This window comes from Nyctibius grandis, chromosome 1 (assembly GCF_013368605.1).
Source record: "Nyctibius grandis isolate bNycGra1 chromosome 1, bNycGra1.pri, whole genome shotgun sequence".
NCBI lineage: Eukaryota > Metazoa > Chordata > Aves > Nyctibiiformes > Nyctibiidae > Nyctibius > Nyctibius grandis.
The window spans coordinates 109,890,915-110,035,093 of NC_090658.1; the positions used below are offsets into that span (position 1 = coordinate 109,890,915).

A 144,179-nucleotide genomic window follows, 5' to 3' on the forward strand; every position below is an offset into this window, starting at 1 on the left:
TCCCCCCGCTGCCGGGGCGGGGGCACCCCGACGGCGGCCGCCTCCCCTCCCGTCCCCCCATCCCCTCCCGTGCCCCCATACCTTTTTCAGGGCGGACATTCTAGTGCATTATGCACGCGGCGGGCGCGGGCTGCGCGCGGGGCTGCCGGGTCAGGGGCAGGAGACGCCCAGCCGGCAGCGGCAGCAGCGGCGCGCGCCCAGCATCACCCCGCCGCCACTCACCCCGCCGGGGCGCCGCCGCCCGCTCCCCGCGCGCCGTACCCCCCTCCTCGCGCGCACCCCCGCCCTCGCTCCCGCGCGCGCGGCGGCGCCCGCCGGCTCTGCGCAGCCGCGCTCCCCCTGCCGGAGCCCGCGGGCACCGCGCCGGTCACGGAGGGAGCGCGGGTGAGAGGGGCGGGGCCGCGCGGCACCCAGCTGGCGGCACGGACACGCCCCCGCCGCCGTCTCCGCCAATGGCGCGCCTCCAGTCTCGTGACGGACAGGCGCGGCGGCGAGCAGGAAGGAGGGCGAGCGCGGAGCTACCGACTGTGCGGGGCAGGTCGGGCTACCCGGCGGGGCCCGCCCGTGTGCTCGGGGCCATGGCCCTCAGCAGGAGGGAAGGTAAGGCCGGGCCGGGCCGTGCCGTGCCGTGCCGTGGGGTTGTATCTCCTGCCGTGCATGCTCCTTAGGGCTGGGGACAGAGGGGCCTGGGGAGGAGGCGGTTAACGGCCCCGGGCGCAGCTGCCCTCGGCTGAGGCGCGTTTCCGCCCGGGCGTACCGTGCTGCCGTGGTTCCTCAGGGCCGCGCCGCGGGACTTGCCTGTCCCTCTCCTCGGCGCCCTTCTCCGCGGGTGAGGGCGATGGGAAGCCGGGGGTGGGCAGGGAGGGGAGCCGAGCAGCGGGGGGAGGCGAGCGGCCTGGGGCCGCCGTGGGGGATGGCTCCGCGCGGGAGGGGTCCTGAGGTGAAGTGGGGAAGGGCGGGGGCGGTGGGTGTGCAGGGTGAGCAGCCGCGCGGCCTCGTGCTCTGAGCCCTCCTCAGAGCCCCGTCCGGTACCCCCGTGGCTCGGAGGGGCCAGGGAGAGTTCCTGCTGCCACATATTCCTGCCTGCGGCTGGCAAGAATAAATAAAATCAGTTCTTTAATAAAGTATTTTAAGATGATCACCCATTGCCTCAGTACACATGTGCATGTGTACTCGCTGTCAGTGACCATGTAGGCTGGCTTATTTAAAGCGTGTTAGCACAGTTCTGAAATAACCATGGCATCGTGCTTCCAAAAAAAAAGAAGAGCATTCCTCTGTCCGGCTATAACTTCAGTCCATTTGGTTTGCCTTTATGTTTTATAAGACGTGGCCTTGCACAGGAAGAATTCAATAGTAAAAATACAGGTGTTCTTTAAGTGATATCTTGTTCTTAGGGGAGTTGAGTAGGGCTGAACTATAAGAGACCTGAACGCTTGCTTGTTGTAGTGACTTCGTGGCTGGTTCTTGAGTTTTCAAACAGTTCCAGCATCCTGAAACTCGAATCCTTCTTGTGAAGATAACAACGTGAGAGTGAGACTGAACAGCAAGGGTTAGTGTTTAAGCTATTTGCTGGCTGACTGCAACTAGTGATAGTTTTGAAGAAAGTATAAAAACAGAGTAGTATTCTCTGTGGTTTAGATGCAGCTTCATTGTAAGAAATGGAGAAGGCTGATGGAGTAACTGTTTTGCTCCTAGTGTGACTTCCTTTGAGGAAAAGCAGAGAATTACAAATGGATGTCTTGTGGGAGAAGGTTAGAGAGTTGGGAAGAGTGAGTTCATTCACTTGTAAATAAACCCGTGACTCTGGAGCAGAGAGTTGGGGAAACAAATTCCAAAGCACTGTAACTGTTTAAAACTGAAGGTCAAATAAAGAACCATTTGTTTCTGTAGGGTGGAAGAGATAGCTGAAATGATTATGCTGAGTGACTGTCTTTCCTGTGTAGAGTTAGAAATCGCTTAAGTTTTCTTCAGCCACTCTAAGGAGTGATGACTTAAGATTGGAAAGAAAATACAGCAAGAAATAAAAGGATGATGGGATGCCACCTGGTCACCTGGGATGAAGTAACAAAATTGGAAGCGTTTCCAACCTCATCTGATCAGCCTCTACGGCCAATAGCATATACAGAAACTGTTGACTTTCTGTTGGGTAAAACTATATACATTTTTAAAAGACAAGTGTCTCAGAAAAGAGCTGAAAAAGAAAGTTTAGATGCTTCTCTTTAAGGTTGTTTTTGCTCCTGTGTATAGGGGTAGATTGAAGATGCCGAAGATAGACATTCAAATGTGTTTATATTTTATATTATATGAACTTATGAAGATTCCTTTTAAATAAAACTTAAATTATGCACAGTCTTGTTGAACTCTTGCCTGTGCTTAGTGATGTTACCCTTGCCAGTTTCATGGCTTGTTTTGTAAATACTAGTATATTGAGCTTCATTTTAGTTTCATATGAGCAGAGGGAGCAAGCTGTCTCTTTAAAATTTCCAGGTTTTTTTCCCTTCAGTAATCTGAACGACTTTTTTTTTTTTTTACTGTTTTTAGCTATTCTTATGGCAGTGCTCTAGGCCATTATAGTACTATTTGTCTGTTCTCCGTGTTACCCCCAACATCTACCATAACATTTAACTTCAGGCCACATGCGTGGTATAGTTTGATATTCACTTCAAGCCGTATGCTGTTTGCATCTGGGTATGAGTTCTTTAGTTTGAAGGAAGGTTTAAACTTTCTGAAATTTAGAAATTTTACACCTGTGCTGGCAGGGGACTGGTCTTGGTGACCAGTGATATTATAAGTGCACAGCCTTTTTTTTGTTCCTTTCCCCTAAAACCTATCTCAGAAGAGAGAGGGGAAAAAAGTTTCTTATAGTTATGATTTACAGTTGGCGCAACTTTGAGTAGCCAGAATTATTATTATTAATAATCGGCAAAGTTGAGCTTCTTTAGTAAGGGTGGGTGACATATCTTTAGGTGTTTTGAGTGAGGTCTGTTTGATTGTGCCAGGTAAGATCAAGATGATGGTGCAGTGTGAAAAATGTATCATTAAGTATTGTGAAAGATACTTAGAAAAATGGATAGCGTGCACAAATTGAAATAATGGTGAAGATGCTCTGTTTTCTCAGGACATCTTACAAGGTTTCACTGCGAGGCAGACAGGGCACTTCTGAACATCTGGAACAAAATCCTGATGTTCTCGTGTTGGTTATGTAGCTTCTTATCATCTGTGTCATGTCAAGTTTTAAATCTCTAGGAGCTTGTGGCTACAATTAAGGTGGCCTACTGAGAGATCTCTAAAGCCCTTTGTTGGGATAGGATGGCATGATCTATTAGTCAGCTGCTTATTGAATGACACAGTCATGCAGAATTTGCTGACAGATGTAACACCAGTCTTACTGATTTGAAACTGCAGTGTGACACAGATTGTACTTGGTAAAGCTGAATCAGTTTCGTCCAAGTTAAGAGGAGAAAAGAAATGTCTGCTTTTCCTAGGGAATAACTTACTGTTTTGTATCTGCGATTGCTGTGAACTATGTTGGCCTGGATGCACACAGGTCAATCTCTGAGTGGTAAATCACTCTCCCATTGTGACTCACTCCTTAATTTAGGTGAATACATAAATGTAGGTATGTAATCACTATATTCTTCTCCTTTCCTTCCTTTCTACCCTACTGGCATGTGCTATATGCTTAAAGAAGTTGTTGTTGTTCAAAAGTTGCCTCAAAGATAGGAGAGTGGTATATTCCTGAGTTTCAGATAACAAAGTGGTTTTCCATATATTATAAAAATTAGTGCTAGGTGAAAGATAAATGGAGCCATGTTTTATGAACTACTATATTAGAGCACAAAACTGGAGTTTTTTACACTATGTGGTTCTTGAACTGTAATAAAGAATAAGACAGGAGTAAAATCTAGGCAATTAGCATCTGATTTTAATGTCTAATAGGATGTAGAACACTAATAGATACTGTTTCAGTGAGAATAATGTCAGAGGTCTTGAGATGAACCTAGATATCATGAAGTGGGTATTACACACTAGATTTAAAACAGAGACGTGAAAGATGCTCGGGTGCTGCCCTGTGACGTTTTGGTTAACAATCGTACTGAGATGCAGACAGCTGATATCTGGTAGTTCAAGCACAGAATTCATGTGACCTTGAATGCAAGTAAATCCTGTTATGTGATTCCCGAACAGTACATGTGTGTTCTTCTTTTTCCTGCTAGATAATGTAATAATAGCTTTAGCAATTAAGAGTAAAAAAAAAAAAAACCTGTTATATGGAATGTCAATGAGATCAATTGTAGAACTGGAAAAGGGGACCATTTCCACCTTACGTGTAGACATGCTGTCAAAAACTATACAAATTTTGCCCTTTAAGCTGTCATTCAAGTTTCATGAGGCTAGTAAAACTAGAAGATTGTATAAGGAGCTAGTCGAGTTAAAAATAACCAGTTTATGATATCAGCATTTCACCATGGTGTTCCTACTCAGTGTTAATCCCGGAGTTTTGTAGTTCAAAAAAAAAAAACCAAAACCAAGCAACCCACCCTCCTTGGCATCTGCTGACCCGGTTCATAACAGCTCAGGGGGAAATGGGGCAAACAGCCTTTGTTCAAAAGAAGTGCTTTCTTTGCGAAGGCAGATAGTTAAAAGTAAGGTATATGAGGCTGGGAGACTGTGCCTTCCAGACCAAAAGACTCTTCTTCAGAATCAAGGTTTCTAACCTGTAGGGAGATCTTCATAGGAAACAATTTACTATGTAATACACTATTCCTTAATATAGTAAGGAGAGGAAGAAAAAAGACCAAGGCAAAAAAAAAATCGAGCTTTTCAAATGTGAGTAACAAACATGGTGTGTGTGTTTTATGCCAAAGGTGATTAAGCATTGGAAAAAAAACTAATGTGAACTATTTTGTTCCTCCACTTCTTGAAGGGCCTGCAGAGTCTTTTGAAATATATTAGAAGTATTCAGACACAAGTTGTCAGTCTCAGTGTGGCTAGGTGTGTAAAATTACTTCTTCCAGTCATTCAGACAAGATAGCCTAGTGCTTTTCTGGTCTTAAGGTGCAAGTGAATTCCACCCTGAAATTTGAAGCTGAAAAATTACTTGGTATCTTCCTCAAGAAAGAATTTTGGATAATAACAGTGCTGTTTGGAAACATGGACTATAAATTTATAGTTAGATGCAGTTAAGTCTGAAGTATGAAAACTGAAGGTGTTGTAGACGATCTGCAGAATGGCATCCTCTTTGACAACACAAGATCTTGTAAGATGTTAGTTTCTGTGTTTGTTTATAAGTGGCTCTTTCAAGACATAGTCAGCTTCAGACTGAATTTTCTGCAGCAGATCTGTCAGTCCTTACTTTTATCCAGTTTTGTCCTTCGGCTACTCTCTTAAGAGCCTGTTACCATAGCTTCACCTGCAGGATGAGGACTGCTTGCAGACTGTGAACACAAAGGAAAATAGTTTAAAATTGGAGGCTTCCCATTCCTATGTATGTAAAACTGTACCTTGACCGGAGATAGAATTCTGCATATTTCACAATTTTTTTCCCCTCTTTGGAAAGATGAGTTTTGTTATTCCCATGGCAGTGCTTTGCTTTGGTTTGCACACACTCTATCTATGGTAGAATGGCAGTATGTCACTCTTGGAAAAGCTGACCTCACTGGTAGCAGGCAAATTACATATTCGTTTTCTTCCTCCTGACTTGAACAAGAGCATCACTTCTTAAATATAACATACACCCTTATGATGATCTGAATAGTCAGACTATACAGGATGTAATTGCATGTCACTGCATTCTTCTTCTTTTCCTCATATCTCTGTGCAGCTTGAACTTTTTGGAAATGGGAAAGTCATATAAAAATTAGGGAGGGTGGGAAAATGATACCCTGTTCAGCTGCTATGGAACGTTTTGTTCTAGTTAACTCCTCCCTTTCCTCTTTGTTTGATTTTTAGTCTGCTGGTAGTGCCTGAACTGGTATCCCAAGTCTGGGGAATCTTCTCTGCAACTAGGTGATCTCTACTCAAAGATTTTTGAAGTTAATGTTTAAATAGCTAGTCATTGCCATCAGAGGTAGAATGTGTCTCTGTGTGTCTGTCTTGACTTAATCCACACCTCTGGTCTCTGCCATTTCTAGCAATGGTTCTGGTTTCTTTGAGCTTCAGCTGGGGGTTTTGGCTGCAGGGGTTGATGATCACAGAATCACAGAATGTTAGGGATTGGAAGGCACCTCGAAAGATCATCTAGTCCAATCCCCCTGTCGGGGCAGGATTGCCTAGACCATATCACACAGGAACACGTCCAGGCGGGTTTTGAATGTCTCCAGAGAAGGAGACTCCACAACCTCTCTGGGCAGCCTGTTCCAGTGTTCGGTCACCCTCACTGTAAAGAAGTTTTTCCTCCTATTTATGTGGAACCTCCTGTGTTCCAGCTTGCACCCATTGCCCCTTGTCCTGTCAAGGGATGTCACTGAGAAGAGCCTGGCTCCATCCTCATGACACTTGCCCTTTACATATTTATAAACATTAATGAGGTCACCCCTCAGTCTCCGCTTCTCTAAGCTAAAGAGACCCAGCTCCCTCAGCCTCTCCTCATAAGGGAGATGTTCCACTCCCTTAATCATCTTCGTGGCTCTGTGCTGGACTCTCTCTAGCAGTTCCCTGTCCTTCTTGAACTGAGGGGCCTAGAACTGGACACAATATTCCTGATGCGGCCTCACCAGGGCAGAGTAGAGGGGGAAGAGAACCTCTCTTGACCTGCTAACCACACCCCTTCTAATACACCCCAGGATGCCACTGGCCTTCTTGGCCACAAGGGCACACTGCTGGCTCATGGTCATCCTGTTGTCCACTAGGACCCCCAGGTCCCTTTCCCCTACGCTGCTCTCCAACAGCTCTGTCCCCAACTTGTACTGGTACATGGGGTTGTTCTTGCCCAGATGCAGGACTCTACACTTGCCCTTATTATATTTCATTAAATTTTTCCCCGCCCAACTCTCCAGCGTGTCCAGGTCTCTCTGAATGGCTGCGCAGCCTTCCGGCGCATCAGCCACTCCTCCCAGTTTTGTGTCATCGGCGAACTTGCGGACAGTGCACTCTATTCCTTCATCCAAGTCATTAATGAATATATTGAATAGAACTGGTCCCAGTACCGACCCTTGAGGGACTCCGCTAGACACAGGCCTCCAACTGGACTCTGTCCCATTGACCACCACTCTCTGGCTTCTTTTCTTCAGCCAGTTCACAATCCACCTCACTACCCGATCATCCAGACCACACTTCCTCAGTTTAGCTGCAAGGATGCTGTGGGAGACCATGTCAAACGCTTTACTGAAATCGAGATAGACCACATCCACAGCTTTACCATCATCTATCCACCAGGTTACGTCCTCATAAAAGGCTATCAAGTTGGTTGAGCATGACTTCCCCTTGGTGAAGCCATGCTGAGTGCCCCTAATGATCCCCCTATCCTTGATGTGCCTAGAGACAGCACCAAGAACAAGTTGTTCTGTCACCTTTCCGGGGATGGAGGTGAGGCTGAGCGGTCTATAGTTACCCGGGTCCTCCTTCTTGCCCTTTTTGAAGACTGGAGTGACATTTGCTTTCCTCCAGTCCTCAGGCACCTCTCCCGTTGCCCACGACTTAGCAAAGATGATGGAGAGTGGCCTAGCAATGGCTTCCGCCAGCTCCCTCAGCACCCGCGGGTGCATCCCATCAGGGCCCATGGATTTATGGACGTCCAGGTTGCTTAATTGGTCCCTGACCCAGCCCTCATCAACCAAGACAGATTCCTCCTCTATCCTGACTTCTTCTGGGGCCTCAGGGGTCCGGGGCTCCTCAGGACAGCCTCCAACAGTATAGACAGAGGCAAAGAAGGCATTCAGTAACTCCGCCTTCTTTTTATCCTCTGTCTCCAGGACCCCCACCTCATTCATCAGTGGGCCTACATTGCCTCTAGTGTTGGCTTTACCTGCAATGTATTTGAAGAAGCCCTTTCTGTTGTCCTTGACCTCTCTTGCAAGGTTTAATTCCAAGGAGGCCTTAGCTTTCCTAGTTGCCTCCCTACATCCTCTGACAACAGACTTATATTCCTCCCAAGTGGCCAGCCCCTCCTTCCACGATCTGTACACCCTCTTCTTCCACTTGAGTTTGCCCAGCAGTTCCCTGTTCAACCATGCAGGTCTCCTGGTACCCTTCCTTGACTTCCTACCTGCTGGGATGCTCTGATCTTGAGCTCGGAAGAAGCAGTCCTTGAATGCTAACCAACTATCTTGGGCCCCCTTACCTTCTAGTACCCTGTCCCATGGGATTTCCCCTAGCAATTGCTTGAAAAGGCCAAAGTTGGCCCTCCTGAAGTCCAGGGTTGTGATTCTGCTAGCTATTCTGTTCCTGCCACATGAGATCCTGAACTCTACCATCTCATGGTCACTACAACCAAGGCTGCCCTCAGCCTTCACTGCTTCAACCAGACCCTCCTTGTTAGTGAGGATAAGATCCAGCAGCGCTCCTCTCCTAGTTGGCTCATCCACCATTTGCATCAGAAAGTTATCATCAATGCACTGGAGGAACCTCCTGGACTGAGGATGGCTGGCTGAGTAGGCCTCCCAGCAAATATCAGGGTAGTTGAAATCCCCCATGACAACCAGGCCCTGTAATTGGGAGACTGCTCTCAGCTGCCTGTAGAAGGCCTCATCACCCTCCTCATCCTGATCCGGTGGTCTGTAATAGACACCCACAACAGTATCACCCCTGCCAGCCTGCCCCTTAATTCGCACCCACAAACTCTCAACTCGCTCCTGATCCGCCCCTGGACAGAACTCAATACATTCTAGCTGCTCACTCACATAAAGAGCAACTCCACCACCTCTCCTTAGTGGCCTGTCTTTCCTGAACAGGACATAGCCATCCATGACCACATTCCAGTCATGCGAGGCGTCCCACCAAGTCTCTGTAATTGCCACTAGATCATAGCCCCCCGACCGAACACGGATTTCCAGCTCCTCCTGTTTATTCCCCATGCTGCGTGCATTGGTGTACAGGCATTTCAGGGACCGAGCTGAGCACACCGATTTCACCCCAGGGGGATGGGAGGCCTCCTGGTCTACCTCAACACTAGAGCGTTGCCCCAGTGGTGCAAGCCCAGCTACTACCCCATCCCCCTTCGAATCTAGTTTAAAGCTCTCCGAATCAGCCCTGCTAATTCCTGTCCCAGAACCCTTTTGCCCCTACGACATAAACCTTTCCCATGTATTACTGTCACGCCTGTTGTCTTATAAAACCAGCCATTATCGAAGAACCCAAAGCCCTGCCTGTAGCACCAGTCTCGTAGCCAGGCATTAATAGAGAGAATCCTACTATTCCATCCCACGTCATCACCTGAAAATGGAAGGAGGGAGGAGAAAACAACTTGTGCCCCAGACTCTTTCACCAACCGTCCTAGAGCCTTGTAGTCTTTCTTCATCCCCCTCAGACTACGGGATGCAGCTTCTTCCCCACCTGTCTGGAAGATCAGCAGGGGGTAGTAGTCTGTGGCCTGATTGGAGGTTTTGTTTTTGTCTGGGAGCAATGTGTGTGTGGCTTTTCTTTTATTGTGAAATTTAGGTCAAGATTAATAAATTTAATTATCTTTAGAGGTCCTGTGTATTGATTTCTGTTGACTATAACAGGGGCGTGTAGTCAGTGCAGTATCATCTGTACTGAGTACCTCTGGTCAGCAGAATTAGTGTCTTGTATACACTAGGTCTCTGGAGGGGTGTCTTACGTGTAAACGAAGTATGACACCTTGCATGTGTCTACCACTTGGCATCGTAACTGCAAACCGAGTTTTGCCCATAGTGTCTGAAATACAAACTAGGTGCCTTTGTCTTTTTGCGACTTAAATAACCACTGTGTGTTAGGCCAAACAAATACAGTGAAGACCTTTGTTCATCGATTTGGCCAGTTGAACCACTCATTGAGAAGGAATCCGGAAGACCTAAAACATGAAGCTCCTGGCTGTATGGTTAAAGGGCAAGTAAGCTTAGTGGGGAATGGTTTAACGGAATAGATAGTAGCTCCTGGCCAGAAGTTATTATCAATCTTCCACCTGCTAGCTGGTAGAAATGGCAGTCTGGCTAACATTTTCTGTATGTAGCGGTCTCTTTAAATGAAAATGCTTTTACAACTTGTTGCTTTGGGTCCTAATGAAATCCGGGTATCTCTTTTTCGAGAGCCACTCTTTTTCAAGTGGTCCCCTTGAGCATCTCCAGTCAAGAGTTGACTGCCCAGCCATGATTAGACAAGAAGAAATTATCCAGACAATGGGGTTGTTGTACCCAACTAGACAAGGCCCTAACCAATCTGTTCTAGTTGATCCTACTCTGAGCATTAGGATTGGAGTAGATGATGTCCAGAGGTCCTTTCCAACCTTAACGGTTCTGTGATTTTTATTACTATTCTGTTAAATCCTGTTATGGCCTTCGTAGGAGATGTGGTACTTGCATAATAAGAGACTTAAAGGATGCAAATCCTTTTGAATATGAGAGAGTAATTCTGCACTAACAGAGATGAACTCAACATTTTAATGAAGCCTTATCCATATGTTCTGCGTGTGGATTATCATTCTGTCTGCTCTTTCCATCCTCTTCTGTTCTGCTGTACTATCTTTTCTTCTGCTTTAGCAGAAATAGCATGTTAACAGATCTCACACATGGGATGGTTTCGGAAGAAATTCCTGACTCTTCCCTTTTTGGAAAACTCTTCTGTTTGTGGGATAGAGAGACCAAGTAAGGCAACTTGCGAGCTTCGCAGAATTCTAATGTGTTCAGCCCTCTTGATGCCACTTCTTTTATTCTTGCAGCCCAAGTTGCATTTGAGTAGGCAGAAGGCAACCAATGGAGAAAAGCGGTGAAGGTGCTTACAGTATGTATGGCAAGTAGCCAAAAGTATGTGGCAAGCATTCTCCACAGAAATGTTTTTGAGGAAACTGTTGCCTCCTACACTCAGCTGTACAGGAACACTTCTGATGTTGTTCAGAACTTTATTTGTGTAGTTATTCAGCATGCTTTTCTTACAGTCAGTCTTAACACAGATTTAAGTCACGCTGTCGACCCCAGGAGAACCTTTATAAATCTGCAGTGCTGTTCCAGTGTTGGCACATGTGTGTTTGTGGATAGTCTGCTTACATACATGAGAAACTTAAAGTGGTGTCGATTAATACATAGATGCCAAACAATGCGTTTATTTGAAGGAGGCTTTTTACTCTTCTCACAAAATGGTGGTAGAAAGATCCTGGATGCTCACAATTTTTATGTCTAGCCAGCATGTGTTCTGCACTCTATTTCTTGGAGTTATGCTTTGCTTTGTTTATGTTACATCAAACTGTAGAGATCTGGTGCTTTTTCAGCTTTCTGATGTATTTGTACTTCATTATTTCCACACGATTTGTCGAAAATTAGCCATGGAACTAGTCTGGTACCTGTTGCAACTTGTTCTCATTTCCGAAAATCCTGGCTCCTTTTCATCACTGAGGAATTCCTGTAAAGACATGTCTTCTGGTGTTGCTGCAGCTCATTGCACAGTAGGAACATTCAGTGCTTTCGATTACAGGCTGGGTATTTTGATGGTGTTGCGTGTTGTCAGCTGGAAAGTGAATTTGTTTCACTTTTGAAATTAAATAGAAAACTTACTCAGAAGACAAGACTAAGAGTATTTCACTTTTCACAGTTGTAGGTCTATTAGAATTGAAGTTTTCTACTGAAAACTTGCAGGCAGCTGGACCAGATGATCATTGTAGGTCCCTTCCAACTGAAATATTCTAACTGCAGAAATACACCAGCTACTCTCTTCATCTTGTGTTTACAGCTCTCTACATCTCGGACACAAAACCACAGTGTGCTTTGAAGCTATAGAAGTACACAGAAGCCATGTACTTCACTGTAAAATGGTGTAGGCTCTTAATAATGCTGTGAGGAAAGTTCATGTGTTTAAATATAATTATATTTTGAATTAAAGTACAGTGGCTGTACAGATTAAAAATCTTCCACTGTTGGCTCTTTAAACTGTGTTATTTGCCACTACTATAAGCCAAATTACACTTCCTTTTCTTTAAGTGGGAAACTTGATGTCAGTGGGATTCCTGTGAGGAAGCGGAGCAAAATCTCATCCTAATGCTCTAAATGAGTTGTGTATATGTATTTTTATGTGCTGCCCTTAAATGTGACTGTGCCTCAGGTACTGCTGAAGTAGTAAGCAAAGTTCAGGATCTTAGTTACTGCATGAAGATGTTATGTGGTTTTTACCCCTTTAAAAAAGCAACAGCCATGCAGTGGGCATAACTAGTAACTTATTCTTTCTTTATGAATATCTTTCTTGTACACCATTACCGTACTTAATGAAAGTCAACCTATCTGGTATTGTTTGACATGTGATGACTCCTTTTTGCTAGCTTTAACGTGAGAGATCTGTTTTAGACTTCTTGTTGGTCTAAATCTATCATGCAATGGTCTAAATCTAGGGTAGGGGTCTGCCCTTATAGCAAAAGATTGGAGACTGTCTTTAAACATTTAGGATTTCAGCTGGGTATTTCTGTTAATATTATTACTGTGCAGTACATCCTTTTGGCCATGTGCCTGGCTCTAACATTGTGAAGTTTCCTTTGTGTAACCTTGAACTGTCTTTAATCTATTCCACAAAACTGGTGTGGCATGCACAACTCTTGCCCCCCGCCTCCATGTGTGCACACACGTGGTCTGATGTCTGGCAAATTCAGGTAGATTCAGAACACAAAGTCATCTTTAGTTGATGGTTCTAAAAAGTCTAATGCTTCTCTTGTATTCACTCACCTTCAGTGTCTTGTTTTCAACACTATGCATCTCACAGCATAAAGAATCTAGTATTGTACTATCCATTGTAGTATTAAAGTCCTGTCAGTTTCCTGGAGTTGAAAGAGCACACAAAATGTGGCAAGCACTTCTGCACAGTTCTATTTGTGCTTCTGTTTGCACTCTGGAGACATCAGCAGTGGAAAAACTTTTCCACACGCTGCTCAGAACTGAAAGGCAACTATTTCTGCTCTGATAACACAGAACTCCAACATATGCTGGTCCCTGGGCCATGCTCACCTAACCTAGAGGCTTAGAGCTTCCTCCAGTTGTCACTGTGTGACCAGGTGTTCACAGCCATGTCTTCCTTCAGTAACGTATAGCTATGGGGAAATTTTTCTTCACATTGCAGAATATATTCCCTATAGAACTCAGAAAGCATCTTCAGTAGGTTGGGAGTAATAAGCTATCAATTATACCTCAGACAAATAAAGCCATGATAAGCTACTGTGGTAGTTTTTAAACACTTACCATGAATTGGGTGAACTCAAGTTTTCCTTTCATTAATTCTTGCCTGGTCTATGCCCTATAAAACTTCTTGGATGACTGTCTGCTGTCTCAGATTTTGTAGAGAAGTAAGGACAGTTGAAAGCAATGCAGACTAATGCTAACAAACATTCTATGTTGCTTTCAGCTGTATCCACATCACTGACATGCTTGGCCCCTAAACCTTTTAGCTTATCTGCTTTCCTCTCTCACTTCCAGCATCCTCATATATTAGTTCCGGAGACTGTTTTGTTCTAAGAGGAGAGAGATATTTGCAGTAGTCTCTGCAGCAAGGCTTCCCTTTTTTCCCTTGTAATTGGCTTCTTACTGCTGTTCACATTTCTTTCCTGTTCGATTACAGGCTCAGTTCCAGAGATAATTCCCCTCGAACTATTCTTTATTTTCCAGACTGGAACACCAGGTTTTGTAATATGTGAATACAATTTTCAATAATGTCCCAAAAACATACACAATAGAATATCTTAAATTCACTCTCTTGTACCTTGTGCATTAATGCTGTATGTAAATGTGGCAATTTACATTGGTTGTTGCTCCAAAGAGTGTATCCCTCATCTTTCTGTAGTCTCCTTTCTTTTCTTGAGGCATGTCTCAAAATTGTATATGCTTATTTGGAGACATCAGTCTGCCACGAAAAGTGGAAAAGTGTTTCCATATTGATCTGTTGGAAGACGGCATGAATCAGTACAGATCCTCCGTCAGTTATGTTGACTGGAAAACAACAACAAGAAGTAACCATATGTACTTGGCTATGCTATGGGTATGGTGAGAGCAAGTTCTCCCAGGCAACTAGTGATAGGACAAGAGGACACAGCCTCAAGCTTCGCCAGGGGAGGTTCAGGTTGGACATTAGGAAGAATTTCTTCTCAGAAAGGGTTATTAGACATTGGAATGGGCTGCCCAGGGAGGTGGTGGAGTCACCATCTCTGGATGTGTTTAAGAAAAGACTGGACATGGCACTTAGTGCCATGGTCTAGTTGACATGGTGGTGTCAGTGCAATGGTTGGACTCGATGATCCCAGAGGTCTCTTCCAACCTGACTGATTCTGTGATTCTGTGATTTTGGAACTTTGATAGGTTAGATATGTCTCTGGTAGTAGATATTTTTCCTTGAATTTTCTTTATTCATAATCTCCTGTTAAGAGGTAGTTATTTTTAAGGATTTGAGCAGTTCTTACCAGATGGACTGATCTCTGATGCTGCATACTGCCAAAGGCATTGGGATAAGGAGAGTTTTGAATAGGGGAGAAAAGCTGCTCTGTAGCATCAGGCAAGACCAGCCTCCTGTGATTAAGCCAATGCTCATGGATATCACAGGATATCTTTTTTTTAAGTAATTGCAGCAATAAAACCCTGCGGAAAGAGCATCCTCTGTCATCTGAAAAATGTTTTGGTAGCTCAGCTCCAAGACTCTTAACTGCAAAGCAAAGTGCTTCTTTGGAGCATGTAAAGCTGCTGAGTATGGCAGGATAGATATTCCTCAGAGCCTCATTTCTGTGTTCATTGATACGCAGAACAAACTTGCTCAAAAAATTTTGGGCTGCAGGCAGATTTTTTTTTTTTTCCCAGGCTAGACTGTACTTAGGATTGCGAATAGTTGACACTAAATCAGTCAGTTTCTTCAGCTGTTCTCTGGTGATACCACCTTCTTCATTCTCGCAAGGAAGGTGTACTGCTGGGATACATTGCTTCCTGCTGTCTTCAGAAGGCTTGAAATATATCTGGTTCCAAACAGGGACCTTGTCATGCCTAGGTGTCACTGCTGCTCATTTCCATTCGGTTGTGGTTATTGGGGCTTACCAGTCATCTTAAGAGATGACTTTGCAGCGCTGAGACGCACTGACAGAGATGTGAAAGCTTTGCAGGCAATAAAGAAGTCCCCCACTCTGCACCCAGCTGCTTCTTCCTGTCTCTGCTGAGAGCTCCAGCCTGTAAGATTGGATGCTGCTTTGGTGTTGTCAGCTAAAGCACATCTTTGCTGAAGTAAATCTATTGCTGCTACTGATCTAGATATTTTTTTCTGAACAAGAGAGATTTTTGTGGAAGAATACTTTCCTCAGTATTCACAGCCTTCAAAGGCAGGCATTGTTTCAGCTTGCTTTCTCAAGCATAGGTATTGGAGATGTGGAGAGCCACATGTGAATGAGGAGGAATGAGCGTATCAAAGCTGGTCTCGTATTGCTTTCTGAAACAATGCTAATATGCGTATGAGTATAATCCCTGTATTTTAAAAAGGAAAGAAAGAGTGAAGTCATTTTTCTGTGAGGTAACTGAGCAGATTACTAGAGAAATCAGATTTCAAGATAGGGAGAATAAAATCCGCTGTAGCTATGGGGAGGCTGGCTCTCCTCTGCAGATTTGGAGACATTGTATTTCCATAGATAGTTCATCAGTATCTCGATGATCATTTGCTTTGGGAGAATAGCTTCCTCGATACATGTGCTTGAATGTTATTTTTGTGTACTGGTTTTGGCTGTGCTAGAGTTAATTTTCTTCATAACAGCTCCAGTTGTGCTATGTTTTGGATTTGTGTTGATAACACACCAGTGTCTTGGTTATGGCTGAGCAGTGCTTGCACAATGCCAAGGCCTGCTCTGTTTCACGGACTGCCCCACCAGCGAGCTGGCCGGGTGTGCACAAAGAAATTGGGAGGGGACACAGCCGGGACAGCTGACCCCAACTGACCAAAGGGATATCCCACACCATATGACATCGTGCTCAGCATATAAAGCTGGGGGAAGAGGAAGGAAGAGGGGGACATTCGGAGTGATGGCATTTGTCTTCCTAAGTCACCGTTACGTGTGATGGAGCCCTGCTGCCCTGGAGATGGCTGAACACCTGCCTGCTGATGGGAAGGAATGAATTAATTCCTTGTTTTGCTTTGCTTGTGTGTATGGCCTTTGCTTTCCCTATTAAACTGTCTTCATCTCAACCCACAAGTTGTCTCAGTTCTACCTTTCCGATTCTCTTTCCCATCCCACCGGGGGTGGGGGGGTGTGAAGTGAGCAAGCGGCTGTGTAGGGCTTCGCTGCCTACCAGGGTTAAACCATGACGTTTAGTCACAGCTCTACTGGAGTTCATTAAAATGCTGCAGTGTTAATAGCAATGCTTAGGGAAAGGATCCAGGATAAACCTCTTAGATAACTTGCTTTAGACCCAGAGATCTGCAAAGGGCAGATCTTTGTCTTATTACACTGCTTATTTGTCTGCTTTCTCTGAGCGGAGTAGTTGTGGATTTTGCCTTGCTAACTGTAGAATATCCTGACAAGAGAACCTTATGAAAAGAAAATACACAGTCACTTGTTGATGTCCGTTTCTGGGAACAGTAATCTTAACCCATATCTTGCAAAATGGATTGTGCTTACTTGATGGGGACATGGCTGGCAGCTTGTCACAGGTTTTTTCATGCCACTGAATGATGAATAAGCATAGAAAAACTAAAATTCAGGCTTCATAAGCAAAGCTTTCTGCACAAGTACCTCTTCAGGCTTACATCTTCTCATAGGCCTTTCAAAAGGTCACCGATTATTCAAGAGATTGGGCACAAGCAAAGACTAAGTGATCATGTATAAACTAGTAAGAACTCAAAAAAAGTCTAACAAGACGTTCTCCACCATAGTTAGTCATTTGTGTGACAATTGAAGCGTATCACCAAGGTACATGTGGAGATAAAGTTTGTCTATCAAGGACTGGTGGTTTAAGGATTTCCCACCTCAATGAAGGTGATTTTTCCAGTGTAAAGGCAAGTAATTTATTGAAGAGAGTTATGTGATGATAGTATGTTCTTCTGTTAAGATGCAGTAGGAGCTATTCTTCTTGTAACAACGTAAGTCCTTTTCTCTTGGCAGAATTATTAAGAATCTGCACAAGGTTGCTTGTATAGTGTCCATAGACTGTATATTAAATTTAAAATTGGAGTTTAGATAACATGTTTTTCTCCAGATCTCTTTTCCCTCCTGCCCCTATCCCACAATATCTGCTTGACCATGTAGAATTTGTGAAATTGGGGATGTTGTTTTGCAATAGATAAAAAAAATCTTACTGTATAAAAATATAAAGTAATATTATGTAATTTCAAGTGACTGAAATATGCATGCATCCATATCAAGATGATAGTTTTGTTGATGAGTAGATTATTTGCATATATTTCTTTTCTTTAATCAAATGATGCTTGCATTTGAGTATCTAGTAGCAGATTGACAGTGTCATCAGAAAAGGGCCCATAAGAGGAAGAGGCGTATAAGAATACTGCTAATTTGGTAGAAATAATTGGATTACCATGTGTTTATGCTGCTGTCTACTTCTGGGTTTTCGATGTGATTAAATAGTTGTAGCTTACTGATTTTAATGGGTGATTCAATTGCAATGTCTCTGTGCCAGAAGAGACCTGCATTTTGAGCAGCCTCATAGCACTTGTGTAGGAAGATACTTGTTTTAAAAGAAATTTAAAAAATTAATGTGTGTTTAGTCTGTAAATGTACTGTATTAATTTATTGGCAAAATGTAGTCAAATAGAAGACTTTAAGATGTAACCTTGGTAGTGAACTCTGCAGTTTTAAAGCTGCTTTTCTGACTCAAGTTTAGGACTTTAATATATTATTTTCAGCTTTACCTGTGAGAGGTAGGGACTACTGAAGATAGACTTGCATGGAATATGAGGGAAACTATCTTGTATCAATTAGTTGTTGTTTTTTTAAAGTCTTAAAATACTTTTTAGAACACTGCATCTCTTTCTGTTTAAAAAAGTTTTCTTACCCCACAGTGTTCATAGGAAAAGTACTGAAACGACTCTACGGTGAAACTTCATCATCTTCTCTTGTGCATACTTCGAGTAGAGAAGAGGAGGTGATTCCCAAAAATCTGGGCTCAAAATCCAAAGAAAAGAATTTGGATAATGTTCAGACTTCATCAGCAGATGGTAGCACATCAACTGATAAACCCTGCGAATCACTTCAAGGTGAGACTGCATAGTCCTTTTTCTGATAATATGCTTTTAAATATAGTTACTTTACTTGAGAACAGTATAGTATCTACTTTTTTCGTCTAGTGATACCAACAGACAAATTTGAATACAAGCGCTAGTGGTACTTAATACCTAGAACATTTGGGGTCAGTGTGTAAGTCCTGTGAAAGCCAAGACATAGTCTTGGTCTATGGTGAATACAGTGTGTAGCAGTAGCTAATATGAAACTTCAGAGTAAGCTGTAGCTGTCTTTTGGTGTAATGTCTGTTAACAGTGAGAAAATTACTTACACTGGTAGAATGCTGCTCAGCTATTAGAGATACACCCAAAGACTGGTGGGAATACATGATCCAGTGCTTCCTCATGTTGCAACAGAAACCCATGGCAAACATAAACCCAACAGAAGGCAAATACCAATTCAGGCACTATGTTAGTACTCAGCTAAAGAGCATTATGTTGTGTGTGTTTATGCAATGAAAGTGGCACCTGAATGTTTTGACAGGTAAGTAAAAGTCCTTTTTAAAATTATTTGTAAAATGTGTATGCCATGCCAAAAGATGAAGGATTTGCAAAATGAGGTAGCTGTGGTATTACTTGAGGGTGAAAGGCTCTGTGCATAAGTACAGAAGTGTGAATTGCTTTGTGTTGTAGCTTGTCTAAAACCAAATAACTGAAAGAGGTTGTTAAATTGACCTGAAATAAAAGGTATGTTTCCTGAGAGTGTAAAAAGCTTTCTCTAGGGGGAGGTGCTCAGCTAGACCTGTTACTCACAAACAAGGAAGAATTGATCATGGATGTGGTCCGGGACAGGAGATTAAAGTCCTGAAAGAAGTAAGCGAAACTGGTAGTAGGATTAGAACCCTGTACTATGGAAGAACAGATGTTTGTCTTGTTCAGGGATCTGCTTGGTAGGATTGAATGGAAGACTGGTCTGAATTGCAAAGGAGCTCTGGAGAGGTGGTTGCCGGATATGCTCCACTCTCCTTTTCCAGGTACTGTGCAACTGCTTCCACAGTGATGACACTGCTCCTGTGCCTGTCTGGTCCCAGCTAGCCTTCCCTCACCTTCCCCCTGCTGCTCCCTGACATATCTGAGCTCAGTCAAGCAGCTCCACAGAAAAGGAACTAGGGGTTCTGGTGGATGCCCAGTTGAATGTGAGTCAGCACTGCATCTTTGCAACAAAGGCAGCTGATGACATGTTGTGCTGTATTAGGAATGTAGCCAGCAGTTTGAAGGAAGCGATCATTCCTTTTGTGAGACCACACTGGAGCAGGATTTGTGAGTCCAGGCTGGAAGTACTGTGTGACCAGTGGGCTCCTCAGTAAAAGAAAGGTAGTGACAAAGTAGAGCGAGTCCAATGGAGGGCACCGTAATGGCCAGAGAGCCAGGTGACACGGTGTATGAGAAGAGACTGAGAATTACGTTTGTTCAGTCATAGGAAAAGAAGGTTAAGAGGAAGTCTCATTACTTCAACTGCCAAGTGGGAAGAAGGAGTATAGAGAAGACTGAGCCATGCACTTTTTGGAGGCACTCAGCAACAGGAGAAGGGGAAACAAACAAGTTGTGGCAAGAGTAATTCCAACTAGATGGGAGAGGGAGTGATGGGAGATCATCCTTGTGGATGATCAGACATTGGGCATGGTCTTCCCAGAGAGAGTTTTGGTATCTCCATCCTTGGAGGAGCTGAAAACTGAACAGTGTACTAGAAAACTTGATCTAATTTGGTCAGATTTTAATGGAATTTAAAAAAAAAAAAAAAAGCCTCCACCCAATCTGTAACAAGGATGGCTAGTAACAGGTTGGCTACAGGGCTTTCTTACATGTGTCTGTGGTAGAATTTGCTTTTGGAGGATTGTGTGGCCGTTGTCCTGTATTGCATCCCATCACTGTGACAGAAGATTGGACGGAAATCTCAACTTGTTGCAGTACCATTTGTTTGATACTCATTTTGTTTTTCTAGGTCAGTACTTCTGGTACTACTTTTGTATATAGTCAATAATGAGAGGCACATTTTCAAAAGGCTGATAAAGCATTAAACTTATTCTATAAAATTATATTTGATAGCATTAGGAACTAATTGTCTTTTAGAGATAGGTAACAGGCTATTTATTGGCTCTATGATGAAGATGTGCCAAATAAGCATGTCTATGGAGTAATTTCCTAAGCTAAAAATGCCTTCATTTGTAGTGAATCTATACTATTCCTTATAAATTAGGACCTGCCCAAACTCCCACTGAAGTGGGAGGTGAGGGGAGAATTTAGTTGACCTTGTGATTTATATAACTCCTCTGATTGTTTATACCTGGTTCCTAATACAATGTTCTTCAAGTTAATGAAACAAAAGCTTTTGATCCAGAATCCTAATACAGGTAAAATATAGCTCATAGGAAAGGGAACATGGAGCAAAAAGAACAGTTCTGTATTTAGGATTTTCACAGCAAAGCAGCAAGGCTGTTCTTGACATTGACAGCAAACTAATTAAGCTTGTTTTCTGTTGGAGGCAAGCAAATGCTATGGTAGTACAGAAAGGATTCTGCCTTGATTGGTGTTCTACAAATGTATACTTTAAAACAAAAAAAAACATTGAAGAGGGTTGCAGTGATAAGCTCATAGGAAAAAGAGAAATCAGTTACCCATCAGTTACCAGTACAAGTTGGGGACAGAGCTGTTGGAGAGCAGCATAGGGGAAAGGGACCTGGGGGTCCTAGTGGACAACAGGATGACCATGAGCCAGCAGTGTGCCCTTGTGGCCAAGAAGGCCAATGGCATCCTGGGGTGTATTAGAAGGGGTGTGGTCAGCAGGTCGAGAGAGGTTCTCCTCCCCCTCTACTCTGCCCTGGTGAGGCCGCATCTGGAGTATTGTGTCCAGTTCTGGGCCCCTCAGTTCAAGAAGGACAGGGAACTGCTAGAGAGAGTCCAGCGCAGAGCCACGAAGATGATTAAGGGAGTGGAACATCTCCCTTATGAGGAGAGGCTGAGGGAGCTGGGTCTCTTTAGCTTAGAGAAGAGGAGACTGAGGGGTGACCTCATTAATGTTTATAAATCTGTAAAGGGCAAGTGTCATGAGGATGGAGCCAGGCTCTTCTCAGTGACATCCCTTGACAGGACAAGGGGCAATGGGTGCAAGCTGGAGCACAGGAGGTTCCACTTAAATTTGAGGAAAAACTTCTTTACTGTAAGGGTGACCGAACACTGGAACAGGCTGCCCAGAGAGGTTGTGGAGTCTCCTTCTCTGGAGATATTCAAAACCCGCCTGGACGTGTTCCTGTGTGATATGGTCTAGGCAATCCTGCCCCGACAGGGGGATTGGACTAGATGATCTTTCGAGGTCCCTTCCAATCCCTAACATTCTGTGATTCTGTGTGATTCTGTGATCTGTGAAACCAACAACTAACCTAACTGTTCTTCTCTGGTTGTGATTTCACTCAAATTTAAGGATCTCTTGCATGAATAGTCATTTAAGTGTTGTGATTTTTTGGCACTGGACACTACATGTTCAGTGATAGGCTGTAAGATTTGGAGCTGTAAACTGGCCTTGAAAAAGAAAAACATAAAGGCATTGATTTAATTTTTTGATCATATACTATTTTAAGTAACTTCTTTCTGGTAGACCAAAGGTTATGGGCATAACTGTGAAACAGCTGATCATTTTGGTAGCAGTAGTCTAAGATGGACAATGGAAAATGAGAGGGATTTTTTTTGTGTAGGTATGAACTCCTTCCTAGTCTGAACGGGATTATTTCAGTCCTACAAGATCTACTGAAAAATTTAATTTAGTGTCAATAAGAAATTTTGGATTTCTTTAAAAAGAAGCTGTCTTAAAGTCTAAGTATTTTCTAGCATTAAGTAACAGCTTTTACTGTAAAACTACGTGCATTTAAGAGTTATTTTCAAATTGTGAAAATACCATTACTGGTATGCACAAGCTACACACGCACGCGCACACACACACCCCCCGATTCTTGTTTTTATTGGAATGCAGTTTGCAGCATTGCCTTAACTGTCTGTATCTTGAAGCATAATAGGGACTTATACCCATAAAATTTAAAGGTCATACTTTTATATACTGTAAATATTTGCATTTATATGACCCTTTTGAGACCAAGTTGAAGTTGAGATACTCAAGTATATAGAAGACCAGGACCCGTGTTGATGACTGGTTCTCATTTAATTTTGGAAGATCAATAATTTAGTATCTGAAGGGGTTGTCCCATAAAGCTCCCCATATAGTTCTGGAACTAAAGCTTACAATAAGACCCAGAATAACTGGAGATTGAAGGAAAATTCTGAGGGATGCTGCACTTTCTGACTACAGACTGATCTTCTGAATGGTATTTGCATTTTCTTTAGGAAGGTGGTAGTTCTGTTAGGGATGGAGAAAACATGTGGAGGTGCAGCGCTTGTTCTGACCCCCAGACAAGGAGGGTAGTCACTTATATCTTATCTCTTGAAAAGAGAAATTATTTTTTTTTTTAAGTGACTTAAAAAAAAACCAACGACCTGCCTGTGGCCAGAATTTCTATTCAAGGGCATACTGAAGTGTACCTTCCCTTTGGATTCTAGTTGTCCTAAATCGGATCTTTTTCCCTTATTCTACCAAAATACTCAGTGAGAAAATGAATGTAGCCAAAATAGGAGTTTTTCCCTCCCCAGGACAATTAGATAAGGCTTTCTAAACATTTCTCCCCTTGAGAAACCTCTAGTCCTTAATTTCAGAAGAAGAAAAGAGTTTTTTCTTCCTTCAACATAAAATTAAAGAGGGTCTAGATAACCAGCTTGATTACCTTAAACCATTTAAAAGTTACTCATACACGTAATAAACCTGAGCCTTCTTGGCAGGCAAAGTGTTAAAGAGAGCAAATGGGAAACTGCAAGCTCCTACAAATAAGAGGGCTTAATTTCTTTTTCCCTAGGCTTGCAAATATGCTTCCAAGTGCAGTATTATAAATGCTTAAAAACTTGCTGTACCGCAAAAAGAAGTGTCTGGCAAAAGACCGAGAAAGCATTTCTAAGTATGAATTACTAGCCTGGATATGGCCTTAGACTAAATTTTGTTCTGAGGATCGGTTTTGTTTGTTTCTGACCCTTGTTAGGGCAGGATCTATTTGCAACAAGCATTAATTTCATGGAGAATGTTTCTCTTGAGGTCTGCAGTTCTGTGATTTCTTTACTTTTGTTGATACTTTAAAACCTCACTAATTATTTTAATACCTTTTATATTATATATTCAAAGTAGAAATGTATGCTTCTGACTAGAGACTTGCTAATTGTAGAATTGGTTTTTTTAACGGCCTCCTTAGTCTCAGGCCTTTTTGTTGGTCAGAATTGTAACCACTTTTTAAAGTACTCGGGATTTACTGGTTGGTGTTTAGTGTTTTCCTTATAAAAATTCAACTTAAATGTTGCTGAAGAAGGATAATTGTATACAGGTGAAATGTATAGTATTCAGTTTTTGTGTATAAAGCGTGCTGTTCCCCTTTCGGTGTTTGTGTTTTCCCTGGTGCTGAAAAAGCAAATTGAAATGCAGAGAGCATAGGCAAAGTCTCAGATCTTGTGGAGACACAACCTATTTGATCTTTTTTGTCTCCTTCATTTATTTAAGTAAGAGGTAATGAAAAAAAAATGCTAAGCTACTATTGCTACTAAGTTTTAGTTATTTTTAAGAAGGGAATCCATATTATGCTATATAAATAGACAAAATGCAATTTACTCCATATTTATTAAATAAAAATGTGAATGTCTATCAACTATGAAATATCCCAGCATTGTTATCCTATATAAGGAATTCCTGTCAAAGTGCAGTATGGTTGTGTGATTTTTTTGTGTGTGTGTTCTCCTTTTTCCATTGAAGTTATTAATGCTGACAGTGTACTGTGTTTAAGAAATCATCACTGGGACACCTGGACTGTGTCCTTACTCATCCTAATCCTGTCTTCCTGCAGCCATTCTATTACAGAAGTGCCTAGAAGACAAAGCTTGTCTTCAAAATATGCGTGGACAGCCCTGGCTTTTAGTTGATCGAATTGATGAAATGCATATGCTTGAGAAATTAAACTGTAGCAGTACCCAATGCAGTAAACAGCTTTAGAGACTTGTTAAACAATTCAGCTTCATTTTAGTTAATGACTTCGAAAAGCTGTTTATTGTGAATAAGCTAAAGAGCAATGGAGATTATAATTATTATACAACAAACTCTTAGTTCTTCTTTCAAGGGTTTAAAAGTTCTCTCATTACATGCTATATTACAGTGGCATTACACTGTGAAAATGAGATAGATATGTCCAGAAGTGAGTAGAGTATTTGACTGAAGGCACGAACCTCTGGTGGTTATGGTTGAAATGGTGCCCAACCAGATTTACAAGCTGGTAGCTGTATGCTTGGGGGGAATGTAGAGATCTGGGGCTTGGGGCAGGGAGCGGGGGGGGAACGACACCAAAATACAGACAAAAACCCTGTCTCTGTTCAGATTGAGTGGGCTGCATGTATATCATCTGTAGCTTCTGTTGTGACAGAAACAGCCTTGTAGTCCAGTCTCCAGTTCTTCTAGCAAGGGTTTTTTTTTTTTCGCTGCTGGTTGGCAGATTCCTTCCTTTTCCAGTGTTCTTACATACATACATTCACTCGTTCTTCTCTTCTACATCTTCATTTCAAACTGCTTAGCTGTCATAGAGAAATCTGCTGCCTCGGTGGCAACTGAAAGCGAGTTAAGTAGCTTATCTAATAGTATGTAGCGGTTGCCTAATTGGAGTAGAAAATGCCAGCTTTAGCTGTTAAGTGTAAACAGGCTCTAAACCTAAAATGTAGCCAGCTGCAGGAAAACTAATTATCTTGAGAAAGGAAACAGAAAAATGGCTTGTGTAAGAGCTTGATAAAATGGTCTTGTTTCAGCTGGAGAAGGGGTGATAGACAGTCCTGAGGTGACTCTAACTGAAGCATAGTAATTGTGTGTGTGTTAGCATTCTTACTGTCCACCTTATCTCCTTATCTCTGTTTGAAATTATTTTTAGTGTATTGATGACAAAAAAGGTTGCGCAAGATGCCTCTCCTGCTCCTGTGTATTCTGGGGAGTTTATTACTTCAAGCTGTCATTGTCAAAATGGTAGTTATTTGGAGTCAAATTTCATGTTTTCTGCTGTTACACGTGCTTATGTCCTACTTGTCTTTCCTACCAACTGTACCCTCTAACCATTATTTGAAAAGAGGAAATGCATGTAATGTGAAGTTGGTACTGAATTAAGTTCAGGGCAAATGATTTTTCCATAATTTTTTGTGGTTCTGTGGTTTGCATTATTTTTGTACACAAACGGGAGTGGACTCTTACCAATTACTTCCAGTTATGGAATAAAAAAATGTGTGTTTTTTGGGGAAAAAAAAAAGTTTAAAACCTTAAACTTTGTTTGCATTTATTCTGATGAGCGCATCTGTTTATTTCCTGGTCTAGTTTCAGGTAGATCTCAGTAATGATATAATCACTTAATCAGTGAGGGTAATTAACTAATTGCAACTTAGACATGGCCTTTTAGATTCAGTGTTGTTCCATTTATTTTAAAAAAATATATTGATTGACAGGATGTATTTGGCTTTTGAAAGGTCTGTTGAACAAATAAGATCTGCAGCACTAGGAGAAATAATTGAGCTGAGTAATAACTTAATGTTAAGATAGTTTTATTCTCCTGTTTATACAGCTAGAAATCTTAGACATCTAATCAAAATATTGCCTGTAAGCATATACCAAGACATACAGGAGACACTGAAGCTTTTAAGTTAACACTTAGCTCTATATTTTGTTTCATCATTACCTTACATATTCAACTTTCAGAAAACAAAAAATAGCTTGTACCATGTTTTAAATTAGCTGTCTTGTAATTTTAAAACTGCCATCTGCCTGTAGTCAGGTTCTGTTCTGGAAAGTGTTCTGTTTCTTAGTTTCCTTGATCGAGGCTTTTCCCCTACTTCACTCTCACTTTGTATTGTGCTTTCTTTTCATTACTTTTTCCAAGGGAATGTAGATGTTTTAATGGTTCATAGGTAAAAATTCTTCCTCAGACAATGCGTGAGAACAAGAAGAAGGATTTCTACTTTTTTTATCTGTTTTTTATCTGTGCCACTTCTAATGTAATGAAACTGTGGCTGAGTTATAATAGTAAGTCCTGTCCCCAATAAAATGGGCAGTAATACAGCCTTTCTAGGTGTCCAAAAAAAAAAAAATCTGAGTTAGTGTACATGTGGGAGGTGGTGAGGGAAATAAATTTGGGTGCTATTGTTCCTTGTTTTTTATGAATTTCCCTTCCCAACTTTGGGCCTTGTAAAATGAGTATATCTTTATGACCTCAATTTCCTTCTGAAGTTTTTGGTTCCCATCAAGCTGAAGGAAAAGACAATTATGAGGAAGTACTTCTGAAGATTTTCTCAAGTTGTTTTGTTCTTTTAACGTTACAGTCCTCTGAGCATCAAACCTGTTCTCTTCCCTCTTCCCTGAAAACTTTGTTGATGTAAGGTCTGTAAATTCCAAGTTTGACCATGTCACTTTCATTCATAACTTTCGCAATTATTCCACTGGAATTCCACTGGAATTAACGGAAAACAGAATAGTTTAAAATGTGTTTTAAACCAAACTTAGATGATGATGTCATTTTTACTAACCATAAAAAAAATGCTTGTAAGGAATGAAAAGCAAGAGAAAACAATGCCTTGTGGTTTCTTTTTTTTTTTCTTCCCCTTTATATAGATGTATAATGACCTATGGCATAGTTTAAAATAGGAAAACACCTTTATATTAGTTTTTAGGTTATGTTGCACCTTTTTCAGCTCCTAAGAAATTGGATTCCTGCTGTTAACACAAATGAGAATATGTTAAGGCCTAGTATTCAGTGGAAGAGAATGTTAATTTTATACTGAAGATTCTGCAATCTGCACTGAAATAAATAAATAGCCATAAAAAGTGTAAGAAGTGCAAATGTGTTTGTCAAAATAAACTACCAGCCTTTACAATGACAGAAATCATAAGACAGTGTGGCAAAATGCTATTGTATGGGAAAGACTTCACTAAGCCTGCAGAGTAGGTAATGAGACAGTTTTGAGAAATATTCCTGGGCAAATAATTGCCACCAAAAAAAACCCCCACCCTATTCTAAAGCCCTCAAGAAGAGGGCTTTGATTGCCCTTAATTGTGAATAAACCCTAACAGCAATTTTAGGAGTTGAAGATCTCAGCACTGCTGGGTGACAACACTATAGTTACATGCTTCTCAATTGGATGATGAATCTGAATAAGGAAGTGTTAAGATAACCTGTAACAGGTGTTTGAACCTTAGTACAGTAGATTTTAATGTAATTCAAAGTTACTTTAAAACGCAAAACAGAATTTAAAAACAGAATAAATAAAATCCAAAGTAGATGGCTTTTCCAAAGTGCAGAGGGCTTAACAAAAAGGTAACTAAGCATTTGAGACATTTAATACGAGTGCATGGATCATCGTTCATTTGGGTGCTATCATTATTCCTCTTTACATGCCCCTCCCTTCTAATCATACTTATGCTTGAACAGGAAGGCTGAAATGTAGCTTGTCAAATATTAAGTAGACCCTTCTTTCAAAAAATATTACAGTGTGCTTAGGTGAGAAGCGTTGGGAATCCCACCAAACTCATGGGTACCACTGAATGATTGTATCTGGTTTCACTGAAAATCTAGTCATTATCTTAGTGTGTTGGAAAGGACAAACTGAAAGGTGGGCCTTCAGCTACCCTTTTCCATTCTCTGCAATTTACATGGTCTTCAGAGGAGAAGGGGAAGCTGCTGTAGGAGTTGGTTCCAGACCCTAAGCCATGGGCAAGTGTTAGTTCCCTAAGAGATCTGCCTACTGAAACCTTGTGCTCATCTGAGCTCCAAAAAGGCTGATGGTTGTGAGGATCAGGTACAAATTGTCATACACTAGTCTTATTTCCTTACACGTGGGAAAGGTGGGATGAAAGAGGAGCTATTTGTGCTCATCCATCTTGTTGGCTTTCCATCAGTGTCATAACTGACACAAGTCATTACAGGCCAAGGAGCCATGGGCTGTGGGTAGAAAAAGGAATTTTCATTTGAAAATAAATCTTGAAGACCTAGTTTTATTTATCTAATCAAGTGTACTGAGTCACCAAGTCATAAAAAGGAATGCTTAGGAAAGACTCCCATAAGTACTGGTTCCATTTACTTTATAGTAATTTCCATTATTAGAGAAGAGGGAGCAACCTCTGTAATCTAGACTTTCTTTTTAATGAAGTGAAGCACTTCTAGTGATGTGAAGTGTCAGGAGGGAGGTTGGAATGAACTGACTTGAGTGACAACATGCTACCAGACACAAATGGTAAACACACTGAGAATCGAGAGCAGCCTTCTGTAATATGGCTAGGCTTCTGCAGAAAAAATCTGTGAATGCAGTGAAAACATGCTATTTCTTGAACATCAAAGGATGGTGTACTTCTTCTGTTTAAAAGTAACTGAATAAAGTAGCAGAAATTAAGGTCAATCAAAAAAATTCAGTACTGCTGTCTACACTAGTATGGAGTGACCAACAGTATTGTCAAAAAGGCTACTGGAATAAAATGAGTGTATTGTACTGCTTCCTCACGATGTTCTCCAACAGTTTGCTGCTTGAGGATTTTCTGAGCCAGAGGACAACATGGATCTGTTTAATTATCTGATTTTTTTCTTTCACTAATTTGTTGTTTGAATCTATAAGTGTGCAACTTGGAATAGAACTTTGAAGTTTTACCTGTCAAGTAGGGAAATTTATAATTCAAAACTGAATAGCAGACATCTTTAGAATTTTAAAGTGAACTCTGCAGAAGAAAATACTTTTTCAGTATTCTGTTACAGGTATTGGTGCCAATAAAATATGTGGCAGTGGCAAATAATGTAACATGAGATAATTAGATGTCCAAAAGACATTCAGTAAACTTTTTTATTTAGAAAGAGATGAAGAATCCTTCAAAGGAGTGTATCTTCTTCAGCCAAAAACTGGCTTGAGTGACTCTCCTTGTTTATTCTAACAAAGTACAAATAATGAGAGGATGGATTGGACACTAATATTCGCAGATGAGAGAAATTTTTCTATTAGTTAAATTAGTAAGATTGCACTGTAGAGGTGTTAAAACAAGCTAAAGGAATTACTTCTAGGGAAGTAATTGTCCCCCTGTATTCAGCACTGGTGAGGCCGCACCTCGAGTACTGTGTCCAGTTCTGGGCCCCTCACCTCAAGAAAGACAGTGAGGTGCTGAAGAGAGTCCAGAGGAGGGCAACCAAGCTGGTGAAGGGTCAAGAGAACAAGTCTTATGAGGAGAGGCTGAGGGAACTGCGGTTGTTTATCCTGGAGAAAAGGAGGCTCAGGGGAGACTTTATTGTTGTATACAACTACCTGAAAGGAGGTTGTAGCAGGGTAGGGGTCAGCCTCTTCTCCCAGGCAACTAGCGACAGGACTAGAAGACACAGCCTCAAGCTGCACCAGGGGAGGTTCAGGTGAGACATTAGGAAAAATTTCTTCACAGAAAGGGTTATTAGGCATCGGAATGGGCTACCCAGGGAGGTGGTGGAGTCACCATCCCTGGAGGTGTTTTAAGGGAAGACTGGATGTGGCACTTAGTGCCGTGGTCTAGTTGACACAGTGGTGTTAGGTCAAAGGTTGGACTCGATGATCCCAGAGGTCACTTACAACCTAGTTGATTCTATGATTCTGTAAATGAAACTGTAATAGTAAACCATATTTATTAGCTCTCCATAAAGGGAGTTCCATAATTTTGTGAGAGGCAAGTTCCTACCTGCAGTAGTGACTTTGTACAGAAATAATTCATCAATTACTCCAATCACCTAGCAAAGCAACACAACATTACCATTATTGTGTGATGGTTATCATTTGAGTAAAACAAATGACTAGCAGTAAGTGACTGTCTGTTCTTTGCTAGACTGCCTATTATCATCATCATTTTTTCTCTATACCCAATGTGACTTACCTAGTATTGAGGGAGAGAATCCTGCTGAAGACTGAGGTCAAGCAGCAGGAATTATGCAGCATTCCCAAAGAAAGGAATTGTACTTTCCGGTTGCACAGAAGACTGCTTGAGCTAAAAGGTTCTGTCTTTCTGGAAAGCACTCTAGTGTGTGTGTTGACTTGAGACTGGAAAACAATCCTGTGATAGTCAACCTGTGAACAGAGGATAATTGTACACAACATAAGACTGAAGTTAACTATAGCTTGATGTTCAGGAACTTGCATATCATCTGAACAAAAATGTGTATACATTGGGGGATGGGGGGATCACAGAATCACAGAATGTTAGGGATTGGAAGGGACCTCGAAAGATCATCTAGTCCAATTCCCCTGCCGGAGAAGGATTACTAGATCATGTCACACAGGAACGTGTCCAGGTGGGTTTTGAATGTCTCCAGAGAAGGAGACTCCACAACCTCTCTGGGCAGCCTGTTCCAGTGTTCGGTCACCCTCACCGTAAAGAAGGATATTTAGGATCACCAGATCTGTTTTATAATGCTCATGCTGATGAAGGACAGTTTCATGTCTTCACAATAATCAACTGGAAAAGTAGCTATTTTTCAGTACCACAGCTCAGGAGGACCCTTAAGGTGTGTATGTTCTACGGTTAGTCACTGGTATCACCTTTGCTACGCTTCAATTTATGAAGGTTTTTTAGAGGAGATAAAACTTTCTTGCTCAGGATTTGCATGTGTACTCTCTTTAAATTGTTTTGCTAGTCAATGAAGGGGAAAGTGATAGTGTGTCTATATTGTGTAGAGATAGAGGGGTTGTATATGTACATTGGGTGTTGTCATGGTTTTCAGGTGGTAGTCTCAATCTCACTTATATGTAATAAAAATGAGGAATAGCTAGAAAATGCTCATATTCTAGCTTACATAATAAGTAAAAGCATACTTTAATACAAACTTTCTAAAGGAGGTAACAGACCTTCTTCAAGCCTTATTTTTGTCCAGATCATATCTACTGTGACACCACACAGTAAGTGCCTACTAAGAATATTGACTTTTGTAGAAGGTATGACACTGAACTAATCAGGCCTTGGATTTGATCCAGCATCAATCCCTCTCTTCCTGTGCTTTTCTGTAAAGACCCCTTTTTGGGGATGAACTCTTTTCTTCCATTTGGAGAGGTGATAGTCGGGTGTTTCCACCCACCACCACCACCTTGCACTGCTCGTTTCCTCACTGAAGGGACTGAGTGTAACCTGCAGGGAGGAGAGCAGTTTGGTGTGAATATGAGCTGGGGAGGAAAGGTGTTTTTCCTAAGTGTTTTAATGTTTGCTTCTTTTTATTTTGTTTCTGTTTCCCAATACCTGAGTCAGAAAATAAACATTTCCAGTAATCGGCAGTGAATTAAGTTAATTTTCCCAAGTTGAGTCTGTTTTGCCCACAGCAGTAGTTGGTAAGTGATCTCTCTGTCTTTGACCCATGAGCTTTCTCATTCTCATTATTCCTATTTTTTTCCCCACCCCACCTTTGTACTGCTGCAGGGGTAGTGAGCGAGCATCTGGGGGGTGTTTGACTGCTAGCCAGGGTCAGCCCACCACAGAAGCTAGAAGTGATTCAGTCTCTGCCCAGGGTTGAATCAGTCTTACTAGCCAAAGACCAAGATTGTATGAACATGTGTTCTGGCCATGTCTGTATTTGAGGTGTGCTCAAGAATGCTTTGTGTTTAGGTGGTCTGGAGCCATGCTAGTGTTATGTGCTACCATTCTGAGGGGCAGGGAGGGGAAAGTTTAAGGATACTGAAAAAGAGCCTTAAAACAAAATATACTGTATCTGCCTGACATGATGACAGACTGGGCAGTTGACAGTTTTACATGGCTAAGGCGAGATGGAAGCTTTACCCTCAGCTCCTTCTTAAAAGGTCTGATACTTGTCTGTAGTAGGATAGCAAGAGATAACATAGCTAGCCAAGCTACTGACATACTTGCAGATGTAACCTTGGTAACGGTGTAGTTCAGATGCACTTCCCTACTCTGTTCTCAAGGTTGATTTACATGCAAAGGAGCTCTTCGTGTGGGTAATGTTGTGGAGAAGAACAGGAATAGGAGACAACTCGATTCAAAATATTTATTCTGTATACTTAGTTTCACTTTAAGATTAATACTTGTTCTCTTTTTGGTTTTGTAAACATCCTTTAGATGTTTTGGGGTTTTTTTTCCATAAAATAAAACTTCAGAGATGGGATTCCTGACTTTTAACTAGTAGAAAGAGCATTCTTGAATATCTCCAGTATCTGATTACATTCATTAGTCAAAAAACCCTTTTTCTGTCACACTTTTATAAGCTTAGCCATTTGCTTTTGCAGTAATGTTTGTGATTTTATAACCAACCCATCTCTTCTTAGCCCAAGGAGACTATGGCCCTAGGCTGGAAAAATCCAGACTTAATGGCTTGAGACTGGGAGATTTGTTGATACACTGAGATCATACAGCTGTGTGTCTACTTTTTTTTTAATGGTATGGTGACAGTTTGGCTTGATGTACAGGATTAGCAAAGACTAATGCTTGATTTATAGTTTGTAAACTATTTGAAGATGCATATGGGGTGAATAAATGTGTAATTTGGGGACTCCCATTTAAACAGGTCAACTTAAAAAAATGTTTTGAGTCATCACTCATTTACATAGTAACAGTTGTTACTGTTTTTCTTTGTAAGATGAGGTGTTACAGATAGTCCCCCAAATTCTGTTATGTGTAACTCTTTTGTACTGGGAAGTTAATATCCCAATATCTCTACTCCTTTTATGATTAAGGGGTTTGAGTTAGTCAGGACTGCTGCAAATTGAGTTTAATGTTTTCATGGTCATCTTTGTTGTACAAAACCTAAATATAAAGGGAAAAAAGGGGAAGATTGAAATTGTTCAGAAGGGAGTAACTCAAGAAACATTTATACACCCTTGTAATTTAAAACTGTCACCAATTAGCACTTCATCATTAATCAGCCTGGGTAGGGAAAAGAAAAACCAATGCAAGTACTGCCAGTTCAGTGATTTGGCATCGTCTTCATAGAAGGGATCTGTTGAAGAATTATTCCAAATTAATCTTTAGTGCATCTTTTTCCAAATCACATAATTGCTCTTTATCTTTCTGTATTTTATTTCTTTTCTGTATATTTATTTCTTTTCCTTTATTATCCTTTAAAGTAAGCATCATCAGTATCAGTTTGAAGTTTTCTGGCTTGTTCAAGAAAAAACAATAACTTCCTAATGCGTTCTCAAAGCAAAATAATTATATGCTGATGATGAAAACAGCTGTGATGTAGCTTTTCAAAAGTGCCTTGAATGTTCAGAAATGTACTTTATCATGGATATCTAAGATATCAGTCATGCTGAACTCTTTGAAGTGTGTTATCTAAGAAATGTCAGTGTATAGTTAAATTATATATTTGCATACAATGTGTATGGTTAAATTACATATTAGAAACATAGAAATAATTTTAGTTAGGGATCTATCAGACACAACTGCATTTTAAATGTTTAGGTATTAGTCCAACCATAGCTGCAGCTTGGTAATAGACTTGGATCTGGGATCTTCTAGCAAGTTTGTGGTGTAAGGAGGTTAATTGTGTCCACCTGCCAAAGATGTTTTTACTGTATATATTATTTTAATGTGTCTATGTGTTTTAAAAGGGGCAAATTGCCCCCGAGAACGGAAGTCTAGTGCTGTGTCTGTGCTGGCTTATGGAGCTGGCTGAATGTAAAAAGAACACACAGAACCATCTAAAATTACATTGCAGCATCTGGAGACACCCTGGACATCCTGGCCTTCTGGAAAGGCTTTTGTCTCTCTGTGGTTATCTCTACTGCTGTCACCACTGAGCAAAAAAACACAGTCTGGTATTTGGACTGGTTTTGTGTAACTGGAGCAGAGATGCGTCTCTCTCATTTCTACAGAGTTACTTCTTGTCTGGTGAAAAAATGCGAAGTTTATGCTGCCAGTCTTGCGTGTATTTTTAAATACCTTTTAAAGGGGAAAAAAAACAGTGCAAAAACAGTCTAGTGACATCACCACAAATAGTCTCCTAGATAATGAAATACTTGGAAAGCTGGTCATTGGCAGTCTTTTACCTACAGAAAGAATCAGAGAAAGGATGAGGAGATGAGCCCTCTTGGGCAGGCACTGCTGAGGCTTAGTCAAGTGTGGCTTTCAAACTCCCTTTGTCTTTGTGCCCTTCAGAACAGTGTAGGCTGTTTAAAAGGTCTACAAATGGACAAACCACAGTTCAGTGATTCTTTTCTGTTGCTTCGATCACTTCATAATTAGGTTGTATCTCTCCATCCATCCATCCATCTTTTATGAAACAGTTCTGAAAGAAATAGCATCTGCTCATGCTGAATGGGGAAAAATGCATAGATTGTCTCTTAAAATATCTCTGTAAGTAAAAGCTACTTCTGAAGTTAAGTCAGAAGAATTGTCTGACGCAAGGGAAAAAAAAAAAAAAGTGTTTCTGATGGAAAGAAATAACGGTGGAGTATTTGCTTATTTGAAGCTGCTATGGAATTCTGTGCAATTTTGTTGGCCATAGGATAATGTCAGTGTTCCATACCTGACATTCTCTCACTTCCTTTACCTGTATAAAGATTTTTGAGACCACTTACTATTACTGCTGTAGTTCCAAGAACGCTTGAGAAAATCTATACTAAGATCAATAGACAGACACTTTGTTTTTTTCTGTTTTGTAGGTAGTGACAACACAACTCTGTCTCCCAGGAGAATGTACACAGTGAATCTTCCTCCGGAGGGTTATGTTGCAGTTACTCCAAATGCTATTAGTATTTCAGTTTCTGAACACTCAGATGGTAGTGCTGATTCAACAGGTAAGTTTGCATGGTCGTTACTGTGATGAATTTTTCTCAAGAGAAACATCTTAGCAACTCTTATCAAGTAGATCCAAATTGCAACATTTAAGTATTTAAACTGTTGCTGCCAGTGGGTGTCACTGTTTTGCAACATAAGCAAAATGAGGATGTACATCCTTGTGGGTTCATTTCCGTTAGAATTTGAAGACCAGATTCAACATTTGGTTACAGCCATACAGCGCCACTGATCTTACTGAAGTTACGTAAAGTGTAACTGAAGACAAAGTCTTCAGCTTCTCCCACTCAAGTGCCACATGTATATTCATGTTATGCCTGCTTACAGTCATACTATTTTATTTAAGAGTAATTGTTAGATAAAGCTGTTTTAATAAGTCTTACTCCTGATGTTCTGAGGAATTGGGCAAAGACTTGACAACCTTTCAAATTTACCTCTCCCAATTAGAACAGATGTTCACCTGATAGGAGTTGATATGGGGAGATACCAATCATTTAGCATTGAGAGGCTTTCTGATGAGAAACTGTGACCAGGTAACTGTGGAACCAGTATTCAGTGTTGTGAAAGGAAACAAGAGAAGCAGCACAGCATCTGTAAAGAAGTGGGCTCTAAGCTAACCTCAGTTAAAATCACGGTTTTCTGAATGTCGTTGCCAGAATTAAATTGATTCTGTCTTAGAAAGAAGTCCTAAGCTTAGATAAGACAAGTTCATATTGTTTTTTTCAATTGCTGTGTTCATGTGGGTGTATGTTTGTCCAAAAATGTGTATTCACTGTCATTTGCTGCTAGGGGCAGTCTGCAGCACAGTTCTCTTTGGACAGTTCATTGGGTTTCTGTTTTGCAGCGTGTCAGCTTCAGGTTGCTTATTCTGGCATTGGAGCACCCATTCTCACCCTCCATGCCATATAATCTGTTTGTTCTTTGAGATCTCCTTTCAGATATTAGAGGGGTGGTCCCCTTCTTTATTTTGCTAATAAGACTAAATGAAGTCTCCTAATACTTTGTAGGTAAATAGACCTATAACATTCACTTATATAGAGGGACTTAAGTGCCTTCTAAATAAAACATTAGAAGGCAGGCCTCTGAACACAACTGCAACTGAGATATATCCTTATTAAGGATATATCAACCCAGAACTTTTGTGGCAAATTTACTCAGCTTCTGTTTAAAGTCTATGAATAAATCAATACATGGTGCATATTAGATGTTGATATATTGCATAGCAGTAAAGTAGAATAGAATTTAGGAATGTGTTATATTGTCCCTTTTTAGAGTCGTATAAATATTTGTCTGGTTTTACAGTGGATAGATTATTGAACAATGGCTTTACTTGCTCATTTTTTAGATTTAATCTTTTCCTCTAGTATTTCAAAACAAACATACTCAACCATGATAACAACAAGTAGTGTTCTGGTGTTGGTTAGTGACAGTATTGACTGTTGGATGGTGATTTCTTTTAGCTGATCTCAGTCTCATTGTTCTGGAAGAGTACATTTTGGACTTCAGCCACTTTTTTAACTGTTTCCCAAAATGCCAGATGAATTTGTTGACTTATTTTTGGATTGGTTTGTTACTTGACTTTACAGTTTATCACAGAATCAAGAAAAATTAAATTTGAAGTGGTCTTTGGAGGTTTTTAATCTATGTTCTCTTTGAAAGGTAGTTTGATTATAAATATCATTCTTGCCAGGTATTTGCCTAATTTGCTTAAAAACTTCCCTGTAAGGAGATTTTTCTTACATGCCCTTTTTCATTTGCTCCAGTGTTTCACTACCCTTTCTTGCTGCAGCTTAAGGCCCTTTTGTTTGTTCTGTCTAAATATGGATTGCAGAATTAGAGATCTGTGCTAATCCTGCAAGGTTGAGGGACATGGTTAACTTTACTCATGTATGTCTTTTATAGTATTTAATTTAAGCATATACATAAAATCTATTGCAGGATGAAGGCTGTGATTTCAGGCAGTGCTCATAAAACACAAAAGGAACAGTTTAGTCAATCACACCATGAATTATTTGGTTTGCTTGCCTAGATTTAGTTGTATATCCTTATCTAGTTTTTTTTCCAGGAGAAGGGTCGGGGCACTCATTGCAATCTACCATCTGTAATGGAGTCTCCTTCCTTACCAGTTCTGTGTGGGTGGAAGCGTTAGACATCTCGGGGGCTTTCTCTGTAGAAACGCTGGTTTTAGCTCTGAGGCGAGTGCCCACCATCCTGGCAGACACCTAGAGCACTTTCCGGGGGTGTGGGGCTACAAGCAGGGTGCACAGCCCTTCTCACACAAGTGCCCTCTCGGTCCCTGGTCGCAGCGCTCCCTAGGGCCATTCAGATCTCCCACGGGTGCACCTGGCAATGCCTAAGCCACGTCAGCCTCTCACGAGAGCTGCTGGCTCCTGGCAGGGTCTCTGCTCCTCCTTAGCTTTCCCTGGCACCAGCAGCCCCCCATCTGCCTTGACCTAGTGCCCAGCCACAGAACTGGCTGCTGCCCCTGCTGCGTGCCTTGTCAAATGCCTTGTCTTTCAAGAAAATAATGAAAATTAAATTTATCCAACATTCTTAGACTAGTAAGTTAGACTTAAGTGTCTTAATTTTTTAAAAATCCCTTGACTGTTTTGGAGGAATAGAGTCACTGTGATGGTGTGATCATGTCAGCCCTCTGACTGAATTGAGTAACAGGGATTAGACAGTCAAGGGAGGAAATAATGCAGAGAGTTTCTTATGTTTTCCACATAATTTTCGTATTGACTTTGGTACATATTAATGCACTGGTAACTTTCTTTTAGCAATAGACTTTATACTTTTGACAAGGGCATTAAAACATATTAAAAATGTGTAATGTTCAAGCTACAGGTAAGTTATCACCCATTAAATTCTGGTCATAAACTCAATATCATCATAGCTTAAAGCTCTTAAATCAGAGATCAGAATTAATTTATTTTTATTATCTATTTATCGAGAAATACTTCTTCAGGAGTAGTCACTTGAGAGATACACCATCATGTTTAAAAGGATGTTTGATATGAAAGGAGAATCCAGGAAACTTTAATTATGTGTTCTGTAACTTACCAGGAAGTGGTACCTTAGTTTTGATTTGTTTTGGTTTTTAGTTTCATAAGATGAAGTTAAATTTTGGAGTTCTTGCTTCTTATTCTAAGACAGGTGAAACAATAGGAAATACTGTATCTCGCATTAAAATAGGAGTGCTTAGAATGTAACCTTATTCCTTCTAAAAGATAAACTGTTCGATTTGATTTCTCCAGCAGTGTTTCTTCTTGGATACTAAGCTATGATAATAGAATGCAACATATAAAATTATTTTATTTGTGCACAGAACAATGTGATGGCTTATAATTTCTCTCTGAAGTGCTTTAATATTAAATTCATATTTTTATGTAGAGTCTCAAAGTGATGTTTGGTGTTTCTTAGACTCATGGCAGAGTAAATTCCTGACCTAGAGACTGTGGAAAATAAAAAGACTGTGCATGTAGGAGTTCAGGAATATGCAGTAGTTGAGGGCACCTGGAAGAGTAGATAAAGGGAATTCAAAGAAAAGTGTTCTTAGGGGTTTTTTTATTTTTAATTTCATAACCTATTCTTTTTGTTCTTGTCAAGTCTCACTCATTTTTCTTTCATATTTTTGAACTGCAATGCAGTATTCATCTGATAATATCCTGTTGTTACTATCTTGATAACAACCTACCCAGTTTTGGTGAAACCCTTTATGTAGACAAAAGGAGCAAGACCTAACTGTGCTTTATCCTACCTCCCAAGGGGTATGTTATGAGACAGAGTTTTAGCTAGGAGGAAGAGTTCGGTCTGGATGTTCCATTCCCATGCTGAGAAGAAGTCAAGTTAGAGAAATAGAAGAAAGCAACCCATTTTTTTCTACCTTTTGGTAGCTGGCAAGTCTGCAATGATGTGGAAGGTGGTACTTCTGTGGGACACTTCCTCACCTAGTTAAATTTGCTTGTTGGCCTGAGGCAGTGCAATTGTACGTGATAGATGTACACAAGTTAGTTGCTAATGTAGCTGGCCTTTGGACTTTTGGTTTTTATATTTGTTTCTGTCAGAAAGGGCAATACTGAAAAGAATCGCTACTGCTGCAGCAAGAGGTACAAGCTGAGGGAATGAATTGAGATCTCATTTACATACAAGTAAATCAAGTTATTAGAATGAAATGCGAAGTTATTAGCTATGTCAGTGAAGGATAATGACATTGGGGAGGGGTCCTTAGCAGACCTCCTAAGAACTACTGCATTTCTTGAGTTTCGTTCTGCGGGCAAAAATGTTTGGACTTACTGATCAGCAAAAGATAAATTTGGTAAAGGCATAATCAGGTAGTCTTTTACCTGTCTGTAGTGTCTTGATTCACCTAAGGTTTAAGGCAGCCATTTTAGGAAGACTTAATAATGCCTAAGCCTGTGTTTGTTGTTAAGGAGATGCTAGTATGAATCATGTGTTGACTACTTACGTTCTTGGCATGTGGTTGGGAATGTGATAAGTTACAGAAGAGATATCCTCAGCGCACACCAAGGGAACAATATGTTTTAAGCAGCTAAGGCCGCAGCAAACCTTTTCTACTGGTAGGTAGCACCAGTTGTGAAACTCGAGCATTATGAATCTTTTTGCAGCCTTCAAACCAGAGGGATCATTAGGCCATGTAATTTAATCTTCTGTACCTGTTAGAGACGTCTTACCCCATATTGAGCTCAGCAGTTTGTGTTTGGAAAAAAAAAAATACCATGCACTCACGGAGGCTCCACTACTTTCTGGTCATTTGTTCTAATGGTTAATTGGCCTCACTCTATTTAAAAAAAAAAAAGGCAATTTGAGAATTGCTTTTTTTTCTGCCTTCCCCCATTTGAGAAAAGAGCCTTTAAGCAATATTTTCTTCCCACAAAGAAGAACAGTAATCAAGTCACCATCAATCTTTTTTGATTAGATAAACAGATTCACTTGTGTATTGCTCTAAGGTATTTACTTCAATCCTCAAGTCACTTTTGTAGCTCTTTTATGTATCTCCCTTTTCACAGCATCCTTTTAAGAATATAAACTCCAGTACTGCATGTAGTATTTGTGGTTTCAACAAGACCATATGTTGAAATAAAATAGTCTTTGTATTTCTACCCACTACTTTGAGGTTTTTTATGTGTCAAAAAATTGCATCAATGTTTTTCTGCCACAGCATTCCACCAAGAACTCTGGGTATTTGATACATTGATACCTTGGCCATTGTCAAAAGTCAGGCTCTTGGAAAATGTTTTCTGATAAACAACTGCATTTGACAATGTTTAAAATTTCTGTGGTTTAGAGTCTGGTTGTTTTCTTTGGTTTTATTGTTTGGTTTGGGGTTTGTTTTTTTGTGGGTTTTTTTGTTTGGGTTTTTTTTTTTTTTTTTAGAACTAGGTTACCAAGTAGTGCTTATGTATAACTTCCCTGTTCTCATTGCCTTTTTTTTTTTATATAAATAGTAATTTTAATGTTAATCACTGATGAACTCCTGTGAATCAGGTTGTCTTGTAGTATATTCTGTCAGCTGCTCCTAGATTGACTGTCCCAAGTCTTGTGGCAGTTTCTTGTGTTCTGAATATTTAAAGCTTTTAACAAGACAAATTGAGGGAACTGTGGCTATTTGGGGGTGAGGATTCTGCATTTGGAAACAAAAAGTAATAAAATTCTTTCCATCCAGTTTCATTCCATTAAAAAAAAAAATGAATAACAAACCTATTAAAGGATGCTTACGGATAAAAATCGTATCTAATTTAGGACTTCATTAAGTATGCCTGAATAATGAAAGATGCTAATCATCTCCAAATAATGAGATGCTAAAGTACAGCTTTTAACTTAGTATTATAGTCAGTGTTCTGTAATACAGGTGTGCCAAATAATTTTTCAAATGATAGCATTAGTAAGTAAATATGACTGATATGCAGCTGGCCAGATTTTTCTCACAACTTGCTGAAAAGAGAGAGATTTTCTGTCCTGCATTCAGCTACTTCTAAAACTATTGCTGTAAGGTTTGTTTCTCTCTCCTCCTTTCCTCGGACTTGTAAGCATGGATCTTTCTTCTTCTAGAGAGGATAGTATGGACTTGCAGGTTGAAAACTTATTTGTAAAAGAGTTATTACTTTAAAAAAGTGGTTTTCAATAATTCAGCAAGGAAGAAGCAGTGATTATATGGTGGCTCTGGCTCTTTGGTATTTCTAATGGTCAGGCTAAGTTTTTTTTATAATTAATGAATTCTAGTTAATTTTAGATGTTCTGGTTTTAATTCTCTGCCAGTTTGGATGTCACTGTTTATTATTAAAACAATATCTTTGTGAGTGATAAAATTGTAGGTGATACCATTCTGTTATTTATCTCTGTCCGTGCAGAAATCAATGTATGACTCCCAGTTTTGTGAATGGCAGATTTTCCTGAGCTCCCAGCAGCTTCAGGCATTCTCACGTGTATATCATCCTCGGAAAGCAAGCTGTAGCAACAATGACACCTCTGTTAAGGCTGTTAATATGACTTTCCATAATGTTGCTGGTGTTTATTGATTAATCAATAACTTGGAAGGGGAGATGTCTGTGAGGTTAAGAAACTTTCTCCTCTACAGCCAGCTTCTTCTTCAGCTTAAGCGTACCTGACATTTTGGAACCAGTTGCAGCAAAAGATGCCACAAACAAGTAGAGATATTGGACAGCTATAGCTGAAGAATTCTGTACCTTCAAGTGTTTTCTCCTTGAATATCCTTTCTGCAGACCTTGTATTTGTTGATAGATGCAGTGACATTCCTAATAGATAAAATCACCACAGTTTTCTTTCTGAAATTGAATAAGATTAAATAAGCATTTTTATTTTCAGAGTTCAGATAAAGTATTTAATCATTTGTTATCTCAGGCTTAATTTAAAAAAAAAAATCTAGATCCAGTAGTGCTCATATTTACACTGACATGGTTATCAGTTGACTTACATCACTGGAATTAAACTGCAAGATTAAGAAAGACCTAAATCAACTTCTCTAATTTAATACTGCTTTGGAAAAATTTAAAATCCTGTTCTATCTGAACAGGAGAACGTTTCCTTTTTAAAGTGACACCTGATTTAAGAGTAGTCCAGAATTCTAGTCAAGTGTTTTAACTTTTAGCATCTTGACTTCCAAGGAATTAAATGTATACTTAAAAGGATGTACCATGCTGCAAAAGCTAGCTGATTAGTGTGATCATTTCTTGTTGGAAATCTTTCTTTAGTGTACTATATGTGATGGAGATTATAAACATGTGAGGTAGGTGTAGCTTGGGCAGTCATTTACAGAAAACATCTCCAGACCACCAGTATCCTGTAGCAGTATTATAAGCAATGTCAGTGATCTGTCAAGCAGCCAGCTAGAGTGGAGTAATCATGTCTCTTGATTTCACAATGAACAAGAAGGTGAGTGTGAAATTCACCAAGAGATTCACTGCTGCCCACTGAGGGTTTTTAAACACAGGATTGGGCTATCAATTTTAACTCTTAAGTATGAATTGCTAATTTAGGTTTATATACAATGTAGAAACCAGTCATTTCTAACTACAACTGTCTGTAACTATTTACATCTTCTAAATGCCAGTATATCCACGAGCATATGGGACTATTACAGAACTCATGCATCATGATATGGATTAGGCGTTGTTTAATGTCACTGGAGTCTTCAGTAGTTCTTGTGTGATAGTTTCTAACATTAAGACATTGGTAGACACCCCATTAAAAAAAAAAAACAACAAAACCAAACAAACAAACAAAAAAACCAAAAAAACCCCAACAACTCAAAAAAAAAAAACTCTGGAAAATGTCTTTGGAAGTAGAACAGCAAAGAATTCTGCCCCAGATTTTTAGTCCAGATTTGTGTGCGGTGTTAGGAAAGGCTCTAAATGCTGAAAATGTAATACACTGGTAATGGTTTACTTTAGCCATGGCTACGTGTTTTTAAAGGTTTATTAAAGATCTTTGATTTATATTTCTATAACTGTATATAAGTACACTTACAGATGCTATAAGTGTTAGTTAACTTTCTGCATGCTTTTGAGAAAGCTTTGAATACTTGAATAACAAAATATACCCTTGAAATGAGATCTCATTCCTGCGTGTTTCTGTAGTGCAGAAAAAAATGTACCCCTCATCTTGGTTTATGCGTTTACATTTTAACAAGGTAAAGAGAATGCTTGATTGGAACCCAGAGGGCAGATGTGTGCTTAAGCAGAGTAAGAACTCACCAAGAAGTGCGTTTTTAATGATAAATGTTTATTCTGGCCATTACCTTCGCTTTCTGTGGTGATTCTTGTCCGTCATCTTTTCTTTGTTTCTTATTCCTCCGTGATACAATCAGTGTCTCAAACTGAATCTCCTCTTCTTTACATGTCCGTAAGTCTGAAAGTAATTTGATTAAAGTAGGTTCAGCTTGTTGGGTGGCAGTATGTGAAGCAGGAGGAGAGGGAATTAGGGCTTTTCTCTCTGTGGCATTTTTTTTCTTGCTTCTTGTTTTATTTTAAATTACAGTCATGACAAACATTTTAGTTGAGTGTCCCCTTCTCTAGTAGATGAGCCTCACAGAATAAAGAGGCACTGTGGCCTTCTATTTTATCTTCTTTCCTCACTGCATCCCTTTAGCTTCCCGTATCATTTTTTCTGTTCTTGCCCCCCACCCGCTGAGTCACTTTTCCCCTCTCAGCTGGAGTGTGCTGCCCCTTTCTCCCTCCTTGCAGCTGTGTTGCAGGCTTCCCGTCGTCATAGTGACAGTCGGCAACTCATTGGAAAGGAAAAGAAATAGAGAACAGCACCAACAACCACCTTAGATCCCAGCAAAACGCCGGCGCTGTTATAATTGCTGCCTCACTTGAGCAGATGCCTAACGCTTTGGAAATCTGACACTGCTTGACTATTTTCACCTCCTTATTTCATAACGAAAATATAATCAAGACCTAAGCTTTTGTACTTAAATCGTCACGGAGCAGCAGGGTAAAGTCAATAGAGTGCTAGAGTAAGGGGAGAGGCATGTCGGTAAACTTACAGCTTGGTCTCTGGCTGTTCAAGTGCATCATCATTCTGTATCTCGGTTCATCGCTTGTAAAAGCAGGAAATTTGATTCTTCTGTAGATTTTGAAGAGGTTTCTGATCACTATTAATATACATTATATTTTCATTTTGTCTATCAGTTGTGTAGCTGGTTGCATGTAAAATTTTAACCTCTGCTGCTCTGCTATTGTCTATGAACCTGTTGGTATTGAACCAAAGCAACATGTTGCTGTCCTACCTCAAGACCCAAACATCCCCTGACAGACAACACACTTGTGAATACTAAGCAAAAAATAGGGAGCAGGGAAAGAGGAAAGCCATTTGAGTGCAAAATTTCTATTGTTATGTATTACCCTGCTGTTTAAATACTCTGGACACTGTAAAAACAGTAGAAAGCTTATTTCTAACATGAAGGGGCTTACAATCAGTATGGCTGAGTGGACAAGGAAAATGAAGACAGCAGGAAAAAGAATGTGTGAGTAGTAGTAACTATGTCTTTTTTTTTTCTTTAGCAATTTCGAGTAGAGTGTCTCCGTTCAGTCTCGACTTGGGAAATGGCTTGATCTCATATCCTTTGCCTTTGTTTACTGTCCTCTGCAAAATTTACAGGTAGCAGTCTTTTAAAGTACTGAATAACCCGCTGTACAACCGTAACCTGTGCCCAGGAAGCTTTGAAAATCGTCCTCCATCCATCTCCCTTTCCCAATACTTCTGTTAAATAATTTTCTTTGCTACTTTCATGCTATCTTCCTTCCATTTTATCACTGCAAGTGGAAATTGTTTCATAATTGGAGTACACCCTTTTAGTAATTTGAACTGTAACGGAGCCTTCCGTATAGTAGACTAATGGAGAGAAAAGAAGTCCCTGACATCACGGTAGAATCATGATTGCTGAGTATTACAGGATTTACATTGTATGTGCCATGCATCAGTCTCTCTCACCCTCTGTCTTCCCAGCAATCTGTGGAGGGCTGAAAAAAATGGAAGTTATGTTGATAAAGCAAAAGACAAATACCGATGCGCACAAATTTATTGCTGTAATCTAGCGAAAATGCACTACAGGCAATCTGAGCGCATTCCAAGGTTCCCCAGTTGCTTTGAACAGCATGTTCTGGCTGACCAAAGCTACTACAGTTTTTCTTATTGCTACCAAAGTTGTGTATTCCTTTGCTGTGTCTGTGTACCTTTAGTTTCATTTCCTGGCTGCTTTGGCAGTATGCAACTGCAGGAGTAGGCATTAGGGCAAATATGCAGTCTCTCCTGGTAAAGAGTAAATCACTTCAACAGCTGCGTCTCTGGTTGACACAACTAGTTGGTTTGTATCCAGCTGATGATGCTCCACCTCACAAGCTCCTCTGCCTGAAATCCCAGTGTTCTCAGACTCTCAACTGGTATAATCAGTACAGCTGTACTGACGTGAATGAATCTACGAATTTGCAGTAGCTGAGCACCTTGCTTTGTGTGGTTGTAGTGGGGAACATGACCTTCACTGACCTGTGGACCACTGCCAACATCTGACACTTTTCCTCCCTTTCTTGATGCTGATATTTTAAACAATAGTCTTGAGCCTCCAATCTTAGCCTAGCTGGTCTAATAGCAGGTGAAGTTTTGTGTGAATTCGTACCTGTTCTGCCTGCTTTTGTACTTTTTATTTCTGGGTGGGTTGATGATATTTGGCAAGAACTTCCATACATCTCTCCATACAAACTATCTGTCTGCATCTTGCTGCTGAGGGAGTAGGAGAGAACTCAGAACCAGTTTTATGGAACTATTTTTGCTTCATTAGGCTGATGATACCAATTTTTCACCAATCTAATTTAATTAAGTATGAATGAAAGGTTTCTTAAGTTACTTTTTTACAAGGGATCAATTAAAAGCTGAAGTCATAAACGTCAGGAACATTGAGAGAATGCAACATAAGCCTAATTCACTGATAAGTCCAACTTTAAGCTGTGTAGAACACGATGAAAAATGCCATGTGGCCTGAAGTGTCACGACTGCTAGAAACAGATTCTACCAATTCAAATCTGTTTAGTACACTAGTCTCAGTGGGTGACGCGGTGGTGGGATTTTTGGAACCAGGACCAAGGTGTGAGTGGAACACTGGACTGGATATCCGCATTCTTGCACAGCTAGCCACAAAAATAAAATTTATTTTGTTGCTTTGCTTTTCACTGGCAAATAGCAATTGCACTGTCACAGTGCCAGGTATAACATTAGATAAAAACTTTTTTTTGGTAGCTTGAGTAACGGATGACCCAGATGCCAAAATCTTAAGTATAATGGGACTGCAATGGTTGCAACACCTTAAAGAGAACATTTAATAAAAAAGAAGCACCCTTAACACACAATGAGCTTAATTCCTTTCATGCGTCTGTCTTAAACGCAACTTAGGTACTTTCTCATCTGGATGGCTTAGGTTTGCAGCGTGTTCACAGACCATTCCATTCTGTTTACATTTTTAGTATCCACTCAACTCCAGTAGTATATCAGCATTTATTGAGTATTTACAAATGGAAACATCTTTTCTCAGTCTGGACAAATAAGTAGCTCTGTCTAATTTTTTGGTCATTGTCCCTCTAAAGATGAGGAGTTAGAAGCTAATACTCTTTATTGCATATGTCTTTTTTTTAATAGAATGCTTTGTTATGCTGATTATAAAATGAAGTGTAAGATATTATTTCCAAAAATGACAAAGGCATGCAGCTGTTTTGTTGATACAAAAATCATTTGCTGTGAAACTTTATGAAAAGTGACTATCATCAAATATAGGGATTATATCTGTAGTCACTCAGCTAGCATTCTAGAGAGAGCAGCAAATAAAGTGAAAAAGTCTCAAGTAGTTCTTAGTGCTGAAGTGTAGCACATATTCTTTTTCAGCCTTCATTCAAGACACTAAAAAGCCTTCTTTTATACTTAACTAACAAATTTAGGTTAGTTTTCCATGAACTTTGAAGTCCTTTATTTGTCTGTTTTCAATCTTAGCTATTCCCTTGCGTGTTTATATCTCTGCCCATCATCTATACTGATGCTGACACAGTAAGCCCAAACATCTTTGTGTGCTGTTCTAATAAACAATTGTGTTTGGGTTTAAATACAAGATAGCTGAATTAACTATGCACCTTTATTAAGGGTCATTCCCCAGAGAGCTTGACTTTACTCAGTGCTCAGACCAATGCGCTTTTCATATCACAAGCTATGTGAAATAGTAAAGAGAATTCTGTGAAAGCCCAAATGTATAAAGACATGAGCAAAAATATGTGTATAGGAATGTGTTTGGAGTTGAGATAGTGTTGACAGATGAGCACAGAGAGACAGCAACTGCTGCAGGCTCCAGGGCTGGTCTGCAGGTCTGTGACACTTCGTACCCTGCACTGCTTCAGTAGAACAGATTTGTGCAAGGACCTGATTTTATTCCACCTCTTCACTGAAGCATATCAGAATACCCTACTAAACTGCTCCTGTAATTAGAAGAGTGAGGCATCTAGTGATATTATAACAAGTGATGATAATAAAGTCTAGCTAGGATCAGAGTTGCAGTTTGGAGGAGCCTGTCTCTTTTTATGTGACCAGGAAAGGGGAGTGAATATTATGGTAGCTTATGCATCTCAGTTAAGTACCTTAGCCCAACTGTAGTGTTTTTACTGAAAAGAACATAGTGTCTGTCCTTCCCATTCTTCTGCCAGAGAAAAGAATTGATTGATTCTTTGTTCAGTACTTCTTTATTTAGTATATAGGTGAACCCTGTAGAGGAGAGAAATGTTAATTTGTGATTGTTACAGCTCCTTAAGAAATGGAAATACATAGCCTTAGGAGAAACTGGAAGACTTAACGTAATAAAACAGTGATTACGGCTCTTATGCTTTTATCTCAGGATCAAGGTTTAATCTTGTCCTCTTTTGCCAGCTTTTCTCCTCCTGAAAAAAAATGCCAGATTTTCTTGGCGTCTCCTTTGTAGCACTTTCCAATGGAAATTTTGCCATTTACCTCCATTACTAACTCACTGTCTCTTGGGCTTTTTGTGTATTTTTGGGGGCTTGCCCCCCGGACACACACAGTTTCTGATCCACCTTTTGGTTTTTTGGTTCTTTAGTGATTCTTTAACTATGTTTGCCTATGATTGTTTTAAGGTATACAGATGCCTGGTGAAGTAAGTACTCATAGTCAGTTCTGAAATGCTACTCAGCTGAACTTTGGTACCATAATTGTGAATATGCTATTGATAGGTGGACTGTTTAGTGCTAAGTATTATACAGCTTTGGATGGAGATTTTTTTTTTTCTCTGAAAGAGGAGAAGAATATATCAAGGAAGAATGGAAGATTATTAAATACAATACACAGTGTTCCCTACATTCATATGTATTACACACATGTATGTATCTGTGTTTCTATTTTCAAGTAGAATGTAAGATATTTTAGCGATTGTATGAAATTTAGATGTATGTTTAATCTCAGAAATTGCTTTTCCCAAGAAAAAAATTCTGTTACAGTATTTTCTTTGAGATATATTTAGAAATCGCAATGGTATACAGCATCCACTAATAATCAGGAATGTTTGCATTTGAAAATAAACATAATGCTTTGTTTAGTGCAAAACCATATGTATATGCATAGTTCACTTCAGCAAAAGTTTTATAGATGGTGTAATAACTTTTGTACATATACAGAAAAATATCTAAGTAAAAATGCAATGGTTAAATTACTTGAATGTATTCTGTAGTAATCATCTACAGTGCTTTTCCTTTTCACTTTTAACCCTAGCATTTTTGTTTTATTGAATACATTCTTGGTTAAATACGTGTATTGAAGTGAAATGCCTTTAGCAGTTATATTACAAGCTATATAAACTTTCATTGTGTGTTATATATCCATTAGTTCAAATGTATTTACAAGGTTTTTATACTTCACTTTTTTATACCTTCTCTTTTAATGGCAGTAATTCTGTACACTTGAATTTGCTTGCAGTGAAATGCTTATTTTAAAAGCCAAGTAAATGGAAAGCCCTGGATTATTTTGATCTGTTTGCAGTCTATTTTCTGGTGAACTACTTCTAGCTTCTTGTGTCACCGTACTTGTTAGTACAGTGGAAGTTCTTTCTACCTGCTACAGTATAAGGTAATGGTAGAAGCAAATCTTGTATGAAGTCCTGGTTAGCATGTATCTCCTTCAGAGGATGAGTGAGCAGTAAAATTTAGGCTGCAGTCTCTCTTGATGTTGCTCAGCCAGAGAAGGAGACAACACCACAGAGTCAGGCACCTGCTGTCTCCATACAGATGGCCGCCATTCCCAGTCCTCCTTTCAGAGGTCAGTGCTCTAGCCCTTGTCTACAGAGAACCTAAAGCCGTCGCTGTGGTCTGTTGGTCGTGTCACTTGCTGCAAGATTTTTGTGAACTCTTTAGTATTCCAGAACGAAAAAAGTCCTGTGAACACAAGAATGACTCCCAAAGTCAGTCTGCCAATTCTTTGAGAAGACAGAAACCTGTACTGTGCGTCCTCTTGTCCAGGTTGGCTAACGATAGCTTTTATGAAGGGGGCAGGAGGGGGACTTAACAACCATTGCTTGTGGTGATTTCAAACTCAGCATTCCAGTGAAACCTTAAGAAACTTGGTTTTGCTAATGAGATGAGTAGGTAGCTTGTAACCTTACTACAGATTTCTTGAACTTTATTTTTGGTTTAAATAAGTTGATTTTGTTGAGTTTCTGTCCTGCTTTCTCTTTGCTGTTCATCCATGTATAGGAAAATGACCCACTTTCTCGTGGTTCATTTTGCATCTCTTTTAGTTGTCCTTTGGAAAGAATTGCAATGGACCTGAGCTGTGCATAAAACTGTGTATCTTTAGGACCTGTACAAAACAGTACATTGGTTTTCTTTTTTTGTTTTGTTTTGTTTGTGTTTTGGTTTGGTTGGTTTTGGGTTTCATTTGTTTGGGTTTTGGGGGGTTTTTTTGTTGTTTTTTTTTTAAGCACTTTCCAATAAAGTAAACAACCATCCAGGAGTTTTTATACAAAAAAGAAATAAAACCTTACTTTCCAAGAAAGCAATTTTGATCTCCTGTATCCCCACAGAAGATATTCAGGTTGATCATATGCAATAATTTTTCATGTGCTTTGTGAGTAGCATGTGATACAGCCAGGAGAGTAATGGTAGTATAGTGTGAAAGCACTTGGATAGTTTGTACAGATAAGAACAGCAGCAATCATGCAAGATATATAACTATTACAGAAGCACACAGATCTTTTTAAATATGATACCTACTTAGCCAGCCTGCATTGTCTAATCAGCTGTAAAAATTTGTGTGTTCTCAAGGTGAAAAAGAAAAGGCCAAATGAAGCTCTAGTCTTTGACTCCAGCAAAATATTTGCATTTGTAATGAGATTTTTTTTTTTCCATCAGACTCTCATTTGTTAATTAATTAAAGTTAAGGAAACTGTTTCTGCTAGAACAGATTGAAAAATCGTTCTCAGACCTCTGTTGCTTGCAGCTAAATCCAGCATCTTCACTTCATGCAATTGGCTTAATAATGTAGGGGATGATCTTGTTACTGGAGCCTACAAGCAGGCTCCTTTTTGTTCTATACCAGTAAAATGAAGAAACAGTTTTTACATCTTGTTTAAACAAAATTCTGTGTGGGACATGACATTGGGCTCTGAATATAAAAATATAATATTCCTTTAGTGTCAAAAAACTTTCTGTGATATAGTAGCTGTCTTGGGAAAAATCAGATATGACTTGGCTGCCCTAAGTATTGGTGGAAGCAATTTCTGCAGCTTAAGCCTTTGACAATAAGCATAAGTCAGAGGAGAGAGACCAGAAGCAAAGTCTTCGTGAGGAGAAAAAGTTATACCACTTAATTAGTTTCCAGATTTTGAAAAGGTTCAGATGAAAGCATAGCAGACATCCAATGGAGAGGATATACCATATCAAGTACTGTGATTTTGTAACCTTGTCACTACTCCAAAAGAGCAGTGTGATTGACTTCAAGCTGAGTCTCTTACTCAAGTTTTGCTAAAGGTTTAACAAAGTTCTGAGTATCTTGCTATTGGAATGATGGGGAGATACTCCAGTTCCAGAAATGGGAAGCACTATGTTTTGCACTCTGAACTGGAAAGAATAATGTCAAATTACAAACATAAAGGGAAGCAACGATTTTGCACCCCATGTCAAATTACTTCAAGGTGGAACCAGACTAGGAGGACAGAAGGGGGAGTTTTGAGGGGGGGGGTTGTTTGTGTGCACTTGCTAAAGTTTTTGATATATAGTCTGACAGTGTAATTACATCTCTTCAGGAAAAAAAATGTGAAGTAGGTTTTAGTGATGAACTGTAGCAAAGTTAGAGCATTGCAAAATACTGGCAGCATAATAAAAGGAACTTTTGTTGACTAGCTGAGAAGGCACCCTCAGAACAGATGACCAGAACAGTTCTCAATTTTTTTTTGCTGTCGCAATCATGTGTAAGCCTTTGTGATATAGTTACTAAAAAGTCAGGAAGACCAAGACAAAGTCCGAAAGGATTGAAGGAAAGGTGAAATACACTGTGCTGTGCTCCAGCTCCATCAGGGTTAAACCATCATTCAGTTACACCTCTGTTTCTTTTTTTCAGATTGGAAGTGGTCAGCTTAAAATTAAGACAGAGGAAAGGTGTTTTTCTTTGAAGCTTTGTCCTCCTGAAGTCCAAAGAGTCTTTAAAACTAAATGCTTTGTTAGTGGTAAGTGTACTGACAGTATCCAGTACAGCTTGAGATGCTTAAACCAAATCATAGTCTGTCCCCAAGCTATGTTCAGTGACACAGTAGTACAACAGCCTCTTATGTCAGAGCTGCCAAATGACTTGTGTCACAATTTCTTTGCCCAAATCTGTTGTCTAGGTTGTGGAAGATGTACAAAGGAAACATCATTAAGCCCTAGAGAGGGACTTGCTAGACCTGGATTTATTCCTCTTTTGCTCTCACAGATTTCTTACCTGCTGCTGGGTATTTCATTTAGGGAGAAGAGCCTGCCTAAAAGTGAGCATATAGGTTTGCTTGTGGGAGGGTAAGTTCTCTTTGGGAGAACTCTTTTGTTCCTTCCCTGAAGCAATTATGCCAATGAGGGGATTTACCTTCCTCCCAGTAGGATTAATAGTAATATACATCAGCCAGGTCATGAAAGCTTGTGAGAGATTCAGTTAGTAATGAACATCTAAGTACACGTATAGATATATCAAAGAAGGGAAAGAAAAATTATGCATATCCATAGCATATTATGTGTAGTCTGTGACTTATAACTATTGATAGCCAAAGTTCTATGCAGTGGAAAAGAAAAGTTTATAGAGGTGTCAGGCAGTGCACCAAGTAAAGAAAAAAAAGCAATAGCATCACCACTAGCCTGGATTGGGGGTGCAGCATCTGATGGAAAAAAACATATTCTGGAAGCAGATGACAGATTTTAAAGTTTGTATGAAATATAATGTCAAGTGTAGACAGATGAACACATGTCCCTTTATCATAGCAGGGTTATTTCACAGAACATGTCATATAACTGAAGAATAGTAAAGAAAGTATCTCTCATTTTCAAGCCAAGATACTATGCTCCAGTGAGATGCAGAGCAGCTCCTATTTTTCAACAAATTAAATGGGAACTAAAAAGAACTTGACACTTTAGTAAGCTGAACAGACAAGCCCTTGTCCTCACATTGCCATTTTAAGTGCTTTGCTTTTGGGAAGCAGCATAAGAAGTCCTGGAAATGATAAAGACTGAGTGATCCATGTTATCCCAGTAACATTTTGCTGTGCCTAGAGCTAGATGTTCTAATAGTATAAAGCAGATGATGTACAGTGAGATCAATCCCTAGGAAAACAGAGTATGCATATACATGATCTCTTGTTGAGAATACCTGACAAAATTATTTCAAGCACTTCCCAAACGTTTGTGTAGCAGAGGCTATCAGTTGGGGTTATTTTTCAATTTATTACAAATAATCACATGTGTATGTCATATATCATGTTTCATTCTTTGAAAAACTGTAGCTGTAGAGAAGCCAGGATGGAGCCCTTAGGAGATGAGGCGACGTTTCCTGAGAGAGAATAACTTTCTGGAACGTAAAGGACAAACAGATTGCAGAGAAATGATGGTGGCCAAGGAAGGAATAAGTCCTGTGTATAGCAGAGACCAGATGTCTGCTGAGAACAGTGGGAACCCAGGCTTCAGAGGGACTTTGCCTAGAGACCCAAAGGGGACCGTGCAGACTTCTCTGTAACTGTGGAAGTTGCTGATGTGGTGGACTGAGAGCAAGCAGAAGCAAAGAGGATTGATTTACCAGGATGTAGCAGGCAAGGTGGAGATAGAGTTATGTATTGTTTTATTTTGATTTTCCTCATTTTGAGTTTTCTCCCCAAAAAATCACCTGTTCTAGTGTCTGTTCTAATAAAACCTAGGTTTCCTATTTAAAAGCTGTTCTGGAGTGTTCACTGTGGAAAAAAGGTTTGAGCCATCTGACCTGACAGCTCTGGCCAGGGCAGAGCCCCATTGCAGCGCAGCATGAAGTCAAGAACACACCTACATCACTGCGAAGACTGTGGCACCATCTATTAGAAACTGGTAGATTACCAGTTTACACAGCTGTTCAAGATCTTCCCTGTGATGTTTCTCATTTTTACAGCATAACTGTCTGCATATTTGTATGTATGATTAGCTTAATACAGAGCACTTGGTCATTAAGAAATGACTTACATTAATGTTTTCAACTATTCTTTAAAATGTAATTCATTTATAATAAAATAAGCTGAACCCACACCCTAAAATAATCTCTGGTTTTATAAAGCTGCTTAGAAACTATGTAATTAAATTTAATTCAAATCAGAGTTAAAATCCAAAGATAAGTGGGTAAAGGAAATAGATTAAAGTAAAACACTTGGAAGGTTTACATTCTGTCAGACTTTCCTTTTTCAAAGTGTTTTGAAATAGGATTTACTGAAAGAACCATGTAATAAATTGTAGTTGTGGCAGCTCTTTCATGTGTGGGGTTAAATATGATTGGTTATTGGATGCTGTGTAAAAAGTTAAGAAAGGTTGTGAAATATTGCAAAAAATGAGTTGAGGTATCATATTTAAGTATTTGATAACTGAAATTGATAAATTGGGGCTGGGTTTTGTTGCTGAGTATCTTCATTTTGCTGCGTCAGTGTCTGTGTACTTGTACGTAGCTCTTTTGTACGTAAGATTGTACTTTTAGTTTAGATCTGCTCTTTGATACTGTTTTATCACAGGGGAAAACCAGATATCAGTTTTCCATTAGGTTGCTTATCATTTAATAGTCTGTAGTCTAAATAACTTCTTATACTTTACGCTATTTTAGCTGATAGATTTGGAAAGAACATTTTAAATGCTGAACAGGATTTTAAGATTGCAGCTTTTCTTATCATTTCTGTTGTTATTCTGAGCAAAGGGAGAGGTTTGGATTCTTTAAACTAAGTATTGGTTGAATACCAACTCGGGGGAAAAAAAAGACTTTAAAGAAAACTCTGAATGTGTATTTGTGGCCTGCAAAGTTAAAAGAAAGAAGAATATTTTAAGTGTAAATGTGACATCAACTGTTTAAAATGTTTCCAGTTTTTTAATATAAACGTTACAAATCTCCCCCTCCAATTCATGGTGATACTTTCTGTTCAAATACAAAGGCGTAATCTTATTAGCCAAACACTAAGAAGATTTCTGTATTTAGTAGCAATTAGTCTTTGCGGCTGCTAAACTGTAGACACTCCATAGGCAGCTTTAGGATCCTTGAGCATTTCTGATTTAGTAGCCTTCAAAACAGTTACTGATTGACATTGAATCTCTGTTCTTCTTTCATGTCTGTGAATTATGCTCAGCTCCATTTTATTTTATTTTCCTCACTGAGTCAACATAATAATTCTCAGTGTTTTTGGGAAGCACTGCTGAGCCCATTTAGGAAGTGCTTTGTGATGCCTCTGTACAATGGTGACTGACTCAGATTGTTTGCACATCACCCCAAAAAAGCTGAAATGAATGAAGACAGTGAGCTTGAAATTTAAAAAATAATAATGAGAAAGATTAATAAAAGGTCAAAATATTTGCTTTTGTTTAAAAACTAAGTCATTGAACAGTACAGAATTTGTGTCAGAAAAGTTGGTATTTAAGAAAACTTGGGGGCTTCCTCAAGCATAGCTTTTTGCATAAAGTGACAGGAGGCCCGAAACATTATTGTCAAAATTAATTTATTCATTGGAATAGTTTCAAATATCTCCTGGATGCACTAGATCAATGTGTGTGTGGACTGAGTGTACATATCAAAAAGCAAAGCAAGCTTAGAGGCTGTTTCATCATGTATCTAACTGGAATTGTGAATACTCATTGCTGTAGGCTGGAAGATCGGAGAAGCAGCAGAGAGAGTTGTAATGGGATCTTCAGTTTCTCCCTGTTTAAGTGACGTGACTGTCGCATCAGGATGTTGTGAAAAGTCTCGGGTTATAGACACAGTCAATAACCAAGGCATTGGTTGGTGGGGTTGTGAGAGGAAATGTGACTCTTGACTTTGTCCTGGGTGGAGTTTGGTTCAGAAGAGGCACATTGCAACAGCAACCATTAGGTTCAACATCCTACTGAAACAACAACAACAAAAAAAAAAAGAAAAAAAAATCCACAACAGTTGTCATCCACTTGAAGAAGGGACACTACACAAAAATTAAGTTACTTACTAAGAAGAACCTAAAAAAGGTCAGCTAAGAGAAGGAAGGTGTACCAGGTGGTGTGGAAGCTACTTAAGGCCACCATGTGTGATATTCAAGGCCAGCGCCCACCACCTGTCATGAAAGGCTTGAGAAAAAGCGAAAGGAAGACAGCAGAGGTAGACAACAGAGTAAAGGAAGTTGTTAGAAAGAAGTGGGTGTCCTTTAAAAAGCTGAATTCACACCCAAATGATGTTTTAAACAGATTTAAATGTAAAAACATGGTAAGACAGCCTATGAAATATTTGAGCAAATGGTACAAAGAATTAAAACCTGTAACAGGTCTTACTTCAGATGCATCTGGAGCAATGCGCTTGCTGGTCTTTTGAGCCAATGATCATAGTGTAGAAGGAATACTTAGAGAGGCCTGTTTCAGAGAAATTAAATAAATTCTTTGCACTGATTTTATATGTGGGGAAAAAAAAATGGAGAATTCCATGCTGGAACACTCCTTCTTGAGCTTTCTCAAAGGATATGTGAAATTGAAGTGATTTAATGGTCATGCAACAAAATAAATGGTATAAGAAAGTCACTAGTACCAGATTTTATTTACTTAAAATTTCTGAAAGAATTCAAGGAAAAAATTTGCCCACATTACTGGCAGTGATGTATAACCACTTGCTTTTCAAATTACCTTGTTATCAGAGACTTTGAGGCTGGATAGTGTGATGCCAGTTTTTTAAAACAGTTCTTAAATCATGCAGGGAACTGCAAGCCTTTAATCCTGGTGTTTGCCTCATGCAGTTCAGCACAATTTATAATGCAAACTAAGATTTGTGGATGCCCAAAAACCTGTGATCTGCATGGGAAAGATCAACATCAGGTTTGCAAAGAGGAAATCTACACATATCTTGGAATTCTTTGAAGAGCTAGGAAATATGCGGGTAAGGGTGCTACAGCTGATGTGGTTTCCTTGAATTTCCACAAAGTTTTTCATAAATCTCTTCACCAAAGGGGGCACATAGACATAGCCTGAAAGTCCCAGAATAGGTAAGTAGATGAAGAGAATGCAGCAGTTCTCAAAATAGAGGGAGGTCACACCTGGAGGCTTGTGTTCGATAGATGGTTGAGTAAAGAGAGTGAACTAGCGGAGTCCCGCAAGGGTCGGTTCTGGGACCAGTTCTATTCAATATATTCATTAATGACTTGGATGAGGGATTAGAGTGCGCTGTCAGCAAGTTCGCTGATGACACAAAACTGGGAGGAGTGGCTGACGCACCGGAAGGCTGCGCAGCCATTCAGAGAGACCTGGACAGGCTGGAGAGTTGGGCGGGGAGAAATTTAATGAAACATAACAAGGGCAAGTGTAGAGTCCTGCATCTGGGCAAGAACAACCCCATGTACCAGTACAAGTTGGGGACAGAGCTGTTGGAGAGCAGCGTAGGGGAAAGGGACCTGGGGGTCCTAGTGGACAACAGGATCACCATGAGCCAGCAGTGTGCCCTTGTGGCCAAGAAGGCCAATGGCATCCTGGGGTGTATTAGAAGGGGTGTGGTCAGCAGGTCACGAGAGGTTCTCCTCCCCTTCTACTCTGCCCTGGTGAGGCCACATCTGGAGTATTGTGTCCAGATCTGGGCCCCTCAGTTCAAGAAGGACAGGGAACTGCTAGAGAGAGTCCAGCGCAGAGCTACGAAGATGATTAAGGGAGTGGAACATCTCCCTTATGAGGAGAGGCTGAGGGAGCTGGGTCTCTTTAGCTTAGAGAAGAGGAGACTGAGGGGTGACCTCATTAATGTTTATAAATATGTAAAGGGCAAGTGTCAAGAGGATGGAGCCAGGCTCTTCTCAGTGACATCCCTTGACAGGACAACGGGCAATGGGTGCAAGCTGGAACACAGGAGGTTCCACTTAAATATGAGGAAAAACTTCTTTACGGTGAGGGTGACTGAACACTGGAACAGGCTGCCCAGAGAGGTTGTGGAGTCTCCTTCTCTGGAGACATTCAAAACCCGCCTGGACGTGTTCCTGTGTGATATGGTCTAGGCAATCCTGCTCCGGCAGGGGGATGGGACTAGATGATCTTTCGAGGTCCCTTCCAATCCCTAACATTCTGTGATTCTGTGAACAGTGAAGTCAGAAGGTTTCCTGATGGCTACACAGATACTGACTGCGCTGAAGGCAAGAGCTGGATGCGACGTAATCTCAGATTGAGTGATTTGTCAAAAATGGCAGATGAAACACATTTTAGATAGTTGTCAAGTGATGCACTTAGGGAAAAATAACCAGCCAAAATTCACCTGCAAAATGGTGGGCTCAGAGCAGGCTGTTACCAAGCAGGAGTAAGATTTTACAGTATGATAAATAACTCTGTGAAAATAACATTTCAACACTCAGCAGCAGTCAAAAAGTAAATAAAATGATGGCAATTATTAGGATAAAAAGTACAAAAGAAGGAACATCATTACACCACTGTATAAATCCAAAGTTCACCTTATCTTGAATGATGTGTAGGGCTACTGTTTGATACAGGTACTAGGTAGATGTTTGTTGTGACCAAGTACAGTTCCTCTTATGGCAGGAGCTTGACATAGCTTATGAGTAAGAGAAATTCATCTGTATATACAATCAGATAAACATTTAGGATTGAACACTGTTGCAGACTCTGATATCCACCTTTACTTATTATTGTCATTACTGTTAATTGGATTTGCTTTAAATCCAAGAGGTAGTATTCTTGTGGTAGGCAGCGTATATGCAACATTGGCCAGTTTTATATGAATTCTTCATTTGTGAGTACACAAACACGGTATGAATGAACAACCAAAAGATGGTCCCTATCCTAAACAGCAGCCAGTCTTTTGCAGTTTTCTCCATCTACATCAAAAGTGTTGTAGATTACTAAAAACTTTGAAGTGGGTTGCTTTCTGATTTCAAATAATGATTTCAAACAATTTCCAAAGAAAAAGTGTAAAAATATTAATGTCATCTTGTACTCCTGAGATTTTTTCAGTATTGCTTTTATTCTAATGAACCATTACATTTTATTACATTCGTTAGCCACAGCTTTTCACTCTTGGCCAAATTGTAGTTGCTGATATCTTAATTGGCACTAAAAATAACATTAATTTTTTCCCTTGCATGATCCTAAAGCAAAATTAAATTCTTCTGCACTGACTGCCTGGTACACCATGAAAAATCCATCCAGTATATGAGGGAGAAGAGAAGAGTTTAAACCAGATGAAAAATCAGGAGAGGCACATGTCCTGTTTCATCTGAGCAAAAGAACAGAATTACCATGAACAACATCCCGAAAGCCTACTGTGGGACTTGGTCCTTGAGCAGGAGAGCCAGCTGCCACACTTGAGTCGTGATGAGCGTGTTATAGAGATTTCTAAAGCTCAGAGGATATTCTTTGACCATCTTTTCCTCAGTTGCTTTATCTCTTTTTTTTTTTCTTAATGTGCTGTTCTAAAGGTTTGTTCTAATAATATTTAGGGACCTGATTTTTAAAAATCCCTAGTTTCATCAGCTTATTCTCAGATACTCAAAGCCAAACTTGTTTGGCATGCTGTGGAACTGTGTGTACCTTAGACTTACAGACACCTAAGTAAACAGGGTCCCATTTTTCATTGTCTTATATGATGCTTTCCCTGAATGTTTCCATTTGCCATTGTCTGAAGGAACTGAAATAACACAGATAAATTTGAGGAAGCTCATCTTTTCAGTCACAGAGTTGCCAGCAGTGTGTTCGTGCTGATGGTTAGTCTGGATGGGAGGAACAGGCAGCTGTCGCTATTAGCCTGCATTAAGCTTTGTGTTTAATCTCTTTGTGTCTCCAGCTGCCCTGATGATGAATACAAAATAACTTGCTAATATAATAGAAGTTAATAAAAGTCATCTTATTTGGAGTCTTGATGTAAATCAATGTTTTTATTATTTTCTATTTTTCATTGAAGATATAAACTGGATGTGCTGGCTTTTCATTATCAAAATTCACTAAGCAGTATCTATAAACTGAGTCCTCTTATTTCATTTTAGAGTCTGTTTTTTTACATATTTCTGCCTCTGTTCTGTTAAGGAGACATGCAGTTTACATGGAGAAAACTTTTTAATGTTTCAGACCAGATGAGATAGGCTGTTAGAAGATTACTTTTTCTTTTGGTGCTGACTTTCCTTTTCAGGCTACTCATTCCCACTTCCATATCATTCTGTCAGTCAGGCTAGTGTGACTGCAGCTGCATGGTAAACTGCATCAGGAAAGTAACCTAGACTAAAAATAATCCTGAAAAAAAATACCCCAAAGAAAACAGTTACTTTTAACTCTAAACACTTCCTGAGGAGGGTGTTCTTATTAAGGTTGGAAGAAATGCTTATGAAATTATGACTGTGGCTGGAAAACGTACATGGGCGTTCTGTCTGGAAGCCACTTTGCTCAGTCTGAGAGGGCACCAAGTCCAGCCTAAACAGGTTAAAGACAATTGCTTCTGGATAATTGGATTATGTGATAAATTAAGCCACTTGTAAAGCAGACATGGGTCTTGGGGAGAGGGGTGACAGGCCATTATGGCACAGAAGGAGAAGAATCATCAGCTCTTGTGGAATTAGGACAAGCTGTAGCTGCAGTTGTGGCTACAGTTAGTGTGGTCCAAAAGCCGATATTCCTGTCGATGTTGCTTAAGTATATATTCAACAGCTTACTAAGATTGCTTATGCAGTATGTATTCCCTGTATTTGTTATAATTATGCTGCTTTGACATAACAAACCTCTTCAGTCAGTGGAAAAAAAATGTAGAACCAAGTTCATATCTATTGAAATTTTGTCAGGCCTCCCTACTGGTTTGAAATGTAGAGAATCAGTCAAAAGTGTTTTTTTTCATAAAACAGTGGATTTTGTTAATTAGTAAAAATCAGTCTGATGAGCAGACTCATGTTAAGAAGCACCTTCCTTCATACTGTTAATTTTTGTAAAAGAGACTAATTCTTCTCAGTTGTTGCAAGCATCTAGTCCAAATTCATTGTCTACATTTCCTTTGTAGTTAGTGGAAGGGGAGAGAGAGAGATGAAGACCTTTAGGGTGCATTTCCACCCCAGCTGGTTTAGGATGAGGTGCATTGCTTTCTGAAGATGCTAGCATCTCTTGGTTTATCTGATGGAGCATCGGTCTAAGTATGCACTAAGTATTTTCTTTCCAGATAGCTTAAGTTGTGGGAGGTGAATCCCACTGAACATTTCATTTGTTAAGATCATTGTGTGGGCTGTGACCTAAACATTATGGTTTATACTTCTTGTACAACTTATCTATATTTTAGCATAGCTGTTATAATCAAGTAGCCTTGCTGGCTATAGAAACAACCAGTTCTTGAATCCCACGCACTTGTGAATTCAATAAGCTAACTGTACCATTTGTAAAACAAGTATTTACTTTCTTCTATTTGCTTGTGAAATTGCTCAGATTAATTAGATGTCACCTTGTTCTTGCATGAGGAGGCAGAAACAGAGCCCATTTTATTACTCTCTCTTTCAAGTCATATCATACAAATCTTTTTGGAGTTTCTTTCTCTGGTAACTTCTGTGCTGGGGTTATGCCAAGAAACATAGCGTTACAAGCTTGAAGAGTACAACAGATTTGTATAATAGCTTTGGAATATTTTTCCTGTTGTTTTCGATCCTCTTTCTTATGTATGCAAACAAGGTGTTTGCTGTTTTGACCACTGATATCCACTGAGCAAATGTTTTCATTGAGCTTTCCATACCGATGCACAGATCTGGCTTTTGTTTTGTTTTTTTTCCTGAGTTGATAACAGTTCACTCTAACCCTAGCAGCAGGTTGTTCAAATTAATCCCTTCAGTGTGCATTGTTTTGCATTTGTCAGCATCTAATTTTATCCGTTACTGATGTTGAATCACTAGTAGCTCCCACACATGGAGCAGTAGATACTAAAGAGATATTAAAATATGGGGCAAAGAATGACAAAACTGCTAGAGGACTGCCAGTTTAACTCCTCAAGAGAACTAGGTAAAGTCTTGTCTTTGACTTGTTTTCTGTGTTGGATGAAACTCAGCACAGTTCTGATTTCCTTTCAGTCGGGTATTTATCTTCATGTCATACACATGGGAAGACTACATTCATTCTGCTTTTGATGGCTTCACTCTGGTCTCTTCAGACCTTCTGCTGTCCTGAGCTACCAAGGATAAGCAAACTTTTGGATTTGACTCAAAACATGGATTATCTTAAGCCCGGTTCTGCCTTCTGCACCCTTTTTTTCAAGTGGCTTCAAACCAATAGAGGGTGCTTGGCTGCACAACGTGCTGTAGTTCTGCTGAGATTTAGTGATTCTTGGATGCTTAAAGAGCACGTTGGGCCACTTTGCTGAGAGCACAGATTTGTGTAGCTTTATTAGCAAAAAGTGTGGTTCGGGTTAACCGAGGGCTGAGAAATTTTATGGAACAATGTATCTATGTTTACAGTGAAATACACCTATTATAACAGAAATACTCCCATGAAAATCCAAATTAGATCTTAAGATGAAACACTGATGTTTTGTTTATAGCATCTTTCACCATTCAGATCTGCCTTCAGTTTTGGTATTTTATTCCTACAGAACGACACAGACGTTATTTTTCCTACATCCCATATGTCCAAATCATGTATAAAGATATTTAGCTCAAATACCATGCGTGCGAAACATTCCACACTGTGGGTACAAGGTGACGTTCAGTGTGTCTTTAACATGCTGTGGTGTTCAGTTACAATACAGCAAATTTATTTTTATGCAGCCTTCTTCATAGAAAGTACGGAAAATTGCTTTGCAGTGAGTCATCTGTCAGCTAAAGAACTAAAAGTCTTGTAGTGATATTTAAAGAGAGAAAGAGGCTCAGAGCTAACAGAGATCAAGACAGAAAAAGAAACAGAAATTAAAGAGAGGGCCTTCAACCATGGAGAAAATAGAGGCAAAGACTGGTAGGGGGAGGAGTGATGGGAAAGCTGAGAATGTCAGAGGCAGTTCAGGAGACTATGCAGATCATTCGGATACAAGTGTGGGGCTTCAGGTGTCTCTCCGGCATTACACCAGCGTTAGCCAAGCAAAGATTCTTTGGCCCTAAGAGAATGATGTAAAACAAGATAAATAAGAGCACTGGGCTCAGAGCACTGTGAGGAATTTAGAAACATGCAGGTAGATGTTGAGGGAAGGATAAATGGCTTAGCTTTCTAGAGCAAGATATTAGAAGAGCACTGGCGTTCTGCTCTCCATTATGTTTAAAGGTGTGAGGATTTTGTTAGACCATGAAAGAGGGAATTTCAGTTAATAAAACAATAATTATTATAGGCATGAATATGGACTTCAGCAGTAGTGCAGTCAAAGGGAAGATGGATTCTGGCAGTCTTCCCTTGCTGGTGCCAGGAGGGCTTACACTCAGAAGTGAGCGTGTGGGAGAGGCAGTCAGTTCAGGGTCAGAGATGACTTTATAACTCTAGCTTTGTGTACAGGGGTAAGATCTGAGTAGAGAAGCATGAAAGCTGTCTTGGAGAGCAAGAGGGACTTCTTTCCCTTGACATTTGAGCCTTTTGAAGAATTAGCCAGTAAGGAAATTATAATGTAGCAAGGGAATGACAGAACAAAGACAGGCTGTTAAGAGATCAGAGATTACTTGCCAAGGTCACTGTTGCCTTACATGCTTTGCCTATAAAGTTGATGTCCAAGGCTGAGCAAGCAGGAAGATATCCCAAAGGAGGAGGATGTTTGAGGAGGATGTTTAAGGAGAAGAAAGTAGAAGAATCAGAAACAGATGCCTGGTGTTTTTAAGGCACAGCACTGTCGTGGAGGGATATTGACAATATAAGCACTATCGTCTTTTATTGTGAATTACGTGCATTCTTCTTGCATTCTTGGTCAAGTCTACCAACTGGTGACGTCAGGCTCTTGGGGGAGATCTCTCATCCCATGTCTCCCAGCCTGCCCATACTGGTTTTTGCCCTGGTGATTCTTTTGACTTCACTTTCTGTATAGAACCATGTTATCTGCCTTAAGAAAGTAAATGTGATGTAAAGTACGTAGCACGAAGGAGAGTACAGTCTTTATTGAAAGCAGAAGGGAAAAGAACTTGTCTTCTTACTCAATGCATTCAAAAAAGTTGGCTTTGACATTGTAGTACTGAAAGGCATTCTACGCATAAAAGTAAGGTTAGAGCCACTCAGACATCCCATAATTTGAAGGGGGTAATATTTCATTGTATGCTGTTCCAAAATGCTTATTACAGATCTTCTTATTTACAACTATCATGTCTCTTTTGAATCTGCAGAGGAGGAGTATCAAGGACAAGCCAAGAGAAAGCGCATTCGAAGGAAGAAACAAAAGAACGGTTTGCAAAACTCTAATAATTTACATGGAGAACAAACAGAATCTGGAATGCAAGAGGCTCTCATTCAAGATAATTTACAGCTGCAGCAGATAGACGGTCCCAAAATGAGCAAAAACAAAAAGAGGAAAATGAAAAAGAAGCGACAGAAAGAAAAAATGAGAGCAGCTGGCTTGGTAACAAAAACTACCAGTGTGGATTTTACATATCAGCCCGACAAAAACAACAGAGAAGCAGCAGCATGCTTAAAAGACATAGATGAGAAGGCAGATAGTATTCTGGACTTCCTGCAGGCAACACAACAAATTTATTTTGCTGACAGTATGTACCACTCTTTCTCCTTTCTTTTCATGGGTATTAACATGTAGGGGAGAATAGATGTGCACTTATTATTGCAATAGAATGGGCCAAATCTACTAGAGAAGTGCCTGTTTTGAACTCAGTAAGACATGCGAGTACTTAGTATTTGTCCCATTTTCTGGTGTGTACATGAATATGTAAGAATCCATATCAATATAAAAAACTGTGGTCCTAATCTCTTTGTTTCTTTGTCTTTGAAAACATACATAATATCCCTTGCTCTTTTTTAAAACATGCCAATGCACTCGGGGTAAATATAGTGGTTAAAATGGACCAAATTCTTCTTTCCTCTTCAAGCAAACATCCTACTTGCTTTTAGAGCTTCAAATGAGGGCAATGATTGCTATCTTAAACTACTGTCATGCTTACTATCTCTGAACCAACCTACTTTTCAGAAATCTCCTCCTTCCCAGGAGGGGATGTATTTGTAATATATGAGGAAATCTAGACAGACAGCATCCAAGAGGAAAGGGGAAGATACTGTTGGTGCTGGGAGAGTATATTGGCATAAAGCACTTGTGAACACAATGAATGTGAACTGATGCTCGATGCACATTCCATAGCACTTTAGAAAGGATTACATGGATGTTACCCTAATGGCCTATTGAATGTTCATCTGGTCACTAAAACCAGAGAAATTCCTACTGTGTGTTTCTTCCATTGCCTTCCTAAAAAGCTGCTTGTATGGTGCTTATGTCATCAATGCCTTTCAGAGATAATGAAGTTTTAATGGTAAGTATAGTAATTATGTGTACGTACACCAGATTATGATGGTATCATCTAGAATTAAATATGTTTTCTTAAGGGCAAGCTGTTTCTTTAGTTGCTGAGCTCAGAACATAGCTTTAAAATGATAACTGTCTTATAAAACTGGAAAAAAGCAGTGAAATTTTTTTCAAAGTGCATGGCCTTGACTGTCTTTGTGGAGCTGAATGAAGAATATTAAACAGCTTACCTACCTGTATGAGTTCATCTTAATCAGAGCTGTCAACTCCTAGTCCCATAAAATTCATCTTTAGACTACAGAATTACTTTAAAACCCCTGTTAAGATGACATCAGGGATTTCATGTTAATTTTTTTCTCAAGATTTATACATAGAATTTTCTTTGCTTACTGTTAACATTTTTCTGCTGTGTCAGGTCTTCATACTAAGCCTAGCATTTGAAATCCATCCTACTTTCTGGCTAATGTATTTCCATCACCAAAAATGAGAATTTTACTACTTCAGTGTATGGCTAAGTAAATGTAAGTTAAACTACATGCAGTTCCTCTAGTGGAACTCCAAGGTAACTGAGCAAGATTGCAAACTCAGTTGACAGTTCTGCTGTTAATACATGACCTAGAACAGAAACCTGGTCAATTGTCCATAGCTGTATTTCATGTTGAATTTTAAGAGAAAGTGTTGAGCTTCCAGCTTTCCTGGAAGTCAAGTTCAGGTTTTAGCAGTGGTTGACAGACTGACTGGCCCTGGTGTCAAACCTGCAGATCGGGGGGGTTGAGCCAAGGAGGACCTTGGAATCCAGAGAGACCATCTCAGGTAAAAGGAAATTCATCTTCAGATAAGGTGTCACATCCATAAATCAGAGTGTGACTAACTTTCTTGTTAGGCAAATCCCAGTTTATGTATAGATCTGACATTATGCTGTTTGCCTTTTCTGGCTGAATGACTTTAACACTCCCTGGGTTTTTTAGATAAAATTGGAAGCCATTGCTTTTAGCAGCATTTTCCAAGGGTCACATTGGATTGTACTTCTCGTACTTATATCAGAAAGCTGAACTGGGAAAAATCTGTTCTTCTCAGTTGTCTTGCTGGTAAAAAAAGAATTAAAGGGAGTCTTGTTAAGGGGACAGACTATCCATTGTTACTGGAATGGAAGAATGAATTTATGCTTTAGTACTGTAGAAAAAATGTATGTCCTTCTGTGCTGTCTTGCATGCTGTAGTATCTGCTTTTAAAGTAAAAATGTAAAAGTACAATAACAAGATAATTTGATGCCTCCAGAATTGCTTTGCAGTGGTTCCACAGAGTTGTTCCCCATCTCCACATGTGTGTGCATTTTTATAATGCATAGTGTGAGGGAAGCAAAAACACAGTGCTTTGGCCACAGTCCAGTTCCTTCATCACGCCTTCTTCCTGTGCTAATCTTGAAGATTTAGATTCCTCTTGCATTCCTGTCACTATGAATCCTATTGTCCTTTTTATTTTTGAATTTGATACTTTTCCCTCTTACCATTGTTTTAATATTTAACAAAAAATGGGAGGAGCAAGCTGCTCTTCAGTACCTGATATTTTGTTGTGAATTGTACTAAAAAGGAAGATGATGTCTTTAAAAATAAAGTGTAATAAGGAAAATTCTCTGTGCTCGTTGAATATTTTTAATGTGGCTTTCCAATTGTTTTTCCAGATAAATCAAAATGCACAGATTCTGCTGTAAATTCAGCAACTGCCCAAGAGCTTTTACAGTATCTTGAGTCTCGCACCGTCTCTTCCTCAGATGTGACTTTTCTACATCAGCTGAAATCCCTTGTATTGCTACAGGATATTGAGAGATTGAAGGATGCTTTGAAGCAATTCCAAGAACAATCCATGATGCCTCCTGGTAGGTACCATTCACTCATGTTCATTCACTGATGTTCTTTTTTGTGTGAATTAAAATTCAGATTTGTCACAGGAAGCTGTAAGTAATTATATAGTGGTAAATATATGCTTATACAAAATTTGAAAGCATAATTCCCACCGAAAATACAGTTGTTTTCCCCGTTTCTTATTTGGTTACGATCAATACAGAAACTTTTCATACTTTGCAGCAACTATAGAGTACAAGATGATTCAGGTTCTTAAAACAATATTTTTTACGTCTTAACTGTTTTAAGATTTAATCATGTTTAAAGCATATTTTTAATACATTCTCTTTGTAGACTTTCTAAATCACAGGAATTAACTTGTTTAACTTGGAGATTTCATTCGTCCAGTTAAGGATTCTTTTTACGTGCATAAGAATCGATACAGCCCATCGTTTCATTTCTTCTTCGTCACCTACATGGCTTTTTTAACACATAGATTTGGCATGACAAAGTTTGATTTATAGCTTTGTTTTTGTTTAAATATGAACGTCTGGTTTAAGTTTCTAAAAAATATTGTTGATTATATAAAAATGTAAAGCCACTCTTTATAATAAATTATATTAAAAAGTCATTCATAAAAAGGAAAATTGTTCTGTTACTAAATCTTTTCATCCCTGAGGCACAAGTCTGATTTCATTCATGCTCCTTTTGTTCTCTATTATAACCCCTACAATTTTAGTAGAATTTCTTCTTGGACAGTTAATAGTTTCTCACATGAATGTGGGATCAGCATGTAGTCTGTAGAAGGTATAATAATTCATTTTCCAAGTAGTCTTCACTGAAACAGTCATCACTTGTCATTAGTACTTCTGTTGCAGCATCAGCCAAATCTACATGATGTGCTGAAGTTTCTTGCCTCCCAAAGAATTTAATCAGAGCTGAGAGCACTTGCTGTGGCATGAGAGAATCTCAACCATTTTAGACAGTGCTCTCTTTTAAAGAGTAACGACTGAGCTGCTAGTAGTGTGGTAACAGAGTAAATAAGATCATAGCCATCAGAGGCTTAGCAATAACATTCAGAGAAGAGACTACTGCTTGTAACATAGTTAAATAATTTACAGCATGATAGTGGCTACAGATCCCAGTCAAGACTGGAGCCTACTGCATGCTGTACATTGTAAAAACACAGAAAAGAGAGAATTCCTGCCTGTAGAGTTCATAGCTGATATATTTTGAAAAGGACACTCTTACAGAAGTACTTAGGTATTCTTTAAAGTGTAGATACGGAGTATGACAACCCATAAGGTTCTGATATATCTGAAGTATCCACATGTACGTGGAATAAAATCCTTCTGTGCATTCAATAATTAGTATCAAGCCTAGATTCTATGATCTTAATTATAATCAGATAGTCTCATTGGATGTAATACACATTTGCAAACTAAGTAGGACTCAGCAGGAATAGTGGTAATAGTATTGACCCTTTATTAAATGACGTAATTCAGCTTCTGTTGATTAAAACAAAATGGAACTGTTGAAGTGACCACATTCAGGATATTCCTTACAGGCCTTATCCAAATTCTACTCAATACAGTAGGAATTCTGTTGCGTTTTGCAGCCTTGAGGCAAGCTGCTCTGTTTACTTTTATATAGCAGAAATGTCAAACTGAAGAGAGAAAAGAAAAGCAAATTAGAAACAAATCCATGCAACTACCCTAATTTTCTGGGGTTTTTTGTCACTTGAAAAAGCAGAAGACAATTTTCTGAGTGATTTTTAAAATTCATTTGTGTTTCTGCTGATAAAGCCTAAAATTGTTTACTTTCCAGTTGATTTTTTTTTCCTAGTAACTCTTGTCACTCCGAGCTCAATTCTAATCTCATTCCAAGTTCACAGTGGTGTAACCATAGTAGTTAATTTGATATTCATGAGGTACAACAACATAAGAAAGAGGAAGATACATTGTTATAAATTATTAAAGGATAATTAAGCACCTGCTAGATATTAATTTCCCTCAGCAGAGTTTAACAGTAGATTCTATTTGTAATTCAGGAATTTGAGTGAATTTAAGAGTAAAGCTATGGACTTCCCAAGACCTGCAGACCACAAATTGAAAACCACTGGTTCAAGACCATGTTTTGGTATTTTCTTCACACCTCTTAGCATGTTATTCAGATTGGGAATCATGGTTCAACCAAAAGAAACAATGAAGGAAAAAGTTTCTTTTTTATCTTAAGCTCTTAGATCACAAGATTTGCAGTCATATCAAAGAAAGGTCTAACAAGGTTGGTTGTAGGGTCTGAAAAATTTTGCAGGAAGAGGAAATTGCTAAGGAGATTAAAACAGAACAGTTATCAACATTAAGGTATTATTTTTAACCCTTCATTTAAATGAGAAAACTTACTTCAACAAGAAAATCCCTATGGTTAAAAGATACCGGTTGTTCTGTCTAGTTTTCATCCTCCATTAACTTACCTTGTACTTTGTGCTTCAAGTTACTCCATTATTACCTTTGACCTTGTACTTCAGCAGTTATACAAAGTTGAGGTTGGTCAAGAGTTTTTGTTTGAACATGGCTATTTAAAGTGTCATTGTTCTCAGATTGTAAAAAAGAACAAAATGTCCTGTTAACTATTTCCATTGATTTGGTAGTCTTTAACAAAAAGTACCTACCTCTACCTAAAGTCTTCTATAAATGCAGGGAAGAAAATGTTTAGAAGTCAAATAGACACGAGTTTCTTGTGATGGGGGTTTGGCTGATCTCTCTCAGAAAGTCAGTGGGCATTGACAAAAGGAAGGCAGACACCTTCATGATCCTGCAGAGTACAGTGGGCAAAGGAGAAGAACTGTGACTGGAAGTAATGCTCCATTTGCTGGTTTGAAACTGTAGCTTTGAAATGAGGGCTACTTAATTCCCATTTCACATCAATTATTAAAGCATAGGTGATCACCTAATTAAAAAAAAAAGTCATTATCTCCTAATTTATGAACTCATTCAGCTTCTACTCATCAACTTCATTCCATTATCTATTAACATTTTCCCTTTGTTGGTTAGTATCAAGTCTCAAATATACTCTTCCCTGTTGCCTAGGAAATTATCACTCACAGAAGAGCTAGAAGCTTCTTTTAACTGCCCTTTTTTGGAGAGTTGTCCTTAATATATGTCTCCATTGCGGGAGGTGGGGTACATTTTGCAGACCAGAAGTAACACAGTTACTGTGTGCCAGCAATGCACAGGCTGGATACACAGAAGCCCTAAAATGATTAAATTGAACCTTTTTTTTTTTGAATGAACATTCAAAGAAAACGAAATTAAATGTGAAAGCTATATTAGCATAACATTATAGAATCATCTTAAATGTGGTATTATGTGATAAGTACTGTAGAAAGTCCTGTCATTAAAAGTAAAGTCACATAGATAATCTCTGAATTAAGACAGAAGCCGTGGCATTTTGAGGCTTTAATGTAGCTGTCTGTACAAAACAACTCATTCTCAGCTGGGGCTTCTAGGTGCTACTGTAAGTTAAATAGTAATGTGTGAAGTTACTCTCCAGACAGAAATGGAGATTGCACTCTTTTAGTCTTACCCATAATGATTATGTCGTTTCAATCTTCTTTTTTTCTGAATTATTGAATCATAATGAATAGGACATTCCAAAATATAGAACCAAAATTGTCTCCCATACAAATAACTGACCTCCTAAAAGAAAATGCTCCTGTTTATCTAGAAATTCATATCTATTAGTCTTCAAGCTCCAATATCTGCATTGGTTTTCCTGAAATGCCAGTATTGAATGGAAACAGATGTTCACACAAGACTTTAACTTTCAGAAATGTTGTAGAGGTATTTCAGGAGGAATGTGTTTTCTTTGTTTCAGATCATACCAAGACAGTCACATCTCTGTTTCACTACTGGATTACAGATATCCTTCCTGTGAAGAACAGGAAATAAAGCTTTGCCTGTGTCCATATGCACAGGGTTAAAATTTAATGTACAAACTCTTAACTAAGTAGCAATTGTTCAGGAAGAGCAGTGTCAATGCACATTCTACATCTTCAGGTAAATGAACTATTTTTCTGTGTTACAAACTCTAGAAGACAACAACCATGGTGTAAGGGTATAGCTACATGGGATTTTTGTGTTTGGTTGGTCAAGAATATGTATATGCTGTGTGGCCTGAGTCTTCAGCTGGATTAGTATGTGCATTTCACTTTAGGATGAGGGACTTATCTGGAATGATAAAGTCTGTATCAAGTATTTTGTTTAAGAAGTATAGTAATTTTTTTGTTTATAAATTGATCATTCCTTTCTGGAAGTTTTATTTCTTGACTTTTCTTGTTTATCTGATATATCTGTTTACCTGAAAAACAGAAATATATTTTTATATTTAAATCTAAGCAACAATGAGTCCAGAGAATGTATTTTTGCTGAATTAACTGCTAAATTATGGAAATAGGTAAATTTCTACATGTGGGTCATGTAGGTACTGTTTGGAGTTACGCAGAAACTTGGATGGCATTTTCAGAACTATTCCACAGCCCCACCTGTTACGATCCAATGGGCTTCACTGGCTGCAGAATTATAGGACTGGGTTCTCTCACTGGTTAATGTGTAGTTTTTCTGCAACTGAATTTATCCATGTGTAGATGATACAGTAAATAATATCCATGATTGTAAAATGTTTTGGAATCCTAAAGAAGAAAACGCTTCATAAGTGGGAAGCTCTTCTGTCAGCTGAGTCATTCACCTGATAGGTGATACAGAGCAAACCATTTCTCATATCTTAGTGTATCAGCTTCCTCATCAGCAGGATAGGGGCAACATATTTGTCTCCTACAACATGTGCTTGGAGATACATTACTGACAAGACTATATAAATGTTGCATGGTTTTTTTGCTCTTTTTTTTTTATATTGCCTGATATATCCTATTGCAAGGGATTGTTTTTAGTGGTGCTCAAAAATGTGTAATAAAAATACAATCATACCTCTTCCTTGTTAATTGAAGTTAAAAGGGGTTTAGTAATATACCAAAGGATTGCAGGTGCAGAAAAAATGGTCTTATGGCTAAGGCAGCTGTGTGCAGCCCTGGAGAACTTGAGTTAGGTCTGTATCTGCTAGGAAAGATGTTGAAACCAGACTTTACAGAGGGGAAACTAATAGTGTGTTCCCTGTTTTAATGTTCCTGACTTGCTAACACATAGACACTGAATTGTAGCTGTGACTTTTCACTGAGATGCTGTGTGCCTCAGTCCCACATCTGGAGAATGAAGAAAATATCACTTGAATGTGAAGCACCTAGATACTCTATTGACAGACCTCACAGGAAATTAATGACTTCATCTTCAGATTAATGTTTGAATGTCGTGCAGTAAATAAGGCCTAGGAACTGCACAAAAAGGATATGCAGCAACTCATTAGGTAAGTATCATCTGTCCTATACACTGAAAATGAGAAAATAAAGGAGACCGTGTAATTAAAGACAGTATTTTGAAACACAGGTACAAATGAGGCCGAATTAGGACTGTACAAACAACTGTAGTGCCTGCATTTCCTGATACTCAAGTGACTCTGCTGAGGGATGTTGTAAGGCTGCTGCCTTGGGTGGACCCCAGGACCACTGCCTTTAACAACACCTGTGAGTAACCCTGCCAGGGCTCGCCTAAAACACAAGTACAGTCATCTTCTCTGGCTGACTGGAATTGAAGTTCATGAGTTGAAACACACATGCCCTTTACCTCCTGGATTCACAAGCATACCCCATTCGCAGATCCCTCGAATACCAGCACAGACCCCCAGCCTCTCGCATATCCCTGCCTGGATCCTGGGCCCTCTTACCTGCCCTGCGGGTCTCCTGCTCACCAGCTAGTGCAGCCTGACACACGCTAGCACACGTTCACACACTCATCTCACAAGCACTCATGCACTCATCTCACAGCTTTGTTCATTTCTTTAATTCATCTTCTTTATTTCTCTTCCAGTGCTTAGCCATTTCTCATAATATTAAAGTGATTTTTTAAATTGTACTGGTTTCTAAATAGCTGCATACAGAGGAGCAGATTTGGGTATCTTTGCCAAACAGAAATATTTTGTACTATCAGTTGTGTAACCCCAGAATGTGAGTAAAATTTCTCAGGTCAAAAATGTACTTAGCTTGAATCAGGTAACAATGGGGGAAAGATTGCTTTCAGTCTTTCTTTTTTCCTTTCACTTTAACCACTGTAAGAGCCTTATATTCTGTGCAGAAATCAGCTGGTCCTAACAAAGCAAGCCTGGCAACAGTTTCAGAGCATAGCTAGTTAGTCAGCGATATCTGATGTCTTTGTAAATGACCTGCGATAGGAGATGAATCTTGTGCTTATCGAACCTGCCACTATTACGCTAACAGGGATTATAAAGAGTAGAGGATAAAGTAAAATCTGAGATGTTGGAGAGTTTAGAAAATTGGACCAAATTCAAGCAGATAAATTGTAGATTGTCATTGTAGATAAATGCAATCGCATAAGAATGTATTTGTTTCTGAAACAAATGTGCCAAACAACAGTGTACTGAACTGCAGCATGCATAAGGACACTGAAGAGCAACACACGAAAGAACACAGCAGAAAGATCTAGTTTGAAAGCAACAGAAATGGACATTACTCATCTTATAATAATACCAGTTAGGCAATGTACTAAAAATGGCAGGGGGAAAGGATTGTTTGGTTCCATGTTTAACATCCTATTTGCAGTCAAAAAGATTTCATATACCAGAATTTTAATACCTGGTCAGTTTTCTGTGCTTCTTCTCTAAAAGAAATGGTGCTGAATCTCCCTACGCCTTCCATGGTTTATTTGAGCAAGGGTATAACCAACACGGCTGGGATATGAAAACTGAAAAATTTAAATCGATGCCCACCTGTGAAGACAGTGGTTTATGTTTCACTATACATGACTCCTTCAACATAGCAGTGAAACATTTATCGCTTTGGATTTTCATGCTAAACTTATGAATGGCAAAGGAGATGGCCTTGAATTTTTGCTTCTGCCACATCGTTCAGTCTAATGAATGTGCAGTATCATGTGGAATTTCTGAGGCATGGACGAGATTTTTTTTAGTGGACTTCCCATTGGGAACTTCAGACTGAACTGTACACACACTATTATCAGCATATTTCAAAATTCTGGGAAGACAGAACTTTAAAATTTTGTTTTTAAAACCTGCGTGGCCTCCAACAGCAGGAAAAATTTAAGGATCAACTAGAAAGTAGCCTGCATGTGGCTTCAAGAGTTAACTTTCTAGTTTGCATAATTAAACATTACACAGTAAGGAAGGAACAGCAGCTCAGTGGGAGAGAAATGGGGCTCCGAGTAGGTGGTGGTTCCCTCCCTAGGCTCCGTGTGCAAGGAAGACCACAGAGGCTGAAGTAGTTTTGGGCATCTGTGATAGTGAATAGCTGGTCACTATGCTTGCATGCAAGGGTATGAGTTCAAAGCCATTATCTCTATAAATAGGTACGTTTTATTCTCAAAATTGCCTGTAAGACCTTAATTATTCTCTTTTGTGGATATGTAATGTGGGAAACAGTCTCTAACGTTACAGATTTTTACTGCTTCGTAAGTGGTGCAATATTTTATATAGTACTTTACAATCTTGTAGAGTTATAAATTCCTTAATGCGTTTTCTATGTCAGCTGGCTTTTCTCCCCTGCACTAGTGCAGGGGGATACTACTAAGTAGGCTGAATCTCTGAAATGACATCTGGGGAAAAAAAAGACTTAAAAAAAAAACAAGGAAGGAAAAAGTGGTGAGTGGCAGCATGAAGGCAGAAAATTGTTAAGCTGTCTTTGGCCAAAGAAAACATATTTCACCCAATAATATCTGGTATATCATAAAAGCAGTCCACAGATGTAGAGTGGAAAATGGTGTGTGTTATGCTTGTACAGTATGCTACATCTTAAGTGTAATAACAAAGAATGGTAGTGTAAAAACCAGCAAACTGTAAGAATGGAAAAATGCATTGTATTTAATATTTAGGCCAACCTCAGGTTACAGCTATGTAGATTTTGCGATTGATTTCTTCAGCTCTAGATTACACCTAAGGAGGGCTGCATTGCACATGTTTATGCAGCTAATTTAGCTTCACTGTTAACTACTTTATCCTCTGCATTGCATCTAAGTAAATTTTTATAATATCTGAGTATTTCACAATTTTTAATATATGTCTCTCTTAGATGAAAAAAATGTGTATTTTTAAACTGCTAAATATATGCTGAACTAAGCCATGGGGGAAAACCACTACCTAAGTATAGAGAAAAAGCAGAAATTTACAAATGCTGTATGTGTTTCCTCTCTCTAACGATCTAGGAAAAAACTATATATTCTATGATTATTTGAAAACCATGTATATGCATCACAGTCAGTCGAGGTCAAATGTATAGCTTTAATAAGGACATTGTCCAAGTTGAGTGGTTAACTGTGTAGAATTAATAGTCTGTAGTCATTTTAATGAGCTGTTTTGTTAACAGTTTGTAAAATGTATAAGCAAGCTGTAGTTCTGTTTTACATCATTACTGCAGTGCTGCATCCTGTTTTAGGATACATAATGCAAAAAAAAGTGTTATCTAAGATTGAAGAGGGCTACACAAAAATAGAGAAGGAATGAATCTGTGGTTCAATACCTTCTTTTCTGTTGCATCACTAGAGGCTGGTTTCTTCAATTTCAAGGTGTTTGCCAGTCTTCTCAGTCCCTCAGTGCACAGACGATTCCTCCGTCCTCTCAGCCTCTGGTACTAGCTTCCATCGCCCACTTGCTACATTTTCAGATTAACACATTTGTGCTTTTTCCCATAATACCTTCCACAGCCCTCTACAAAGCAGTCTTTCTATCATTTTCCTTCCCTTCTTTAAAACCCTCCTTTGCCATGATGCAGCCCAAAAGCTTGGCAGCAGCTAGGTCAGTAGTGTGCTAAGACAACTGCCTACTGTGCTGACTAATGTTGCCGTATTGTATCTGTGTACTCCCACATCTATCTGCCTATTTTCTCGTCTGTTTTTTCCCTTCTTAAACTAGCAGCAATTTAATGCGAGGATTGCCCTGCTGCACAGCACCCAGCACAGTGAATTTCTATTACATCTGAGGTGCCAATGTGCTAGAGGACTATAATAGACTTAACTACAGTCAAGAATATGCTAGAACATGTAAGCAAGGCTGCTGATAGTTAAAAATGGCATATTAATTTTACATTGCACACATGATTGGTGTAGTAAAACAGGGGCCTGTTTCTCCCTAGTAGACGCTTTGGAGGCAGTGTTCATCTGCAGCTTGCTAAGGAGAGCTTGGAGGCATGCAGGGGGGATTCATTTCTCCTGACTTCAGATGTCTACAGTGTAGATGTTTCCATCTGAGCTGCCTATCCTAAAGAACTTTATAATCACTGGGATGAAATAGATACTTGTACAGCCCAATATAACTGCTTCTAGACATCTATTTTAGGATAAGAACAATGGTACAAACAGGAGAACTTATGTCTTTACGTTGACTGTTATGGGAGCATAAACAGGTAGGTCAGATGGAAGCATCTGCATTGCAGGCATCTTGTAAAAAAAAATTCATCTACTGCATCTGAGAAAGGGACAGCGTTGTACATGTTGCATGACCGAAACGTTGCCTACTCCTGAAGCTGATCTGGCAGTGGCAAGCTCCTTCAACTTGGACAGGGCTTTGCCTCTGCTCCTTGCTGCTTTCATAGCTTCTGTTGGGAAGCCATTGCCTGGGAGTGCTAAAAGGGAGAAGAAGAAGACGAGGAGTAAGGAGCTGTTGCACAGCTATGGTTGGAACTCACCCAACACAAGCTGAGGAGCTCTTCTCCTGTTCTTCCTCTTGTTCCCTTCATGCGATCATGCACAAAGTAGCCTCCACCACTTCTCAGATAGGCTCAGTAAAAGATTGCTGCGTGATTGATTCCTCTGCCCAGTAACAATAATGAAGTGGAAACGAATATAAATGCACAGAGAAGGAGTAACCATTGCTAGGAATATCAAACTGATTACCCATTACCTGTGTTCTAGAGAGTGAATCAATAGCAAATGTGTTGTTTTCAGAATCACGGGAATAATCACCAAACTCTGCAGACATAATGATAGCTGTTTGATGCCTGTCTGGCATGTTGGAGCTTAAAATTGAAGATCATGTTCAGGTCTGATTGGAATTCAGGGAAAGCTTCTTAGCTTATTACCATTACTATGGTGCTGGATTCTATTTACATTGGTAAACAGTTTAAAATACTTGACATGTTATTCAATTAAATCTGTGATTGCTAACTGACAGACCAAAGTGCATTGATTTTTCCAACCACATAAAGCTAAGTACGCAGCACAGTGTTTCATTAGCCTGTCTGCTTAACCCTTTCACATTAACTCAGTTAGCCAGTGTAAAATTAATGTGTAAAATATTAAATAACTCTAAATTTCTAAATTAGAAGGCGTTGCAAGAATATATTCATCTCGATAGTTTCTGACATATATTTATTACTGGATGATTCACAATCTGCTATGGATCACATTGTTATCCACAGGGCAAAAGTCACTCAGAAAGTTTTTTCTCTGTATTCACTCAGTTGATATTGATAGATTCATGGAGGGTAAGACTAAAAAGGACATGAGATTATCTTCTCTGACCCCATCTAGATCCCTGGTCATAAATTTTCCTTTTACTTCAGGGTGAAGAGCAGTAACTTGAAGCTGACAAAAGCACAGTTTGTGGTTTTTGCTAAAGAAAGTCTTTTGCAGAGACAGGCAGCTTGATTTAAAGACATCAAAAATGAAGACTTAGCCCCTTCTCTGGTCATTTATTCTAGTACTCACTCACTCTCATGGTTAGAAACTTGCCTTATTTTAAATTTGAATTTGTCTAGATTTAACTTTCAGCCATTAGTTCTTGGTGTGCTTTTCTTCACTAGACTAAGTAGTCCCTCACTAGCTGCTGTTTGCTGTCTGTGAAAGTTTTTGAACGCTGTAATCAAGCTACAGTGCAGCATCTTTTTTGCTACCCTAAATATTATGAGTTTAAAGAATTTGCTTTAAGGCATTTTCTGCAGCCTTCAAATTGTTTTTGTGGCTCTGTTGTACATTCTCCCATTTTTTTTTCCGCCATTTAGAGAACAAGGGTGCTGGAACTGCGCATAGAATTTCATTTAAAATCTCAGCAGTGCCAGCTTTCATACTCACTGCTCCATTGTTTGTGGGTCCACTTTTTGCAATAGGATTGTAGAGGGAGTCCATGTTGAATTATTTGTCATGGTAGACAACTACTCTTGAAATTTATTGCTTTCCAAGATGTAGTCCCTGGTTCCTTACTTTTTATTCTTAAATGTCTGACTTTCTGTTTGGCCTTATTAACATTAATTTTCTTTGCCTATGTCTAGATTAGTAAATGATGGATTGTTTTGTGTGCCTGTACTGCTTTCATTAGTATCAACTGTCTGCTAATCTTGGTGTCATCTGCAAATTTTACCAGCAATGATTGTATGTTTACTTACAGAACATTAATAAAAATGCTGAACAGTGTCAAGTACTAGTACTAATCTTTATGGGATCCAAAGAGAAATAACATCACTCAGTCACGGTTCCCTATTTATACTTTCTTTTTGAAAACAGAAAACTGAGATCATCTAATGGACTTTTACTGCATTTAACCTGTACTTTGTTGTCTTATATACTTTTTTTATTTTGATCAGAAAGTCATGTGGCACTAGGTAACTTCACAGGAGTCTGAATAGCACAAGGTGTTATGGTTGTTGGCTGCTGTCAACAAGTGTTTCTTCAGTTTTCTACAAGAACAAGCTTTAATTTTTTTAGGTAAGCATAAGAGTCCAAACTAAAGGCACTGTACAAAAAACTATAGAATTGTGTTTTAGAGTATGTTTAAGGGGAAGCAGAATAACTGAAAAGTATTCAAAGTAAATAGCCTCTCAAATTTGTCTTACGTGTTTTCAATTTGTTACTCCGTGGGCAATGATTTGCATTAGTTAAGAATCATTGTTGTGAAAGATTTCTCATTTTTAAACATCAAAGGAAAACTCATATTTCTTTCTTTTCCTGCAAGATGTGATCTGTAACTTTAGTTATGAAGGTGTCTAGTATGTGCATTATCTGTTGTGTTGCATTTCTTCCAGCTCATAATAGAAGAAGGTTCCTTGCAATAAGTTCATTAACTACTGATGAAAAAAATAGTTTTGAGACTTAGAAGTTTGCTTAGGGAGTTGTATTCATAGTTTTATAGTGGGATATGCAATTTTCCATTTGTTACAGAATCAGTTCTCTGAGCAGGTTTTCAGGCCGCAGCACAGACATGTTAACTGTCAGTATCAGCATTAGCAATCTAAACATTTTCTAAATCCTAAGCTATCGTTGGAGACCAGTGTAAGGATTCATCAGAGATATTCATTGAACTTCAGCTTGGTCTCCCAACTTCTGCTGCTCACGGAGTGCCAAGTTGCAGTTGGTATCATGAATCAAAATGCAGGCAGCATTAACATTTTCTGTTGGTGCTAGAAATGTCAGAGAAAAGTCCCAATTACTCTCTGCCCAGAGCTGTCACAGTCTGGAGAGAAGCAGGAGCAGATTCTCAGGGGATCCTTGTATGAGACAGAACCGCTGGTGGGATTCACACTTCATTGCAGTGGTTCATCACCCTCATGTTTCCCTTTAGTCAAGGCTGTGTCACAGGCTGGCCCCAAAGCTACACAATGGAAAAACAAAGGAGTAATAACACCATAGCAGCACAGTAACCAGCAAAGTCGTAGTAGGGCCAGTTAGTACAGGAGCTAAGCATGACAGGAAAAGGATTTTAAAACAACTTACAACTGGAAGTACCACTCCTGCACCAGCTGCAGGAGCCTGCAGTTCAAAGGTGGAAGAGAAAACTGAAGTGTTTTGTACCAGAAATTACAAAAGAAAAAGAGCCAAAGATAAGAGCTATTCAGAGCAATACATTAATTTATTTTCTCAATGTGAATAAAGCTGGTGAATGCAATTCTGCTGCTTTATTTGAGGAAAGTCTAATTGCCCTAGCCAGAATCTGACCTGTGGCTGTATAAATCCCTCGCATACAAACAGCGTAGAGCCTCCGGCTCCCAGGTTCTGGCTCTGTGCTAACACAGAATCCTACAATGCCTTGTAGGATTCCAAAAGGTTCCTTAACTCTCCCCTACACTGGAAGCCATAGGGGAAAAAACAAGTGTTTCTGTCAAAATGCCCTGCCAGCATCCTTTCTTTCAGTCTGATTCCCTTATGCATAAGCAAAAACCATCAAAGTTCAGTATCAAGCCAAAAACATTTCAGGTGTCCTTCCAGGGTACCTGAGACACAAAGAATTAGCTGACTGTTGTGTTTCTAGAAGTCCGATGCCCATCTGCTTTCTCTGTAATTTGCAAGGCTTTGCCCTGTTTCACAGAGTGAAAAGCAGGCTCAAACTACCTTGCAGGTGCCATAGGATGAGAATCTGAACATGGGCAGAAGCGGCTGGCAACAGTGACTTACCGAGGTGATGTGAACAAGAAGGAAGGAGGGACGGGACTACGTGAGTGTAGCTTTTCCTTTGTAGGTTGTGATGGTGGTTCGCAGACCTGTTCTGCCCTGGGCTCGGCAACATTCTCATGGATAACCTGAGACTTGCACTTTCAAATGAGTGGTGGGAAACTTGAGAGGTAAAATACACAAAGATGAGATGGCATTGAGCAAGTATCTCTAAGAGGATAATTAGTTTTTTGAATAATAACTAAGTGTTCTCTCTATCAACCTTGATGCAGCTCCAGTTGTCCAAGGCTGATCCAAATCATAGGAATTACTGGTATCCAGAAATCATAGATGCTTTGTACAGCAGTGTCTTGCATGGTATTTTGTCTGAAGCCAACCAAAGAAGTCTGAAAAGAACCCTATAATACTACAAAGCCCACAAAACTATCTGTTAGAAGTTCAAACTAGGCCAGTCTTTGTCACCTTTTTTTTTTAACTGATTTCCTAAATTGTTGTTGTCATTCTTTGTGAATATCTGGGTTAAGCAGGTCATCTGAAAAACCTACCCAATAAAAGCATTTGACCCACAGTTGCTGTTCCTTCTCTTCTCTAGGTTCAAATCTGAGTTCATGGACCTGAATACTGTCTCAGTGCAGGGAATGGTGTGCTTGCATTGCCACTATGCCCTGCAGGGATATTCATTCCTTTTCCCAATCTGGCAGCCTGTGTTTGTGAGCAAGAGTCATTACAACCGAGCATGCTGTTCCGTGGTACGCCCTAAGGCGGTGGAAATGACTGCGGGCCAGCTCTCAGCTCAAGAGTATTGTGCACCAGGATATTAACTGTAGAACTGGCGATATTGCTTTGGTGCAGAGTCTTCCTCCAGGCACCCACAAGACAGATGGCTTTATCAGTACACAGCCATTCACCTCTGCATTGCAATTGGGAGGAAATACAAACAAATTTCCAACTATCTTTGCTAAGCAATTTTACAGCTGTCTATCTGAAATTAAAGCACCCTCCCTTGGTTGTGCTTTGCATTTTTATAGTGACTGGCAATCTTTTTTCCACAATGCTACACTCAGCCTTCCACCGAGTTGTTAACGCTCACAAAATACATTACACTAAGTTAAGTTAACAAAGATCAGTGCTTCAGACTGTAGGGAACCATGCAGAGGAGGATTCTGCGTAATCTGTATAATTGAACACTTCCTATAGACCAATGTAAAAACCAAATTGTCTCTGGCAGGGAAAGGCTTTTGTATAGCAGTTCATAGGAATTAATTGATATGCACCTCATGGAAAGTCTTTGTGGAGCCTATATGAAAGGCAGTTTCCAGCCCACAGCCCATCAGTCCTGTTCCTCCTGAACTGAACTGTGCACCGGTCTTTGAAGTGGTATGAGCCAAGCATTGAAGCAGTGTGTTTCTCAGTAATTAAGTATCTGTCTTTGGCTCAAATGAGTGGGAATCCATGAACATGTCTCTGAAGTTGGAGTCAGTTTTCCATCAGAGTCAAAAACTGGTCAGAACTAAATTTTAAGATGAAGCACCCAGGGCATTTGCACCCCCTGGCTATTGTAGTACCTGTGCTCCAGTTTCCAAATAAAGTTGACACAAACTTCCCATAAGTGAGAGGTAAGATTGAGCCATGCTTAACTAGTAGTACCACCTCGCTATCAGGGAAGAGCAGTGGCTGAGATTTCTATAAGCTGTGAAATGGGAGGAGTTTGAAATCAGCTCTGAAAGTAACTTCAAGGTGGGACGATCTGTCACAGCAGCTCCTAATTCACAGAGAAGCCGTGCACTGAAAGCAGTCTGTCCGCCTCCGAACTGGAGAAGTCAATGTCTGATAATCAGTAAAAATCTTGTTGACAAGGCTATGATTCAGGAAGGAGGTAAAAAACTCAAAGTAGTAATTTTTTCCTTTGTATTTTGGGGTAGGAGGGGCCGTGAACCCTTGTGCATTTCCTGCCTTGGAGAAGGAGGATGGGAAGGTCGGAGGAAGCCCTTGCTCTGACTCTGAGTGAGGAAGGAAAATCCCAACAGCTTGTATTTCAAACCTCCATTTGTCTGCAGGTCTGGGAAGACTATGAAAGTGATGGTAAGAAAACAGTAATGTGCGAGGGAGAGGAAGACATGTAGAGGAGGTAAGGAAGCAGGGAAGAATAAAAGGACACATCCAACTTGAAGAATCTTGTTTGCTCATTCTTTGTAAAGAAACTTTTCATTATACCCTTTGTGCCTTCTCCTATATCTTTTTGGAGTCTGCTTCATCCTTTTGGAGATGGCAGGACCAAAACTGCTTACATCTTTAAAAATACAGATTCACCATGCATTTTTTGAAGTGTGCTTTGATTGTTCTCTAGTCCTTTCCAAATAAATGTGGTTGCTTTTTTGACCCCTTACTGGGTACTGAGCTGAAGTCATCATGGAACTGTTATTTCATTCCTGAACAGTCCTTATCAGTTTATGTAATTACGTGCACCACTTTGCGATACCCTACACAGGATTTCATCTGACATTTTATCACAAGTTGTTCGTGATCTTAGTGCTCTTCTGCAGCTCTGCACAGTCATCTTTCAATTTTAGTCCCTGTGATAAACGTAGTGGAATCAGCAGTCTCTGTACCCCCATTGTTCATCACCTTTTCCAGGTCATTTAGGACTTTGCTGAGCAGCGCAGATCCTGGCGCAAAGTCCCAGAGGATTGTGTGGGTGATTTCCTTCCAGTGGGAAAACTCTGCACTTCTACTTTTTCTTTCATATCTTTTGATTGCTTATTCATTCAAATGAGGATCTTCTTAGCCCATGAGACTTCCCTTTTAAGAGCTTTTTTTTCTGCAATGAATTTTAAAAATGTGCTTCAGTACACCTTGTCTGCTTATTTGTTGATTCCTCAAAAAAAATGCCAGTAGGCTTGTGAAGTACGTCTGCCCTTTACAGAAGCTTAATGGAGTGCTTCCAAATATATTTTTCCATGTGTCTGCTCATTCTCTTCCTTGCAATGGTCCCTACTGATTTTCTGAGCGAGGACAGGTTCGCTGGTCTGTAGTTCCTCAGATCACCCCTGGAATCCTTTGTAAAAATCAGCCATTTCACAGAATCACAGAATCAATCAGGTTGGAAGAGACCTCTGGGATCATCGAGTCCAACCGTTGCCCTGACACCACCCTGTCAATGGCACTAAGAGCCATGTCCAGTCTTTTCTTAAACACATCCAGAGATGGTGACTCCACCACCTCCCTGGGCAGCCCATTCCAATGTCTAATGACCCTTTCTGAGAAGAAATTCTTCCTAATGTCCAACCTGAACCTCCCCTGGCGAAGCTTGAGGCTGTGTCCTCTTGTGCTATCGCTAGTTGCCTGGGAGAAGAGGCCGACTCCCACTCCACTACAACCTCCCTTCAGGTAGTTGTAGACTGCAATAAGGTCACCTATGAGCCTCCTCCAGGCTAAACAACCCCAGCTCCCTCAGCCGTTCCTCATAGGTCAGACCCTCCAGATCCTTCACCAGCTTGGTCGCCCTCCTCTGGACTCGCTCCAACACCTCAACATCTTTCTTGAAGTGTGGGGCCCAGAACTGGACACAGTACTCAAGCAGCCTCGCCAGTGCTGCGTACAGAGGGACGATCACTCCCCTAGACCGGCTGGCTACGCTATTCCTAATAGAGGCCAGGATGCCATTGGCCTTCTTGGCCACCTGGGCACACTGCTGGCTCATGTTTAGCTGGCTGTCGATCAGCACCCCCAGGTCTCTTTCCACCGGGCCACTTTCTAACCACTCTTCCCCCAGCCTGTAGCCCTGCATGGGGTTGTTGTGGCACAAGTGTAAGACCTGGCACTTGTTGAACATCATGCCGTTGGTCTCGGCCCATCTATCTAACCTGTCCAGATCCCTCTGTAGGGCCTTCCTACCCTCCAGCAGATCGACACTCCCACCCAGCTTGGTGTCATCTGCAAACTTACTGAGGGTGCACTCAATCCCTACATCTAGATCATCTATAAAGATATTGAACAGCACCGGCCCCAGAACTGAGCCCTGGGGGACACTGCTAGTGACCGGCCGCCAGTTGAACTTTGCCCCATTCACCACCACTCTCTGGGCTCGGCCATCCAGCCAGTTTTTAACCCATCGAAGAGTCCACCCATCCAAGCCCCGGGCAGCCAGTTTGTCTAGGAGGATGCTGTGGGAGACAGTGTCGAATGCCTTACTGAAGTCTAGATAGACTACATCCACAGCCCTGCCCTCATCTACTAAGCGGGTCACTTGGTCATAGAAGGAGACCAGGTTGGTCGAGCAGGACCTGCCTTTCATGAATCCATGTTGGCTGGCCCCGATGCCCCGATTGTCCTGCATGTGCCGTGTAATGGCACTCAGGATGATCTGTTCCATCACCTTGCCTGGCACCGAGGTCAGGCTGACAGGCCTATAGTTCCCTGGATCGTCCTTCCGACCCTTCTTGTAGATGGGTGTTACATTTGCTAATTTCACCACCTTCCCGGCCCCTGACACTGAGACAATTCCCAGTGAGGGGTTACACACCACGGCTCACAGTTGTGTTATTTCATCCTTCGGTTGGTTTAGAGCTCTTAGGTGAATACCATCTGGTCCTAGTGAGCTGTTAGTGTTGTGCCCTGGGAAAGGCGATCTCTGAAGAGAAAACTCTGTGCCAAGTCCAGTGCATCATGCTTAAGTGCAAATGTTCACTACTGTTCCCCTCTTGGTTTTTTTTCCACTCCCAGGTAATTTGAATTCTGTTTCAATCATTTCTGCTTGGCCTTACAGTCAGGCAGCCACAACACTTAACCAGAATAAAGGCTACCTAATGAAAAAATAAACGTTATAGAAACGCTACTCTTTTGATTAATGTATTTTTCATGCTTTATTTCCTGCATAGATTGTTTTGCCCTCTTCTTAAGTTGACAAAAGAATGTTCTGCTGTTAAGCTAATGAGGTCACAACGTAAGACATGTACCTTTACGCAGGATTATGCCTAAAAATAGATTACGTGTCATGTTAAATAGCCACAACTGTGCTGGCACAATGCCATGCCAGAAATAACAGGTGTCTGTTTAAGGGATTAGAACATTTAAATAGGAATACAGATAGTAAGGGATGGGAACCATACGTAATTGGCAATATGAAGGCAATTACAAGGAAACCAAACAAGAGGACATGTCAGAAAGTGTGCGAGATCAGAAATTCAACTAGCACGGTTCCCTCTAAAGCTATGTAATTTAATTGAAAGCTTTGAAGCATTTTCTATCATATTTGGAAGGCTCGAGTAATTTATATCTTTTTATATTGCAGTTTAAAGTCTTACAAGAGAATTAACAGACCTTTTCTGTTTTGGGTGGACTAATTCATTAGCCTGTTGCATTGGAAACACGCAGCATACAGCAATATATATTCAGGCCTTTATATCTGCAAGGATGGGTCAAAGCATTTACAGTTTCTAAATCAGAAGCCATTTTTGGATGTTATAGATCTAGATATCCATTACCATTAAATGTAAGTAACTTTCCTAGCAGATCACTAAGGAAGACTTCAGAACCTCTCGATGTTCAGATACATTTTCTTATGTAGGAGTGGTAAATGTCAATAAAATTCTACATTCTGATTGTAGCTCCAGATTCATTTTCACTGTGATCACATGTAGAACAAGTTCCAAAAAGAAGATTCTACAGGTTTGTTTAGAAGGTGGATCAGGTGCTTTGAAGTGTAGACCTCAACGTTTGGGTTTTAAAAAAAGGAAAAACCACAAACTGTCTTTGTAGGATTCATGACTCACAATTTATAAAGCCATATGGAATACAGTAACCCACACATTTTGACTATCTGAAAATTTTGTTTGAAAAGAACAGAGAGGTACCAATGAAACGATTGACTGAAGTTGTGTACTCCTGTTATAAATCAGTGCTTTAGAAGTAGAACCAAAATTGTGGTCATGCTTTGAATTAATCTATATTATCTTCTCAGAATGAATCCTTTTCCATTCCAGAGTCCTGGTACCCCAAAGATCCCTACTGCAGCTATTTTTTCACACTGTGGCTGTGCTCTGAAACAAATTAAAAATGTCCATAGCTACAGAAAAGCACAGATACTGTATGTTAGGGTTTTTCTCATACATAAAATACGGCAGTTCTTTGCAAGCCTCCCAGTCATTCACAGGCATTGCAGGAGATGTGGCTTTCTAGCCTCAGCTGCCATACCCAAATACCTGCACTTGTGGAATTACATGTCAGAAGGCTGCTTCTTAAGCTCTCATTTGTGTGATTCGCGGTGAAGATCTGGCGTGTGTGTCACACGGTTGCAATGTGGGATGTAGAGGAATAGGAGGAAGAACCCTGCTCAATAGTTAGTTGCATATGCACCTGCTCATGTGCACGGTTTTACTGATGACAAAATTTCCCAGCAGCAGTACAGAACTTCTGGGAATGATCTGTCCAGCTTTTTACAAACAAGTGGTTCAAATTCAGAAGGCTTTGGGCTGTGTGTATGCGTGCATTGAACAGGTTACCACCCTATGTGGGTCAGTATAGCTATACACTGTGTATCAAGCTGCAGAAGATCTCTCGGATGCTGTGATGGAGCCTCTCATGATCTGGGACACCCTGGAGATGAAGCGAGGGATGCCCATGAGGACATGGAGTCTGACAGTCCAGCTTTTTGTCTCATCAGCCACAGAAGCAGCAAAGGACACAAAGTGAAGGGTTCTCATCACAGATTGTAATATGATTTCTCATAACAACTCTCACAGTGAAAAACAAACACTCGCTGAGGACTGGCTAGCCAGGAACACATGTTCAGCCTGGCACAGGAGCCAGTGGTACGTGTCTTGATGTAGATACCCATTTTAGTGGACTTTGGGGAGCAGAGCAGAGTGAGAGGACATGACTTGCTCCTTAACAAGCTCACCCCTCTTTGCTCCATCTCTTCTAAATGGAAAGGAAATTGCTGGCTCTTCACAGGAAAGAGCCTAATACCTTGTTTCTTTGCAAAATAGCAGCCATTGTATGTCACTGCTTTAGAGCAACAAATAATATACTATCTTGGATTAATAGCAGCTAGTTGGCACACACAGTTACAGGAGTGGATGTGCTCTTGAGTGTGCCTTGCAAGTCTTAACGTATCCACATATATCCACAGGTGTGCCATAGGCTTCCCTAGTCACATCAGCAGTGCCTTGGTAGCTGAAAAATCACGATATGTTAAATGATGATATCCACCTTCTTCACAAACTGTCGGGATTGCCTTGCATGTCCTTCCAGTGCACTACCTTGCTGAAGTGATTGGTATGTGCTCTGAATACTGGGATCATTGCAAGACAGTGCATTACACTTGTGAGAAAAAGGGAGCTCGATTACCAACTGTTTCCAGAGTTACCTGGGCCTCTGGACCTCTGCTGAAAGTCTGTCCACTGCCTGCCAGATGTGAACCTTCCCAGAATAATGTCTATAGGTAAATCTTTCCACCAATATGCACCCAGATATTTCTCAGGCCGATGAGGATGGCCCGTAGTGTTCCAGCATCTCTGGTAGTGTGTTGTGCTGGTTGATTTCTGAACCTCCCTCAGAAGCAGCAAGGCATAAAGCTGTTGCTCAAAAAAGACAGCCATTGTTCTGCGTTTTAAACACTCAACCCACTTTCCAGGAGCAGATATTAAGCAAAAAACACAAGAGGGAAGTGCTTGCAATGTAATGTCACTTGCACAGCAGAGGCAGACAAGCTTCTCCCTGCCTGTGTCTGCTAGACCAGTTTTCCGTTGCAGTCCAACCTACAGATTCTGCAAAGTTATACATATCATTAAGGTGGACCCAAACATCAGAGTTGCCAGTGGTTGGCGTGGGTGTAGCAGCACCTTTTTGAAAGGTGCCCGCTTCCATTAAGGTCTTCAGACCTGCCAGACCCCAAGTCTCTCTGTTAATGCCCATTGTTTACATTCTTGGTTTGGGGTTGGTTTTTTTTTCTTGTTTTGGTGGGGTCTTTTTGGTTTTCAGTTGTAAAATGAATAAATACATCTGTACTAGTACACACCTTAGCTACAGAAAAAACAGCAGTGAGTTTATTCACCCAATTGATTGCTCACGGATCAGTAGCAGTCAGGACTGCCAATGTTCTGCAGGGCAATGACTGTCTACTGGAACATTAGAGATGGTCCCCCCAAAGATACTGTACTTGTACATAAGGTCAAATGGTAGCTGTTTATGCAGAGCCTTAAATGCAGTCCTTCTCATGTGTTGGCTTTTCCATGTGTTGTGAGCCACTCAATTTTACCAGTGTTGCTTTCCCTCTATGAAGACCTCCCCTGAGCGAGGGGAGATGAAGCTAGGCTATTGACCACATCCAGTAGCTGGGGAGCGAGGCAAAAATCCATGTTCAAGGACATCATTACTGCTCATCAGTATCTAAGAGGAGAGGAAGGGTTTGACAATCCTCCTTTTGTGAGGTTAAACATTTTTTTATAGCTTCTTCTTGTAATACACACTGTTCATTTGCTTTGGTCATCTTAGCTGTTCTTCATACCAGCTTCACTTTGAATTCTCCTGCTCTCATCAGTGGGGTGCAGTTCACATGACTGGCTGTATTTACTCTGTTGATGTCTGTGTCTGCGCTAGCTGTATTATCTCACTGTACTATCAAGCATCACTTCTTTTCCTGATCTTAACAGAAACATCTCAAATAGGTAAATTACAATGGGAGTTTAGAGCAACTAGCTCCGAGGCAGGCATCTGCGCTAGCAACGTCTGGAGTTAGGAGGGAGGCGAACCAGCCCTACTTGACCACAGCTGGGTCCCAGGTGAGCTGTGCTAGTGCCTTTGCACTACACCTATGCTGCTGCCAGTGCCACTTACCCGCCTTTGCTTTGGAAATACATCAAAAAAACATTCAGAGATTATTTTTTTTCCCTGTAGTTTCTAACAGATACAAACTGCGGCAATTTCTAACATAAATTTTTTTTTATGGGAGAAGTTATTCTTTCTCTGTAGCAGAAATTAATTTTATTTTCTGCTCTTAAGTCTTTCACTGTTTAATTTTTGTCTGTTTCTATTATTTCATCCTTCAATGGCATCAAAGCACTGTGAGTAGGCAAATACAGGCATAACCGCTTGGCAGTGGAGTTGTGGGAAGTGAACGAGTCAATTCTCAGCAGGAAATAAATGAGTAGTTTAAGCTCCTTCATTGGTAACTCCATACGCCTCAGCAACACAGTCTCTTGCTGCTCTCTATTCATAACCTTAGGTGACTTTGAGGACACAACTATCTACAACTGTCTGTCTGTGTCTCAGTTCATCTACACAGTATTCAGTCTTCTTTTATTGACAGTATTTCCTACTTCTGTCATCAACATATTCCAATACATCTCCCTAATTTTGTGCTCCACGAAGATATTACTGTGTAATGCAACAATATGACTCACATTGTTGCTGTTCCTTGCCTGCCTTATCATCTTAAAATTCATTAACCGCCTTCACATCCCTACTTAACACTGTGCTTTGCTGCAACGCCTACAAAAATTTGGAAACACTCTGACTGTGAGTGAGCTGAGAACATTGCCTCGCATGCCAAGCGGTATATTCTCTTTGTTTCCCTCTGCTCCTCCATCTGTTGGCACCCATCTGCCTCCCCACGGACTGTAGGCTCTTTGGGGCAGGACCATCTCTTTCTTCTATGAGCTGACAGTGCCCAATCCTGTTAACCCTACAGAGCTGGGGTCTTTGTTACCTTTGTTTTAGGCAAAATTCCTTTTGGCTTAGTTTTGATTTTTAAGTGATGCACAGAATGATTTGTGGGGATGTACTCTCAGGTCTAATAACTGTTGAAGTCAAAAAGCCCAGGATTAGTCATACGGTTGTGTGTAGAGGAAGATTTGCCTGTTTGTTTTCTTTATATTGTTTGCTTTATTTATTTGCCTACAGTGACAGCACTTCGTGTTTACTCCTATCCTGTACAAAGAGCCGCAGTGGAAGCCATGAGTAGGTTCAGAATGCTGCCCATATTCCTCCACCCTGGCCTCTTTAAGGATGATGAATTTTGGAAAGTACTTCTTTAGTTAAATATCTGAATTATTTTCAAAATTATGACTTCAAAATAATACATTTTGCTATTGTTGTCCAGGTATAGAATGAAGATTGTGTATGCTTTACAGGAAATCCTCTTCTGAAATGCTGCCCGTGTCAGTGTGGGAGGCCTAGAGTAACTCAAGCTTAACGACTCTTGAAGCCAGTGGAGAGTCTTGCTTTAACCCAGTTTGTTGTTCAGAAATGCAACCACACATAGGCAATGCCGTGCAGTGTGTGTAGCCTGCCTGCCCTGGCAGCGGAGGGTGCCCGTCACCCCAGCCACCCGTGGGGCAGGGTTTTCCCCTCCCTGGTCTCACGTTCTTGCTCTCGCACTGTCGTTCTCGTGGCCTTGCCCCAGCAAAGCTGGTAATGTGGCTGTGGCGGGTTCTCATAGGAAGGGACTGCCATCAGCGGGAGGATCACATGCCTTCCCCCACTTCTGCTGTCATTGCTTGGGGCCCAAATAACAGATGTGCATGGAGCATAGCAGTCGGTCAGCACACACCAGCCCTGGCCAGCACGCACCGGTCAGCGATAACAGCAACACAACCAGGAGCCAGTGACAGCAGTTTGAGCAGGTCCCGATGGCACTTGTGTACTTTCTGCAAGGGACTTTGTGGGGCGACCCTGTGGCACTGGAGGGGAGCCCTGGGGAGGCTGCTTGCCTGGGGACCCCCATTACTTCTCTTCCCACTGGCCACTGAGGAGTTTTCCTTTTTCCCCTTTTCTATTTTCTCTGTCTCCCCTCCCCTCTGCTCCCCCTTCCTCTTAGGTTTCCATTTTTCACCAAGAGCAGCTCTCCATGTTAGACTCCATGCATGCTGTCAGCTGCAGACCCCACTGATGGATCTTTGTGCATGGGAACTTGTCCAGGCATCCTTTATCTAACAGCCAGGTGTTGGCTGCAGCTCCATAGTCTGGGCTACCACGCAGGTGTAAGAGAAACTGCTCCCCCCAGCTGCCGTTGCCTGTGATTTACCTCACACACCCTACCAGCTCACCTCACTTCTCCCTCCCTCTGCTTCAGGGTGGCTGCAAAAAGTGTTTAAGGCCAGGCTGGATGAGGCTTTGAGCAACCTGGTCTAGTGGAAACGTGTCCCTACCCATGGCAGGGGGGTTGGAACTATATGATCTTTAAGGTCCCTTCCAACCTAAACCATTCTATGATTCATGATTCTAAGAGTGTCTGGAAAGCTGCCTGGTGGAAAAGGACCTGGGGGTGTTGATCGATGGCTGGCTGAATATGAGCCAGCAGTGTGCCCAGGTGGCCAAGAAGGCCAACAGCATCCTGGCTTTTATCAGAAATAGTGTGGCCAGCAGGACTAGGGATGTGATCATCCCTTTGTACTCGGCACTGGTGAGGCCGTACCTTGAATACTGAGTTCAGTTTTAGGCCCCTCACTACAAGAAAGACATCAAGGTGCTGGAGTGAGTCCAAAGAAGGGCAACGAAGCTGGTGAAGGGTCTAGAGCACAAGTCTTATGAGGAGCAGCTGAGGGAACTGGGGTTGTTTAGTTTGGAGAAAAGGAGGCTGAGGGGAGACCTTATCACTCTCTGCAACTACCTGATAGGAGGTTGTAGTGAGGTGGGTGTCGGTCTCTTCTCCCAAGTAACAAATTATAGGACAAGAGGAAATGGCCTCAAGTTGCACCAGGGGAAGTTTAGATTGGATATCAGGAAAAATTTCTTCACCAAAAGGGTTGTCGAGCATTGGAACAGGCTGCCCAGGGAAGTGGTGGAGTCACCGTCCCTGGACGTATTTAAAAGATATGTAGATGTGGTGCTTAGGGACATGGTTTAGTGGTGGGCTTGGCAGTGCTGGGTTAATGGTTGGACTTGATGAGCTTAAAGGTCTTTTCCAACCTAAATGATTCTATGATTACAGTGTAGTTTCAGCCTAAATATTTGTGGCATATGTATTGGAGTGGTCAACAGCACGGGCTTGGTGTGGGCCACCAAACCTACCGAAAGAGCAGGGGCCTGAACCCTGTGCTGCCATGCTTGCCCTGCTGCTTGCCACTGAGCTGTGGTGGGCAATGCTAACATGAGTGTCCACACACCATGCTCCAGAGAAGCAGAGATGTGCTCATGGGCAGCACAGCCAGCACAAACTGCTTTTCGGGGAGTGCCAGTCAAGGAGGGGCTTCTAACACTGTGAAAAGAAGTTGTTCTGTTGGTTGATTCCTGCTGCATTTGGGGAAACAGCCCTTGGTGGTCCCAAAGGCACAGGATTACAGCGAAGAAACGTCTAATTTCGTTATTGATTTCTCCTCTTAATGGAAATAGAGCACAAGGTGGTGAATATCGACAGCTGAGTTCAAAGTGTCCCTCGCTTTTACTTTTGGGATGGGGAAGATGCCAGCATACCATTTGCATTCTGATCTGCTTGTCACCATCAAGCAGCGCAGGCATTAGCAGGTGAATGAGGCGAGGAGTCTGCACCATGTGTGGGATCCCCGTGTGTTTGCCAAGAGAGCCCTTGGCTGCTTGTGCCTGTCCTGCTCCGTTAGCCGGCCCCCTGCCCAGGAGGGGCACGTTCATCTCTGCGTCGTGGCAGCAGGGACTCAACTCTTGAAGGCTTCTACTTTGAACGGAACAGAGGCAGCCCCTTGATCGTTCAGAGTTCTGAAACAGCGCGGGAGGGTTATTCTTTCAGAGTCCTTGGGAAAGTAATACAGATTTTGGTAACACCTGCAATTACAGAAAACATTCTACAATTTGGCTGTGTTTAGCATGGCCAAGAAATCATTTTTAAAGACAGCTGCAGCATTCAAGGCGTACTGTTTCCCTTCCCTTTTATCTTCCACACAAAGAAACTTGGTTGGAAACCTCTTCCCTTTCTGAATACTGTGCCACAGGAATCTCACTGCCGCTCTCCAGAAAGAATTACACACAAAATGACAGAAATTGTTAGTAACGTGTTTTTTGCAGCTCCTGAAGCTCTGATACTGCAGTAAGTAGGTTTTTCTTTGAATGCAGGCAAGGCTGGAAATTTCAAGGAAAAACTCAGCGTTCTGTGTATTTCCAGGAGAACATGGACTCTGCGGCATTAGCCTTGTCCTGCTGTGGGCAGCGAGCCCAGGCGCGCTCCTGTTTGTGCCTGAAAGTTAGCATGCGGCATACAGTGAGAAGCAAGAAGAAAGCCTTTGCCTTTTTATAGTATAGATTTTCATCCCAAATACTTTTGGGCAGGTACAGTGACTTGTATTTACTGATACGCTTTCCGTTAACTTCAGTCAGCTCCCAATTTTATGTTAATTGTAATAGTACAAGATTTCCTACAGGTAAGGTATACTGCACTTAAGGTTTAGCGTGGGGTCACTGTGCAAGTTGCATATTTTAAAAAAAAAAACCAACAGATTGTCAGGTTCCCAGTCACTTGCTTTTAGTATTTAGGTTGACACTATAGGACTAGTTGAATTCAAGTTACCTTTTTTGTGAATGAGACGTAGCTCCACCGGTGCCGGCGGGGTTCACGTGGTATCAACGTGGTGCGGCGAGAGGAAAATGAGATCTGCCCACTACGTGCTACGTAAGCCGCAGCCTCAGAAGAACACAACATCGTTCCTTTATATAACATGAATTAAGCATCTGCTGAAAAGTAAATGAGTTATGAGAATTCTTGATGTTATTGTTGTGGAATACCTAATGTAGAGTATTTCTCCAAGTAGGAACATTTCATGTTTCTGCTCTTTTACAGCAGGAACATTTCTCAGAGAGCTTTAGGCTGCCGTAGCAGAGACTATAAAGGGGTGTAAATCCGCACTGTTCTGTGGAGCACTTGTGATGAAAACTGACGTGGGCTCACTGTGCACACTGGTGCTGTACTGACATACACCACCTGGAGATTTTTACCCTGCATGTTTAGTAGTATGACTGCAGCTGGAGCCAAATTGTGCCTTGCTATCCTTATTCAAGGCTGCATGTATTGATAATGGGAAAAAGGAGCTTTCTCAGCACAGTCTATCCATGGATGCTCCTAAAAGAAAGAGAAAATAATTTTGTAGATTAGATTTCTCTACCATTTCTGACATTGTGAACTGTATGACCAAAGGAACAAAACTGAATCCACTCTCACTGCAATGAAAATAAATCACTGTTAACAGAAAACAGTAAGAACAGTAATAATAAGTATTAGATTAAGTATTTTTAGTGGTAAAGCTTTAGCAGTAGAATAAGAGGCAAAAACATGCATAATGCTGAGTAAAAGAGAACACTGTCATAAGAGAAAGAACTTATTTTTAAATGTGCCTCCAAATAACCCTATTATATTAGCAGATCCTTTCAACTCGGGTCATGGCTGCATTAAGCTTCGTACCCAGTCAGGTCATCCTGTGGGTATAAATATATGCCCTAAGTTAGACAAAAGCCATCCAATCCTATTTGCATTGTCAGTCTACGATACAAAATGCTATAATGACCTCCTTTTGTTATGACCAGTGCTATCTATAAAGCAGGCTTAGGCCCTTTTGTTCTTAAGGAGGTCGGCTGTCGCGTTGCTCTCTTAATGAGCTTCAGGCATTCCCAGAGAGTTTTCCAATATTGCAAGACATACCTGTCCCCAGGCGGGACAGTTACGGCTCTGGCAACGCCTGAGCGGTGCAGACAGATCCCATGTGACGGGTTATGCAACTGAGCTGGGCTTTATATACCCCTGGGACCTTAAGCATGTAGAGGGCTCCAGAGAAAAAATCATCAGGTGAGGAAAAAACGTTCGCATACCATGCTGCTTGGAGTGCTTTTGGCATTGTAGCGAACGATATTAGAATAAATCTTCTGTTTCGTTAGGGGGTCAACTTGTAAAAAATCCCTGGGATTTAGTGATGTTTTGTGTGTTCTGAAGTTGTAGGGGCTGAAATTCTACGAAGACTCAGAAATCATGGTTATTCCTCTCCGGAGAATGACACCTGGGTACATAAGGTTGTTGCAGGTATGAAAATTCTGTCTTTTTTTCTGCTTTTAATTAGGTCTTTGAAATGCCAGTATTTCTCTTGCTCACACTGATTTTATTTCAAATTATTGCATGACCAACCCAAGGGAACACTGGCTTCTGGTGGGTTAACTTGCATAATGACTCAAAGAGGTCTTAATTAAGCCTCTGCTGAAAAGTAAATGAATTACGATAATTCTTGATAATTGGTATCATGCTGGAATACGGAATGTAGAATACTTGGAAGGAGTTTATGTTTCTGCAGTGCTTAAACAGAAACTACTTCTCCATTATTTTCTCTTGCAATGGCTTTGTGTGTTTGGGGCAGTAGGAGAACGTTAATGGTAAGGAGAGTGATGGGTTCCTAAACAACTCAAATGAGCTGTCAGTGAAACACTTCAGCCAGCTTCTATAGTTATGATAAAGAAGCCTCAAACAGTATTGATGTCTGGAACATTGAGGGACCAGGGTATTGATCATTACATGAAGAAAAAAAAGCATGCGTAGAAAATGTTTTAAATCAGCTAAATAATTGAGAATAAACCAGCCAAAAAATGTGCACCAGGTAGAGCATCTTCATTATTGTACTCCATATTTTGATGTTTACAGAGTATATATCCTTTTGTTGGAGAATCTCACAGCACTTAGCAATGTGATATGCACCCAAAATCATAGACTATAGTAGCTGAGAGGCTGAGCTAAGGATACAGTGTTGCAGTCCTAGCAGTGAATTTCTTTCATGCCTCCCTGCATATCTTTTGATATCAGCTTACGTAGTAATTTTATTTGGAATTTCTTTTGTCTTTATTTATTCTGCTGCTGAAGTAGCCACACTGTCAGCCACATTTATCAAGGTCAGAGCGCTTGGCTCTGATTATTTAAGCTTATATGAAAAACCTAGAATCTGGAAGTGAAAATCAGGTTCCTTGGAATCTGTTGCTCCTGTTAGTGGGGCCATGCTTTCCGTCCATGGACTGCAAGGGAAAGCATAAAAAAAATCATTATTTGAGGCCTAGTCATAATTTCATAGAAGAAGTGCTGCAACTAGAAAGATGCATGATATGTTTTAGTTCATGGTGCCAACATGTATAGGAATTTGTGGTTTGCTCTCTAGGGAGTCCATGCAACTGTGTTTCTGCTTCTTGGTCACTGTATCATACATACTAGGCAAGCAACAGTAACTTAATTTATTTTCTGATTGTATTCAGATAATCAGTAAATAATTAATTTTTCATCTCTACTTTGGCATTTCCTGCTTCTCTGTTGGACTTGACAAAGAGACTGTGTTAAAACTTGCCTGCTTGGTCTAGTCCTACCTGTGGAGCTAGCAAAAGATGTTACTGATCCCTTTTAGCCTTGCTTTCCTGTATTAATAACTAACACTCAAGGCAGCATCACCGTGTTAGCAGCTAATCTGTGGGAAGGAAGAGATCTTTGTACTTCACAGAACAAGAAAGTCCCTTCTCCTTTATGCCTAAGCCTCTACGCTTGACTCAGCTCTCCCTCGCAGCCAAGTTAGCCAGAGGGAACCCCATTAAAGTCACCAAAATCAAGGAGTCACAAATGAAATCAAGGAGTTACAAATGGAACTAGATGATCTTTAAGGTCCCTTTCAACCTAAACTATTCTATGAAAGAAAAACTGTATCAGAAATGTGTCCTTTCTTTTACAAAGTGATAAAAAGAGGGGGGTTTCCGAAATGTGCAATAGTTTGTGCCGAATACTCTTCAGCAGAAAGCGGAGTCATACTATATTAAATGACATGGAGAAGGAAAAAGTAGGTTCCAAAGACCCGCTTTTTGTCTTGCACTCAGCTGAATCAGCGTGTAACTTGCCCTCTTTCTCCCATAGACTCAAGCTGCGGGAAAAATCATTATCAACTCCTCAGATGCGCTGCTACAGCGGGTGGCATTGCTGCTGGGGGTGTGTGGGATCAGTATATGCACCTACAGCACACACCAGCTAGCTCAAAAGAAGAGAATTCCCTTGACCCGTTAAGCTGCGTTGGGATGTGACCCGAGAAGTAAAGGCTTATGTCAGTAGGGCTGATGAGTGGCTTTTCTGCCTCAGTTACCGGTGTGGAGGTAATGAGACACTTTGTAGCCATGATTTCTATGTGCAAAGTTAAAAAGATGGAAGAATTACAGACTTCTTCAAGAAAGAAAAAAAGAATAATGACCAGCAGAGGCATCGTATTTCCAAATAAGATGAATTGTCTGTAAATACAGTGGACTTCTTTTGTTATCCAATGTATAAAATACAGTTAAAATCAGAGTAGGTGTGAAGAGATCAGTGGGGGTGCCATGCTTCATTACTATCACCTTGTTGCAACCTTTGCAAATTGATTCCTGTGCGAAGACTGGTTTTGAAAGGGAAAGTTAGAAGTGATATATTCCTCAAGACAAGAGTTAGACCAAATAGCAATCATCTCTCATAGACTCTTCATACTGTTCTGTCTAACTAGATATGTACATTTGTGTGTATTACAGAATTTGCGCACTCTGACCTTTGCTATTGAATCTTAAACATTTCTTGATGCCGTTTGTGTATTGTAACACAAGCTGGTAGTCTTCTGCAACAGCAGAGATGGCCAGAGGCTACACCGTCCATATGGTGCTGGGAAGGAACCATGCCACCGGCCCAGATAACTTCGTAAATCTGTACAGAAACTCTCTGCTCTAGAAAGTATCAGTAAAAATATTGGGTCGGGTTTTGTTGCAGAGTTCACTATCTGATCGTACTCCTCTGCAAAGCCCGCTCATCCCATAAGATACATTCTGATTAAAATAAAAAGAGATATTGACCTTTTTTCCTCTCCTTTTCCCTTGTTCTCTTCTTCTTCGCACTCAATGCAATAGCTCATTCAGGAACATTCTGTTACTATTGGTTTGCATTTTTCCAACTGTTCCTGATGTTTTATGTAAACATGGCTTTGTAGGCTCCTGTGTGCATATGTTAGTGTTTAAAATCCTTTGTTCTCAGTTAATAAATGCAAATATTATTTGGGGGTTTTTTTCCCCTGTTTAAAGTTATTTCTTCTGTCAACAGTGTTTGTGTTCAGCCACTAAGGGGCATCCTGCACAGCTGAATATTTTGAAGTCTTCAGCTTGCTCATTGCAAACCACAAATTGAATCAGGTTGAAATTTTTACCTTTTTTTAATTTTTAAATTGTTCTTGCCCCGGTTTCCCTTTCTCACCCCCTCAAAAAATGTCTCTCCTCCCCCCACAATTGTTGTTAAATAGAAGAAGATTAGAAAATCAGTGTTTACAAGGTCATTTTTTACAATGTACCAGGTCACAAATTACCTCCATCTTGTATAGCCTTCTGTTTATATTTAAAATAAAAAATCATATAATGGAATATTCCATCTTCTGCCTTCACCTACCAGAAATGAAACAAAATGCTTGATCCTTTTGGCAAAAGTAAGAATCATATGTCTGGAAAGCATTTAATCACATTGATTGAAGATATGCAGTGTGACCCCACACACATCCCCAATGTGCCATATTTATGGTTTTCTAATCAATGCATATGATTTGGGGCAGCTGTATTTTTGGTGCCTGATTTCCTGCCCCCATGCAAGGTGAATGCAAGATCATTAGCTGTTTTCAGTGCCATTGCTGTGCTAATATGAACTCTTCTGTTAGATAAAAACTAAGTATAATAACATGATGCAGTTTTTAAGTACAATAACAATACAATTTTCAGAAGATATACTTAAGAAAATAAGTGATAATTTGACCACTGAGATGTTCTCATTTTACTGTGTCATGGAAGTGAAGCTCATGAGGACATGTACTTTTTCCATGAGAATTGCTTTGAGTAGTTTTGGAAGTTGTATTTGGTACCAATGAAAATGACAGGAGGCCAACACTGGCCATAGGCAAATGGAATGAGGAGAAACTCAGCAAGGTACGGGCCTGAGCAGCCTCAGGAACATACAGTGAAGCAGCGGGAAGATGTAATGGAAATTAATTACAGAACATATATGGTTAAAGTTGCTGATGATGATTTAGGCCTGGGCTAAAATCATCTTTCAGTGAAAAGTTGGGACTCCATCCATCAGGAGATGTAGGCGTCTATAGCTAACCTCTCTGCTCCTGCAAAAATCTAAATCCAAAATGTAGATTGCCTGAAGCACATGCGGGGTGTGATGGACGGCCACGTGCCCGTCCCTTTCACTGCTGCAGCTCCTGGGAAGATCTGCTTTCAGATTTCCCCACAGCTGGGTGAGGCTGGGGCATGTTGAGCACCAAGACATCGAAAGCTTGTGGGGGTGCACGACAACACGCTCATCTTCTCATCTTCCCTGTGGCTAGAAGCACAGAGGTGGACTGCGGGGGGGCTGCCCAGAATGTGACTGGAAGCTGACATCCCCTAGCCCCTTTTGTCCTCTTGTTTGTTAGAGCAAAGATGGTTTGCAGAGGAAGGAAAGGCACCTGCACAGTGACCCTCACAACGGAGCCCGTGGCGCTGCACCTTCCCTCTGTGGGTTCTTGTGAAGGACCAGTGTGGTCCCGTGGGGTCCTGACTCCTAGAGGAGCTCACCATATGAACCTGTCCCAGCTCGGCATCCACTACAGCAAGGGGCCCACATTCACAATTAGGGCAAGCTAAAGACTTTTTCCTCCTAATTGCCCATTAGCTAAGTTCGCCGCCATCCCTGCAGTCAGTGTGCCCTGTGCTTGGACCTTACCTAAGTTTGCCGTGTTTATAGACATCTAACTCCTGCCTGCAGGCTCAGTACGTGACAGGGCTCCCAAAATCTGGGCAGGATACTACTCCATGCTGCACTTCCCAAACCTGCCTGTGAACTTAGTCTTCAAAGCTCTGAGCATGCCAAACCTCAAGTATATGTTTATGTCCTGTTGAAGTCACAGGGGGGTTTAAGGAACGTCCTTATATCCTTTGCCAGACTGAGGTATTTAATCTCTTCCTTGATCTCCCCCAAAAAACATTTACATTTTAAACATATTTGTACTTTTGTTTATACGGCTTTTACTTGAAAAATGTTGGCAATTCATCAACAATTGAATGCTGATGGAAGTTGGGAGCCTGGTGAGCTTGGGGAGGTTAATGCTGCTTTACTTAGTTTTGCAAAGCTTTTGAGAAACACCAGCAATGGATTTCATTTGGCACATAAATTGTTGTGTTTGAGGAATTACGCTCCAGGAATTACTTTTTACCTTCCCTAGCTTGTGAAAACATTTAAGTAGAAGTACTGTTTAAGCTGGTAAATGTTAGACCTTCTTTACAAATACACTTCAAAAGCTGTTTCATGAAATATATCAGATTGGTTTTACCTCTAATATGAGGCAAATATAGGTTAATATCTCCTGATGCCAATTTTAACTAAACTAATCCACTTCTAACATCAGTCACTTCTCTAGTTTGAATTATGTCTTGATACATCAAGTTAATTATTTTATTCTTTGAGAAGGAATCCCAAGAGATTTTATAGGTGTTTGGTTTGTATGCCTGAGTCCACCTCCTAAAGGCAACTGAAATTAAAGTATTAAATAATCAGAAAATCAAACATCGTTGGTATTCTTTTCAAATAGATGTGGCGTAGACTAGAGAGTTGTTTGAGATAAATGGCATTGCTAGTGTATATCAGAGAGCATTCAAGCTTGATCGTTTGTGCTATAGTCGATTAAATTCACTTGAACGTTTTAAGAAAAACTCTTTCTTATATATATACCCAGTTGTCTAACGCAGAATTTCTGTCTTCCATCAGGATAGACACCTAGGACAATTACTCAAGGTAATGCTCATTGACTACAATGCTGCTGTAACGGTAATTAATACCACCAATAAAACTGGGGCACTGACACTGCGTGGGAGCTTCTTTCTTAAAATGTTCTGTGTCCACATCGCCTTTTCAATTGCCAGTTGTGCAGTGGGTTTATCAGGGGCAGAGCTGTGTGTCAGTGGTAACTCACCTCCCTGGCATCAGTCAAACGTGGCCACAGGCATTTAACTGAGAAATTATTTTACCCATGCAGTGCAATGGATTAATATATTAGTGACAAAACAAAAAAAAATATATTGATGCTTGTCACATCTTTTCCTACCTTGGATAAAATACCTTTTCCCTTCTTAGTTATGAGTAGTCAATGACAACACAAGATAACCCCCCAAATCAAACTTGTCTTTCACATGACTTTCTTGTTACTCTTCTACAGCTATTGCAATTTAATAAGGTAGCTGAAAAGTAGTTTAATCAAGCTGTAGATTAATACGGTTCCTGGGGCTATGTTCACTTCAGTTTTTAACTAAGCGTGTGATCATGAGCTATGGTGTGTCGCTGACTTTTAATCAGAGGGCCCCTGTCTTTGTAGTGGCTGTGTTTGTAAGCATAAAAACAGCCCAAAGGGGCCCAGAAAGAACAGTTTCTTCTCCTTAGCAGCATTTCTGCAAGTGACCTTTTTCAAGGGTGCTAAGTGATTTAAAACCAGTAATCCACATCTTTTCTAAAGCTTTTAGGAACTTTGTGTAATCCATAGTGCCCCACCAATGAAGTCCATCCTGCAAGGGAGACGTTGGAGGTAGAGTGGCCAGAGATGTCTGATGCCAAGCAGAGTGAGGGCTTGAATTAACTCCCAGCAGGTTCTTCCACGTGTTTCCATTCAGGTGAGGTTCTGCTTTGCCAACACCAGCAATGGAAAGGGTGACCACGTCTGCCAGTGCCCTTGGCTCCCTCTACAGACAGCAGAGACGGTTCCTGGGGAGGCCACCTCCACCCTGCCACCTGGCAGCGCCCTGAAGGTGCTTCAACAGGAGCTGAAGGAATGTGGATGGTTTCCTTACAAGTGAAAGCACTTAATGTTTGGGGTTTCTTTTCTTTTTCTGTAATTTTCCTGACTGGGGGAAGGGGCTGTATCTTGCTGCTGTTATTTAAACCAGAGTAAGGAAGAAATGCCAAGGCAGAGTGACTCTGCTGCTGATAAAGGTTTTTAATCTTTAAAAAAAAAAAAGGCAAATAACAAATTGGTTTGTCCTTCACTCTGTGTTCTTCAGTAATGAATTACAAGAACTTGAAACTCTCAGCCCAGAAGGGATGGTGCCACGTAAAGCCAAAATGCAAAAAGGCTTGAATAGAATCATCGCTGCCTGGGAATAACTCTAACACCTTGTGCCTTCTCTGTCACAGCTGAGCCATATTTCCTTTTAAATAGCAAGCTTTGCCCTAAGGGAAAAAAAAAAGCAACTAGGACTGAGCTGTGCTCCCACGGGTGCTCTTCAGCTGCACCGTGGTAGATCCTCGCTGCAGGCGAGGAGGGGAAGAGTGGAGGAACAGCACCAAAACCTTTGCTTCACCATGACCCTCTGATGGCACAAGGGCCCCTCGGCTGCTGCTTCTGGGCAACCAGTGTATCACAGAATCACAGAATCACAGAATGTTAGGGATTGGAAGGGACCTCGAAAGATCATCTAGTCCAATCCCCCTGCCGGGGCAGGATTGCCTAGACCATATCACACAGGAACGCGTCCAGGCGGGTTTTGAATGTCTCCAGAGAAGGAGACTCCACAACCTCTCTGGGCAGCCTGTTCCAGTGTTCAGTCACCCTCACCGTAAAGAAGTTTTTCCTCATATTTAAGTGGAACCTCCTGTGTTCCAGCTTGCACCCATTGCCCGTTGTCCTGTCAAGGGATGTCACTGAGAAGAGCCTGGCTCCATCCTCATGACACTTGCCCTTTACATATTTATAAACATTAATGAGGTCACCCCTCAGTCTCCTCTTCTCCAAGCTAAAGAGACCCAGCTCCCTCAGCCTCTCCTCATAAGGGAGATGTTCCACTCCCTTAATCATCTTCGTGGCTCTGCGCTGGACTCTCTCTAGCAGTTCCCTGTCCTTCTTGAACTGAGGGGCCCAGAACTGGACACAATACTCCAGATGCGGCCCCACCAGGGCAGAGTAGAGGGGGAGGAGAACCTCTCGTGACCTGCTGACCACACCTCTTCTAATACACCCCAGGATGCCATTGGCCTTCTTGGCCACAAGGGCACACTGCTGGCTCATGGTCATCCTGTTGTCCACTAGGACCCCCAGGTCCCTTTCCCCTACGCTGCTCTCCAACAGCTCTGTCCCCAACTTGTGCTGGTACATGGGGTTGTTCTTGCCCAGATACAGGACTCTACACTTGCCCTTGTTATATTTCATTAAATTTCTCCCCGCCCAACTCTCCAGCCTGTCCAGGTCCCTCTGAATGGCTGCGCAGCCTTCCGGCACGTCAGCCACTCCTCCCAGTTTTGTGTCATCAGCGAACTTGCTGACAGCGCACTCTAATCCCTCATCCAAGTCATTAATGAATATATTGAATAGAACTGGTCCCAGAACCGACCCTTGCAGGACTCCGCTAGACACAGGCCTCCAACTGGACTCTGTCCCATTGACCACCACTCTCTGGCTTCTTTCCTTCAGCCAGTTCACAATCCACCTCACTAACCGATCATCCAGACCACACTTCCCCAGTTTAGCTGCGAGGATGCTGTGGGAGACCGTGTCAAACGCTTTACTGAAATCGAGATAGACCACATCCACAGCTTTACCATCATCTATCCACCGGGTAACATCCTCATAAAAGGCTATCAAGTTGGTTGAGCATGACTTCGCCTTGGTGAAGCCATGCTGAGTGCCCCTAATGATCCCCCTATCCTTGATGTGCCTAGAGACAGCACCAAGAACAAGTTGCTCCATCACCTTTCCGGGGATGGAGGTGAGGCTGACTGGTCTATAGTTACCCGGGTCCTCCTTCTTGCCCTTTTTGAAGACTGGAGTGACATTCGCTTTCCTCCAGTCCTCAGGCACCTCTCCCATTGCCCACGACTTAGCAAAGATGATGGAGAGTGGCCTAGCAATGACTTCCGCCAGCTCCCTCAGCACCCGCGGGTGCATCCCATCAGGGCCCATGGATTTATGGACGTCCAGGTTGCTTAATTGGTCCCTGACCCAGCCCTCATCAACCAAGACAGATTCCTCCTCTATCCTGACTTCTTCTGGGGCCTCAGGGGTCCGGGGCTCCTCAGGACAGCCTCCAACAGTATAGACAGAGGCAAAGAAGGCATTCAGTAACTCCGCCTTCTTTTTATCCTCTGTCTCCAGGACCCCCACCTCATTCATCAGTGGGCCTACATTGCCTCTAGTGTTGGCTTTACCTGCAATGTATTTGAAGAAGCCCTTTCTGTTGTCCTTGACCTCTCTTGCAAGGTTTAATTCCAAGGAGGCCTTAGCTTTCCTAGTTGCCTCCCTACATCCTCTGACAACAGACTTATATTCCTCCCAAGTGGCCAGCCCCTCCTTCCACGATCTGTACACCCTCTTCTTCCACTTGAGTTTGCCCAGCAGTTCCCTGTTCAACCATGCAGGTCTCCTGGTACCCTTCCTTGACTTCCTACCTGTTGGGATGCTCTGATCTTGAGCTCGGAAGAAGCAGTCCTTGAATGCTAACCAACTATCTTGGGCCCCCTTACCTTCTAGTACCCTGTCCCATGGGATTTCCCCTAGCAATTGCTTGAAAAGGCCAAAGTTGGCCCTCCTGAAGTTCAGGGTTGTGATTCTGCTAGCTATTCTGTTCCTGCCACATGAGATCCTGAACTCTACCATCTCATGGTCACTACAACCAAGGCTGCCCTCAACCTTCACCGCTTCAACCAGACCCTCCTTGTTAGTGAGGATAAGATCCAGCAGCGCTCCTCTCCTAGTTGGCTCATCCACCATTTGCATCAGAAAGTTATCATCAATGCACTGGAGGAACCTCCTGGACTGAGGATGGCTGGCTGAGTAGGCTTCCCAGCAAATATCAGGGTAGTTGAAATCCCCCATGACAACCAGGCCCTGTAATTGCGAGACTGCTCTCAGCTGCCTGTAGAAGGCCTCATCACCCTCCTCATCCTGATCCGGTGGCCTGTAATAGACACCCACAACAGTATCACCCCTGCCAGCCTGCCCCTTAATTCGCACCCACAAACTCTCAACTCGCTCCTGATCCGCCCCTGGACAGAACTCAATACATTCTAGCTGCTCACTCACATAAAGAGCAACTCCACCACCTCTCCTTAGCGGCCTGTCTTTCCTGAACAGGACATAGCCATCCATGACCACATTCCAGTCATGCGAGGCATCCCACCAAGTCTCTGTAATTGCCACTAGATCATAGCCCCCCGACCGAACACGGATTTCCAACTCCTCCTGCTTATTCCCCATGCTGCGTGCATTGGTGTACAGGCATTTCAGGGAGCGAGCTGGGCACACCGATTTCACCCCAGGGGGATGGGAGGCCTCCTGGTCTACCTCAACACTAGAGCGTTGCCCCAGTGGTGCAAGCCCAGCTACTACCCCATCCCCCTTCGAATCTAGTTTAAAGCTCTCCGAATGAGCCCTGCTAATTCCTGTCCCAGAACCCTTTTGCCCCTACGACATAAACCTTTCCCATGTATCACTGTCACGCCTGTTGTCTTATAAAACCAGCCATTATCAAAGAACCCAAAGCCCTGCCTGTAGCACCAGTCTCGTAGCCAGGCGTTAATAGAGAGAATCCTAGTATTCCAAACAACGTCATCACCTGAAAATGGAAGGAGGGAGGAGAAAACAACTTGTGCCCCAGACTCTTTCACCAACCGTCCTAGAGCCTTGTAGTCTTTCTGCATCCCCTTCAGACTACGGGATGCAGCTTCTTCCCCACCTGTCTGGAAGATCAGCAGAGGGTAGTAGTCTGTGGCCTTCACCAGGCTGGGCAGTTGCCTGGTGATATCCCTGATTCGGGCTCCAGGCAGGCTGCAGACCTCCCTGTGATGGGGGTCAGCTCTGCATATTGGGCCCTCAGATCCCTTTAGGAAGGAGTCTCCAACCACTAAAACTCTTCTCTTCTTCCTTGTGGAGGAGGTAGCTATACGCCTGTCAGGTTTTTCTGACTGTGGTGGGACCTCTGATATAGGTTGCCTCTCCACCACATCCCCATTGGACCGGCTGTATTCCACTAGGGCTTCATATCTATTGCTCAGAGGCACCTGTGGAGGCAAGGTAGGCAAGGAGGGCACTCGCCTTTTGCCACGGCCATAGACTTGCCTCCACTCACTCCTCTCCTCTAGGTTATTGTTTTCCACCTGAGAGGGGCAGAGTACAGGGGTCCCTCGATCCTGGGAGCTCTCTGGCAGGTGCTCCCATTTTTGTTGCAGGGAGGGCAGAGCCTGGCTCCACCAGTCTATCTCCATTTCAGCCTCCCGAATGCTCCTAAGCCTTTCTACTTTGGCTTGAAGCCTTTCAACCTGGCTTTGCAGCTGTGCCGCTCGGCCGAGCAGATCATCTACTTGCTCACAGCGCACACAGCCCCCTGACACCACAGAGACGCTGTAGCATTCCCTGCAGCCCGCAACCTTCACCATTGCCTCCTTCCGTGGGAGCTCTGTCTGGGTTCCCACATCCATTTTGGTCTTCTTCCACCGGGTAGATACCATTGTTCTTTCACTGAACTGGGAAATACCTGTTGGTGCCACCCCTGGTTCACAGCTCCTTGGCACCTTCCTTGCCTTGTGCACTGGGAGGGAGTCAGCGCCCTCCCCAATGAGCTGCAAACGACTGCAGCCTCTCCTGCCCTGGAGGAGCGTCTCCTGCCCTGGGACACACCCAGTCACTGCTGACTCACACAGGCACTGCTGAGTCTCCCTCTCCCCTCTGGCCAGGGACTAGTCCCTGCCCTCCAGGAGACTTTTTATCACCCGATCACAGGGGGTGGAGCGTTTAAATCGCTTAAATCGCCCGCGGTGCCTCCGCGGTGCTTCCGGCTACGCCCCCTCCTCTCCTGATTCGTTGCCGGGAACCTCCGGGTCCGGGGTCAGGGGGAAGCAGCTCGGGGCTGATGCTCACGAGGGGCTCAAGGGGGGCCCAGAGTACGAAAAACCGCCCGGTTAAGCCCAATGTCGCCCTCGCCCCCGCACTAACCTCAAGTCGCTGCCGCCGCTTTCGCTGCTGGCACCGCTGTCAGCTGTTTGTTCTCTGTTGTATCGCTGAGCCTTCAGTGAGGCTCCTCTACATCTCTGTCCCATCTGCTGTCTCCTGCTCCCAGAGCTGCTTTCTGGCTCCTCTGTAGCACACGGAGCTGTGACCGACCCTCCGTGTGTCTGTCTGTCTGTGCACGTAAGGGAGGGAGGGTGAGAGCAGCCTCTGGCCCTCCGGCTGCAGGAGGTGGTGAGAACCGAAGAGGCATGAGGAGGGATGCCATCACAGCATCAACGATTTCTGCAAATCCCTGACTCTTCCTTGAGCAACGTGCAGTCTTCCACTGGGTCTTAGCTTTCACCTGCAGCACAGCTCTGGCAAGAGCTCTTTCATTAGGTAACTCAGAGTCCCCTTCTCACTCACTTGTTATGTTCATGAGCCCCAGAGCTCATCTGAGGGATTATTTGTGATGTTTCATCCCCAACTGAATCTGACTATTAGTTTGATAGCATAGTATCAAGAGGAAAAACTAAAGAAACACAGGGAGTGTTTGCCATGAAAAGATGCCTGCAATGTTTTTTGCCACTTTCCTCCTTATTGTCAATTTTTCAACAACAATTCTGCTCTTGTATGCGTGTCCCTGCATCTCTCTGCCTTTTCCTTGCCGAGCAGAAGGGCCCCGAGGCCTCAGCTGACCCCATCTTGCAGAGCAGCGTGCGATGGGAGGAGAGGCATCACTCAGCACAGAGCAAGAGGAGCAGAAGGAGCATCCCTCCCACTGGGAGAGAGGAGCTGTAAATCTCAGCCCCCGGCCACGCAGTGAGCCCGGGATCACGCTGAGCCTAGGGTGGCTTTCGTGAGCTGATGCTCCTGCAACCATTTAGCAGAGCTGGGGATTCACTCCAGCTCTGGGTTGTTTTAGCCGTGGTTTAACTATGCAACTGTCTCAATACAAGTTTGTGGCAAAGTGACAGGAGGGTGAATGTAAAGCAACCAGTTTGTACTGGGTCACTAACAGGTTTTTGTTTGTTTTTTTTTTTAAATCAAGCAGTCTGAATTCCACTTCACCGTTGCTCTCCCACATTAAAGCAAAATCAGTTCCTTGCTGAGCAGCACGTTAAAAAGCCCAGAGTTTGCTCAAGGATATTGACACCGGAGTGTGATGCTACACCTTTGTCTCATTAAACCTTAGCAACTGATCATTAAATACTCAGCCTGAGCTACGTAGGTCCATAGGTTCTCTCTATAGTGAGTGCAAAAAAGCAGCTCTAGAGAGCAATTTGTCCCAGTCAGGAGGTGTCTAGAAGAGGTGGTCCAGCTCACCCTCTGAATGTGTGCCTCTCTCCTTACTGACTACAGACTGGACACCACACTTTTAGAAAGCTTAAGGTAGGGAAGACAAATCAACCCTATCTCTACAAAAATGTCCCATTCTAATAATAGCAATTTCCTGTTGAAGACGGACACTGAGGTAATCAGGGAATTTAGAGGCAGGATTGCCAGGCTCTGGGCAGCTTTCTGAGGGAGCCGCTGAGCTGCAGGATGCTGTTTCTGGGTCCAAGGAAGCAGAGTCTGGGCACTGACCAGCACAGGCAACCCCACTGCATCTCACCTCGCATACGGAGGCACCTGGAAACCTCAGAGAGCCTGAAGCAGCACTGAGTAAGAGCATGCTTGCACTGGAGAGGTGATGGCAGCGGAGTGTGGTCACAATAGCAGGGCTGACTAGCATTCAGAAAGGCTGCAATGAAGATGCACCAGAGCTTTCTGCTGGCCCCAGGGCATGAGGCACAGTCAAAGCAGGAGGTGCCCATGTGCTGCAGCAGCCCCACAGAGGCCTGGGTGAGGGATGTTTCTTACCATATGAGTAATCACACAGCACTGGGGACAACGGGCTGAGGGTTTCCAAAGCAAAATGTTACAAAGCAAGACGATCTCCAAAGAGTCAGCTTAAGTGTCAAATCTCCCACCATCAAAGGCCAAGCAGAACTTGCTGCTACGGCAAACAAAAACCACAGCTCTTGGCACTTGATTTTCCTGAGCAACAAAGCCACAGTCATGAAATAGCATCACAGTGGTCTGGGTGGGAAAGGACCTTCAAAGATCATCTAGTCCAAACCCCCTGCCATGGGCAGGGACAACTTCCACTAAATCAGGTTGCTCAAAGCCCCATCCAACGTGATGTTCAACACTTCCACGGAGGGGACACCCACAGCTTCTCTGGACAACCTGTTCCAGTGTTTCACCACCCTCATTGTAAAAAAATTTTTCCATATGTTCAGTCTAAATCTACCTTCTTTTAGTTTAAAACCATTGCCCCTTGTCCTGTCACTCCAGGCCCTGGTAAAAAAAAATCTCTCTCCATCTTTCTTATAAGCCCTCTTCATATACTGAAAGGTTGCAATAAGGTCTCAGCAGAGCTTTCTCTTCTCCAGGCTCAACAGCCCCAACTCTCTCAGCCTCTCTTCATAGGAGAGGTGCTCCAGCCCTCTGATCATCTTCGTGGCCCTCCCCTGGACTCGTTCCAACAGCTCCATGTCTTTCTTATGTTGGGGGCCCCAGAGCTGGATGCAGTACTCCAGGTTGGGTCTCACGAGAGTAGAGTAGAGGGGCAGAATCACCTCCCTCGACCTGCTGGTCACACTGCTTTTGATGCAGCCCAGGATACGGTTGGCATTCTGGACTGCAAGCGCACATTGCTGGCTCCTGTTGAGCTTCTCATCAACCATCACCCCCAAGTCCTTCTCCTCAGGGCTGCTCTCAAACCATTCTCTTCCTCCAGCCTGTATTTGTGCTTGGGATTGCCACGACCCATGTGCAGGACCTTGCACTCGGCCTTGTTGAACTTCATGCGGTTCACCCAGGCCCAGCTCTCAAGCCTGTCAAGGTCCTTCTGGGTGGCATCCCTTCCCTCCAGCGTGTCGACTGCACCACACAGCTTGGTGTCATCTGTAGCCCTTTTCAGACAGAAGTAATGTTAGTTGTCCTGAGATACCCCACACCCTGGCACTGTGCAATGCATGTTGAAAGGGGTGTGAAGCAGCACAGCAAATGTTCTTGCACACATCAGCACTGAAACCCCTCCACTGTCATCCCTGAGATTTGATTAAAAAGTGAGTTGTGCTCTACCTCCATTTTCATGGTTCCTTTAAAGCTGGACTGCATGTACGCATTGTAGCCTAACAGCCCTTTAAACGAAATATTCTTTTGTCAATACTTATACTATAGTATTCATTCTGTTAACACAATGTTTGGCATAAAATGTTACTGGTTATTATATTCTTTATTCCCAGGGACTGCTGAGAAGTTCTCAATAAATAATAATTTTCATTTATTTTCAACATAGACATCTATAAGTAATTGTGTAATATCGCTGAGGGTGAAATTATCTGCAGGTCCGTGCTGCACTGTAAATAAAGTGCTGTGTGTGCTTTGTGCTGTGTGAGCTGAGGTGGTGCCAAGAACCTGGAATCATGCACTTCACCGAGAGAGAGCGAGAAAAAGAGAGGGTATATGGAGAGCACAGCTCAAGCTTTACATTTCAGTCTCATTAAGGACACCAGTAGTTGTTTCATTTCCCCACCTGTGACGGGCAGGTGATGCTTCCTTTTTCTCACGCTTCTGCTCTGTCGGTGGCAGGGGAGGGGGGGCTGGTGGCTGCCCTCCTTGTGTAGGCAGCGTGTGCTCCAGGGGCTGCTTCCCCCATGCAGGGACCTGCTCTGCTCCTGTGCAGCACTTGGGGCTGCATGCGTTACCCTGGTTGACCACAGCCCCATTGGTTGCCTGATACCATCATGGACTTGCGCTGAAGAGCCTTGGTCTTTGCATGGGAGAACATGAGCTGCTGCCATAGATAAAGACACAACACTAAAAAAATGGCCTGTGGCTCAAAAAAAAAAAAAATCTCTTGAATATAAATGGTGGCTCCTGGGTGCTTAAGATCCTCTCCTCCTGAGAGAAAAATTAAAACCTGCCAAGGTATTAAGTCATCTGGCTCCGTATTTATCTGCAACTGACTCAGCGGTCTTCCCTTCCTCCAGCTGCATAAGTAGCGTGTTAAGTGTCCTAAAGCCAGGGATGATATCAGTCCTTCATGAATGAACATCTACTCGCCAACTGCAGATGCTCTGAGAGGCCCCCAGGATGTCCCTGCTGTGCTAGGCACAGACCAACGCTAAACACAACTTCCTGCCCCAATTTGCTTTCCATGTAAATAAGCAAGAAGTAAAGTTTGACAGGTCTCTCTGCTGACCTGTTAGTGTTTCTAAAATGTCAAGGGCAAGCAATAGAATTTTTTTCCTGCCTTTTTTGCCAGTGGCTCCTAATGAAAGGAGTGGGAATCAATACACCTGCATGGGGAGAACAAGGCAACAGCTGAATCACTCAGGCCGTCAACCTCGATGAAAATGTTTGTGCTGTATTAGGTAATGTTGAAAGGGAGTTATGCCGATGCCTCAGACGCTTTGTACATACCAAGTCTAAAACACTGCTCTTAGTTGTGATATCTAATTAGTATAATCATTATATGGTTATTTTAAGTAATATTTTAGTATCAGAATCCATTTCCTTCCATTCCCTGAGAGGTGCTGCTGCCTGAAAGCAAGCATGCCCCTAATAACCATGCTATTATCAGGTGGGCCTGAGGAAATTCACTTTGGAGTACTTTGGGATCTGGCTGAAGGAGTTGCAATGCCATTAGTGGTTATAGCTGAGGTTCATGAAGGATGGGTAAGGACCTAGAAGACTGCAAAAAGGGTAAATATCTTTCAGATGGAAAAGCCTAGGACCAGCTTGCCACTCAAGGGTGCTCAACAAACACTCAACAGTACTCAACAAATAATCAGGGCTATCTGCAAGCCCACAGAAAAATAAGAGGATAAAAAGCAGCTAACATGTTTACCAGGAATAAATCATGTGCAACCAACCCAGTTTCCTTCTTAGACAACAAAACAAGCAAGTGAGCAAGCATCGTACCATATGACTTTAGCAAGACGGTCACAAATGACATTCTCATACAAGCTGGGGGAAAGCACTCTTAAATGAACTGTATTAATGGGATTACTGATCTTGTCCGAAAACCTACAAAGAATGAATGGTATTCTTTGAGTGTCTGGAAAAAAAAAGTACAGAATGGGCTGCTGCACGCTGCTGTGAACGGGGGCTGCCTGGTATTTTTACTAATGACTCATGTTACAAGAGTGGGTATGCATAAAACATCAACCTCGGACGGTCTGCAGGCACCGAAAGACAGGAGCAGAATTCACAATGTTGTAAAACCTGCAGAGTGCTCTCCAATCGCCAGTGGGATTCAAGAAGGGCAAGTGCAAAAAGCTTGATGCTTTGGCAAAAGCACCAGGCATGCGAACACGGGGTGAGGAGCGGCACAAGATCGATGGAGTGAATCACAGCACCAGCCAGCAGCGTCAAATGCTTGCGGGGGCAGGAAGCAATCTTGTGGGGCCGTTGAGAGGGGGTGCAGGCTGGAAGGTGTGTGGAGGGGTCCTCCTGCATTGCCTGGTGCTGGTGACTGCTGTGTCTCATTTTGGGCACCACCCTTCAAGGAAGATGTGGACCAGTTGAAGAGAGCTCAGAGGAAAGCGACAAAAATAATAAGTGCAGAAAATGTGACCTGCACAGAAAGACTGAACAAACTGGGAGCCTGGAGAGGGGAAGGCTCATAAATGCCACGGACCTGACCATCTCCTCACCAGCCCTGACCGTGGACGCTGTGCCCGCAACACAGACGTCTGCTGACTCACAAAAAGTGAGTGTTTTTTTTTTCACTGACCTACCACATGCTCTGTGTTAGAGCCCTCTTGCAAAGCTAAGGCCACCCTGCTTGGCGATGCTTTAGTGGATCCATAATATCCACTGCTGCACCTGCAAAGTTAGTGCTGGATAAAGCTGGTGTGGACAGGAGGCTGAGGAGCAGTTTGTTATCCTGGAACCAGCCAACACACCAACCAACACGCGATACTGCAGAATATTAGGCCATCTAATGTGCAAGCAGGGATGAGCTGCAGACTTTTTCCAACCTGCAGATTGGCATCCAGGACCATCAATATGCATGGCTGCATTGCCATGTGCTACCAAGACTTGTCCGATACAAGGGCAGTGCTGGAAATGGGTGTTTTGTTTTCAATTTTATTTATAAAAGAAATTCCAGCAAAGTTGATCTCTTACTGTTCTGCCCGCTCTGCCTGGGAAATGGTCCATAATTTTGGGAGGGAAAAAAGTAAGCTTGGCTTAGATTTGTAAAGGCACTGAAGCCAAAATCATTACTTCCTACTTCAGGTGCCTTTCTTTAGGTATCACAAAGCTCGACCTCACCAAAATGAGCCGTACCATGGCAGGAAGGTGCCAGGGCTCCCCACGGGGGCATGGGAAAGAAGAGAGACTGCAGAGAAGCTCAGCGGGTCTGCAGGACACTAGCCCCATCTGGGGTAGCTACTCCAAAATACCTGAGCCTCCATCAGTGCTTGGGCACTCCTGGTCGCTTGGCACCCACCAGCTGGTGGAAACCTCTTCTCAACAGAGGTACCCATGGACAGCCAGTGCCTCTGGACACATGGCTGGAGGGCAGCAGATGGTGCCACTCGCTCTTCTCCCAGAGCCCAGTGCCTGAAGTGTCCATCCCAGGACGACAAAGGCTGGAGTTGACACCAGGCTCATCCCCAGGAGCATTACAGCCCTGGCCTCAGCCACCTCCCACCCCTGCAAGGTGCCCCTGGCAGTGGGCCTGGGGAGGAGGCAGGTCCCTGCTGCAGGAGAGCTGGGCACGAGGGCACCGAGGGAGCAGGAGCACGGCTGTAGGCAAACAGCTAGTGTGGGAAAGGAGGCCAAAAACTTTAAACCACAGACACCTAGTGCCTTCCCTGCTCTTCCCATGGCTCTGCAAACAAATGTAATTAAACACTGAGAACAGACTGACTGAACTTCAGCATAAGTAATCGATTAAATTTCATTAATTCTCCTTTCCATTATAAACTCTGAGACAGAGCCGTGATCTTTGTGCTCTGTAGGAGATTGCAAGTGGCAAACAACCGTAATGACCTCCAGTGCAATACCCAGTTGACTACCCAAACGAGTCACACACAGCAAGACTGCTCAGTTCGGCAAGACTGCTCAGTTCGGCAAGCCTGCTATCGCATGTGTAGCTGGATAGAGGCAACTGCCTCATGTCTACCCTTATCTCCCCCTTCCCTAATGATGTGAGGTCATTAGACCCACCACAAGCCTTCAGCGTTGGACATCGGGTCTCACCAGTCATAGCTGCGCATCCACAGGGCAAGCCCTCTCCCAAGGCACTTCAGGTAGGCAAAGGTACAAGCCCCCTCTTTGCCCCATTGCCCAGAAGGTGAGGTTGGTGTCCAGCTTTGGTGCAGGAGCTCAGTCTCAGATACACAGGACATAGGCAAAAGTATTCTCACTTCTGACGTTTTTATTGCACTGACTGGGTGCAGGAAAGCTGTCTGCAAGTTGTAACACAACCATTGTGCTATGAAACGCCAGAAACTGTGCACCCAGATGTCCTTTTTTAGGTAACAGCATGATAATTTTATATAAATATCTGCTCTTTTCAGTACTGCTTTTCTTCCCATGCTGGAGTTTTCGCTCTTTCCACTTATCCATCTAATGCCAGTTCTAGAGTTTGACTTTAAATACATGTGATTTCTTTTGTTACTCTCATTGTCGCACACGGTTCACTTCATTAGCTTGTTTTTTTTTTTAAATCCACTACTCAATATTATGCAACGCAAATAATAGTTTATATGCCTAAGGTAAAGTCAAGTTAATGCGATAGCAGAAAACCCTAGTTTATTTTTAGAAATGGAGCTTTTATTTCATATGCTATTGATCATCAAGAGACAAAATGTTATTGCAGGTTTCCTTCTTAACCCTGAACTGTTCCTATAGCGCCAGCGTGGGTGGGGCGTGAAGATCAAAAGAGCAGAGAAATTATATTTCTTTCAGAAATTTAGATGAAAATAGAACTGGTAAAAAAAAAAGGATGAAAATCTTTACTGAAAAGTTCCATTTCTCTGTTAATTTCCTGTTCAAATATAGCTCTTCTGACCAGCTCTAGGACAACTCAAAGCACTTGGGCAAACACCAGAGCAAAACTATTTTTGACAGTGTTCTGAAAATACTGGCCACCTTTTGCAGTTGAACATGCAGAGGGGTTTAACTTTAAACATTCACTGTCAAAACTGGCATCGTTTTGTCACAGTTGCAAAAGCCAGCCAATGTCCTTGCCCTGGTGAAGGTGATCACCCCCGTGCAAGCCCTCACGGAAACATCAAGTCGGTATAAATGAGCTCTCGGAGCGCAGCAGTCCCACAGCTGGAGGTGTGCTGGGAAGGAAAGTGGGTCCGGAGCTCAGCATACCCTCAGGATCTGTTTTCATTCACTGTACATCATTTTTCCATGTTGCCTACAGAGGCTCCTCCATAAAAATGATGTACATGTTTCATTTTAAGTAATCTCTGGTGCCTCGTAGATTTGCTCTTTGAAATAACTGAATCTGAATATCCATTACAGCAAGGTATTTGAGGGCAGATTTCCAGACAAGATCCTTAAACCATCCCTGGAACGTGCACATGTTCACAAATCCACCTGTGCAAATTCCTGCAGTTACAAAAATTATGGTTTTTAATGCATACTTTTTTTTTGCCAAATCAGGAAACTTTCACAAGGTAGGAACAAGTAAGGATTCGGTCAACGCCTTGCATCTGTGCTTAAAAGATAAAGGAAGACGCAGAAGAGAACTGAGTCTTGAAAATGAGAATAAATCAACTCCTAGCCCCAGCTGCTTACTATTTTAAGTGCCATGAAAACTGTAGGTTTAGCAAATTTAACTTTTCCTCCTTTCTACGAGCGATGAGGTATTTTCTTCTTTGGGAGTCTGTCTGGGTGCGACTGCCGTTTACCAGCTGAGCGTGTAGCGAGGTTGAGCGGTTTAGACAAATGACTCATCTTCCTCATCCCTGCCAAAAAACTGCCTCACCCACAGAACACCTCATGGGGAATACGGTAGTCTCTGTCACTTTGAAACAACTCTAAATATCTTTAAAGGTGGCAGAGGTTATAAGCTTGATGCAAAAGTTCCTGGGCGAGGCTCTTTCTGGTGTGCTGTGGTCTCCCACTCTGGTTTCACATGTAATACATCCTCCTGCCTGCTCATGTGCTTGCAGAGAGCCTGCGGTGAAATACGCGGAGTTATTACTGCCGTAGGAAATGCTGGGGACCGAAGGGGAGGGCCTGGCTTATTGTAGTGGTCTGGTTTGCTCCTTTTGCAATATATGGAAGCAGAAATTACATCACGGCTGGAGGCGTGGTGAGCAGCTTTGTAAATCCCATCCGTATGCAAGTGCCATAGAGCAAAGGCTACTCCATACAATGGGCATGAGGGGGGATTTATGGGGTGGATTTGCACTCAAAGTACTTCTGTGTACAAAGAGGGATGGGTGGTTGTTTTTTTCTTTCACTTTGGGGGCTCATTCCAATTTTGGACATTGAGATTTAGTATATCTAGCTCAGTCCTGATTTAAGTCCATATGCTTATGCCACCAATATGTTTCTTTAACTGCTTTAAATATTTCTAATGGTTCAGATACCTCCTCCGTAACACCCCCCAGGGAAGCACAAGTCTCATGAAATTCCTCTGTGTTGAAACGACCCACGAACTAGGAAGAGATGAGTTGGGATACTGTAAAAAGTCTCAGGTCCTGCAGTGGGGCACCATCTCTCCATTCAAGTTTTCCCCGAGAGGAAGCGTTAAAAACAATTGCTCTTTCTGTCAGAAACACCCTATACAGCATCCATAGGTATGACCGTCCCTGGTAAGGGAGGTTTTGGTGTATGTTCAGGGAGAAGAGCCAGCATCGCACCCACCAGCACCACGCAGCTGTAACGACAACGCCCGTTCACTGAGGTGGTCCCAGAGCAGTGCTGCGAGCCAAGTTCCCCCTATATAATAAACATATCATCGCTAGGTCAAACCAACTGGCAAAATACAGATGGGTGGTTATTATAGGAAGGATTCAAGGTAATAAATTTAACTCATTAACAAGTTTTTCTATATACTTAGTGGCATACTAAGTATATGACTATATATATAACCCATTAGCAAGTGGGTTTTTTTACACTTAGAGGTATACCCCAGGGGACAGGGCAGGGGAATACTCTGTAATTAATCTATGAGCAGATAAAAACTTGCTCTTTAGTAACATTTTTTTCAGGGAGAAACTCTAAAGTATAACTCCATGAGACCTGATAATTTTTCAGGGAGTGGTAAAAAATAAAATCCCTTTGAAGAAATAGCTGACTGATATCGCAGAATCTAAAGCGTGAGGCAGGTCAGCTCATGAGACTAACTTTATGAGGTATCTCAAAACACTCCAGTCCTAAATAGCTCCAGCATTGCTCTGTCACTTTGGAAAAATTCAAATTTTACTCACGTTGATTCAACCCCACTGAATTTGATATACCCTGCGGTGTTGCCAGAGGGAATGAATTGACAGTCCTTCAGCATCAAAACTGATTCAACTTTTTTCCCTCGCTTGCACCTCATTTATAGCCCATGCTGTCTGCTCAGTCTTGCCTTTGCAAGTTTCTCTTGTACTCTGACTTCATTTGTTAAGATGCCTTCTGACTACTAGGTCCTGTGGATGTAATTAAATGTGCTCAGAAGAGAAAGTGCTCACTGGTCATAATGCATTGACCCGCCGCGACAACACTCCATGGACAGCTGAAAAGGTCTGCTGACCATGATAGTCCTTGTGTCGACTTCATTGGGTTTGGATTAGGATCTAAATTTATGAAAATCTGTCATCAAATAAACATCACAAAACCCATAATTTTGTGTTTAACTCTTTGATTCTCCAGACTGATTTTTTTATTATGTTGTAGAGTTGTTTCTGAAAATCAAGAAAGAAAAAATCGGAGATGTTATTTAGCAATCCACATTTTACATGCCATTGCCTTAACCTTGTAAGAGTACGAACTTCCAAAATATTTTCTCAAAAATAAATTTAATAAAATAAGTCTGCCAATTTAAATGAATAAACTGGAAGTTCTGTCAAAATTCAGCTGAAAGTAGTTCTGTGGAAAACCACAGAGGAAAACACACACACACAGAAAATATTTAAAAAAAACCCCACTGGTCTGATCAGATGAGTGTGGGTGTCGTTGGAGACTGGGAAATCAATCACAGCACTTGGCTGTCTCTGCACATTTCTTCCTGTGCCCAGTTGCCCAAAGCTATTTTTCAAAATTCCTGTCTGAAGTCTCTGCAACCACTACACCGTCCTTCACGTAACAACTCTCTTTTTTCTAGAGAATTCTGAATATTTTGTTCCTGTAAGAAGCAAATGCAATGGTAGGTATTATCTCGAGCATATGAAACAGCACATTCTGCCCAAGAAATAGTTTCCAAGTACTTCAGATAATCAGCTCTTCAGATGTTTGTACCCAGGCAGCTTCACGGCTCTGAAGAGCGTTGACTTCTTCCCAGGACATAAATCTCACCACTCACGGGGAAATCTCCTCCCAGCCACTGCTCTCAGGGAAGGAGCCATCTTCAGAAATCTTTACTCAATATTTAATTTTTGTCTGAGCTATTTCCTGGGAATTAAATGCAATCCATAAAAAGAAAGTAATAAGCATCTGGACAAAAGTGTAAGGGTAGGGATGTACTACAGCGGTGGGGTAACATCAAAAGATCTGCTACGTAGCCCCCTTATCACCCCCAATATATTTAGCTTGAAAATTATATCGGTGGAAAACCAGTATTAAAATGAAGAGAAGCAAGAGCTGGACACCCCAGTGTTGTTTCTTGTTTAGACATGTTATAAGAGGGCATGTTAAGGCACTACTGCTCTCCTCATGCCTCCTCTTCAGCAGCCATTCTGTGCTCTTCCCAGTCGGTGACAAAACTCCCCATCACTGCAGAGGCACAAGCAGAACCCGACAGATCCACTTACCTGTTTCAGCTAAGGTTAAGGTTTTTATGCATACATATCTCATTATGTATAATAATAATATATATTGTATATATGTACATACAATACATATAACACATATACACTGTATATTATATGACTATGTAATCATATGTATATTATAATGTACAAATATATAATATAATTATGTAAACCTATTATATAACATATATAAACATTATATATGTATATATGTTACATATATAAAATATATATAGTGTATGTTACTATACTGTATATATAAATTATATGTATGTATAGTTATATATCTATTATTATATAAATGTATTATATAATATATATTGTTATTTACATAATACAATATAAAGATGTATTTATTATGATATACTTAATAGCATTAATATATAAAAATGTGTATACAACCACATATAATAAATACATATTTGTTCTATGTTAATAATTAATGTGTTTGTATAATTTATAAATATATAATTATTTAATTACATTATATATTATTATTACCCTTGTGTATTTACGTATCTCCGCTACGGCAGGCCCTGGTGTGCTGCCTCCGGGCACGGGTGTGCACGGGAGGAAGGGGCACGTCAGCTCCCCGTGGCCATGGCCCAGGGCTTCTCTGAAGATCTTCATCCTCTGAGCTCTCCTACTTTGGACGACAGTTTTTCTTTAATAAAATTCCATATTAAAAAGCCAAACAAAGTGAGCTTTAATTCAGTTGCAGTGATGTTTTTTTTTTCCCCTTGATTCTGAGGAATTATAATGTCTCTGTGTCCCTGTGGCACGAGCGGTCTGGCACAGCATGGCACAGCACGGCACGCAGCACCTCCTCGCCTGCCTGCACCGTGCCAGAGCATCGGGGACGAGCAAAGCCTCACCAGCCAGCCACCACGGACCTCTCTTTGCTCTGTGATGGACAGAGCCAGAGGCAGCCTGGATACAGGCCAAATTTTGAGGCAAAAATCACACTTTCTTATTTTTATGTATTATTGTGTAGTAAAAAAATACCCTTTCAATGATTTGCAACAGACTTTTGTCAAAGAAGTGTTCTTCTTCAGCGTCATGGTCTTCAAGCTCCCACCATCACGCTGGAGGAATCAGGATCGCCTATGTTTGAAGCTTTGGAAATAGCCTTTCACTGGTGACACTCGTTACGTTTCATACTATTCACCTCAGGTTAACTTTCGCTTTTGGACATTTAATTCCTACTACAAATAGTAGCAATGCAGTTGGTTTAACTCAAGGTAATGAAAACAGTCAGTATTTTTTCTTCTGATCAACATTAAATAAAAATCCTTTCAAGTGTAACTTCCTCACCTGTTACTTCACCTTATAGTGCTTCTGTATAGCTTCTTATAAAAGTAATATATAATTACAGAGCATATAGCATCTTATAGCACTGGTTACTTCACCTCATAGAGCTTCTTCTTCACCTGATAGCGCTTCTGTAGAAAGCAGATGAAGAGCAGATAGCAACTTGCAACTTAATTTCACTCAGGACTTCACGAATATTACATCCTTCCTCAGGGCACTTCGAGGAAGGAGCCACCGAGCTGAGCCAGAAAGGTGACAGCGAGCCCAAGCGCTCCAAGGTCAAGGGCTTTTGGATCCCCTTGCTGGGCATTGTCCATGCGCTGTTTATCCAGAACCTCAGGACACCAACAACAGCTCCGATATATAGCTCCTGGAAGATGCATACACATGCACACGCATCCCCATATGAACATGTAATTCATATAGGGGGAGGGAGTCTGTGAGCTGCTGCTTTCCAAAGGGAAACAGGAAAAAAACACCAGCACACAGAGCCTAGAGAACCTGAAGTCAAAACAGGAACTAGAGTATGACCCAAGACAAGGAAATAAAAGCAACTTTTCAGGCACACCCAGGCAGGGAAGGAAAGCTGGGAACTCCCAGCACAGACCTCGCCATCTGCTCTGTAATTCCTGCCCTCTCAGGAAAATACCGCATCAAAGAGCCACCTGGGTCCGTCAGCAATTTCTCCATCTATCTCGTAAAAAAATTCTTTCGAGGTATGGCTTTTTTTTGAATTAACTGGTTCAGGGAAGAGAGCATAACCTCCTCTCCTGACACAGCTGCAGAGGTTTTCTAAATATACAAACAAATGCAAACAATTATCCTGATTACTTAGCAGAAGATTATTAGTTGTTTATTACATTTGTTCCACTCTGATTGGAATCGTAATTAAATTTAATTGTTGAATAACCTACTCCTATTGTTTCCTCAGGCCTTTGAGCCTGATGCTGCTCTCAGGGTTGCGGACCTGTAGGCACGGCATCCTCTGAATTTACCGTGTGTCAGCTATGGCACAGCAACTGCTGATCCGAACAATTTCACTCCATGGCAAATACGAGGTGAACTAACTCCCGTTTGAAAGGCAGCAACCTACCTGGAGCTACCCTGTATTTCCCATGGGGTAAGAGAAATCTGTTTGGGCAATTACTGTTAAGCAGGTGAATGAAAGTATCTTGCTAATCCCTGGTGTGTCGATGTCCTCAGTTACATTGGTGTGAATCAGGACTAGCTCCCTTGAGCACGAGAGGTGAAATCTGTCTGTCAGTAGCACAGTCTGATCTGAAGGGAAGCACTTATATCTCCCTGCCTCAAACAATATTGTTGTTATTGCCTTGGGCTGAAGTATTCAGCCATGCCTCACTGTTGCTGTAATGTGAATTGGGAATGTCTTTGGTGCTGTCCTTTCCATTTCCAGCGAGCAGACACAAGAGGAGGGATGTACACTATCTACACGAGCGGTCTCTTTCCTTGACTTTTGCGATCAGGAAGGAGAAAGTGACTTAGTGCAGGAGTGTGATTCAGCAGCTCAGTTAAGTGCTGTGACCATTACAAATTCTTACTTTTCTGATTACAGTAGGACTGGAGTACTGTGTCCAGCTCTGTGGCCCCCAACAGAAGAAGGACATGGAGCTGTTGGAATGAGTCCAGAGGAGGGCCACGAAGATGATCAGAGGGCTGGAGCACCTCTCCTATGAAGAGAGGCTGAGAGAGTTGGGGCTGTTCAGCCTGGAAAAGAGAAGGCTCTGGGAGACCTTCTAGCAGCCTTCCAGTAGCTGAAGGGGCCTACAGGAAAGTGGGAGAGGGACTTTTTACAAGGGCATGTAGTGGTAGGATGAGGGGGAACAGTTTTAAACTGAAAGAGGGTAGATTTAGATTAGATATGAGGAAGAAATTCTTGACTGTGAGGGTGGTGAGACACTGGAACAGGTTGCCCAGAGAAGCTGTGGATGCCCCCTCCCTGGCAATGTTCAAGGCCAGGTTGGATGGGGCTTTGAGCAACCTGGTCTAGTGGAAAGGTGTCCCTGGCCATGGCAGGGGGGGTTAGAACTAGATGATCTTTAAAGTCCCTTCCAACCCAAATCGTTCTATGATTCGATGATTCTCTGACTAAATAAATGATTTTCAAATACATCTCTTCTCTTCCTTGTCCTACCCCTTGAGGCCATACTGTCCGTGCTCTCCCAGCCGCCTTGATGCTTTTTCCTTCTGGCACATTGCCTTGAACAGCTGCGCTACAATTAAATACCCAAACTCCTGCATTTGGGATTAGATCCAAATACTATTCTACCTAAATTAATTCCTGCTTAAGCCTTTCTCTGTAGCCCAATGTTTTGGCCTGCACTCTGCTATTTCAATTGCTGCACTCCGTAAAGAAGTATCACACTGGAGAGTAATTTCCTAAAATACCTGCAACTATAGACCTGCACAAACCCCAACAAAATTCTAAGATCAGAATATAACACAAGATATTTGACATCTGAAACCTCCCCAAGCCAAATTTGTGTTGAATGGCCAAGGCTGAAATTCTCTTTCAGTAGGAGAAATAAGTCATAGTTCTCACCTTGCAATAGGTCTCTTTCTGGGGAAGATTTCTGTAGATGCTGTCCTCTGAGCCAACATCAGGCTGTCTACTGGAAGACCATCAGATCTGGATGAAGACCCTGACCCTCCTTCTGCAGCACAGCTCCTTGAGAGTGCAGGAGTGATGCACAGGTTAGCTTAGACACCTAAGAGAGCTGTGTTAACCAGTGTCACCTCCTCTAACAAGGAGCTGTTAAGATCAGATTGGCTACGTGCCCCTGATTGCATATATGCCTTTGGGAAGAAAGAAGGTCAGTGAAAAGGCGTAGGCTTCAGCTACCGGTCCGACATGGTGCGAAAGCAGCTTTGAGACAGCCTGTGCTGGGACCACTTTTTGAACAAAAGGCTCGACATTGTAAAGTGCCCTTGAATAAACTCTGGATATTTCCTTCTATCAATGCAATAGTTACTCTGAACCAGTGACATATTGGTTTGAGGATGCAGGGCTTAGGAGAATACTTGAATTATCTGCCAGTGGGCCTGTCATCACTGTTGACTTGTGGTAATGGGAAAGCAGACTCTATCTATATTTCTGTCCATAATGCGATGGCCTTTTGAACCAATATCAGGAGACTATGATAAATATGAAGGTGTTTTTATTTGAATACATATAAATTCCTCCTATTGTGCAATTCCGTATAGCAGCCTGGGCTGCTTTGCAATCTAATGTGACATGTGACAAATTAAACTTGTTGCTCAGGGCTCAAGAACTCAGAATAGATGATCGTATCCTTCTGAGACCCATTTTTTACAGCTGGAAGTGATTGAGGAGTGTTTACTTATTCCAAAATTTCTGATTGTGGTGTGAACTGGTAAGGGCAGAGAAAAGTCTAATGACTTGAATGGAACTGATAAAATGCACATGTTCTTTTTGTGTGTTTAATTGACAACACAGCAGAGCACATGTAGGTGCAGCCTGGCCCAGTCATTTGTGCTTGCATGCCTGGAAGCCCTGCAGTCTATCCAATGGGTTTGGTTTGATTCCTACAGATGCTGACTGAAGAGAGGTCACCTCTGGGCTAGAAAATCACATTTCTGTTGGTGAATTCCACCCACAACCAGCTCATAGTAGGGGCAGCTCACAGGAGCATAGGTGTAGTTTGGGGCAAGATCTACCCTTAACCTGCAAATTATCTAGGTAAAAGCAGGATTGTCTTCCTTGTGGTGCCCAGCACTCTCTGAAGATCCAGTGTGTTTTGTAGAGACACAAAAATACTGTGAGCTTGCCATGAGCAGCAGACGGCAAAAAAACTTGTCATTTAGATTAAAAGCTGCAAAAAATACCCCGATTTTCTGAATCCCATCTTTCTTAGGGTAAAAGGAAGAAGAATCTCTACTTTAAATTACAGAAGGGAAATATCAGGTAGTGAAGTTTCTTCTTCCTCATATTGTGGGCCCTCCCTTGCAGGTCCCAGGCCATACCAGGGGTAGTAGGAGAGCTGTTCTTGACTCCTATTTTACATTCTGATTTTTTTTATACTGTTTGAAGCTTCAATAATTTTCTTTCCTCCAATGACAATGCTTTTTTTCTGACTATTTTTACACATTCTCTTTTTTTTTTTGAGAAATTGTTTCCGATCACGTGAGTGATTGATACTGCTCTGTACTGTATTCAACAATTAGTAACTGTGGGACAACGTGTTCCTCAGATACAGCCTTGAACAATTTTTGGTCAGTAACATTGTTTTCACTTGCAGAAAAACTACTCGGTTGAGGCTTATATTACTGCTTTTTTTTTTTGTCTTTTGACACTGGGAACACAGACGTATGTTAACACTGGGATCTTCTCTTTAGATTTTACCTCCTCCATCACAGTTTGTTTACATTTTGTTGTCAGCGGGGCATTATGGATGGAAGGAATAATCTGTGAAGCTGATTAGGGGGGTCTGGGTTTTAGCAAAACAATAAACATGTGAAAGCAACTTGTAAACTTTTTTATCTTCACTGCTGAGTTCTCCTCTTTACTATTTGCATTAACTAGAATGTGTGTAAATCAAACAAATATAAACGTCAGTGACAACAGCAGTTAGCAGAAATGCTTCTATTTCCTTCTCTGCTTTATTTTCTCCTCCTGATTTCACTACGAAGGAGCAGTAAACTGAAGGACCACAGGATTTCCTTCCCCTTTGTTGAAAAGAAATGTGCAAAAAGCAGAAAGTTTTAAGCAGGAATGAGAATGACAGAGAGGAAACAGAGTAGGAATGGAGAAAAAGGAGGGAGGAAATTCAGAAAAATATAATCAGATTTGGGAATATGAAAAAGAAAAGGAAAGCCTCTGCATGGTAATACTCATTCCAGGGATTACGTTAGGATTTACTGCTTATTTATTCCTCGTTAAAATGCATCCTCTGTGTTCATTAGATTTCAGCAAAAACAATTCAGCCATCATTACTACTTAATGTCATACAGTAATGATAATTGGTGGTCACTTGCTCTGGAAAACACTCAGGCACCTGTACCATTCTGAAGCTGAGGAACGGTAGCTACCAGTAGCTATTTAACCCACTGAAACCGGTTTATTACTCAATACACTTAAAAATAGTAATTAATCTCAGGCTAGTCCTGTGGGAAATAAATCATTACAAGGAGAGTTGTCATTTTATGCAGACCAAGATGGCTGTGGATGGTGGAGGCAAGGACATGAGAAGTCTTTGCTAACGAGCATCCTTTGCATACAAGCACAGCAAAATGTAGTAGCCTGTTAGCGGTTTGGTATCTCACATTGATGATTAACACATCGACTCCTGGATCAAACAAGCCACAGGTTGAGTGTCATTCCTCTTGGTGAGGACATGGGAACTCGATGGATGGTTCTTTACTTGTCCTTCGGGAGCTGGGGGTCTTCTGTCTTTCACAGCCTGCGAAGTCCTGTGCTACCTATACTTTAATTCCCATTGGCTTCTATATGCACATGGCTAATGAGTTACAGATGTTGGCAGAATATCTGGTAAGACAGTGAAATTGTCCTGTTTTCAAGTTACTTCATCCCAGTTTCATGTGAAAGCTTTTTGTGTCGTTTCAATTCAACAAACCAGAAATACATCTAAAAATCTCACGTAGCAGCAAAAGATTCTTCACCACTGCAGCTCTCAGCAAAAGGAGAGTTTAAGAGTTTCTGCTGGGCACACTGAGCAATCCGTAAGTCTGTGCCTTGGCTGGGGCTGCACGAGGGCTGTGTCGGTGCTGCCAGGCTTCAAGCACGGCTATAGATGGTTTCAGCAGAGCCCATAGCTGTGGTATCAAAGTTTTCCAATTTCAAATTAACAGGCAACTTTTAAATACCCACGTAGAGTCCTCAGATGCAACAGATCAGATATCATGCTTTCATTCTTTCCATCGCAAGCATTTGTCTTGTGTGCAGTGCCTTGTGCACCCTTTTCAATACGAGAAAATGATGACAGTCAGCTATTTCTTGGATACAGTCATGTTTACTGGCAAACAACGTTCTCATAAGCACGAAGATCATAGAGAGCCAATTTCCCTTTTCATATTTCCAAACCAGCCCTTTGACTAGCATTCTGTCCAAAAGGTGGTCTTCTGGTTTTCTTTCTGACTCCCAAATGTGACTTTTCCTGTCTGCACGGCTTTCTGCTGAAATTCTGCTTGTTCTATAAGGCACAAACACATATGAGCCCTGAACTAATTAGTTCCCAGTGTTAGTGTTTATGTTCAGTCTAGTCCTTGGCAGCCACTACCATTGTTTTAGGTCTGACTGAGCAGTGGGATATTTAATTGTTTGCTCATTCAGTCTGACGAGAGAGCAGCCAGCGCAACCAACCGTAAAACCCAGTGAGGATTGTATGTGACCAGCTTGAAAAACAAGAATATATTTGCTGGATTTCACCCAACCTCCTGCAAAACAATGCTTCAGCAGTGCGTTCGGAGAAGGGCCGCTGCCTTCACGTGCTAAGGGGAAGACTCAACGAGCCTCTCGAGCAGAGAACAGAAACCCTCTGCACCAGCTCTGCAGCCTACAGCAACTGGAGGGCTGCTCCCAGCCCCTTCGCTCCTGCTGCTGCTTCCTCCTGCCACCATGCATGCCCACCAAGGGGACTGTGTAATTAAAAAAAAATAAAAAGGAAAAACTCTGCAAAAGTAAACTATTTTTTTAAATGTTACTTAATGCATTTGTTTTAAAGAATTGGGTCAATCTCCTGTGTGGAAGCAATTGTCCAGACACAGCTGAGGAATACAGCAAGGTCAGGGACAATGGATAGCTTAGGCTGGGGTAGTGAGCCCGGACACACGTTAAGCCAAGCATTGCCACCAGCAGTGAAACTGGTACATGAAACTTAAGAGGAGGAAAACCCTGCATCTTACTTCCCTTGCCAGTTCTGTGCCTCAGATTTCCAATCCCTGTATTTCTGAGGACCACCTTAAGATGTTATTTAACATCAGGAAAAGCTTTGAGGCTCCTGAAAGGAAGACAATGCCATTTATAACAGAAGTTTGTTTACTTCTAACGCCTCCAGGTTCTACATCAATAGGACAGTTTCCGACACCACAGTCACTCTGCAAAGATACTGTATGTGTGTTTCCACTAAATAAATGATTGGATGAAGGAATATAATTTGCATAATTAATTCATATCTGTAGTTTATACATTTTCAACACCCATTAACTCATAATTCACAACAGCAATTTATTCCTCTATACTCATCCAGTATTTATCTCTCTGCTACAAATAGCGGTGGGCTATTTTTGGCCAGAGCTAGTAAAGAAATTAATAGACTGACTTTATGGTTATTTATTACCCATTGGCCTTGTAGCAGTAACTACGAGAGTCCCAACAGCCTGACATCTGTCTTTTGACAGGTGTAGCATCTTAGCATTTTGGTCTTGAGTGTAGATTTAAGGAAAGTTCAGCCTTTCTGTTGTTGCTGTATGCTATAATTTTATTACAGACCTAAATGTTTGGAAGATGTTACCATCATGTGCTGTGAGAGTACCTGTTTGAGAGCTCGTTAATCTTCCTCTACAGGTAATGGAGAGGAAGAGTCTTCTAGAGAGCACTTCAGCTCAGCAACTGCTCTGACTTGTCCTTCAAGGGGCTACTGACTATGAGGAAGGGTAGCTGTCTGAGGACCTTAAGCTCATGGCACCGATGCCTTTCCCCCCATGCTTTCTGACACCCACCTGAACAATTTATTACTAGAAAATGTATTAAATTGATAGCGGTCCTTACTGGAATATAGACAATAAACGACTGGTTGACTCCTTCGGTCCAGCGGTGTTTCTGTTCCAGTTGGCATCTCACTGCAGAGCTGTGTGGGGCAAACATGGGAAACAAAAGCTACAAAGGCCCCGCCGGCAGTGTCCTTCAGGCAGAAGGGCACAGAGCTGATTCCATCCGCTTTGCACTGCCTGGAGACTGTTGTAGAAATTCAGCAACTTGTGCCCGAGCATGGGGACAAGCTGTGCAGTATGGTTTTAACTGGTTGTATCCATGCTGCCTTGCTGGTGAGCTTGGCTTTGAGCCAACACCTACCTGCTGCCTGAGTTTCCCTGCCTGGCAAGCCTGCTGGCTCGCACCAGGGTGTTTGAACAATCAAATAATTTTGGTTTAAATGAGATCTTGAGACCCAAGTACAACCTTGAGGTTACCCCTTGGGTGCCAGAGTCCAGCCCCTGTTGTCAGTACCTGTAAAACCCAGTCTGAATAACAATGTCAAATAAATAAACTACTGTATTATTTCAGCCTCCTAAATGACATTTCTCTTCCTTGCCATTAATTGCCCATGAATCATCTTGAGTTAAGTTTAAAGCAATGAGTAACTCAATGATGCAACAGAAGCTACAGCTCAGAATTCCTCTCTTCAGGCACCAGAAATAAAGCGTGATAACTTTGATTGATCTATTGTCAAAATAACTGCAGCCTAGAGCAGCATTTTATTTTGAAGGGCTTTAATTTTATTTCCTAGGACTCTGGCAAAAGGATTTTTCTTCACCTGATTGATTGAGGAAAACGCAGGTGGTAGAACACTCAGGGCTCACCTCCATGTGGAAATGCACTGGAAGAGGTATTCCTGAATAACTGGATCTGATTCAGAAACGACAGCTGTAATTATTATTCCAGAATAATTATTTTTGAATAGCTATTTTAGTTTAAGTCTCCGTGCAGCCACACTGTTTCTGAATTAGCTCTGAATATGGATTACTGTCAGTCCAAAAAAGTACTCCTATTCTGAAGTGGGAACATCCAGAGAGGATGTACTCCCAAATAATGTTCTGGAATAGCTATTTCAGAGACTTTCCAAGCACTGAGGAGCCCTGAGGGCAGGCAATCTGAGGTCTTCCAGCAGCGTCAGGGTGGCCAAGTTTTGCATCGCCAAAGTGCAAAGTGCTGTCAAACCTAGGGCGGAGTGGGGAAAGCTGCCGCTACCAGCCCTTCGTGGAGCTCCTGGACGGGATTGGTGTGCGGGGTTTCTTGCAGAGAAACAGGTCCTGTCCTTCAACACACATCTACCTGCTCCCAGATCTGAGTACACGTGATGCTGAATGGGCCTATGTCCATCGGTCCTGCCAGGATAGTTTAGCTCGACCTCCTCTCTCTCTCATGTTTTGGCAGACCTACAGTTACTTTTACAGAGGTAGCCTGAATACATACTGAATATACACATTTTAATTTTCTTCTTCTCACTTGCCCTATAATGCATTACATATAAAGAACCCTTTTGCATCCATTCTTTGATTGCTTTTTATAAGGCCAGAATCAGTATGGGATCTTCTCCTTACTATTCACTCAAGAACTGTTTATTTTAATGTTTTAGATGTTGGTTTGTTTTGAAAGAACACTAAGGGCAGTGGTGTCCCAAACAGATCTGTGAGTCTGGAAAAAGAGGTAAGTGCTCAGAGAAAAATTGCTTTTCTTCATTCCATTCTCTTTCCTCACCTGCCACAGAGATTTGAAGAAAAATTGAAATAAAACTTTCATGTGAAACATTTTTTTCTCAGACTGAACTGTGAGATAATCAGGAATCCCAGGCCCTGGAGGTAAGAGAGAAAGTCTGGAGAAAGGAAGACTTTCCCTTGGTTGAGGAGGATTCAGTTACAGATCATTTAGGCAGTCTGGACACCCACAAATCCATGGGTCCCGACGGGATACACCCATGAGTGCTGAGGGAGCTGGCAGATGTTATTGCCAAGCAACACTCCATCACCTTTGAAAGGTCATGGAGAGCAGGAGAGGTGCCTGAGGACTGGAGGAAGGCCAATGTCACTCCAGTCTTCAAAAAGGGCAAGAAGGAGGACCAAAGCAACTACAGGCCAGTCAGCCTCACCTCCATCCCTGGAAAGGATGGTGAGGCTTCCTGGATGCCATCTCTAAGCGTGTGGAGGAAAAGGTTATCAGGAGTAGTCAACATGGATTCACCAAGGGGAAATCATGCTTGACCAATCTGATGGCCTTCTATGAGGACATGACTGGCTGGTAGATGAGGGGAGAGCAGTGGATGTTGTCTACCTTGACTTCAGCAAGGCTTTTGACACTGTCTCCCACAACATCCTCACAGGGAAGCTCAGGAAGTGTGGCTTAGATGAGTGGACAGTGAGGTGGATTGAGAACTGGCTGAATGGCAGAGCTCAGAGGGTTGTGGTCAGGGGTGCTGAGTCTAGTTGGAGGCTTGTAGCTAGTGGTGTTCCCCAGGGGTCAGTACTGAGTCTAGTCTTGTTTAACTTATTCATCAATGACCTGGATGAAGGGACAGAGTGTACCCTCAGCAAGTTTGCTGATAACACAAAACTGGGAGGAGTGGCTGATACACCAGAAGGCAGTGCTGCCATTCAGCATGACCTGGACAGGCTAGAGAGCTGGGCAGAGAGGAACCTCATGAAGTTCAACAAAGGCAAGTGTAGGGTCCTGCACCTAGCGAGGAATAACCCCATGCACCAGTACAGGTTGGGGGTTGACCTACTGGAAAGCAGCTCTGCGGAGAAGGACCTGGGAGTTCTGGTGGACAAGTTCACCATGAGCCAACAATGTGCTCTTGTGGCCAAGAAGGCCAACGGTATCCTGGGGTGCCTTAGGAAGAGTGTGGCTAGCAGGTTGAGGGAGGTTATCCTCCCCCTCTACACTGCCCTAGTGAGGCCACAGCTGGAGTACTGTGTGCAATTCTGGGCCCCCCAGTTCAAGAAAGATAAGGAACTACGGGAGAGAGTCCAGCGGAGGGCTACAAAGATGATCAGAGGACTGGAGCAACTCTCTTACGAGGAAAGGCTGAGGGAGCTGGATCTGTTTAGTCTGGAGAAGAGAAGACTGAGGGGGGATCTTATCAATACTTACAAATACCTTAGGGATGGGTGTCAAGAGGATGGGGCCAGACTCTTCACAGTGGTGCCCAGTGATAGGACAAGGGGCAGTGGGCACAAGCTGAAACACGGGAAGTTATATCTAAATATGAGGAAAAACTTCTTTACTTTGAGAGTAACAGAGCACTGGAAAAGGCTGCCCAGGGAGGTTGTGGAGTCTCCCTCTCTGGAGATATTCAAAACCCACCTGGACCTGGACGTGACCTTGTGCAACGTGCTCGAGGTAAACCTGCTTTGGCAGGGGGGTTGACTAGATGATCTCCAGAGGTCCCTTCGAACCCCAACTATTCTGTGATTCTGTGATTTGAGTTTTATTTACAGTATAATGAATGTATAAATGAAAGTATAAAACATTTGCATATTTTCCTATCTTCTACAGAAATACATTTTTCCCCTCTATTGCATTGCAGCCTATTTACATATACAGTTATAGCTTTCCTTTTCGCTAGTGAGTCAACAGCCATGCCTTGTTTTCAATGTTTCTATTGTTTTCCTATTATTGCAGACATATGTTAACAAGTACAGTATAAATGTAAGTAACTTTAAATTCCTCACAGCTATGATTGCAATGCAAATTGTATTTGTCATAACCCAAAATAAAAATATACTTATTTCTTAAAGAAGTATAGAAGTTCTTTTGATCTACACAATATGCAAGATATCTATCATTTCTGAAGAAATTAGTAACGTGCTGTTTTGGTAAGCATGTGGCAACTTCAGATATTTATAATTTTCCCATATTTCCATTGTTCTGGAAGATATTTCTGGGAAATTTTGTATTTCTACACATTTTCTTCTAGAAAAATGTACCTCCTTTTCCCTAACAGGAGTCTGGCAGCCCCCTTGCATCCCTGAATGCAGGCAGGCAGAACTGACCCGAGCAAATGGCTGCTGGCATATGGTGATGCTGGAGTGTCGTTCAGGCAGGCGAGCTGACACTGGCCCCATGCAGTCCGGCTCTGCTCTCCGGGTAGCCCTGCCACGTGTGGTCCCAGCAGCGCCTGACCGATTCCCAATCAAACAAAAACATCTCAGGAGCTCCTAAGCAAATCTGACCAAATCCTAGCTAAACATCTGGAGCTTGAAGTGAAGAAGCTCAGATTGTTTGCCAACAGCAGGTAAGGCTGATGTTGTGGCAAAGCATGGTGGGAGAATGTGCTGAGGCTGCAGGTCCTTGATGCAATAGCACTGCGGGCACTGCCAGCATCATACAGGGCTGTCGGTGGGTACATGGTATAAGCCAGACTAGGGCACTAATTAAAAAAACAGGATATTAATACAGGTTGTTCTGCTGTTGTGCTTTAGGTAGGTTAGTTTCTTGATCCACTGCTCAGCACAGACATGCAAAAGGTTAAGCAGTAAAAGGAGGCAATGGAGCCCCAGGAATCATTGTGGATAACAGTAAGGAAATATAAGGCAGAAACACAAAATTAGGGTTTGCCAGGAAACAACTAGAGAACAAACCAGGAAACATTATGCTGTTACAGAAATTCATGGTGTAGCTGCATCTTGAATACCCCATGCTCTTTTCTTTTCCCACCTTATATAGCAAAACAGAACGTGGTACAGGAGATGATGTGTGTCTCTGATGACAACGTCTGGCCATGGTCATGGTGATGCCATAGAAAGCAAGAATAGAAGACAAATCATGTGAAGAGACTATGGCTCGTTACCTTGAAAGAGGCAAGAGTGATGCCAGATTTGAGAGAAGCCTTTACAACCATGAATAGCATGGACACAAGAATTAGGGAGCATCCAATGAAATTGTCAGGCAAAATTTTGAAATAAAGAAGAAGAAAACACTTTTTTTGTGCACTGGAAAACTGAACTGTAAACATGTATTGCTGCTGGATGTGAAAGGCTGTGTTTTGTCAAGGGTTAATAGTTTCATTAAGTAGAAGATCGCTGGAAGCTAAAGGCAAGGTGTACTTGGAGAACCACCATTCTATATTGTAATATTTCGCCCCCGAGGAACAGCTACTGGCTGTTTGGTCTGGCTCACTGCAGCTGCCATTATCTTTGTGATGAAACACTGCTTTTCACCGGTGGCAGCATGAATCTTTCCTGCAGAAATGTTTTTTTTAGATGTTGTCATATTCTGTAATGTAGGATCACTAAAAGGGAAATAGATGCTTCAGAATAATTTTAAAATATTAAATCATTTTCGTTTGAGGCATCCACAGAAAGCTCAACTATATTAAAGATGGTGGGGAAAAAACAGATTTTTCCTTTAGTAAGTTTACCCAAAGTGGCCCCAGGCGATTCAACGGGACACCAATTACTCTGCTGTTGTTATTGCATGAATTATTATCTGTAAAAAAGGGAATCTCAGTGCCTATGGTACAACCCATTCTTTTCAAGTTTAATAAAAAAGCTGTAAGAGGTCTTCTTCAAAGTTTATGCTTATATATCCCAATTCTCCCAGTCCCTCCATCTGATCCTGACAATGGCAGAATTAGAAGTCGGGGGGGGGATGGTACACCAGCTAACAAAAAGACTTGAACCCTCAAGCACCTCTTACATCGCTGAACCGTGGCACTCCTTCCCTTGTTGCTTTCTCCTCCATGGTCCACTGCTCTTGCACGCAACTGTCTTTTCAGAGGGATTTCACACCATACCTCACACGAGGCATAACTAAGTGCTAATTTTAAAAAACACGCGATGGTATCACCATCGTAGGGGTGGGGTTTCCCTTGCACTCAGTGCACTTACCAAAGCAATATAGTGATAGTGCAGAGATAAAACTGTACAGAAACAGTATGAACCTTGATAAAGTGTATATAAGTGCGTGTGTATGTGTTGAAATATGGCCCAATTATTGCCTGAAATTGTGAAGAGAGACAGCCATTGTTTCGTGCAATCTATCTTGGAGATGAGGGATATGAAAGGTTGCACAGATGTTTGCTTTTTTAATCACTGTTTTCAAAAGAATAAAAGGTATCTGCCCAGTCACAAAAGCACTTTTTTTTTAATATATATATATATACGTATATGGTGGAGCAGTGGGAGAGGAAAGAGTCCTGTAAAGTGGATGGGATGATTACTGCTTCTTTCAGATCAGGGTGAGGGCTCTCATCTCTGGGGATTGGAGTGACCTTGACTATTCAAAAGGCAGGGAGCCACCCTGTGAGCACAGAGCCACCCCTTCGCAGCCAGGCTGGTGGTCAGGCCACTGCCTTGGATGGGGAAGACATCGCTCCCTTGGTTTTGTCTGCTCAGCACCGTCATCCTGTGTGGGTATGATGATTGCCCTTCCCCACTGGAAGAGGTCTCTTTGGTCCTTCAGGGACAGGGACAGTTTTTGATCGTAGAAGGAGGCTTCAGGAGCTCTGGTAGAACAGGAAAGTAAATACAGATTGGATTTTGTTGGTTTTTATTTTAAAAAAACCCTCTAGTTCTGCTGTTTCCTAGCCAGCACTAATGATCAGTGTGCTCTGAACTTATCTCTTTCTTTTTCTCCTCCTGCTGTAAAACCATAGTCACTGCTCTGCACACTCCTATAGCTCTGGTTTTGGTTTTCCCTGGAGGATACCCTGTGGACCTTTACCAAAAAAAAACCCAAGAAAAACATTTTACCTTATAAAAAACCCCCTTATATTTTCTTTTGTTCCTGGATGTAACCAAACCTTTTGTACCAAAGTAGGGTGCTCTTTCAAGCTTTAATGCAATTAAAATACAAAATGCTTATATACCTCCACTGAAATTTTTACTAGCTTCACATAATGAAGCAATGAACATACGCGGTTGGCTTATGTCACCAAACATACTCACTTTGGAGGTTTTAATCCCCTTTTGGCTGTGTTGAAAGACACCAGAACTGCTGTGCTGGCTGGCACTGCAAGAGGAAGGATGTCCTATTTCCGCGGGAACACCTGAGGTGGAGCAGCAGAAATACCAACACGACCAAAGCCGCTGCTGTTTCTCAGTTGCCTACAAGAGGCTAAACCTGAGCCTAGAAAATGCTGTGCTATGGTAAGATTGGCTAGGAGTGCCATTTTTAAGACTCAAACAATTGTATCAACAAATTATACTGACAAAAAAACATGATACTTTTTTTTCTGTTTTCACCTTTTTGCAGTTTGGGAAAATGACATAAGCTCTACCAACACAGAAAGAGGGAAAGGCTGAAACCAAGGGGATCTGACGGCACAAGAAGAAAACGTTATACTGGTGTTCAAGTTAATTTGGTGATCCATTTGGCTTGCCTTGCTGTGGTATTTTAACCTACAACAAATGCATATCATTTCCTCATTGAGTCGGCAGGAAACGGATGTGTGTGATGTATTGTTACTGCTGTTAATTCAGTTGTCTGCGTACAGAGGTACAATACGCTCACTTAGGTGGTGTCTTCTACTTCAATCAGCAGCTATCAGGCACTGAAGACAAATCAGTAAGCATTTCCACCAGCTCTTTTGTTCTCCATAGACTATTAAGCCTTGAAGGGAAGGACCAAATCTCAGCCATACCTGAGAGGCAGAAGAGTATTCTCTGTTTATTAGTATATAAATCTCAGGGAGCGTCTATTCTGATCTTTGCACTAGCTGGATGCTTCCTACACACAAGATTTGCTGAAAGCAAATTTGAGTGTCTCTGCCTGACCCAGCATGGATGCATCCCTAAGCCCAGGCTGTCTCTGTGGTGATTAAAAGGATGTCGAATAGGGTCTCTTTAGGGCAGAAAGCCCTCCCTCTTGCATTATTAGGCAATGAGCATCCTCACTCAGCCATACTCTGGGCAGCGCAAACACATATCTCATTTAATGCCCACCCCATGCACTGTGGCTAAAGGTACCTTTAAAACTATTTGGCACCAAAGCAAATCGAGTCACCTGCTCTGCTCTGCTTCCAGCATCGCTCCACAGCCTCCGACAGCGCTTTTCTTTACGTTCAACCGCTTACAACTGTGCAAAAGGGCAGAATGTGCCTAGAAGTATGCAGAAGGGAGTAAAAGGTTACTCCCACACTGCATTTCTTTCCACGAGCTTCAATATTTACAGTGTGCTGGGTCTGCTGACTCTGGCCCAACATTTTTACTTTGGCAGCTACTATTTCTGCCAGAGCGTTGCCAACAGTTGATCTGAAAGAATGAGATTTAGGGAGTTATTTCCCCACAAAGAAAAGAAGAAACTTGTTTTCCTCATAGTTTTACTACTATTTATTGAAAGCTGTCCCACAGATCTTCCAAGGTTTAGAAAAGGCTAACTGCTACTAATAGAGGATTTGGGGGCTTTTTTCGTGTTTCAGATATCCAGAGGTTTCAGACAGCATCTTCAAAACTGAATGTCTGATGATACTTGAATCCATGGCTAAGTATCAGGCCAGTTCTTTCCTGGTGCTGAGGGGCTGCAGTATTCCGGGCATCCTTTGAAGATGGTGACATCTGGAATTGCTCAGCAGCTTTAAATTCCATCCCCTTTAGGTGTCTAAGCATGCATTTAAAAAAAAAAAAAAGTATCTAGATCTTAAGATATTCATCATGCTTTTTTCCCTCCTTAAATATGCTAACACAGTCCTTCCTTGTGCTTACATTTATGGGTAAACCCTGCAAGTTCTCAGTCAAAACTCTTCCCACATGAGAAATACAGAATTTGATTGAAGTGGGTCACTGTCATTATTTCCATTATGTCAGGTCCCTAATACATGACCTCACCAAAGCTCAGAATAACAATAACAACAATATTTTGTAGTTGTCCTGTGCCTGTTACTCAGGAATCTCAAAAACCACTTCCAAAACATTGAGCCAAGTAACGAACATCACGCACCTCTTTATATTTGGAAGGCTTCTGCAAGGCAAGTAGTATAGCAGTTTTGCAAGTGAATGAACTTAAAGAGGTTTGGTAAGAGTCACAGAAGAAAAACAACAATTAAACTGGAGATAAATGGCTGCAGTAATAACAAATAAATAAAGACTTTGTGTTCCATTTTTGTCGTCTGAACTTTTCATGCTCTGTTGTTTGTTTACTTGATCTGCTTTCTTCCCTCTTCCCAGGACTAAGGCAAGTATTCTTCTAGATTTGATTAGATTTAGATCTTTCTCTTGCTCCAGCTTTGTAAGGGAGCAGAATGAGGTGCTTTATAATACTGAGGATCTGATTGCACTGCTTTTCTCTAGTTTTGATTTCAAGTGCCCTTTTTTTTCCCCATCCTCTTTTTCCCCTTCCCACTTGTCTTGCACTTCTGCTTTGTCTCCATGTGCTGCTAGGTGTACTCATACTCAGGGGCACATCATAGGGAACTTGCCTGGAGAGTGTTGTGACTGCCTCACAGCCTGCAGGTTTGGGGATGCTTGCTCCGAAACTGAAGCGCGGGGAAGGTGAGCCTGGTGCACACTCTGGGATGGCCAGCTCAGGTCCACTACAAAATCTTGGAGGTCAGAAGCTCTGCTTTGCAGACCTAGCCCAGCAGACCTTTGGAAAAGCCAGATTCTCCATCCTTCTAGTATTTGCAGGGAGGAAAACAAAACAGGCTAATGAAGTAGCTTTTATCGCCAGAAAAATGTATTTTTACTAATTGAGTGATACATAGAAGAACAGCTCATCTGAGTGGGGTTATTTGATGATTTTTTTCTCTATAACCCCATGCCATTCCATACCCAGATCAACATTTAAGGAAAAATGGGGCGACATAAAGCTCTAGGATCTACAAAAACGACATTTTTATTTTGCTCTGTTGCACTGCATTTGGATATAACAAGATTTTTAGCTCAGTGAATAATGCTGCCCACTTTGTACATCACATTGTACACCATATACAGCAATGGTCGACTGAATATAAAATTTACCTTTCCACTTTTTTGCTTTCTACAGCTTATGTCATAAACTTAATAACACTCATACTTATTTTTTCTGTGTTACTATACCATAGGTTAAATTATTATCAGCCAAAGTCTTTTCAGCAATGCCAGTTCCATAAGAACTCACTAAGCCTCAAAGCAGTTTTCATCCACAATGTAATAGCTTCAAGCCACAACTTGCAAACCTCCCTAAAGGACTCAAATGTTATATTGCAGCAGCCTGGTAACAGTAGCATAGCCACTGGCAGTGCTAAGTCATAAGCTTTACATTCCTACACAATAGCTTAAAATGAAATGTTTAGAGCACAAGCCTTATGAGGAGCAGCTGAGGGAACTGGTGTTTAGTCTGGAGAAAAGGACACTCAGGGGAGACCTTATTGCTTTCTACAGCTACCTGAAAAGAGGTTGTAGGAAGGTGGGAGTCGATCTCTTCCCCCAGGTAACAAGCAATAGGATGAGAGGAAATGGCCTCAAGTTGTGCCAGGGGAGGTTGAGATTGGATATTAGGAAATATTTCTTCACTGAAAGGGTTGTCAAGCATTGGAACAGGCTGCCCAGGGAAGTGGTGGAGTCACCATCCCTGGAGGTATTTAAAAGATGTGTAGATGTGATGCTTAGGGACATGGTTCAGTGGTGGACTTGGCAGTGCTAGGTTAATGGTTGGACTTGATGATCTTACAGGTCTTTTCCAACCTAAAAGATTCTATGATCCTATTAAATAGCTACTGATCATTGTAATGGGTGAGAGAAATAACTTTACTGTAGGGTCATGTTTCATAGAACATCTCCAACCACACAAGATATTAATTAGCTGAAGAGCAAATGCTACAAAGGAGTTTGTTTACTGCTTGCACTAAATAATCATGAGGGACTCTGCTATTTCTGATGGCAAAGCATACATGCTGTGCTCTCAGGCTTTTGGTTGAGATATAAGTGCAGTTTTATCTTAAAGTGTTCTTTTCTTACATTATAACTAACAATGAAGCATTACTGATCCCATGAAAATCAAAAATATCAAGAAAATTTTGAATACCAACATCTCTGTGATGAAGAGCATCTTCAATCTGTTAGAAATTGCATTTTTTAAGGCACTGTAAATCATTCTTCCATGCGAAGTTGAAACACTCACTTCCATTTTCTAGGAGACGGATACTACAGGAAGACACAGTACAAAAGTATTTTTGTGGAATATTTATGCATTTTATAACATTACTTGCTCATAGATGTCTTAATCATTCACAGACAGGAATTATAAGATAGCAGATAACAAAAAGGGTGATAGGAAGGAGCATGGCAGATTTCTCATAGATTATTTTAAACTTAGCATACAGATTTATAGCACAACATGACGCTAACAATCATTTTCACACATGCATAAAAAACAAATAAATGTTCCATTAAATAGAAAATGTGATTCCTTTTCTTTTACTACAGACAGTAGTTTTGTTCATTCTGAGGTTGAAATTATAGACCGCTGCAACAACAGCTCTCCTTCAGTATCCTGAAGTTGCAAAATTGGAGTAGGCAGTGAAACTGAAGTGTCTTCCCTAGTACTACACAGCGGTGCTACGGATGGTACTCTCTCCTGTCAGCCAATGCACTCAACTAAGCTGCCATGTGTCACTTCATCAATGTAAGGAAATTTACTGGCAAAGCCACTGTTTTTTACAAGTTCAACTGCTAAAAATGGATGTTTACCTTGGAATCAAGATATTTTCTACTGTTGATCTAACTAATGTTGCTTCAGGAGTAACGTCTGCCTGCAGGGAAAGGCCAGTGTACTCAGAGAGATGTAATTCTACTGGAATAATGAGGAACTCCTCCATACATGTCATGCGGGCTGTGAGATCACAAGGAGCCAATATTCACTTAGACTGTATTGCATTTCTAGGGTGTAATTCATCACATAATTTACATGTCTAGTAAGCATATCTAGGAATAACCCGTTAGAAACGCAGCTACCCCACCAATATGGGTGAGTAAGGAGTATTCACCAAGTCACTCTCCAGCTGTGTTTGCACAATTTAGACATGGTGCTTCTCATCTAAGACTGTGCAACATTATTAACTTCTCCTGCCTTCAGAAAGCAAGAAAAAAAAACAAAGAAAAAGCCCAAATATCTTTTGGGCATGAGGTCTCTGTGAGCTATGCTCTGACCCATGTCATGCATTATAACCCCTGCTTGGGATTGTACTGAAAGACAAAAGCTAGGCTTTATTAACGTCATATTAATTTTTCCACAGACCCCCAGGAGAAACACCAGTGACTTTTTCGTAGAGGGTGGTCAGCACCAGGATGAGTATTTTTATTGACTAGATCTATTGATTCATATGCTAGTGTAATTCACTTGTTTACTCAGGCATTTCCCTGTGAGCTAGTTTAATGGAGAAAATCTCCACATATACGTATGACTAGCAGAGTTTTTTTGGACTTTTATGTAATTAGGTTAAGAACTTTTGTTTTGTTGCCTAGTTATTGTTATGGTCAGAGATAATGTAATGGCCAAGTTTTCAAAAATTATGCAATAAAATTATGCTACCAGATCTCTGCAGAACACAAGGCTCAAGTAATTAAAGAAAAGTATGTAACATTTTACATATTCAAGTACATGCCCCCTAAAAAATTCTCATTCTTTCTTGCAGTGGTGGTGAAGACAGTGGCAGCACGAACTCTGCTAGGCAGCAGCCAGAAGTTTATAGAAGAGTCATGGGAGGAAGTCCTCATTTTTGTGGGCTCAGGTCCTGCCCGTTGTGGGGCTCTCTTCAGTAGCATGAGGAACACTGGCAGTGGGTTAAGATGGGCACACTGGTCACTGAACAAAATGGGAATCAATGTACCACCACTGGGGCTCCATGTTGAGTCACCCATCAGGCGGCAATGCCCTTGCTGCATCTGTGCAGACTGAAAAGTCTTACTGCAGGCCAGACAACCAAAACCTATTTTATAGAATCATAGAATGGTTTGGTTTGGAAGGGGCCTTAAAGATCATATAGTTCCAACCCCCCTGCCACAGGCAGGGACACCTTTCCACTAGACCAGGTTGCTCAGAGCTCCATCCAATCTAGCCTTGAACACTGCCAGGGAGGGGGCAGCCACAGCTTCTCTGGGCAACCTGTTCCAGTGTCTCACCACCCTTTTGAGGGAGCTTAGCACAAATAAGGTGGTTTCCTTCTCAACACCACGCTACAGAGGAGGTAAGGCAGGTGCCAGCCTCCCATCTCCCCTCAACCAGGTGCTGCTAAAGCCAGGGATGCCGCAGTACAGGGAACTTGCAGGCCTTGTGCTTAGGGAGTTTGGTGCTTAGTTTAAACAGTGCTGGAAAGCAGGCTTTCTGGATTGCAAACTAGGATTTAGCTGGACAATATGTACCCAGCTCCCAGTCTAGGTCAATGGGATGTGCTCCCTTCCCGCTGAAATGACGTCACTGCTGGGTTTTCATCAGCTTACACAAGAAAGATGTGGTGCAATATTGTATTAAGATGCCAAGCCTCTCTTTGCAAAGCAAAAATATAACAGAAGAGCGTTAGGATCTATCATGCATAAATTGATTAATTTGGTGGCTTGATAGCTGAGTTATCCTACACCATCTGAAACAGTTCAATATCTGCCTTTAAAGGCAGTGGCAAACTGATCAACTGCAGGCTCCTATGCTGCTGAAGTCATCCAGAAACCTTGCACAGGATGACTAAACCAGATGTTACTTGCTTTGAAATTCAAAGGAAACTTTACTACATTTCTTAAGAGCAAAATGTAGGATGACTGACTGCACACACACATAACGGCTGCTTACCTTCAAGATCAATAGGCCAATTACTAATTCAACATGAAGATTCCGAAGTTTTTCAGAAGTAGGATTATGAGATTATAGTAGTAAAACAACACAACAGACAATGGGGAATTATTTGCAATGGCATTTGTAAATCTAAATCTTTGTCCTCATAGGAAATGTAAGCTTACTAGTTTTGATATTGATATAAACCCTTGCTGAAGCATATGAATTTCTTGGTCCCGAGTAACTAACAGGTGTTTTTGCTTTTTGTTGCTAACAATAGTTGTAAGTTCTTGACCAAATGTAAAACTACACTACATACTAAATTATCATGATTTTAAAAGCAGAAGTATTTATGCAAAGTACATATTGAGACTACTAAATTCCAGTATATAGTGGAATTTCAAAGAAGTTACTGATTTTACAGTATAACTGTAATGTGTGAATACGTCAACTCATCACCAGTGGATGAAAAAAAGGAAGGGAAAGCTATGAAAAAAAATTGAATCACATTATTTTAAATCCAAATAAAAACTGTGCAAATATAAGTTACAAAATTCTTGAGAAATAAGTACTGGTATGCATATTTCCCCACAGAAGATAAACTCTTCTAATTGAAGCCTTTGCTAAAATCTCTGAAGTCTCTAAATCAAAGTAAGCTTCTTAAAGCATAAGGAAATTCTCAGCCGGTGTAAATCTCTCCAGCTTTAACCTAAACTGAATTCCTAGATTGGAATAAACCCCTCATGGCTGAAGCAAGCTTTATATTCCCTTATTCCCAAACATAAAGGACATAGTCTCTTTTACCTGACCTACATTAAGCATAACACACACAAAGCACTATAAGCTTTTAGAAAGTAACTGCCTCACCTGTATTTGCTTTACAGTAGACCTTTCTGTCAAGTATGACTGAGCATATTACTAGTGAACATCTGGGGAAAAATTTATTCAGAGCTAAAATTTTAAGTGGTGCAAAAAAGTGGCAAATCTAGATTATTGTAGATTTATGTCTCACTGGATATATGCTAAGAAAATTGTAAGGTAGCCAGCTGCCATTTTCCTTGGTGACCCACACTGGATTTACATGCTAGTGTACTGAGAACAGCAACAAGCAGCAACTGATTGTTGAAAACCTGATGATTTTGGAATCACTTTGTATTTGAGTTCTAGTTTTGGAATAACTAAATGCTGAGAAAACTATTGAAAATTAAGGTGAAGTTAGAGATAAGCAAATCTGCATAGACTCAGCCACATAAACTGCTATCTAGGTTTCCTAAATTTAGATTATCTACACAATTGGACAAAGTATGTAGAAAATTGGTAGAATTGCTTATATGAGCTGTTCTCCGAGGACTAACTTTAACAAAAATGTCATGATTAGGAGATGCTTCTGCTTCAAACTCTAACTGTGAATACTTTTTATGTCTACAGCACTATACAGAAAACTCAAACCTCCCCTGAAGACTGGACGAGCATTTTCAGAGGGCTGGAGCTCCAGTTTTGGAGCTCAGCTTCTCATCAAGTGAGAGGTGTCTCAGTGTTTGGACAGGCTTGCTTTTTTTTTTTTTTTCCAGTTGGAGAGTTATTTGAACTGTTCAGGTCAAATAATGTAAAAAAATTCAAATAACCTGAATTTTACCAAAATAGAGTTTAAAAGCCTCATCCAATATCCACTAAAATCTACATCCCTCATTTTAAGCATTCATTCAGAAACATTTTAGGTAAATCTCTGTCAGAAGAAATGGGGCAAACGGGAAGTCTCCTTTCATGTTACATATCTGGTGTTACTGTTATGATCAAGAAGGAAAAGAGAGGAAAAAAAAAATAACTCCTTTAAGTAGCTTTTGAAGAA

The 144,179-nt window shown here is 41.5% G+C and overlaps 1 protein-coding gene across 7 annotated transcripts; it reads left to right on the plus strand.

The window, feature by feature from the left end:
- Window positions 1–501: 501 nt before the first annotated feature.
- ERICH1 (glutamate rich 1) lies at window positions 502–98,861 on the plus strand. Of its 7 annotated transcripts, XR_011048380.1 has the most exons (11): window positions 502–600; window positions 18,124–18,318; window positions 35,041–35,175; window positions 64,173–64,550; window positions 66,996–67,190; window positions 71,032–71,213; window positions 72,357–72,573; window positions 72,654–72,790; window positions 78,869–78,989; window positions 80,617–80,712; window positions 82,592–82,874. XR_011048380.1 is itself a non-coding variant. In XM_068403267.1 (7 exons), exons 1-7 carry the CDS (start codon window positions 579–581, stop codon window positions 97,656–97,658), a joined length of 1,176 nt encoding a protein of 391 aa, XP_068259368.1. In that variant the 5' UTR covers window positions 502–578; the 3' UTR covers window positions 97,659–98,861. The 7 variants fall into 7 exon arrangements, 3 of the variants coding, with proteins under 3 accessions (XP_068259368.1, XP_068259394.1, XP_068259402.1); XR_011048382.1 differs by lacking the exon at window positions 80,617–80,712; XR_011048379.1 differs by lacking the exon at window positions 82,592–82,874 and having other exon boundaries at window positions 80,617–81,209.
- Window positions 98,862–144,179: the final 45,318 nt, after the last annotated feature.

Coding starts and splice junctions, on each gene's coding strand:
- ERICH1 (XM_068403267.1), top strand. CDS start 579: ATGGCCCTCAGCAGGAGGGAAG. Junction 35,176..64,172: donor TGGTAGTGCTGATTCAACAG/GTAAGTTTGCAT, acceptor TTGAATCTGCAG/AGGAGGAGTATCAAGGACAA. Junction 64,551..66,995: donor ACAAATTTATTTTGCTGACA/GTATGTACCACT, acceptor TTGTTTTTCCAG/ATAAATCAAAATGCACAGAT.